Genomic DNA, 144,179 nt, shown 5'->3' with positions numbered 1-144,179 from the left:
AGTTAGCGGGGATACCCGCACGCGCCGCACAACTTCACTGCACGAAGCGAAAACGAAATTACGGAATTGTCGTAAATCTCTCCCATAACTTACTGTTTCCTCTCATTATTTCTTTCAGAGTTACCATTCCATTAATTTCTCGAATATTTGTCCTTGTCTGACAGCGCAATTAATGTTACAAGTTTTGTTTCTAACCGACCCAGAGTATCTAAGTTCTCTCATTCCAAGTCAAGTGTTAATCAGATTGAGACTCTGCTGATTTTTTCCGTTCCTGACGTCTTGTACCACAGAAACCTGAAGATCGTGGGTTCATAATGAGATCTGTTGATTACGTCTTTCCAAACATGTGAAAATGTTTTTAAGGTCTTTTAACGACCACAACTTCAGCTAAATAGTAATATGAAAAAAAATTCGAACTAGTGTTAACACCTACAGTAGAAAGAATATATTGTTATTATTTCAACATCCACTATCTTATTATATATTGCTGCTCTACACAAGTCCTTCTTTCTACATTATTATCTGTGATGCGCATTTTAAAGACCTGATTCCCATTGTGTCTCTTCTTTCATCTGCTTAGTTCCCGTAAGGGAAAAATATGTACTAAAGTCTGTCATAAACTATTAAATCGTCATCAGTATCCGATAGCTGCTCCAGTCAAATTAAACCTGGTTTTAGCTAACTTCTTACTATCTTATTTTTACGTATAATCTATGGCCATGCTTTCAGATGTTACAAAGAGCTGTACGACCTAAATAAGGGGTGCAAATACCCAAATACGACGTAAGAACGAAAAACTGCCATTCCACTGTTATTTCTCTATGCTATTATTTTACAATTATGCACGTATTGTGTATTTCGTCACTCTAAGCCATCATTTTAGTACGAAAGACAAATATGGGCAATCTGCCACATTGCGTAACTCAAATAAGCTAACAATGATTAACGCACTGATGAGCCAGAACATTATCAGTCCACCGCGAGATAGAATGCCTCCTGCTGTCCTTACGGGCACGCGACGCTGTAAGGAAAATTCGAGTGGCGATCAATAAGTAATGCCACACATTTGTTTCTGAAAGCAAGTTGTTTTTTTTCTGGATTCCAATACGCGATATTATTCCCCACTATTTTGGCTACAACAGCCGATTTTTCAACATAATGACCGTTCAGTGCGTTGACGTTACGCAGTCTTACTAAGACTGCATCAATTTCCTACCCAACACGCACTGTTTCCCACGGAGTGTATCCTTCATTGTCCCAACAGATTGAAGTCGCGAGATCTGTACTGCAGACTGGGTGAGAAAGTGCAGTCCAATAAAGTTTCGTGTGCTCCTCTGTGGTGCGCAGACTTGTGTAAGGGCCTTGCGTTGTCATGGAGATCACCTCAAATGAGTGTGTCCATACGTTCCAACATCGTAAGAGTCCCATCTGTGTGTGACCTGTCGGCACGCGAGAGATCAGACAGATCTGGACGTCCATTTTGCGACGATAACGAAAGCGTCTCCCAACGACTCATCGTGATTTTGTTCACTTCCAGTTCTCCGTAGACAGTCCGCAACCACCTATGAATATCTACGATGCTCCTCTTTTCCGCCAAAAGAAACTCAATGACAGCTCTCTGCTTGGAACGCACCTCCGTTACGGACGACATTTTCGAGGCTACGTATAACGCCACCACTTATCGGAACTTCATTAAACTACAGGGGATGAAGCAGGAATGTTCCACGATGCCTCACAACAAATTCCACATTTTTTTCATCCGAAACAGGGCGAGAAAAAAATATGTTGAATTACTTATTGAATGCCCCTCGCACATAAGCGGAGCAAAGACGAGTGGGGAAACATTATTACCAAGGATCATTTCGATAACTTAGCTGCATGAAATGGTTCAGGTCCCACGTCTAAGTGATAGTTTTAGAGCGGCTGCCCGAATCTTCTACGATGATGATGATGATGATGATGGTTGTCATGATGATGACGACGAACGTTACTAGTGTTTTCGGGCCCCAAACGCCGAGGTCATCAGGGCCGTTGGATGAGATAAATAGAGATGGGGACGCTGATAATTTATTAACGATAAGAATAAATTTTTGAACGAAGGTATGTCAACAAACATGATTTTAAAACACAAAACTGACGTTTTGAGACTCATAAAAAGTCAACCATAAAATGTAGATAAAACACAGTAAAATAGCAAGTTAAAGTCAAGGTTGAAATACCAGTACAGATACATTAAGAAGAAAATGGTTCAAATGGCTCTGAGCACTATGGGACTTAACATCTATGGTCATCAGTCCCCTAGAACTTCGAACTACTTAAACCTAACTAAACTAACCTAAGGACATAACACAACACCCAGTCATCACGAGGCAGAGAAAATCCCTGACCCCGACGGGAATCGAACCCTGGAACCCGGGCGTGGGAAGCGAGAAAGCATTAAGAAGAGTCCAGATTATTGTGACTTGAGGACGACTTAGAAATAGTGGGTGACCAAGCCACTCTACGCCATGTCAATGTTTGAGACGCAGTGTTTTGGGAAGGAGTCCTGACATCACACGAAGCCTCAAAACACTAACCACAATCTCCTCAATGTTAGTGAAAATATTAGTTAAAATACAGGGCTAGTCGTGTGGGAGACCCAAATCTGTCCTCAGGTCGTAATATAGGCTAAAAAGTCTCATTTAAATACGTTTTATCGACAGCTGTGTTCCACATCAGTGACACCCTGGCGGCTCCTCGCGGCAGACGAAAAAACCTTGTGCCAATGGGTTATCTCCCTTTCTAAGTCTTAAGGGGCTAGTTCTTCAGCTCGACATGGTTGGAAGCAGGTAAGCCAACGTCGCACTGAAAGTTTCACTGACCGCAGCTTATTACTTCTCACCTCCAGCCAAGGAGTCTGCGACCAACACGAGATCTTTCGAGACACTTATGTGATAATATTTCCGCAGAGAGACTCAACTGCAAGCAAGATGTGGATCGGAGAAAGCCTCCTCGGCAGCAGCATCAGTGAGTTCGTTTCCCCGAATCACTGTATGCCTTGAAACCCAACAGGAAATAATTTCGTTGCCCCGCCTTTGGAAAGTATGAAAGCGTCTTGGGCTTCTGGCAGAATGCTATCCGCTGGGTACGTCTGATCAACAGCGAAAGGACACTTTGGAAATCTAAGCTAATGAGAAATTTCCTGTCATGATGGTGTCTCATCTGCTCCAGTGCCCTAACGATAGGAAACGATTCCTTACAATATACGTCCTTATAATAAACGGTAAACAGTTCTGAGAGCCCTGAGACAGCCCTCATGCTTAAACCCATTAGTGGAAACACTCGTAAAAGCCAGGTAGTGATTTAAAATCGCATAAGGTTTAGTTTTAAGAATATAATCAGGGTAAAAGCTGGGTAAAAGCCTTCCTCTACTCATCTAATTAAAAATAAGTCTGGGCCTCTTTAATACCAAAGATGATCCCACACTCCACTCCCATCTTTAGATCTTAATGTCCTCTACCTGCAATAATTTAAGGCAATACTTTGCAATGACTCCCAAATAGCCTTGTTGCCCACTCATGGTTACAGATCAGTCGTGCCATTGAAGGCAATGAAGATGGATGCTGTCAATTTATGAACAGACAGAGCCCTGTATGCGTGGGGTAACCACGAGGAGAAAATGTCGATGAGACAGTGGAGGTTCACCAGCCTCTACATACAAACTAGCAAGACTCGAGCAGTAAGCTCCTGTTTACAGCTTAATCCCTCGTGGTCTACCGCATCGAGCATTTTAAAGTTTAAAGGCCTTACTAATCCATGAATTTGTCATCGGTATTCAAGCCGGAGTCGCACGAACGATTCATGAAGTTTGAGCAGACATGCTCCGTAGCCTCTCCAAGACTTATGGCTGACGCATTTGAGGTTGTTTAAGGGAATCATGCATCTGACTTTCAGTTTTTTAAGATGTGGCCGCAATGTGAGTGGTTCATTAATTGTGATCACCCCATAATTCACTTTTTTCTCAAAAGTGAGAATGGTATCCTCCAGTTTTATCACAGACACATTAAAAACAGAATCAGAGCGTTTGAAATAAACTCAAACACTTTTCTTGAAAGATAATTGGAAATATGTGGTGTTTTTCCATTGCTCTGATTGTCTGATGCTCAAATGCAATTGTCGAGTAGCCGTTGCGAGATTAGAGGGCCTATAACACTATACCCCAACAGGATAAATAGTCCTGCCACGAGAAACGTTACGTATAACACTGTTATACGGGGAAATGTGCATTTAATACACACGTCATAAACTGTCGCCTAATGTTACCCCTTTTACAAGATTTGCCTGTGATGTATGACTAGTGGATATAGAAATCAGATTCTTAGTTCTTTTACTAAGACTTTCCAGCTGTTAGATTGAGTGTTATTCCATTTTTACTGCGTTTCTTTCTATGATCTTACTGTAAAAAATTCATTAAGTATTTTCACTAATGGATTTATGGTCACCAGCCTACATGGCTTAAGTTTCAGAAAAATAACTTATCAGGATATGGTTCTGAGAAAGACACAGGAGACTCTTAGCTACTACAGCCCCCCCCCCCCCCCCCCAACCACACACACACAGTTTTGATCTAGAAAGGCCACGAATTTTTAATCATCACTATGTACTACAAAAGTTTTGGCAGAGTGGGCGTCTGTCTCCATCTCGTATAACCAGCAATTTATGTACTTAAATGTTCTAATAACTAATACACATACTTAAATTTATTAAGATACTTTATTTATGCCTTTCTCTAAACAAATGATCTGTCAAAAGTAAAGGTAGGGTGTAGGGTGTGGTCACGCTATGTTCTCATTCAGTATTTTTATGCAACCCTACTTCAGTGTTACTGAGACACATAAGCAATTTTCTTCTTATAAGTCATTGTACTTAACTGAATTTCATTTATAGCTGAAAGATTTTTATCTTTGCGTTAGTCAGAACTTAAACTTCCTAAAATCTGTGTTTATGCATCACAAGTTCGTCTTTTGAGCAAAACTTATTTACTCACTTTCACTTTAATTATTACCACGAAGAGAACAAGAACATTAAAATCATTAAATTTGTCTAAAAACATCAATTTCAGTACATAAGCAAAACTTCACGTCAGACATTTATTCAACGACGAAAATCAGTCTTTGCAGATATTGAATAAAGCACTTCAGGTTTACTCGGAATAATCCAACACCAGGAAAGAACCATATATAGGTGAATGATTAGGAATAAAACAACAGGACGTACCAAGTTTTGTGTTTATAACAATAATTACTGAAATGCAAATTCTGAATTAATGGTTCACACTTCTACAATTCTAACTATACATTAAGTAATATGTTGGCTGTAGTCGTTGGGTGAGCGGATATTACCAGTGGCTACAGTACCCACAGTATGGCTTACATGTATCTTGAAGTATGAACTAATTAATTCCTCTTGGCGTCTTTTTAACGTCCACATCATAGCCCAACAACTTGTACCAAAGCCTTAATAATGCAGCAGTCGTCAGCCGAAGCTATTTTGCAACTATTTTCAGGCAATGAATCGCCTACTCTGTCTGCGTGTTGTCTGTTTCATTGCTGCCAACAAGAATGTGTCCTGTCGTTCCCGCTCGCTCTAAAGCTAGCGTGCCGAACACCCAAGCCAACTTTTACGCTTCACACAGCAATTTCCTCACAGTAGAAAAGGATTCCATCTTTTACATAACACATACCCTGCAGATCTTCCCTAAAGTGCAACAATTTATACAAATGACAACTTCCCCAAATATATAAAATTACATAGATGAACAATTTAATTTCATTAATCTATGACAGAATATTATTTATTAAATTATACATTTCACATATTTCTTAAGAAATGTTACAAGCATACATTAGCAGGGAACTCTAACATCACGTATATCACACTTTCCTCGTAGTCTTTGCATATCACAGCTATATTACAACAAACTTTAAAGGAAAAAAATTATAAATAAGATGAGTAATTGAATATGCCAAGTAAGGGTATCCGAAATATACAAGAAAAGTTTTGGGTATGGGTTCACCTACTTTCATGCACTCTCATCATGAAAACGTTTTCACAACTCATACCAATTATGCAGACATTTCCATTGCAAAAATTATGATAAAATCATATTTATGTAGAAAACACTTTACATAGATTATACAATATTTTCGTATTACTGAAACAGCTTGCTGCTCCAGTGGAGGAACTACGGCAATACTTCTTTTTCCTCTGAATCGTACTGTATTAACTTCACTTTCTCCCTATCATTTAATAACATTATAAACAGGCTATTTCCGACTTTACTTAATTACACCCAGTACAACTTTGTCTGTTGGCTGCCTTTTCACCTTAACATATCTGGGCAGTCCTTTGGTATCGAAATTATATGTTTGCTGTTCCCCTTAGGCAGCATTATTTCACTAAACAATCCTCTAAGTGACACTTTTGTTTCATTTATTCCAGCATTAATAGATATAAACAATTACACTTTCTAACAACGTATGTCTTTAGATCAACTATGTTTCTGACGCCTAGTTGTTTTATGGATTTTGGATATACCAGGAAATATGCATTAGCTGGAACAAACCGAAGCTGCCTTTACCGATATTCCAGATCACTCTAATGTAAGAATAAAAACAAGTCAACAGTTAAAGAACATTTGTCATGATTTTTTAAATATGAAGTGTACAGCCATACAAACAGCTTTAGTCCATTACAATCTCTATCACTCTTATGCATATACCTTTAGCTAAAATAAACAGAATCTGCTCTTGATAATACCACAGATCATGTTAACATAGCAACATAAATAAGTCAACAGTTCATCTGAAGATTTGTTATTAATTTAAATATAAATGTCCTAGTCATACAGACAGCTGCATGTCACTGCAGATACAATAACTCTGTATTATTGATTCCTTGGTAATCATGTTAATGGCAAGCATGATAACAGATATACAGAAAGAAAAAAATTGCTTAACTGCCTGTAATATACAATTCGAAATAAGATATCAGATCACCTGAAGTTTGTTCTTGTAGTAATTTATTTATTTATTTTATCTTGTGCTCTCATGTTATCGCCATTCTGATTAAAATACTTGCCCTTATATCGACTTCAATACATGTAAAGAACAACAAATTACATCTCTGTACAAAGTAGGCCTATGCCATATCTTTATGTCAAGATCTTTGTTACAGGCAACAGTTGTGAAGCGCATGCTGGATGCTGGAAAAGTCTCGCTGTCAAAGTGTAAATTAAAATAGTTTGTGTGGAAGTGTGTGTCCTTATATAACTTCTGGACATCAAAATGGAGGCAGACAGATGGACAGTAACCGAAAAAAGCCGCCTATACTGTCCCAGTAATTAAAAACCAAATTTTCATCCATATCGACAGATAAGCTGTAGTCATGGAGATACATTAAAGTGTTACCCTCTTTCTGCTATAGAGCCAGCACCCAGCATTATGCTACTACCAATAATGATGTAACTTCCTGAAACCATCTGAAGATGAACCTGAAAAGGTTAGAAAACCGGTTCATGGAATAAAACATAATTATTCAAAAAAATGACTGGTTGCAGTTCCGTATAACTTATTTACATTCGATATACAGTCACGGTTCTAAAATATCCGTAATGGATTTGCATAATCCGATGTATTTAAGCCAAATGGCACTACCTTGTGGCGACAACGTTTTCCAGCGAAAAGTAAAGCTATATAATTTCTCATTTCAGCATCAAAAGCGATTTTCAGTGACTGGCCGTCATGTCCAGGCTTGATAAACATTTACTATCCTAAAATTTTTGCAACGTTTCGTCTAATGATTCAGGACGATATATTTCTCTCTTAACTATCTTATCCAAATTTCTGGCATCAATTACCACTGTTAATCCACCTACAATAATTAATGAATTATTATATTCACTGTTGGTACGCTCTATGACCCCCCATTCAAGCATCCTGTCAATTTTGGCTTGAACGGCTTGTTCATTGGCTGCAGTTGCAGGGTATGGGTAAAGGGAAAACGTTTATGTGGCAGTATTTTAAGATGATATTTGAAATTTGCCCTATGCCAGGAGTATCTGAAAACACGCTCTAATTTTGTTGTAGTATTAGTAGTAACTCATTTTTCTGCGTTGGATCTGCACATGATATATCACTGACAATTTTACGAAATTCTTCTACATTTTGTCTAAGCTTTCTATGTTCATAACCTTCCAATAATTGTAACAATACTTCTTTATCTGCACCTATTTCCATCATCATAGACTGAAATTGTGATTTAATGCTTTCGTCTGTTTCTTCAAGGTCTATGTTTACGGTTCCTTTCCTTCCGTAATGTTCACAATTTCATTTGCAAAGTTAAATACTACTTGTGGCCCCTGCAGCCGATATAAGCCCATAATTACTTTGGTGCTAAGTTCTGAGATTACCATATTGTGTAGAAACATGACCTTTATTGCAAATACAATTACAACTAGCGTCTTTATGGGTTTATTTTTTCCTGCATTTGCGTCTACAATTCTGATTCGTTGCACAGACATTACAACTATTACTGGATTGTTTTCTATGTCGTCCTAAAAAGATTGAGATAAAGCACTAATCTAAGAGCCAGTGTCCACTAACGCTCTAATTTTATAGCCATAAACCTCTATTGGGTTGGGTTGAGTTATTTGGGGAAGGAGACCACACAGCGAAGTATGGGTTATTTGGGGAAGGAGACCAGACAGCGAGGTCATCGGTCTCATCGGATTACGGAAGGATGGGGAAGGAAGTCGGCCGTGCCCTTTCAAAGGAACCATCCCGGCATTTCCCTGGAGCGATTTAGGGAAATCACGGAAAACCTAAATCAAGATAGCCGGACGCGGGATTGAACCGTCGTCCTCCCCAATGCGAGTCAAGTGTCTAACCACTGCGCCACCTCTCTCGGTAAACCTCTATTGGAATTATGTTCTATTTGCTCGGTAAACCTTTATTGAAATTATGATTTATTTAGTTACTTTCACCTCCGTATCCTGTTGTTCTGCCCACAGTAAGTATTGGTGTGCCATCGCAACTTCCCATGAAATGGCGTCCATTTGTTTTAATTCCATGTCTGGTGGTTCTTTCTTCTTTCTGATCGCCAATTCTTTCACGATATTCAGTTGTTGTTTGTTTCTAGTTGTTTAGTGTGGTGGTTCCTTTTTCTTTGGCTTTGTTATGTCTTCTGGATCCCGTATTGAAAATATTGCTTCTTCACACCCCTCGTCTTCTAGAGTTTTTCCTTCGTCTTGAACAACTTCTTCTTCATGTTTAATATCTCGTTTCGGCAACTTTACTTACAGAATATTCTCATTTTCTGGCTTTATTGTTTCTGCAAGACAGAAGTTTTCAATAAGTCTTTTTCCTTCTGATTCTGAATCACTTGATTGAATGAAATCTTTCTTTTCCCTGAGGTCGGCATCTTTAGTATCAGTGCCGGGTTCCAACATGAAAGCCCTTCTTAATTTGTTTGAGAGCTGTAAGTCATTGCTAGTCTCCTAGTTGATGCACTTCTGTATTCGTTCGATAGTAACGAGTCACTCCAGTTTTCCTTCATTAGCAGTCAGATTATTTTTCGTAAGTTTTAGTTCGTCAACTTCCGAACTGTCTTCCTCATCTTCCCTAATATCATCAGCTTGCACTTCACATACAATGTTATCTTTGTGGACTTCTATCAATCGCACCAATTCAGTTCCTTGTAAGTCTGATTTCTGAATGACAGAACCACATTTTTTCAGATACGTTGCTACAGAATGACTCTTCAGCAAAGTTCAAATTATTATCTTCCATTATGCGTCCACTTACGACCTCTTTATTTACCCATGCATCCCTTGGCGGTGCTTTTGGATTCATTTGGATTGACAGCTGGCGAACTCTGCACGGCTCCATTAAATAGATCTTTCTCTTCCACTTCGTTGCCATTCCTAGCCACATTTTTGGTTGTAGTAACACTATCTTCCTTTTTATTTACTGCAATTTATCTGTGCAATGCCTTAAAACTGGATACAGAGAGTGAATCACAGTCTTCTTGCTTACTTAACTGCATCAGCTGACTGCGGTCCCAGTTCAGCAACCGGTTCCATGACGTCACTCTCAGGCAGCACTGCTCCTCAGCACACAAAATACGTCTCTTTCTAGCTAACTGTAGTTCACGCTCTGTACCATGTTACATGCTGTTCTATCTACAACATAAGTACTATTACACTTGATCTTTCTTTCTGAGTCACTAACTTTCTCCTATGTCTTGGAAGTATTATTACAACCCTTCTCTAGACAATGTTCTACTTCCTTCTCAAGAACTATCTCAGCTTCTTGAACAGTTATTCTTATTTGAGACATCTGTTCTTCATTTACATTAACCATTACTTTCATTACCTGGGAATCCTTTTCCTCATTTTTCGATTACACCATAGGTTGGACCTGTTCTTGTATTTTGTCTATTTCAGTTTCAAACCAACCATTACTTTTTCTAACTTGTGGCTACTTTTTCCAGTTGCTCACTCAGTATTTAGTAACTATAGCCTGCACCTGACTAACTTTAGTTCCGTTTTCAAGTTTTTCGTGTTTTTATAGCGTGTTTGCATTTGCTCACTCAAAAATGTAACGTTTTTGTTTTCTACTGTTATGTACGTATTCATACTGTGCAGCAATGCATACAAATCTATCAATAGTTGACTATTTTGCTCAGTGCTGTTTTCTACACTTTTGTCTTCCTCCTCTGAATCTATTTTTTTCTTCTTTATTTGAAATGGGCTTAACAGAATAATTTTTTTCATCCCCACGGTCCACATTCTGTAAATGTTTTTAATGGCAAAACTGATTCCTTTGTGTCCCACACTTCATCACAGCTTACAGGGTTATTCTCACTTTTGTCCACCTGTTTTCCTTCCCTACAATACATGTACTTTTCTTTGGGCATTTTCTATAATTTTTTAAACAACGCATAATTATTCCTCTCCTAACTGAAATTTCGTGCCCCTGAAACCTTTCTGCTTCTTTCAAGGAATCCTACGTATCTGTGAAATGTACAACGCTACTAAGCTACTCTGGATTCTTTAGTATTGTAAATGATCCTGTCACTAAGTGGCACGTATCACAGCACACGCCAACAGTATAAATAGTCCTGTCACGGGAAAAGGCACTTATACATTCAGTATTTTTATGCAACCCTACTTCAGTGTTACTCAGACCCATAAGCAATTTTCTTCTTATTGAACTTTACTGAATTTCAATTATAACTTAAAGATTTTTATCTTTGCGTTAGTAAAAACTTAAACTTCCAAAAACCTCTGTGTTTATGTATCACAAGTTCGTCTTTTGAGCAAAACTTATTTATTCACTTTCACTTTACTTATTACCACGAAGAGAGCAAGAATATTAAAATGATTAAATTTGTCTAAAACATCTACTTCAGTACTTAAGCAAAATTTCACTTCAGCACTTCTACTCCATATTTCATACGGTACTTTTATCTGCTCTTTGAAAGTTAGTCGACAACAATAATTTTTAGACATTTATTCAAAGACGGAAATCAGTCCTTGTAGATAATGAATGAAGCACTTAAAATGTTTTTTTAACAGGTTTACTCGGAATAATCCAACACCAGGAAAGAACCATATATAGGTGAATGATTAGGAATAAAACAACAGGACGAACCAAATCTTGTGTCTAACACAATAACTACTGAAAAGCTAATTTTGAATTAATTGTTGACGCTTCTATAATTCTAACTATACAATTGGCTTTATTCGTTAGATTTGGGGGATAGTAACGGTGACTACATAATCTATAACATAGCCCAACAACCAGTACCAAAGCCGTAATAATCCAGCAGTAGTCATCCGACGCTACTGTGCAACTATTTGCATTGGAGGCGTCTCCTGCTCTGTCTGAGTGTTGCTTCTTTCACTGCTGCCTACAGACTGTGACCTCTCGTATCCACTAGGTCTACAGGTAACGCGCCCAAACCACAAGTCAACTTTAACGCTTCCCATAGTAACTATCCGTTCAGTACGTAACACATACCCTACATATCGTCCTTAAGAGCGTATCATTTTATACAAATGACAACAGGAACAAATATATAAAATTACATACACGAACCATTTCATTTCATTAATCCATGACAGAATATTATTCAGTATATTATACATTTCACATATTTCTTAACACAGGTTACAAACACGCATTAGCGGGGCACCGTAACGTCACGTATATCACACATTCCATGTAGTCTTTGTGTATCACAGTTATATTACGATAAACTTTAAAGGCAAGAAATTGATATAAGATAGATGACTAATTGAATAATAATGTTACAGGCGAAAAGAAGATGCAGTCGTCCACGAACAAGGAACGTTGAGCAGGACTCCTTACTGTGGACCTAATACTACTTATCGCAATGGCGAAGGTAGTGGTACTTAAAAAAACTTGAGCGATGCCATTCGCCTGCTGAAAACTGTCAGACGCGACATTCCGGGCAGTGGATCTAAAATTCCTTTCTGAGAGAAAGAACTGTAGTCGAGTGGGGGACGCCCACTGAATCTCCACTAATAGACCTGCAACAAAATATTATGACTTCAGATAATATTCTAACTGAAACTTTCTGGCAGATTAAAACTGTGTGCCGGACCGAGACTCGAACTCGGGACCTTTTCCTTTCGCGTGCAAGTGCTCTACCAACTGAGCTACCCAAGCACGACTCACGACCCGTCCTCACAGCCGTACTTCTGCTAGTACCTCGTCTCCTACCTTCAAAACTTAACAGAAGCTCTTCTGCGTACCTTACGGAACTAGCACTCCTGGAATATTCTAATTCTTTCCTAGATCGAAGGTGTTGCGTACATCGGGAGATCTATTGACTCCATGCAAGGGTCAGCTTATCGAGTGTCGAGTAATACCTTCTGAACCCTCAGTGAGAGCGATTTAGTAGTGAACTGATTACGGGAATGGGCACTAGGTGCCGTTTGACCATATGCCCTAATGTCTTGTCTACGCAGATAGTGACACTGACGCTACGATAACTACTGGAGTTAGCACGATCCTTCTCTGGTTGTAAAATATGTACTAAAATAGCTACCATCGACGAGTTGTAAAATACATCTGTCAACCAAATTTCATTAAGACGCTTAAATAGGACCTCCTTCGATTGTCGATTCAGATGCTTCAACATGCTGTGTATTATCAGGTCGCAGCAGAGCTAAGGACAATGCAAAATCCAACTCTCAGAGACGAAGTACCAGTTGTGTTCCTCCATATTGGTGAAATGGAAATTGAAACCAACCGTTTCCTGTGTCATCCGATAACGATGGAAAGTTGGTCCCTGAGTATAATCATCCGTAATGTCTATGTTAGGTTCAGTCAATGTTCGAGCAGTGTCTCCTAGTGACTTTACGAGGCACCCCAGTTCTCGTACAGCTGCTATTGGCGGTCGTTAGTGCCACCTTGAGATTCTTCTGAAGGTTTCACATACTTTGCTTGCAGGTGTGGACCTATTTATGGAGTTCAGGAAATCCTGAGAAGACCATTTCTTACTCTTTCGAACTATTCTTCTCTTCTTTGCTCTCATCACCCGAAAGGTTTACAGACTATTATCTACAGGGCATCAACTGAACCTACGCACAGCTACACTATTGTTCGTGATGGCAGGACGACATTCATCAGGCAACGAAGGGGAAGGCTGTCTCGTAAGCGTTCCTGATAACTTGGGGATCCATGCATCAGCAGCTTTCTGAATCTCGGATCTAATGTGAACACCATAAGCTGGACACACCCACACTGCTCAGAAAAAGAACCGGCTGTAAAGCACCCAGTTAACATTTCTGTACAACCATCTCGGAGGCCTCCTTTTGCGATCTGCTCCATCTGGCAGATGTATCCAGATCGAGTCGTCGTCACCCACTAATCAGTGAGCAGTGTTTGCTACAGCAGCTGAGCACGAGACGACTATGTCTGCAGACGAACCCGTACTGGTCCTGATATGAGTAATTTGACTCATGTTCATTAGTATGATGTTTTCAATTTGTGCAAGATGTGGAATTTCCTGTCAGATTAAAACTGTGTGCCGGACCGAGACTCGAACTCGGAACCTTTGCCTTTCGCGGGCAAGTGCTCTAGAGCTCTAGTGGTAGAGCACTTTCCCGCGAAAGACAAAGGTCCCGAATTCGAGTCTTGGTCTGGCACACAGTTTTAATCTGCCAGAACGTTTCATATCAGCGCACACTCCGCTGCAGAGTGAAAAACCCATTCTTAAGCAAGATGCTCAAGTAATCGTCTCATATGGGAAGTGGTGTTGAATCGCCATTGTGCACTGTTTCCATTTAAGTGTTCTGAGATGTCAATAGGATGTGGGAATTCAGCAATAAACTCGGCCGGCCGCGGTGGTCTAGCGGTTCTAGGCGCTCAGTCCGGAACCGCGGGACTGCTACGGTCGCATGTTCGAATCCTGCCGCGGGCATGGATGTGTGTGATGTCCTTAGGTTAGTTAGGTTTAATTAGTTCTAAGTTCTAGGCGACTGATGACCTCAGAAGTTACGTCGCATAGTTCTCAGAGCCAGAGCCAGCAATAAACTGTTTCAGGATCTCATAGTCAATGGCCTCATTTAGCGGCAGATACACACAGCACACTGTCAAATGACTGTAGGCCTATATACTGACAGACACTGCTCGTAGCGTTCCTGTTAAGGGCACAGGTGAGGAGTGGAACGTGACTTTGATAAATAACCCTACCCTATCTTTCGCCCTTTCACCAGTAGGATCTGTCTCTTCTTTGAGGCTGTTGGCGAAAGGGTAAGTTGAGAAGCGCTCTTTTTTGAGTGTGTCCTCTCTATACTCAGTGTTAGAGTTTTGCTCTTCTCTTGAAACATGGCTGCCTTGGTCGCTGTATCTTCACTCTGTTTTTGCTTTTTCAGGTGTACAGATACAGACTTTAGACCTGTGTTCTGATTCGCTGGGCCTTGTTTACGCTGAAAATCTATCTAAGTGACAAGTTTCTTCATTAAGGAAGAAAAGGAATTAGCAAAGACTGGGTGTGTTGTCGGCTTATATTGGCTCTGAGCACTATGGGACTCAACATCTTAGGTCATAAGTCCCCTAGAACTTAGAACTACTTAAACCTAACTAACCTAAGGACATCACACACACCCATGCCCGAGGCAGGATTCGAACCTGCGACCGTAGCAGTCCCGCGGTTCCGGACTGCAGCGCCAGAACCGCTAGACCACCGCGGCCGGCGCTTATACTCTTTCTTGGCTTCTGCATAAGGGAATTTCTTCGTAGTTTGTAGTGGACACAGGATCATCAGGATAGAACCGTTGATTGATTAAAATTTGTACCTGGTCGGATGATTCACGTCTATACTTAGACAATATCGATGGTCGCGTCCGGATACGCCATCATCTAGGCGAATTACTGGTCGGTACATTCATTGTGCTACGGACGCAGTTCGGTGGAACAATATAGCTGTCCGTGCCACTAGACCAAAATCGTGACCCAGCGGTTTCAGGAGAATGACGGTGAACTCATATTGATGTCTTGGCTACCAAATGCGCCTGGTCTGAACCCCATGGAAAACATCGGGAATGCTATCGAGCACTGGCTTCGCGCCCACAAACCATCGGCCCATAATTGATGGGAATTGCGTAATCTGGTGTCATGTAGATTTCGCAGTGTACCAAGGATTTCTCGAATCCATGTCACCCTTAGTCGCTGCTATTTACGCGATTACGCAACTGGTCATAAAGTTTTAGTACATCAATGTAAAGGTATATAAAATATAAATTAGTTTTGAATCGTAGCTTGTGATGGAATAATATTTTAATTTGGGCTGATATAAAGAGTTATTACCTATTATTTCGCTTATGTGAGTTTGGTTCCTTTTTTGTAATAAGGCACGGCTTCGTCACCAGGATGCAAGAACATTCGATGGACGACACATTCTTTGGGTTGCCACGCATAAAATCAACGAGAATGATAAACTTGATTGATGTGAAACTTACACTGCTATCGACATTTTGAGATAAAGTGACATTTTATGACGTAATATAATGATATATAATGTCTCTACGGATGAAAAAGAGTACGCACAATGTCTAGAGACACACCTTGTAGTTACTTCGTAGAATATATGTTTCCTGAAGGCTCACATCTACCGCTATGTAGACAGACGAGCGCCGCGTAGACACTGAGGCAAACGCCGTTACTCTCCTGCACATCAGGAAAGCTGAAATGTCCACCAGCAGCATAACTCTAAGCGAGAAATGGACTATAAAGAGGAAATATTTTATTTATCGAGTCATTAAGAAGAACAAAGGCGTTTCTCTCTCGTTTCAATAAAATATTACATACATTACCATCTTCCTCAATTAGTTCCCTGATGCTTCTCAACCGGGGCATTAAACATTTCTGAGGAGGAAATATTACGTTTTCGCTGTAAACTATCGTTCTTGCTTTTGCTGCATTCTCGTAAAATATCAGAGGTCAAATCCTGTCCTATAAGATTGTAAAGCTTCAAAAATAATTTCGCTTTCGAATATACACTAATTTTCAAAAGATTAAGAAAATGAAGTACGAAGAGAGAGTTCACATTACCACAAGTGTGCCATTTGAACAATAAAAATACTTTAGTTCAGTTGCCATAGATGTTTCATCTAATTCCTGTTTCTTTCATACTTTAGAATGAAATATTTAATTTCTAATTTTAGCGAGGATTTTTGCGTTTAAGTTATAACGTGACCTCACTACGGCTGGCGTTCCAGATTTGCAGCATTTTCAATCTGTTGCTTCACAGATTCGCTCAATTCGCAGTTTTGGATTTTAGTACCTAAAAAATGCGTAAATATAAAAAAAATACTTCCTAAATCAAAGAAAATGATTCATTTCGGGAAAACTCTTACCACCTTTCATTGACAAAAGCTGGAAAACTGAAGATCTTAAATGGATACAAAATCCCTCGCACTAAACTGTACAGAAACAAGTGTAACAAGAAAAGTAAATGTTAGTTGCCATACCTCTTCTGCAACTGAGAGCGCATGTCCATTCAGTAATTATATTTCCTTTTGATCGGGAGGAGGTAAAATGAATTCAGGCATGAGAATGCACGTGTGAACTGTCGGAGACAGTTACATAAAAGTATCAAAGTTTTTTCGCAAGTTTTACTGTTTAATAGCTGACTGGGCCACTTGCTTTGCGACCCTATTATTGAAAAAGTACTGTAGAGAGACTTCTCAGTTTGGTATTAGGCAAACATGTGATAAAGAAGGAATATTGGAGACGGGCTGACTCTTTAATTTCGGGTGTAAAGATACGGTGGAGGTTTAAGCATATCTCTGCATTGTTGTTAAGTCCTCAACCCAGTGACCTTTGCTGTTTACAGTTAGTTTCCAATAAGATCTTGTGAATTAGTGAACAAAAGTTGATTAACTAATACTTACATAATACATCTGAAATAAAATAAGGGTGAACCATGACACACACGAAATGTAGGTACCATAATTCTCAAAGATATAATGAGTAGGGCTTCAGCTAACTATAGGATGAAACCAGAGGTCACAATAGAGTCTCTTTTATTATTAAAATGCATCGACTGAGCTTTAGAATACAGAACGGGTAAAACAAGTAACTATTACGTCCGTGAAGTGAAAAACGAATTGTATGAACGTACACAATAATACCTTGGAAAAGTTGGATTAACTTAGAATGGAAGTGATGACAGGAAGGAAATTAACAATTTCCATGTAAACTGTCATCGTTTGCTAAACTAACTATAGGAATGAAGGATCAGACCCAGAAACAGGGTGCCATTCGGTTCCCTAGTCAAAACCCATATTGAGTTGAGCTAGCTTAGGGTGTGGATCAATTTAGAATACCAATACCTAACTTGAATCAATAGACTTCGCAGCTCCCGGAAACATCGTTCGCCTATTATGCACATGCTTGCCACACTTTGTACAATCAGAGGCAGAGAATAACTGTGGTGTTAGCTGAAAATCAGAGCGCCACCCATCATACATAGCACAACGTTGTGGACCTACAAGGAAGTTTTCTCTCCCAGAACCTAAGAAGAAGTCCTACTACTAGCACATCCTGGGTGAAACTTCCGTTTTCTCATCGTTTTCCCTATGTTGGTCTCAGGACGCTTTGTATTACCAAATGGCAGCCGATTCTTATTGAGCCAACACCCTGTCTCGCATACATAATTTATCTATAATTAACCCAATGACGGAAGAAGCTGAGAAGCAGCAATAAAATTACTCCCACTCCTTGCTCCTTCTCGTGTCCCTGCCAATGAGACTTTTTGTACGTAGGAACACAAGATTCTCGTTCGCCTACTCCTCTCTTATTTTAATAAACCAATCGCATCTGCTCTCACACAATTTTAAACAATAATTACATGCTTGTAGGGACTTTGACACAGAAAGTGAACTCTCCTGAGCATGGGGCGTCGTCTGCTCCCGTAGCAGATCTTAACTTTTTGGAGGACATCCCTTCGACGCTCTTTCTGAACGCAGCTATATAAGTTACAGAGTTCGTCCTCTGGCCTTCCAGTGTTAGTGACACCATGGCATGAAACGCTGGCTCAACAAAGTGAGCGCAGGCCACAGCATTTCTGCTACAGGCCCTGGCTTTCAGAGCTAACACTTCCATGGCACACTTAATGCTCTGCCCCTGTGAAACTTTCATGTTTCCATAGTCAGCAAGCGATCTCAATTCAACAGTAAATTACACATTTCTCCTTGTTACCTTAAATAAGAAGAACCACTTATTTTTGCAACCATTAAAATTTAAGCACCTTATAGAATAAAATTCGTTATTAATTGTGGTACACAGTGGTTTTGTGAAAAACTATCCCATAACATCACCTCTTTAGAATGAAATTTTCACTCTACGGCGGAGTGTGCGCTGATATGAAACTTCCTGGAAGATTAAAACTGTGTGCCGGATCGAGACTCGAACTCGGGCATTTGCCTTCCGCGGGCAAACGCGCTACCGACTGAGCTACCCAAGCACGCCTCACGGCCCGTCCTCACAGCTTTAATTCCGCCAGTACCTCGTCTCCTACCTTCCAAACATCACAGAAGCTCTCCTGCGAACCTTGCAGAACTAGCACTCCTATAAGAAAGGATATTGCGGAGACATGGCTTAGCCACAGCCTGGGGGATGTTTCTGGAATGAAATTTTCACTCTACAGCGGAGTGTGCGCTGATATGAAACTTCCTGGCAGATTAAAACTGTGTGCCGGACCGAGACTTGAACTCGGGACCTTTGCCTAGGCAAAGACTTCATTCTAGATTTCATTCTAGAAACATCCCCCAGGCTGTGGCTAAGTCATGTCTCCGCAATATCCTTTCTTCCAGGAGTGCTAGTTCTGCAAGGTTCGCAGGAGAGCTTCTGTGAAGTTTGAAAGGTAGGAGACGAGGTACTGGCGGAATTAAAGCAGTGAGGACGGGGCGTGTGTCGTGCCTGGGTAGCTCAGTCGGTAGAGCGCTTGCCCGCGATAGGCAAAGGTCCCGAGTTCAAGTCTCGGTCGGGCACACAGTTTTAATCTGCGGAGAGAAGAGATGTTTGTGGCACAACTTGACTAGAAGAAGGGATCGGTTGGTAGGAAATGTTCTGAGGCATCAAGGGATCACCAATTTGGTATTGGAGGGCAGCGTGGAGGGTAAAAATCGTAGAGGGAGACCAAGAGATGAATACACCAAACAGATACAGAAGGATGTAGGTTGCAGTAGGTACTGGGAGATGAAGAAGCTTGCACAGGATAGAGTAGCATGGAGAGCTGCATCAAACCAGTCTCAGGACTGAGGAACACTACAACAACAATGAACGAGTCGTTCCCACTTTCTGATATCAGTCACAATAATATAATTATGGGCAGAACACAGTTTAAACATGTCGTCATTTCATGATTCAAACACATATCAATACAAAAGTTTACAAAATAAACTCTCGAAGCCCCATCGAATGCGTAAGTTACGCATAAATTGGTAAATGTGTCCAACTCGTGGAAGATCTACGCTTAATGTAACACAAAGGATTAAGCTGTTCCACATGGAGTTCAATGGTTTTCAAATAATCCAACACAGAATAATAGAAAATCATTACAATATTACAAAGAAAGAATTTCAGCACCGTTGATGGTGTGTTTAAAAGTTTACGACCTCAAGTATGAAGGGCTATTCACATAGGGGTAATTTTTAGATGTTCATGGTAAAAAACCTACCGGTCAGTCTTAGAAACTACAGCTAGAGAAATACACATATAACACATAAAAACACACACAGACTGTCCCTGAAACTATAATAAAGAAAACATACTAACTCTGAGCAAACTACACGATATATCACACGATTAGTCCCACTTGAGAGTTTGGCATGAGAAATTACATAATTCGATAGCGTTAATATTTGTTGACACAGTATTGGCCATTTCGCAAAAGCGTGATACGCATTACAAGCTTGGATTCACTATTTTCATTGGTTGTTTGGCCTCAGATCTATGTTCCTTATCAAGGGCTTTTCATTGTTGTGATCCACGTTCATATCCTGAACAGTCAGATCATTCTTAATCCCACTGCATGTCTGTGTATATCACAGTGTGATTAAGTAAACAGACCCTGGAGAAATGGCCAGTGTCTCAAATGCAGTAGTGAAATGGAATGTGCTCGCGGCTAGGGTCTCCCGTCGCGTAGACTGGTCGCTTGGTGCAAGTCTTTTTAGTTCGCCGCACTACAGCGACTTGCGTGTCGATGGGCATGAAATGATGATGAAGGCAACACAACCCTCTGTCGCCGTGCGCAGAAAATCTCCGATCCGGCAGGGAATCGAGCCACGGCCCCTCACATGGCATTCCACCGCGCTGACCACTCAGCTGTGGAGGCGGACAAATGCGTTACTGAATCATAAGAAATTGTCATTTCTCGGTTTATCAGAATGTTGCAATGGTAAGCTACATACGCATGTCCATTCTCACACATTAGCTAACAATATGTTTTCTTTTAATTTTTTTGTAGTAGTTATCAAAGTTGATGGAATCACACCTGCGTTATGAGTAGATAGTTCCTTCATGTTACGATACACTAGTATCAGAGTTCAAAGTGGACGTTTCACATGACATTTGTAAATTGCCAGTTGATGTAGACTTGCGTGGGCAGTGCATTGACAAAAACTTCGTTATTTATGTACAGAATCCCCTCAAGATTAGACTTAGTTCCAGATCGTCTATAAGCTGTCTCGTTCCTCGATGATCATAACTTATGAAATGTCCGTCTAAAGTAGTCGTAAGCCGTCTGCTTAGCTGGTCATCCAGTGGAGTAGGTCGGTAGTGGGAAGTCAGTCAAATGACCGACTCGCTGAGGCAGATACACCACATCATCCATTATACTCAGCCGCGGCACAAGGAACTGCATCAGTGGTGCAGCCCCTGCTCTTTCAGGGGCGGTAGTTACCGATGGGATGATATTCAATTATTTTTAGGCGCCTGGTAGTTGAATAGGGCAGCGATACTCTTCCTGTGTTGCACAGTTAGTTGACAGAGTCCTCGCTAGATGGCATGGCATAGGCTATCACGCATTTGGCTTTCCTATTGTTGGTACCGTACTGACCTTTTGACCGTTTGTTGGCTTGCCACCACTTCGCTCGGATTGGTTAAATAAATGTAAATGTCGTGTGACTAGAGCTTCCAATCGGGTAGACCATTCGCCGGGTGCAAGTCTTTCGATTTGACGCCACTTCAGCGACTTGCGCGTCTATGGGGATGAAATGGTTACGATTAGGACAACACAACACCCAGTCCCTTAGCGGAGAAAATTTCCGACCCAGCCGGGAATTGAACTCGGGCCCTTAGGATTGACAGTCTGTCGCGCAGACCACTCAGCTACCGGGCGCGGGTATAGTTACTGTACATTTTGAAGATGAAATTAGGCACACGTACACTGCTTTTATTTATTAAAAAATTTTTAATATGTAAATTTTGGTTCTTGCTAATGAACGTCAGTGCAATAGTTACGTGAAAGAAGTTTATTTCATATTTCTGTCACTTTAATGTAGGTTAGCCCTGCTAACCACCACGCCGCCGGAGTACAGTTTTTATCAAGTATGGCTAGGAAGTATCTTTTGGAGGACCTTCCATCAGCGTCACACAGTGAACCAAGTTTCATTTAGGACTCTCAGAATATCGCTACATACGAACCCGACTGTGATGATATTACATCATTATTTTCGGAAGAATGTAGCAATAATTCTGATGATAATTTACCGAAACATAATTTCGTTTGTATGATCATGAAGAACCTTAGATGGCTGAAACGGTCAAATGATATTTCTTTAGCCTCTGAATCAATTTCTCTGTCCATGCCTGGATATTCGAAATCGCCGTCGGCTATGAGAATGCAGCATCTGTGGCAGGTACTTCTTCATATGTACAACCAAACACACCAAATCATTCTGGTATTTCTGTTGGACCTGCAGTTGTACCTATTGTTCAGACTAGTCCTCCACAGTGGAGCCATAATTTCAGAGTTAAAAGCACTGCTTAATTTTGTGGAAGAAAGTGGTCATACAGCCAATTTTACACCAATGTAAAATCCGTCACCACATAGAATATTTAATGAACTTTTTTAGTGATGAGTTAGTAAAACATGTAACAGTTCACAACGATCTGTATGCCACACATAAAGGGAAACCTTTCAATCCAACTAATGTGGATGAGATAAGAGATTTCTTAGGTATAAATTTATTTATGAGTGTCAAAACGTTACCAATTTATCGAGATTACTGGCCTTCATCTCCACATTTAAGTCTGTGAATAATTTTGATGGTCTAAAAGGGCACTTTGGTTGTGGTAGCAAAGGTAAACAATGCTCCCATAGACTTTTTTCACTTCATTGATTTGTGCGTAGCGAAAGGATTTATCGTACACAAAGAAACTGAGAGAAAGCAATTCACGAAGAACGACTTCCAAAGGAAAATTTGCAAAGAACTCCTTGCCAAAGCAATTAGCCACACATGTGGAGCGAGTCAAAAACGGAAAGGCTTAACTCTCAGTAAACATAAGCTGCATGTGGACAAATAAATAAGATTGGGAGGTAGTGAAAATCAGCGAAAACAGGCTACAACTAGAAGTGTGCAGTATGCAGTACACTGTTGTTCCTTTTACGTAGAAAAATGTGGATGTGTTCAACGTTTAAGGTGCCTAAATGAAAAAAAAGAAAGGAAAAACTTGCTTTCAGACAGTTCATTCTGAATAAAAACGTACTTCTGAGTTATTACGAAATCTGTTTTGTTTTCTCTCTCTGAATTTGTCAACAAATAAATAGTCAGGTGGTTACCAGAGGTAACCACAACTAAACAGACTGTGTTTGAAAAGGAAACAAAATATTGTAAAATTGTGTTAAATTAATTGTTTTATTAGTTAAGCAGTTTCATGATTTTTACAGATCACATATTTTCCTTTCCAAAATGTTCCTGTCCTGCAAAGAGTTACGTGTAGCACGCGTTGATGTGATGGCCGTAGCATGCAGTTCCGCCTTTGGCAGACAATAGCGGTGTCGCATAGCAGTACTTTTGCCTGTCGCTCAGGGAGTCACGAAGACGCCGCCCCTGCGTTGTCTATCTCTGTCAGCTGCTCCTTTTTTTACCTTAGTCTCTGCATCGCCGCGTGATGCAGTTGCCCTTAAACAAAATACAAAATTTCATGAATCTTCATTAGAAACACATATAGTTAAATCTCTCTAAACGTAGCCCTAATAAGTGATATGGTAAATTCCTCATACCATTTTTACTCACAAAATTTCACAACTGAATGGTTTTTTGACCTTTAAACAAAATGTCAGAAGCACATTACAACATACCGTTTTTTGTCTACTCGATCTTTTTAACCTTTGACAATCTAATTTTATTTTAAAAGATAACCACAAGCAAATGGTACAGCACCATTCATCCCTACACTGACGGGAAAAAATCGAAACACCAAGAAGAAGTTATGCGACGTAAGCGAAAATTGGTAGGCGTGTTTCTGCATCTGGAAGATAATGTCTATTAACATGTCGCGCCAGTCACATAACTGTGGTGCTAGTGGGGCCACTATGAGGTGACAAATGAGGTTTGCTTTAAATACACGCTGCAACAGTCGAAAGCATTATTTACCTTTGAGACTGGACAGTCTGAGCTACGTCAGTCCAGAATGTGTTTAAGGCGACAAAGACGCCATTAACAACACTTTACTAAGTTTAAAAGAGGTTGTGCAATAGTGCTACGTGAAGCTGTATGTTCCTTCTGCGATACTGCAGAAAGACCTGACAGAGATGTAGCCACTGGACGCAGTGACGGTCACGAGAATGTACGGTAGCAAGAATACCGGGTTCCGGACGGCCACGTGGCCCTATCGAGAGGGGTGACCGTATTCCTCGTGTGGCTCAGGAGCATCGTACTGCATCTGCAACAGCAATCTGAGCAGCAGTTGGCACCACGGTGACACAAAGACCTGTTGCACATCGGTTACTTCAAGGACAGCTCTGAGCCAGACAACGTGTAGCGTACATTCCATTGATCCCAAACCACCACCATTTACGACTTCAGAGGTTTCAAGCGAGTGCTAACTGGAAGGCAGGGTGTTGTTCAGTTGTGTTGTCTGATGAAAGCTGGTTCTGCCTCGGAGCCATTTATGGTCATGTGTTGGTTAGAAGGAGGCCAGTTGAAGACCTGCATCCAATATGTCTGCGCCGAGCGGTCTAAGGCGCTGCAGTCATGGACTGTGTGGCTGGTCCCGGCGGAGGTTCCAGTCCTCCATCGGCCATGGGTGTGTGTGTTTGTCCTTAGGATAATTTAGGTTAAGTAGTGTGTAAGCTTAGGGACTGATGACCTTAGCAGTTAAGTCCCATAAGATTTCACACAATTTTTTTTTCAATATGTCTGCGTGCTTGACACGCTGGACCTAGATATGGAGTTATGGCGTCGGCTACGATTCCGTTTGACAGTAGGAGCACTCTCGCGGTTATCACACAGGCCCTGACTCCACAGTCGTACGTCAGTATGGTGATTCGACTGTTGTGATGCCATTCATGAACAGCAGTCCAGGGGATGTTATGCAAGAGGATAACGCCAGCCAACGTCCCGCTGTTGTCACCCAACCTGCTCTACGGAATGTCGACATGTTTACATTGCTCTTCTCTATCACAAGGTCTTTCTCCAACAGAGACATATTGGACACCATCGGACGACAACTACAGCGTCATCCACAACCACCATTATCCGTCGCTGTATTGACCGACCGAGTGCAACAGTCAAGAACTCCATCCCCGAAACTGACATCCGGCACCTATACAACACAATGCATGCACGTGCGCATGCCTGCATTCAACATTTTGGTGTTTACTCCATTTATTAATGTACCACTATTTCACATTTTCAGTGGCTTATCTCGCTCTTACATTAAACTGTGGTCTTGAAATGCTCATCACTTAAATAAGTTATCTAGACAAATGTATTCCCGAACCTTCGTTACTCTACTTTAATTACTTTTTGGTGTTCTGACATTTTTCCGTTACTGTAGTTGCAGTAATTATTATGACTTATCGTCTTATTTCGATACTGAAAGTGGGTGGATATGTTAAACGATTTACTTGCCATGCTCTTAGAATTTGCATAGGCAAACCCACTAACCCCTGAAATACCCCCCATGCAGATATCTCGCAAACACCTGTTCCTGCACTTTTCTACTGTAAATCTACGCTATGAAGGTACTTGAGGCGCCAAGCCTTTCATAGTGCCCGTGTGGCTCCCCACTTTCTTGTCTTTATTTAAAATGGCCCATTTCATTTCAAATTAGTTCGCTCTGTTACTCTCCACGATGTTTTAGTTAACATCTGTTGTTGAAAAATACCACCTTATGTCCCCTGTAAAACGCAGTAGACATATATACATCGAGTATTTTTACCATTCACAAGCAAGATATCAGGTTACAATTATTAGTTGTATAATTATATAAAGTATAATTATATCAGATAATTATATAAGATATAATTACATAAGATAAGTCTAATCTTGTACCTTATTTGTATTCAATTCAAGTTTTACTCATTGGAGTTTCTGTCTCTTATTTATTTCATCCAAGTACTCGTACTCTTATTAGTGATATATTTGTTATTTTCTTGTCATTTTGGATATGGTATTAGGTATCCGTACGTAACGTGGTGCACAAAAAAAAACCTAATAGCACCACGCTGCGTTGCGACCGGCAAATCATGACTTAGTGTATCCCGCAACTATGCTCTTAAAACTATAACATGCGACCTATCCTCATTGGCGAAATGTATCCAACACTTCATCCAGCGTTTCCTTCTTTGCCATTTCCCACACAGTTACCATCATTCCAGCTGTAACGGGAAATCACACTTACTTAAATTTAACTTATAGTTTTATGCTTTTATTCTACTTAGCCATGGGTTCTATTACTTCTCATGCTCTTTCACTGTGCCTCCTTCCACTGATGTAGCTTCTGCTGTGTAGTTTCAGACATACAGGGCTATTACAAATGATTGAAGCGATTTCATAAATTCACTGTAGCTCCATTCATTGACATATGGTCACGACACACTACAGATACGTAGAAAAACTCATAAAGTTTTGTTCGGCTGAAGCCGCGCTTCAGGTTTCTGCCGCCAGAGCGCTCGAGAGTGCAGTGAGACAAAATGGCGACAGGAGCCGAGAAAGCGTATGTCGTGCTTGAAATGCACTCGCATCAGTCAGTCATAACAGTGCAACGACACTTCAGGACGAAGTTCAACAAAGATCCACCAACTGCTAACTCCATTCGGCGATGGTATGCGCAGTTTAAAGCTTCTGGATGCCTCTGTAAGGGGAAATCAACGGGTCGGCCTGCAGCGAGCGAAGAAAGGTTTGGAAAATCTTACGAAAAAGGCTAAAGCAGAAGCCTTACCGCTTACAATTGCTACAAGCCCTGACACCCGATGACAAAGTCAAACGCTTTGAATTTTCTGCGCAGTTGCAACAGCTCATGGAAGAGGATTCGTTCAGTGCGAAACTTGTTTTCAGTGATGAAGCATCATTTTTTCTTAATGGTGAAGTGAACAGACACACTGTGCGAATCTGGGCGGTAAAGAATCCTCACGCATTCGTGCAGCAAATTCGCAATTCACCAAAAGTTAACGTGTTTTGCGCAATCTCACGGTTTAAAGTTTACGGCCCCTTTTTCTTCTGCGAAAAAAACGTTACACGACACGTGTATCTGGACATGGTGGAAAATTGGCTCATGCCACAACTGGAAACCGACAGCACCGACTTCATCTTTCAACAGGATGGTGCTCCACCGCACTTCCATCATGTTGTTCGGCATTTCTTAAACAGGAGATTGGAAAACCGATGGATCGGTCGTGGTGGAGATCATGATCAGCAATTCATGTCATGGCCTCCACACTCTCCCGACTTAACCCCATGCGATTTTTTTCTGTGGGGTTATGTGAAAGATTCCGTGTTTAAACCTTCTCTACCAAGAAACGTGCCAGAACTGCAAGCTCGCATCAACGATGCTTTCGAACTCATTGATGGGGACATGCTGCGCCAAGTGTGGGAGGAACTTGATTATCGGCTTGATGTCTGCCGAATCACTAAAGGGGCACATATCGAACATTTGTGAATGCCTAAAAAAAACTTTTTGAGTTTTTGTATGTGTGTGCAAAGCATTGTGAAAATATCTCAAATAATAAAGTTATTGTAGAGCTGTGAAATCGCTTCAATCATTTGTGATAATCCTGTACTTTACGCCTTAATTCGTTTGAGATGGGAAAAGTGCTGCCGGCTCTTCCATTTGCGCCTCCTCAGCGTTTCTGTTTCCAGAAGACTGTAGAGGATAACTCTCCTCACGTGATATAGTCCACAGAATATTTGACAAAACTTGTATCTCAAGAACATGCTTTTCTGTGATCTTTTTCTGGGTTTCATCGAAGCCTTATCTCCTACTCTACCTTATTGCCCGTTTCTGATTTTCATGGCGTCTCTTAGCTTTCATCGCTGAATTAAAAAATAAACCTTTAATTCACGTGTACACCCACATGAATAATCACTGGTATTTGTGCTAAATAACCTATACACTAATTAATCATGACACATACTCCTCCATACTTTCGGTATTTCCTGTCTCCATTTGTCTTCCTCGTTGAATAAATTGCCCCACAAGTCATCCTCGTTGTAACGGTTAAGAACTTCTTCTTCTTTTTCCTTTTTTTCCATTTCAACTGTCAGAACATCTAAACATCTTGTGCCCATAATACTTTGTGCTTCCCAGGGTCTTACTATGCATTCGCAGTTTACCCATTCGTATTCCTTACCGCATGAATCATCCTCCTACCTATCCTCTTGAATAAAGAAAAATATCTGATGCCATACCCATCACTTCTATAGTATTACATCCTTGGTAATTTATCTCCTAGTCGTAGGGGTCGCTCGACAAAATATCTTCCCACTCGATGTCATCAGCTCTGCATTCTTCTATGGTATCTGATACCTCCCCTTCTTTGTTCTTTGACTCAGTGGAAGAAGTGACGTTCCAGTTACACTACACTCCTCTTCTTAATTTAACATTTCCTCAGCCACATCTCTTAACTGTTCTTGCCTGCTTCCTGATGGAACTTTTCCTTCACCAGTGAGCGCAATCCCTGATTTATCACGGCTTCCGTCAGACAAACCATCTAAATTATCTTTAAATTTTAATTTAATTTCCGTTCTATTCAGCTGCAGGAATGCAAATCTTTGTTTCAAGTGCGATAGTACTTGGTAGAACTTTAGAAAGTCGAGACACAAAATAACCTTCGCTGTCAGGTTCCATATAACTAAAAAATTTGCACTAGGCAAATGTTACTGACATTCGAAATCAGTATTTATTTGTTCTTTGACTTTAGCACACTGTCTGTACTGCCCAGCAGACTTTTATCCAGTGACTTTTGAATATCAGCCAATGTTTTTCGCTGCCGGACATCTCGTAAACTTAAAAAAAAATCAAACTAGAATTCACTTACGCAATCTTTCTAGATCATGCACCAGAAGCGTAAATGGACACTGAATAATCGTGGATTTGCCAAGATTTAAAAATAAATTAAATTCTATAGCAAGAAAAAACGTAGACTGTTGGTTAAATAAGTAACAGCAACCAGTCACTGTTATTAATACTATGTATATAAGTAAATAGCGCCGTAAGTAGTTTCGAACCAACAGTCTGATTTTCAGACGGCTGTTCACAAGATGCACATCCTTCGTTATTTTCTTGGAATCTTGTTGTATTGAATTCACGAAATACTTCAGAGTGTATACTGCACTTATATGATTTGAGTATTTTGACATAGTCCTACTTACCTAAGTAAATAGCATTGTGACTAGTGGCAGGTTGCTGTCTCTTTCTATGAAAGAATCAACCTACATTTTGCACACAGCCAAGGTCTCAAAAGATAAGAAGAAAAACTGCACTTATGTAAGGCTGAAAACTGCTGACACTGCGTGTTAGTCTACCCGATGATATATTTTTTGTCTTGTTTGTTTGTTTCTCTGTTGTTTGAGAAATGGCATTTGTGCATATTTATGTGGTTATATTGAGCTCCTTTTTCATAAATAAATCTGGATATATATATATATATAACCGAGCGAGGTGGCGCAGTGGTTAGACACTGGACTCGCATTCGGGAGGACGACGGTTCAATCCCGCGTCCGGCCATCCAGATTTAGGTTTTCTGTGATTTCCCTAAATCACTCCAGGCAAATGCCGGGATGGTTCCTCTGAAAGTGCACGGTCGACTTCCTTCCCTAATCCGATGAGACCGATGACCACGCTGTCTGGTTTCCTTCCCCAAAACCAACCAACCGACCAACCAAATATATATATATATATATATATATATATATATATATATAAAATTCTTTAACTTTTGGGTGGCATGACAAAGGATTCAGTACAGGGCTGTATCTGAATTGGACAATGATGAGGAGGAAACTGATAGTACACGCTTTGATAGAAACATGTCGACATCGGTGTAAAGGAAGGCTTGGAAAGCAGGAACTTTATTTAGCTGATACTCATTCGGATTAGGGATCAAGTTCTTACAAACGGTGTCAGCTCACCCACCAAGGAAACGTCTTTGTGAGAAAGGTTTCTGAAGGTAGATAAGAAGAACCTCTCCAGCATGAAAGTGGCGGAAAAGAGATAAAACCTGGCGTGATTTGGAGTCAGAAATAAATAAAGGACGTTTTCATTTCTCGTTGCTGGTAACAAGATTTATTCGAATACTATAGATTACCGGGAAATAACTTTTACTGAGAACTAGTCATTGCTGTCGAAACAGTACAGAGTGAACAGCCACACAAGATCCGTAAAAAGCAAAATCTTTCTAATAATCATGGTGGGATCCTATCGACTGGTTTTACTCAGCTGTGCGGAGTTACAGTTTTATAACAGCAACATCTTATTCATGCCACGTACAGGACACAATTTTCCGAATGAGTCCTTCTTATTTTAATTTACGGCCGAGAATCGCAAGACGAAAATTCGTCTCTGCGATTAATCCCCTTTGCTCTTTTACTGCGCGTTATTATAGCTATTTCCGGAAAATTCCTTCGGGTCCGTTAGCCGTGTAAGTGCACTTGAATAACGGGAGGCGGAGGGAAGGACATGCACAAAAGAAATGAGCTGGCGCAGCGGGCCGCACCCTGAGTCAACAGCCACCCCTGTCTTCCACCTCCTTTCACAAAGCTCTGGGGTAGGAGCGATGCCTCCCCGCTTCCCTGCCAACAGATCAAACAAGGAATTTAGCTTGTTCATCCGCGAACGGATAGAATGTTTATTGCAGGCGCCCGTTCCCCAGTCAAAGCATGCTTTCCTTCTATGGACATTTCTGCCTCTCGTTCAAGCATTAGCAGCGTTTCTACGCTGACATCAACAAGTCCTCCATGAATTCCATTTCACTGAGTGTTTCAGGTAGGGTAAGCATAAAATGTACCGTCCAGAAAATTCCTGCCACTATCGCTTCTCCGTCTTTCACTTCGTAGTTTATTTGGGAACCAGCCTTAATTAAAAAGTTTTTGTAAACTTAAACATAACAACATTTAGCGTAAGATTGTAAGAACTCGTTTGTAGCTTATTTGCAGCTAACCGGTAATGGGATCAAACCGTAGTACCGTACAAAAATCCGAGTGAACTGGCTGATTAGTGACGTCAGTGAACGCTTATACGAAAAAACAGCTTAAAATATGGCATTTCCCTCTAACGTTTCCCATAATCATCTGTAGCACGTCGGGTTAGGCTGAAGAGTTTCCTTCTACGAGGCCATGAGTGATCTCATCCCCAGTCATCTTTCAATATGAGAAGGTTTCCGTCTCCACTTATTTCGAAATTACTGGGACGAAAAATATAAACATTTTTTTTTACTTTTCCTTCCTATTAAAATGTTACAAGGAAGGTTATAGTTTAACTTCAGCTTTATATTTAGAGCCTGTATGACGTTGGTAAAATGCTTTTATTGTAGTGGACATCAAAGTTCCACATAAAACATCCCTGTTTTAAAGATGCCTTCTACACCAAATCCCAGAAAGGTAGTAACTATTCGATCTGAGTGATATTCGAGAATGATTCAATACAGACACACATACTTGTTATGACGGATTTTCTTGGATATCTGAAATTGTTTAGTGTTGTTCACTAATCAACTTCATCACTGACCCAAGAGTGCTATCAAACAAACAACATCTAGATTACGTCAACTAGGCAGGATATGTATTATCATTTTGAATTCTGTTGCAGTTTATAGCACATAGCTGCTGCGCTTTGGTATTACAGCATCCCCACAGAACACTATATTAAACCGACAAACGAACTGCCGGAGTGGAAATCTCGAGACAACATTAGTTCCGTGATATGAAAACACGTTATTAAAATAAAAGGCATCCTTGCTGTTTGTATAATTCGTATGACAGCAGACGAAATTCTCATCAAACTAATGAATGAGCCGAAAACAGATGATCATTTCTCTTAATATCTCTGCACACAAGGCACTGGTGCATAGCCTCATGGCTTCTCATTGCCTCTATCATATCTATGTCATTTAATTAAACTGATAAGGGAATAAAATGTAACTAAACAGTTTAGATAGATTCGTTATTATTTAGTCCCACAGAATACAGATGAAAGTTACATCAATCACGTGGTCTTCTCAGAACTATTATACAAAGACTTGCTCGACGAAGACGACTTGAGAAAATACAGAGTGCAAAAAGCCTTTTGGTGAATGAAATAACGACTGCATAAACTCTATCACGAATTAAAAACAGCACACAATTAGAACGGAGACTGTCCCATATTAACTGTAACCGCGAATACCACTGTGCTATTAATTCTACTTTAGTAACCAGGGTAAATTACCTTCCCATTATGGCTCACCAATTCGCCCAAAAAAAAAAAAAAAAAAAACTACGTGGCATTCCTAAGAAGACGTATGTAGAAAAATTGCGTACAGTTCTTATTATCACATTATGAATACTGTAAGCTGCTTTCAGATATTGCCCCAATCTTCCTCATTTTAGAGCAATGCATCTCAAAAGCACACCATACTTCGCACAAGAACAAGCATACCTCCACTCAACCACAGCCGAAACGAACTGGACGGGCAAGAATGCCTTGTTGTCCTTCAAATTGGCAAGCCATGTGAAGCACCTCGACGCTCTCGATTCTCACTGGCCAAGGATGGTCTTAAGCGAAAGATCTTAAGCAACCTAAACTAACATAGCAAGCGCAATGGTCAATATACGGGAAATCTGTCAGTGGGCGCAGTTGTTACAGAAAAGATTGCTCGTAAGTAGTACAGACGTAAAAATATAATATACGAAAGTTGGCAAACTGAAACAGATAACTTTTCAACAGGACCATTATGTCAGCTGGATACAATTAGAGTAGGAATAAGGCTGTAGATCTGGAGAATAGCTCTGTGAAGAATGTCTGGCTGAGGATTTCAACGCTCCTCCTTATTATGGTACCTTTTGCATAAAGGCAGAACCAGCTTCGTCAACTAGGATGTTGCGAACTATGTAAAGTGCATGATGATCTACCTGGGCTTTGCCCAATGAGCGAAATTGTTGTAACAATGGCAAAATACACTAACGACATTTGTCAAAAAAATTTGTGGAGTTCGTGAACAATAATATCAATTGATTAAAACGAACATATGTGGATATGACTAACATTTATTTATATCACTGGAGGAAATAATTAATTCTGGCTATTTATTCTGATAGACTTATATTATCGTTTTAAAACTTACAAAAGTATTATAAATCACATAACAGAACCCTGGAACACAGTCCAGTTTCCAAAGTTTGCCACTGCTAGTCCACGTTCTGTACATGGATAGTACTCTGCTTCGGTTTACATGTGTGTAAATACTGAATAATATAAGTAGCTTGTAACGTATGAAGTAAATAGCTTTGACTATACTACATATCTTCTTACGTTCATCATATTCCAAAATTCATCTCACAGGGAAATAACCCACGTGCAGTTAGATATTTATTTAAATTTTGATATTACTTCGATCTTGATATTACTTCGCTGTAATGAAAACACCAGTAAAAATTTTTAGATCCTTTTTTTATGTTTGAGGAATGGTGTCTGTCACCTTTACCTTTCGAGAGGTTATAAATTCTTACAAAACAAGTCACGTTATTATTAATTATTATTATGAGTGTCCAAATGAAGTGAATCGAATCTCAGACCAAAGGCTCGATTGAACATCATAGTGTGTCACCACCCATTGTCTTCTTGGAGGTGCTGTGGCCTTGCCTTCCTCAAACAGCTGAACTGACATCCTGAGGACGCCGAACTGTTTTGCTACTTGCCATTTTTCACAGTCTATTAATCATTCTTAAAGGTGAACGAAGCACAAACTGCTGTAAAATCCTAGGGAAGTATGAGGACTTAGGGTTGACATTGGCATTTGTAGTCTGACACTCACTGAGCCATAGGGGAAACGTTTATCAAAATAGGATAAAAAACCCACTAACTACAGTCGTATGATACACGATATTAGAAAATTCAAAGATGTAAATTCATTTAACAACGTGAATAGTCTTCTCTCTTATAGTGAATTGGCGAGTATCCTTTACAAAATATTGTTCTTTTTTAGGTTCAAGTGAATAGCTCAGTGGTAAAGAGATTTCATCATGTACTAATTAAATTATCATTATTAAATTTCTTCTGGGCGTAGTACCATGTCATTGTATAAAACATTTTAATTATAAACTGAAAATCAACGTTTCGATCGTATCAGAACGGTCTTCCCCAGAGCTAGTTTTTCCCTGAAATAGGTCGTTGTAATACGACCGGAACGTCGACTTTAAGTTTATAATTAAAGTATTTTATACAGTGATTCGATGCTACACCCAGAAGACTTATAATCATCATGACAGTGGCCACAGAAGCCTACGTAGTATCAGTCAAGCTGTTATCGACATTGGTAGTACGCCTGTATCAATGGCGACATCATCCTGATATCACATTCAACCATCTGCTGTACGTCATGAAGATCCTACAAGTGCCTTCAACGCATCACATCAAAAACCAATGCCCCCTTATCAACGCCGTTGCCCATCACGTGATATGCTACAACCCTACAGTTCACATATCCTCCCTCCCCTCCCCCCACCACCCCACTCCACCAACAACCTCAAGCGAATATCAGTGATCAGTGTAGTACTAATGAACCTGTCAGTCACATCGTAATATTTCAGTGGGCATAAAAATGAAACAGCCAGTCACAATGTAGCCCCAGAGCATCCATCTTGGCTGTGCTCACAAGTATCCGAATGATCTAAATTTTTGCACTGTGCTGGATAAAGTTATACAAAAAATTATGCAAATGATGTATCTTGCACAATTCCCATATCTACAATACCTCAGCTAAACACACATAGTCACACAATGTTTACGACGAGAAACTGCAGATTAATCCGCACTAGTGAACGTCTAAAAGTCGATTTCTCAACCATACATCGTGCAACAAACAACAGTTCCAAAACAAATACTTTCAGCATTTAAATTGTTCTATGACGCTTGTCAAGAACACACACACACACACACACACACACACACACACGCAAACACACATGCACACATAGACACATTGACACTGACACGCATCTATCAAATTGCTGCTTGACACATGAAGGAGGTCTCTCTAATTAAGTGCCTCAATGCTGTTTTGTTGCCTAAATAGTTACAAAACAGTCTAAACAGACAGTTTATTTCTTCACGTTAGGCCTAAATGAAGTGCTGCAGTAAAAATAACCTGACCAAACCTATAACTCCAAAAAACACTGCCATGCTAAACAGACAAGTACATGCACAAACGCACACTCTGAATTACATGTTTAGGCCTATACTCGGTGCAAGGCACAAGGTAACATCAAGTTAAATATTTCCATTTCTAAAATATTCGGTGATCCTTTCATGTATTGCAGTGATATCTTCACATATGAAACACATAAAGAGTATCTGCATTTCAATCAGAGGATATTTTACTGGCAATTCACACAATGAACTGACATCATCTAGCGTTTTACAAGTTTTTCAACATATAACCAATGACGTTAACTGGCAGTCATTGCTTTTATGAGAAATGATATAGGCATAGTCCAAGTCATGTAAAATAACAACTTTTTAGGAGCTTCTAATATTAACCAATCGGACGCAGGGTCCATAGTTCTCTAAAACGTCTATATACTATATTTTCCATAATTAGCTACTAAATGACACTGAAATCTAATCAGAAAACGTATGAGAAGACACACACACACACACACACACACACACACACACACACATGCGTGCGCGCGCGCGCGTGCTCATCATGTTTCCGAATTACGCAAGTATGATTGCAGATCTCTGATAGTGAATGACAATTCTAGTTTTTCACCAAAGTAATTCTTTTTTATTTCTCAAAATATGTACGATTTAGGGCACAAATAACATGTGGCACTACCATAGTAAATTAATTGATCTAAATATTTTAAAAAGCACACATTCCTTCCAATCTGTCACTATCAACGTGTCATATAGGTTAAGCAGCCGTTATTTTCGACCAAAATTTCATGTTAGTACCAACTTTGCAAGAACAATGGACCTTCAAATTACATATTTTCACATGTAAATTGTCTGTTTTTCTTATTAAAATACACATGGACCACTTATTACCATTACTGAAACAAATTACTGGTTAGTACTTGAGTGTAGTTTGATATTTGTTCCAAGCATTAATACCATATCAGTTCACCAACATACATAAAAACGTGTTCTGTAACACTGAAAAACACGCATGAGTACTACTGTTGATCTAACTGCTTCTGCAGTTGTCAATGACAATTACCGAAGTAAATAGTTTTATTTCCAGACCTAAACGCATTAAAAACACGTCTTAATACTGATATCGAAGTAAGTCAAACATAACAATGACACCATTCTAGGGTACTGACTTGCAATACAAAGCGTTTGCCGTCTTCCGCTGATAAAGCTACATCATGCTGTCAAAGAATGGAAACTATATGATACTTAGATGAAGTAGCACATTAAACAGTTGATGGTGATGGCCCTGTCCATGATCCCTTTCATGGAGACTACCATTACCTGTCTGCGTGGTTGATACTGTTGTGGGCACAGTAATGCTCAATTTACAGGCTGGGGCTATGATGATCAGTTTACCAGGTGACTACCACGACCCCTGCTACAGAAAAATTTTGGGTGACGGCAATTACTACTGGGTACTACTGTGTGGCTCACCAAAACGTGATATGCTTTCAGATTGTTTCAATGTGCATGCAGACGTCTGCAAATCTAACTGAGATATCGACTAGACAAGCTGCAACTTGTTCCAACGATCAAAAGCGATTAGACAGCAAGTGCAATGTAATATAAATTAGTTGCTTCATTAAAGTAAACATTACTGAGAGAGAGAGATAGATAGACTGAAGGTTATACAGATTAACAGAGAGGGGGAGAGAGAGAGAGGGGGGGGGGAAATTTACTCTCGTGTACATTCATAGAGATATAATTTCATAATTATGATGTTAATGAAGCAAATATGGAAACAATATACGTAATGTATTGATGTAGTGTGCACACATGTCAGATGAAATTTTGTGACGAATCTATACAGTATTTACAGAGATGGGAAGACGGAAAGAGGGAATATTTACTCCAACGTATAAATCGGAGATAATCGTGAGACGGATGTGGAAATACTGTACGAAATATTTTTAATATTCTGTCCACAAATGAGAGTTGAAGTTTTAATGCTGATACAGTACTACACATACAGAATTAGTATTTTATGCGTCGTGTGTGTGTGTGTGTGTGTGTGTGTGTGTGTGATGTGTGTGTGTGCGTGCCTGTATGGGTGTTGCTGAAGTATTTCAGATTTGGAGATACTATAAGATACACCATTTACGTATTTTTTTGCATAAAAGCTTTTGAAAATGGGGCAAAAATGCAGATCGTTAAGGTACTTTTGAGCAAAGCTAAGATGATTGCTGTGGAGCTACATTACGAATGGCTGATTGATATGAATGCCCGATGAAATAATACACTGTGAATAACTGTTTCGATTTAATACTACGCTGTTACTCGGTGGTGATTGAGGAGGGACGTGGGAAATGAGAGTGGGGGGGGGGGGGGAGGAAGGGGAGCAGTTGGCGTTTCACGTGATGATGACGTTATTGATACGGAAGACGTGGCTTTTGACATGATACGTGAGAGGCACATGTATGTCCTTCATGACTTTCAGCAGACTGTTGAATATCAAATCTGACTGGTGATAGTGATGTTTCGTTAGTTGGGCGTCAACTGCACGGTCATCAGAGCCCGTAGAAAGTTCCAATTTTTACACAGTCTAATTTTTTTTCACAATCCAATCTAACCACCGTCACGAATGATGAGGATGATAATGAAATGATGAGGACAACACAAACACCCAGTTCCAGGGCAGATAAAATCCCCAATCCGGCCGGGAATCGAACCCGGGACCCCATGATCCAGAGGTAGCAACGCTAGCCACTAGATCACGAGCTGCGGACAAACCGAGATGGTGTCGCCATAGATGCTCTATAGACACCGAGAGCTAATGAGGAAGGGGGAAGCTGATGGTGGTACAAAATGTATCCTTATCACACAGAATGAAGAGAATTTCCAAATTCAACATACGATTTATCCGTGTCCTGGTTTGATCGTATTATACTCTGTGTAAGGATATGTAATTTAACCTGTGCTCTCATGACTAATCTGACATCGTTAATTTTAAGCAGATACATCTGCACTGATATGTGGTAAAAATATAGTGACGCAAATTTCTTCTAACGTAAGAACTTGAAACATTTGCGGCCTGTTAGAGCGACGCACCAACCACGTGCGGACGTGGGGTAGTGGTCTTGGCAATGCAGTCTGTAACATAAAGTAACAGATCTCTCCTTCATTTTTGAGAAAGCAACTGGATGCATACTTTCTGTAATCCTGATACAGGCGGAAGTTTTGTCTGATAATGATGAAATGATGTGTTATTTATTCTAACTATTCGAGATTAAATCTAGTTGATTTGGAGCAGTACTTTTCGGAACTAGGACGTATTGTGGCACACACTAGTTTAGAGTTTACAGACGAAGTAGCATTATTACGTTCTTCCAGATATTCATGTAGAAGAAGTGGTGAGTCTCCCAGATTTCGAGTCTTGGTATACTCTTCAGGACATCGAATGTTCTTATTCTGTAAACGTTTGTGACACACCTGAAACAATGTATATTATTATATGATTTGAAATGTGGCCTTCGTACGGGACTGCTAGAACACATGAATTATGCTGAAACATGCTGTTCGTACGGGGAGGAATAGTTAAGGCTGTCCTGTCTATGTTAGGTTGGTTGTCCAGAAAGTAAGTTCCGATCAGTCGCGAAATGGAAGCCACTGGGAAAATCCGGTAAAGCTTTGCACAGATGTGTTGGGCAGTGTCTCTAGTATGCCCGTCGATCATGTCGCGTCGCTCTTTTTAGTTTTGAGTGAACAGTGAGCACGTAGCGTAGGAAATAGCGTCTCCCTCCAAGTATGAGGGCCTGGTTAGAGATTTAGCCTGTGTTATGCAGCTCACATAAAACAACTGTCGGGCAGTGCCTTATTCATACCAGTTCTCGGCCGCACACTGCAGAGGCGATGAAGACGCTCCTGCAGTGTTTCCGATGAGAAGTGTTTGATCACCCACAATACAGTCCGTAATTGGCTCCCCCTGAGTCTCATCTGTGCTCACAAGAACAGCTGGCTATGTAGACACAATTTTTCCACAGACAACGAGGTGCAGACCGGTGCAGATAACTGGCCGAAAGCACAGACGGCTGCTTTCTATGACGAGGATATTGGAAAGCTGATACAACACTACGACATGTTGGAGTGGCGAGTACTTAGAGAAGTAGGTGGACAGTGTACCTAACTGTTGCAAATAAAACGTTTCTGGTTTTCACTGTTGTTCCCATTTCGCGACCGATCGGAACTTTCTTTCTGGAGAACCCTCGTATTATCCGTTTGTTCTACAAGTCCGTTAAAACAATGGATCCACAAAAGAACTGCAGTGCAAAGCCTGAAGCGTATCCCAATTACTAACTAAGTTGGCCAGCTTGTTATTGACATACAATTACTTTCTTGTGCATCACAATAGCCAAACCCACGCGTGCCTATTTTAAGTTTAAGAAAAATGCAAATCTTTCAGAATATTTTTTTTCTGTATCCGCCATAGGTATTGCATCTCTTAATAAAATCTCCTCGTTTTCAGGCCACATGGGCTACTTCATTTAATTAAATGATTATCAGAATGAAATAAAGAACAAAGGAAGATTGAAGTTCAACTTCTCGTAGGTATCGAGTTCATTAAGGTCGGGAAGTAGCTCCAATGGTCGAGAAAGGGAAAATAAAGTGGCTGGAGCCTTGTCATAGACAACGGACAGGGTTGAAGAAATTATCCATCACTTTCTTCTTGTAACCGCCCCACATTTCGCCTGTATTGGTTTAGGTCGTCACGGAAATCTACCTAAGCGTTTCTGCTATATATAATATTCGTAGGGCTTACTCAACATTTGTACTATTTGTTTGAGCAAAATAAAGAGGCATTGTCTCGTGATTTAGTAATGAACTAGTCGACTGACAAAAATGTCGTCAGAAAGCATACAACATCACATAACACTATGAGCTCGTGTAACAATTTTTTAATTTTCTGGGCTGTCGACGCGTCGTTGTCACAGTTAATGCAAGGGTAACTGATAATATCTTGCTTCCGCATATATCGTATTGTAGCTCATTAATCAGTCTATAGTAAAATACACAAGGATTGAGACAGAGCGACACAAGAGTCATTATTTAAATTTTTCTCTTGCTTCAGCAAGAGGGAAACTAAACAAAATTACATGAACGGTAGTTTTCTCAATATTAAAATTTGTTTCTGTATAAGGAATGAAACATTGTAGCATTCGTGAACATGTGTACTGCATAACTTTTAATGTAGGGGAAATGGAGGAAATGGTTGTCACTTAAGAAGGACTGTCAAATCAAGACAGGTGCAGACAGAAACAGACGTACTCTCCCTATTATGGAACGTAAGGATTATGACATTTACAAAAATAAGAGCACGGTGAAATTTCAATAAGTGACTACTACTTACTTAGTTTGCAGTTACGGTTACTCAAAAATCACTCTTATTGTAGTCTGGTTCGTTCCACTTTGAACAATCTGAATGTGCCCATAGACCACAGATAGCACACTTGTGACATAGTTCTCCTTCGTATCCATAGTCTGCAGAGACTAGACACTTTTCCTCGCCAGTTTCAATGTCGTCGTCCGCATTATCTTCGCACTGGTTTCACTATCTCTCTGAAAAGTAGTATCATCAAACGCCGTAGTTATATTCCTCCTGGGCCTATGGTTTTCTTCTGAAGGATTGCTTTCCTCTTCTGCAAAGCCTTCAGTTTGTCTTTGCTCACCTTTCCCGCCTACTTTACCGGAATTTTCTTCAAGAACGTTCCTCATGGCGGACTCAATAAGGATTACTGTGTGCTGCCATTTCTGTCTTTACCTGTTTTTCGTGGCGTCGCTACGACCTGGAGTTGGTGATTTTTCTGCAAATGATTTTCTTTTGCTGGAAGATATTGTATCCCTATTTTAATTTAAATTATGGATATTTTTACATCTACATCTACGTGATTACTGTGCTATTCACAATAAAGTGCATGGCAGAGGGTTCAATGAACCACCTTCAAGCTGTCTCTCTAGCGTTCCACTCTCGAACGACGCCCAGGAAAAACGAGCACTTGAATTTTTCTTGGCGTGCCCTGATTTCTCTTACTTTATCGTAATGATCATTTCTCCCTATGTAGATGGGTGCCAACAGAATTTTTTTGCAATCGAAGGAGAAAACGTGATGGAAATTTCATGAGAAGATCCCGTCGCAACGAAAAACGCCTTTGTTTCAATGATCGCCACTTGAATTCACGTATCATGTCTGTGGCACTGTCTTTCATATTTCGCGATAAAACAAAACGAGATGTTCTTCTTTTAACTTTTTCGATGTCATACGTCAGTCCCACCTCATGCAGGCCCCACACCGCACAGCAATACTACAGAATAGGGCGGACAAGTGTGGTGTAAGCAGGCTCTTTAGTGGATCTGTTGCACCTTCTAAGTGTTCTGCCCATGAATCGCAATCTTTGGTTTGCTGTACCCACAATATTATCTATGTGATCGTTCCAATTTAGTTCATTTGTAATAGTAATCCCTAAGTATTTGGTTGAATTTACAGCCTTCTGATTTGCGTGACTTCGCGCATTATTGAAATTTAGCGGATTTCTTTTAGTTCTCATGTGAATAACTTCACTTTTCTTTATTCAACGCGAGCTGCCACTTTTCGCACCATAAAGATATCTTATCTAAGTCGTTTTGCAATTTTTTTTGTTCATCTGATGACTTTACAAGACGGTAAATGACAGCATCATCTGCAAATAATCTAAGCCGGCTACTCAGAGTGTCTTCTCTGTCGTTAATACAGATCAGGAACAAAAGAGGGTCTATAACACTTCCTTGGGTGACAGCAGATATTACTTCTGTTTTACTCGATGACTTTCCGTCTATTACTACAAACGTTGACCATTCTGACAGGAAATCACGAATCCAGTCTCACAACTCAGGTGATATTCCATAGGCATGCAGTTTGGTTAAAAGACGCTTGTGAGGAACGGTGTCGAAAGCCTTCTGGAAATCTAAAAATAGGGAATCAAATCCACATCCTCTGTCGACAACACTCATTACTTCATGAGTATAAAAAGCTAGCTGTGTTTCACCACAGCGATGTTTTCTGAATCCATACTGACTATGTGTCAATAAATCGTTTCTTCGAGGTATTTCATAATGTGCGAACACAGTATATGTTCCCAAACCCCACTGCAAATCGACGTTAGTGATATGAGCCTGTAATTCAGCGGATTACTCCTATTTCCCTTTTTGGATATTGGTGGGACTCGAGTAATTTTCCAGTCGTTAGGTACGGATCTTTCTGTGAGTGAACGGTTGTATATAATTACTAAATATGGTGCTATTTTATCAGCGTACTCTGAGAGGAACCTGTATACAATCTGGACCTGAGGCCTTTCTTTTATTGAGTGATTTAGGCTACTTTGCTACACCGAGGATATCTACTTCTATGTTTCTCATCTTGGCAGTTGTTCTTGATTGGAATTCAGGAATATTTACTTCGTCTTCTTTGGTGATGGAGTTACGGAAAACCGTGTTTAATAGCTCTGCCTTAATGGCAGTGTCATCAGTGACTTCACTGTTGTTATCGCGCAGTGCAGGTATCGACTGCGTCTTGCCACTTGTGTGCTTTATGTATGACCAGAATCTCTTTGGGTTTTCTGCCACATTCCGGGACAGAGTTTCGTTGTACAAATTATTAAAAGCATCCCGCATTGAAGTATGGGGTATATTTCGAACTTCTGCAAAACTTTGACATTATTGGGGATTTTGCGTTCTTTTACATTTGGCATACTTTTCTCGTTGCTTCTGCAACAGCGATGTGACCCGTTTTGTGTACCATCACTTATTAATTTATGTGGTATGTGTATCTCAATTGCCGTCGATACTATCTCTTTGAAATCATTCCACACCTTTTCTGCACGTACATGATCAGATCGGAAGGAGCGAAGACTGTCTCTTAAAAAGGCGTTAAGAGCATTATTATCAGCTTTTTTAAATAGATATACTTTGCGTTTCTTCTTGATGGTTGTAGGTGTTACGGTATTCAGCCTAGCAGCAACTGCCTTGTGGTCGCTAATCCCTGCATTCCTCAAAACACTCACTATTTGTCCAGGATTATTTGTTGCTAAAAGGTCAAGTATGCTTTCGCAACAATTTACGCTTGGAGTGGGCTCATGAACTAATTGTTCAAGACAATTTTCTAAGAAAGCAATCAGTACAGTTTGTGATGACGTCTTATGGATGCTGACGGATTTAAACGTATAATTTTTCCAGCATGTTGAGGGTAGATTGTAGTCACCACCGACTATAATTGTATGAGTGGTGTACCTATATGAAATGAGACTCAAGTTTTCTTTGAACTGTTAAGCAACTATTTCTTCTGAGTCGTGGGGAAGGGGGGGGGGCTCGGTAGAACGATCCAATTTGTGGTTTAATCCGATTGTCAAGTATAGCTTCTGCCCATACTATTTCCCAGGAACTATCTAGTTCAGTTTCACTAGAAGGTGAACTACTTCTGACAGCAGTAAATACTCCACCACCAACTGTATTTAATCTATTCTTTCTGAATACTGTTAGATAGTTTGAAAAAATTGGGGCTGAACTTATTTCCGGCTTTAGCCAGCGCTCTGTACCTATAAATATTTGAGCTTCAGTGATTTCAAGCCCTAGTAAGGGCTTGGGGCTCTGGTTCTTTCCCAACACAGCTACGACGATTTACAACTACAGTACTGATCGTTCCTACAACTACCTTACAGTGTTTTACCAGCCCTCTTTTAGACGGACGCCCTTTCTAAGGTTTCCTGAGGCCCTCTTACCTAAAAAAGCGACCCGTCCTTTCCACACAGCCAGAAAGTCATAGAATGTCGACACTTATGCCTTGTTGAAAGTTCAAATCCAGCTAAAGCTAGTTGATACTTGCTTCCTTAAATAAATAGTGGGATTCCTCTTCAGAAAACTTTAACAAATCTCTACGAGGCATATGCCCAACCGGGTTGAAGTTGATAACTGTTTTGTTCCTTTCTCTAAATGTATTCTAAGATCCAGGGGACAGATGCCATAAAACATGTTTGCTAACTTCTTGATATGTTCAGTACTTTTTTCTCCTTAAGAACAGTTGACATCGATTTGCGACCCACTGTTTGTTTTACTCTCTCCTGGACGATCCGGAAAGGAATTCCTTTTTCTTTTGCCACTGACGTTATATGATTCCCATCTTTGCAAGCTAAATTTCAGTTACACGATGAATCATATAAATATGAAAACTGTAAATTCAACTAATTACGGCCGGCCGGAGTGGCTGTGCGGTTCTACGCGCTACAGTCTGGAACCGAGCGACCGCTACGGTCGCAGGTTCGAATCCTGCCTCGGGCATGGATGTGTGTGATGTCCTTAGGTTAGTTAGGTTTAATTAGTTCTAAGTTCTAGGCGACTGATGACCTGAGAAGTTAAGTCGCATAGTGCTCAGAGCCATTTGAACCAACTAATTACGAATACCTTAAATTGGAACAATCACATGCTGTGCGTGAGGCAAACCAAAGACTGCGGCTTATTGGAAGAACATTTAGAAATTACAACAGGTCTACGATAGAGACTACTTACACCACTCTTCTCTGCTCTGTTACAGAGTATTGCTTTGCGGTGCGGGATCCGCATCATAGGGAACTGACGGAGGACATCTCACAAGTTCAAACAAGGGCAGCGCAAATAGGGTAGAGAATGCCACAGACATGAGAGAAAACAAAGGCGTTTTTCTTTGCGACAGGACCTTCTCTTGAAATTTCAGTCAGGAACTTCTCCTCGGATTGCGAAAGTATTCTAGGGGGTAGGGGTGGGGGCACTTACATGGGGAAAAGTGACTAAGGTTACACACTAAGGATATTTAAAAATGTAAATACAGAAAACCGCAGCCAGTCATTTTTTAAATAGGTTTTTATTCATTCCGTGAACCGGTTTTCCAACCTTTTCATGCTCATCTTCAGATGGTGCATAGGAAGTCAATAGCTATTTCAAGGACAATGATGATAGTTGGCTCTGTTACAAGAAGTTGGAACATGCTTTATTGCACCGCCATGAGTATTGTTTATCTGCCGTTTTCTATCCGTAATTTTTAATTTTGTTCTTACTGAGAGAGTGTGGGCGGCTTTTGTTATTAATATCCATCTTCCTGCTTCCACTGTGATGAACAGATGGTACCACATGACTCACTTCTACAGGATATGTATGCATATACAATGTGATAACGAAACTTTGTCAGCATCCAGCATGTGCTATGCAACTGTTGTTACAAAGAATTCACACAAACATATGACGTCAGCCTCCTCTGCTGAGTTATTTTTTTTTATTTGGATGTATTAAAATCGATATATGAGCAAGTACTTTAATCAAAAGTGGCAGTAACATAAAAGCGCAAAATAAAACAAATAAATAAATAACTACAACAACAAACTTCAAATGATCTGGCGTCTTATTTCTAGTCTTATCGTAACGTATAATACAGTCACTTTATGAGCAAATACTTAAACCAACACTGGCATTATTATTTACTTCAAGTTTATGCTACCAGTTACTTTTTATTTTATGCTAAATCTAACATAACGCAACGCATTTCGAGCATGTCCTGTTCATCTTCAGGCGTTTATACATACATACATACATAGAGAAATGTTATTTAAGAATAAACAGTCTTAAACTAGATTAATCTGGAACACTTTGTCTATTGTTTTTACTGTAGCTGCTAGTGTGACACTTGGGGGGCAGGAGCGGGGCAGTGTATGGCTAGAAATCCAAATCAGTGATGCCTTCTGCTGGTTTTCTTCTTTGTGGTTGACTATGTACGAGGGCAGTTCAATAAGTAATGCAACACATTTTTTTTCTCGGCCAATTTTGGTTGAAAAAACCGGAAATTTCTTGTGGAATATTTTCAAACATTCCCGCTTCGTCTCGTATAATTTCATTTACTTCCGACAGGTGTCAGCGCTGTACGGAGCTGTTAAAATGGCGTCTGTAACGGATGTGCGTTGCAAACAATGGGCAGTGATCGAGTTTCTTTTGGCGGAAAACCAGGGCATCTCAGATATTCGTAGGCGCTTGCAGAATGTCTACGGTGATCTGGCAGTGGACAAAAGCACGGTGAGTCGTTGGGCAAAGCGTGTGTCATCATCGCCGCAAGGTCAAGCAAGACTGTCTGATCTCCCGCGTGCGGGCCGGCCGTGCACAGCTGTGACTCCTGCAATGGCGGAGCGTGCGAACACACTCGTTCGAGATAATCGACGGATCACCATCAAACAACTCAGTGCTCAACATGACATCTCTGTTGGTAGTGCTGTCACAATTGTTCACCAGTTGGGATATTCAACGGTTTGTTCCCGCTGGGTCCCTCGTTGTCTAACCGAACACCGTAAAGAGCAAAGGAGAACCATCTGTGCGGAATTGCTTGCTCGTCATGTGGCTGAGGGTGACAATTTCTTGTCAAAGATTGTTACAGGCGATGAAACATGGGTTCATCACTTAGAACCCGAAACAAAACGGCAATCAATGGAGTGGCGCCACACCCACTCCCCTACCAAGAAAAAGTTTAAAGCCATACCCTCAGCCGGTAAAGTCATGGTTACAGTCTTCTGGGACGCTGAAGGGGTTATTCTGTTCGATGTCCTTCCCCATGGTCAAACGATCAACTCTGAAGTGTATTGTGCTACTCTTCAGAAATTGAAGAAACGACTTCAGCGTGTTCGTAGGCACAAACTTCTGAACGAACTTCTCCTTCTTCATGACAACGCAAGACCTCACACAAGTCTTCGCACCCGAGAGGAGCTCACAAAACTTCAGTGGACTGTTCTTCCTCATTCACCCTACAGCCCCGATCTCGCACCGTCGGATTTCCATATGTTTGGCCCAATGAAGGACGCAATCCGTGGGAGGCACTACGCGGATGATGAAGAAGTTATTGATGCAGTACGACGTTGGCTCCGACATCGACCAGTGGAATGGTACCGTGCAGGCATACAGGCCCTCATTTCAAGGTGGCGTAAGGCCGTAGCATTGAATGGAGATTACGTTGAAAAATATTGTTGTGTAGCTAAAATATTGGGGAATAACCTGGTGTATTTCAAAGCTGAATAAAACAACCCCTGTTTCAGAAAAAAAAATGTGTTGCATTACTTATTGAACTGCCCTCGTATATCACAGCCAGTATAGGATGCAGATAGATTTGCATCAGTTATGTGTCAGGAAAATAGTGTGAAAGGCTTTTATATGACACTTGATCACTTACAATTTCATCATCTTGCTGCTTCACTTGCATCACTGGTGTAATGGTGGAGCTGTTGATTGACATTACACTGTTGCTCATTATATTATGTCACTGATTGTCAACGTAATTCACTGCACAAATTGCTTCGATTTTATACACACAACACAAGATGGCGGACTGTGGCATGTGAGTCAGTATCGATTATCGAGGTTTTGTATCAATATTCATTGTACTGACTGATTTGTAGTCAATTATTTACGTAGGCATGTCTTGAATCTATTGAGTTAGAACTGGCTTGAGACTGATGAAGAATTTTCAGTTTTGGAATTCGGTTATTTAATTAAGAATGTTATCTCCATCCTTTGTGTTATGTATGAAAATTTCCATTTCTTCCATAATATGCATTCTTTTACTTTTTCCCATTTTGTGTAAAATTTCGCGGTTGTATTCGATTTTCAAAGGGTGGCCTGTGTCTTAAACGTGAGTTGCTACTGCTGATTTGTTACTTTTATCAAGCCCGTAGCAGTCTAAATGTTCTTTGAATCGGGTTCTGAAATTTCTGTCTGTTTGGCCGATATAATATTTATTACATTGGCTGCAGGTAATTATGTAAATGCCAGATGCATCAAAACTTGTATCTGGTGGTTTTATATTGTGAATGAGCTTCCTACTTAGTTTGTTGTTGGTGCTGAAGCCTATTTTTACTTCTGTGTTTTTTAATAGTCTTGCTAATTTGTCAGATATTATTCCAAGATATGGCATTTTTACATATTTGACTTCTGGGACACTGTCAGTTGCGAGTGCAGCTTGATGTTGTCTGTTCAGTTTGTTTTTTATCTCTTGTGACATGGTATTAATTAGAGAAGATTTATATCCATTGTTTATTGCAGTACATGTAATGGTTTCTGTTTCTGGTTGGCGTTCTGTATGTTGAAGTGGAGCATTTATCTATAAGCATCTTTTTTGTGTTAGGAGGGATGTGTTCAGGAGTTTGGTATAGTGGTGTTAGTGCCAGTAGGTTTTCTGTAAACATTGAAAGCTACCTTTTGGTTCTGTTTTGGTATGTTTATGTCAAGAAAAGATATGGCGTTTTCTTCTTCCTGTTCAAGGGTGAACTGAATATTTTTATGTAGGGTATTGAATTTGTTAAAAAGATTTGTCACTTGATCCTCTGTACCATCAAACAGGATGAGGGTGTCATCTACATATCTCTTATAGAATTTAACTTTGCTTGAGATGTCATCATTTAGTGTTAGAACTTTATTTTCTACATAGTCGATAAATATTTCAGCTAATAGCCCACTGAGAGGGCTTCCCATTGCTAGTCCCTGGTCCTGCTTGTAAACTTTATTGTTAAAAGAGAAGTAATTATGTGATAGCACTAGATTAAGTACATCTACCAGTTCTATGATTTCTGGTTTGCTCATTGTCTTGTTTCTCAATAGGTTCATTGTTATTATCTCAACTGTTTCATATACAAGTATACTGCTGTAAAGGTTAACAATATCAAGGGACAAAAGGTTGGCTTGACGTGGTACCGTCAAATCTTTCAAACTGTTGATAAGTTCATAGCCGTTCTTTATGCAATATGATTTTCCAAATGTGTATTTTTCTACAAGTATGTCATTTAGTTCCCTCATAAATTTGTAGGCTGGGCTATTAATTGAGTTCACAATAGGCCTGATAGGTGTGTTGGTTTTATGGACTTTTGGTTGGGCTGTGAGTTTCGGGGCTGTTGGGTTCATCACAGTAAGTTCTCGTACTTCATTCTTTATGAAAAGGAAGTTATTGTTGTTGAGGTATTATCTTATTTTAGCTTGAAACTTTGGTGTGGGGTCAACTTGGACTTCCAGTGTGTGGATGTTTGCAAAGAATTCGAGTGTTTTGTGTATATAATCATTCTTAAACATAGTAACTGTAGTGGAAACTTTATCAGATTTTACTGCCAGGGCTTTATGGTTTTGTAGTTACTTATTGATTGACTGGAGTACATTTATTTCAAAGTTGTTTGTTTTTGTTGCTTTTGTGGCTGGGTGTTTCTGTATAATTTTATTAGCCTTGTAGCCTAGTAATGTTTGTTCAGTGTCTTTAAGTTTTGCAAAGTCACTGGCTATCTTTAGTGAGCATATGGTGTCTTTTATGTTTTTGTGATTGATGTTTAGATTTATATTATGCTTCGAACCCTTATTTAGTAGTGTCTTTTCTGTCTCACAGAATTCAATATTAGTTGAATTTACAACTCTTGGGAAAAATATGTGTGGTGACATAATATAATGTGCAACAGTGTAATGTCAATCAACAGCTCCGCCATTACACCAGTGATGCAAGTGAAGCAGCAAGATGATGAAATTATAAGTGATCAACTGTCATATAAAAGCCTTTAACTCTATTTTCCTAACACATAACTTATGCAAATCTATCAGCATTCTATATGGGCTGTGATTTACATAGTCAACCACAAAGTAGAAAACCAGCAGAAGACATCACTGATTTCGATTTCTAGCCATACACTGCCCCGCTCCTTCCCCCCAAGTGTCACACCAGCAGCTACAGTAAAAATAATGGACAAATTGTTCTAGATTAATGTAGGTTTAGAGTGTTTATTCTTAAATGACTTTTTCTATGTATGTATGTATGTATAAACGCCTCTAGATGAACAGAACATGTTCGAAATGCGTTGCGTTATCTTTGATTAAGCATCAAATAAAAAGTAACTGGTAGCAGAAACTTGAAATAAATAATTATCCCACACAGTCACGGTTCACAAACATAGCCATTATGGCTGAAAGTAAGACTGGCATTAGTATGAATGGCCAGGATAGAATAACGCAGAGCCACAGTATTTGCAATGAACAGCAGCTGGTTGTATGAACATGAACTTTGTATTTAAATTTAAAAACAAGAACAAAACTTCAAATGAACTGTTAATTTATTTCTGTTCTTACATTGACATGATCTGCAAATTAGTAAAGATTGATTCTGTTTATTGCAGCTAGAGGTAATAGGTATAAGTGTAAGGTATTTTTAATGAAATGAAGCTGTTTGTAGATTATGAGCCTTATATTTAAAAACAAGATAAAAACTTCTAATGAACTGCTGACTTATATCTGTTCTTACATTAATACGATCTGGAATATTAGTAAAGGCGGATTCTGTTTATTTCAGCTAGAGGTCATATAAATTAAAGTTATAGTATCTGTAATGAACGGCAGCTATTTGCATGAGTGTGAAGTTTATATTTAGAACAAGAACAAAACTTCCAATGAACTGCTGATTATTTCTGTTCCTACATTAATATGATCTGGAATATTAGTGAAGGCAGGTTTTTTAAAATTTCAGCTAAAGGTAATATACACTCCTGGAAATTGAAATAAGAACACCGTGAATTCATTGTCCCAGGAAGGGGAAACTTTATTGACACATTCCTGGGGTCAGATACATCACATGATCACACTGACAGAACCACAGGCACATAGACACAGGCAACAGAGCATGCACAATGTCGGCACTAGTACAGTGTATATCCACCTTTCGCAGCAATGCAGGCTGCTATTCTCCCATGGAGACGATCGTAGAGATGCTGGATGTAGTCCTGTGGAACGGCTTGCCATGCCATTTCCACCTGGCGCCTCAGTTGGACCAGCGTTCGTGCTGGACGTGCAGACCGCGTGAGACGACGCTTCATCCAGTCCCAAACATGCTCAATGGGGGACAGATCCGGAGATCTTGCTGGCCAGGGTAGTTGACTTACACCTTCTAGAGCATGTTGGGTGGCACGAGATACATGCGGACGTGCATTGTCCTGTTGGAACAGCAAGTTCCCTTGCCGGTCTAGGAATGGTAGAACGATGGGTTCGATGACGGTTTGGATTTACCGTGCACTATTCAGTGTCCCCTCGACGATCACCAGTGGTGTACGGCCAGTGTAGGAGATCGCTCCCCACACCATGATGCCGGGTGTTGGCCCTGTGTGCCTCGGTCGTATGCAGTCCTGATTGTGGCGCTCACCTGCACGGCCCCAAACACGCATACGACCATCATTGGCACCAAGGCAGAAGCGACTCTCATCGCTGAAGACGACACGTCTCCATTCGTCCCTCCATTCACGCCTGTCGCGACACCACTGGAGGCGGGCTGCACGATGTTGGGGCGTGAGCGGAAGACGGCCTAACGGTGTGCGGGACCGTAGCCCAGCTTCATGGAGACGGTTGCGAATGGTCCTCGCCGATACCCCAGGAGCAACAGTGTCCCTAATTTGCTGGGAAGTGGCGGTGCGGTCCCCTACGGCACTGCGTAGGATCCTACGGTCTTGGCGTGCATCCGTGCGTCGCTGCGGTCCGGTCCCATGTCGACGGGCACGTGCACCTTCTGCCGACCACTGGCGACAACATCGATGTACTGTGGAGACCTCACGCCCCACGTGTTGAGCAATTCGGCGGTACGTCCACCCGGCCTCCCGCATGCCCACTATACGCCCTCGCTCAAAGTCCGTCAACTGCACATACGGTTCACGTCCACGCTGTCGCGGCATGCTACCAGTGTTAAAGACTGCGATGGAGCTCCGTATGCCACGGCAAACTGGCTGACACTGACGGCGGCGGTGCACAAATGCTGCGCAGCTAGCGCCATTCGACGGCCAACACCGCGGTTCCTGGTGTGTCCGCTGTGCCGTGCGTGTGATCATTGCTTGTACAGCCCTCTCGCAGTGTCCGGAGCAAGTATGGTGGGTCTGACACACCGGTGTCAGTATGTTCTTTTTCGTATTTCCAGGAGTGTATTTTTGGGACATTTTGGGACATCACGTCTACCGAACTAGGTACCATGGGGATAACTCCTTGGTACTGCATCGTTTTTCGTCTTAGAGTCTATTACAACATATATCTGGTCTTATAAACGAGTCTTCGCATTACAGGATATAAGTACAGATGAAAAATATATAAGAAAGCTGAAACTGAGCGCATCAGACACACTTCAGCTTACTGTATTATGTATATGACGGCCTTTACAGTACTTTAACATGCCTGAGCCAGACCTACGAATCTAACAAATGTTCACGTTAGTCCATGTAGCATAACAGTCACAATACTCTGTCGGCCGTATTAAACGCCACACAGTAAGTTAAAGTCTGTCTTCTGTGCAGTATGTCAACCATATTAACTATTTTTTGCTCTGCTCTAATGTTGTGTAATGCGGCGAGCAGGTTGTAAGACCAAATATATGTTGTAATATTTCGATGATGACGTGTCATTCAGGTATGTCGAACATTTTGTGACATTTTACTTTCACACTTGATAATGATTCTAGATCTGAAACCTCAACAACATGGAGCGAATGAATATTAAAATATACCATTATATGAATGTAATTTCTCTGAAAAAAAAGAGAGAGGTTTTTACCTCAGACAGTACAAGAGTTTGCGTTCTTTCGCGGAGCAAGAAGCCAAGAGTAATGGGCCGTCGTCCAATACAGAGATGAGCGAGTGAGGCTTCATTTCGTCTCTGTGAATTGCAGATACGCCCCGACTTGATAATTTCACGGTCCACAGCCTGTTAGCTATCAACGCCAGCAACGCTTCTTCCGTTTCGAGCATGATCTTCTAGCTAAAATATGAGGTTAAAGCTTATGGGACTATAGAACATAGTTAAACTGTGTCACCACCACATTCGAATTTTTAAAATATAGTCCTATGCATGAATTCCGAAAGATCTCGTTGCTCGTAGATAATTATGGGTAAGTTATTAGGTAGGCGGGCTATGAACGGTCAAAACGCAGGTGCGTGGGGTTCAGAAGATATTTTGTAGGACTGTCACCTCCAGTTGTGAAAGGGTGGCTCGCTAGCCTCAAAGCAGCGGCTGGACATGTAGACAGGTCACAAACGGCAGTGTGGTCACACAATTACCAGTATTTGACTGCGTTCTGTGTCTTTATGTAGGGCGAACGACTGGATTCGCTGCGTGCATTTATAATCGAACGGGGACTATACCAGGGTTCCAAGAAACTCGAGCACAGGAATTCGGTCGGACCCATGTTCTATGTGAAGATCATTCTAAAATATCATCTGCAGTTTGGGACCACGTTTTTAGATGCTCTCAGTGGGTCAGTCACTTACGTTTCTGCCTGAAAACCAATATTTAAAATTCCAAGCCCTAGAAGGTTAAAGAAATGCATATGACGCTTAAAACGAACTTGCTTGAATTTTTACATTCAAAACTTGAGATCGTTTTTAATGTCGAATAGTCGACCATCAGAAACGTCGTACGTATCTGGTGCTTTTTTCTGTATGGATGGAAACTGAAGACATTATTTGTAGATAATTAACGAACAAGAAGCACTCAAGCGGTTCTTATCGTGGACGTAAAAATGTGTATCATTGTTGCCATCAACGTCACACTTAAAATACTGCAATGTAGAACACAGTTTTGTAGAGTGTAGCAATCAGACATGAAATTGCAGAAAGTGTAGCTATAGCGTGAGGAGAGTAATGGAAAATAAAAAATAAAACAGTAGACGTCTCTCAAAACGCAATGTTTGGTCTATTTGATTATATTGCACTTCCAAATAATACGAAGAAATCCGCTAATAATGTGAAGGCAGAGCAACAAAGGCAGTCTTATAGCAGTCTTTAGCAGGGTCAGGCTATCAGAGATATTGTATCTCCTAAACCCATTCTGTCAGCAGTGCACTTAGGATGTAAAGAGAGTGATACAAGCGTGCTAGAGGAGGAGCGGGGGTGGAAGATCGACAGGGTTGGTTGGCTCACTACCTGTTTAGAACTTGTAAAATTTCGATATTCTGAAGGAAAAAATTATTTCTCAGTTCAGTTTTGTCATTGAATAGGTAGTCGGATGCTGTATTTGTGTTGATAAAAAATTTTGATTTATTCAAGGTCATGTATCGCGCCGTTGTTGACAAGATGGAGTATATGGATGTTTTGTTCTATGTTGTTTGCAGAATGATTGTGTTGGGAAAGATGTAAGGCAGAGGTGGATTTGTTCAGGTGGTTAAGACGGAGTGCATCCATGTGTTCCTTAAAACTTGTTGTGAAGCTTCCACCAGATTGTCCAAAGGAGAAACTTGGACATGAGTTGCAAATTAGTTTGTATACTATTTACTTTTGATACTGTTGCGTAATAGTTTGGGTAGTATATATGATTTGATTCTGTATTTTATTCATGGAATGAATAAATAACTATTTCAAAAAAGTGACTGGTTGCACTGTTATGAATTTACATTTTATGGAGAGAAATGATCATATTATAATACAAGAGAAATCAGAGCTCGCACAGAAGGTCTTAGGTGCTAGATTTTGCCGCGTCCGCTCGAGTGTGGACAGGTAGTGAAACAGGTTGAAGGTGGTTCGATGAAAACTCTGCCAGGCACTTAATTTTTAATTGCAGAGTTATCTGTATATGGAGATATTGATGTAGATGTAGCAGCACCTTGCCGCTGCTCTTGTGTCCTTGTGGCTACTTTGGAATTTCTTTTGAGATCTGTCGCCATCTCAATGAGAGTAAAATCAAAACCATTATTACGTGGGGCGGGGACGGGGGGGAGGATACCCGATGTGGGGGCAATGCCGGTCATGTTGACCGCCATAACGCCCACCTAAATGTCATCACTTACCTTGCAAATTAGTAGAAACATTCCAGTTCAGATTACACATTAAGTAGCCACACTGATTTCCTATGTGTATCCAAGTTATAAATCACAAGTCCTCTATAAAACTAACAAGAATTCTTACACTTACCTCCGTTAAATCACACTTATAGAATTACAAGAAAACTGACGAAACCTATAAAATCCGCCTTGCTTCTAAGCAGCATCAACAGACAATGGCTGACACTACTGTTTTAGTTCCTACTGTTGTTCTGTAGACGGCAGCATCAACCAGAGCACTTGAGAGCGAATTTGTTACTAAGATATCACTTGAAAGGCATTGTTTGCATGACTGGGATTTCCTCCATCTTCATCACTCTTCAGTCTGTGGGGATATTGCTGATTCCGAGTGGTACTATATTTATTCTTTTCTTTTCTACATCTACATCTACGTCTCCATTTATAATCCGCAAGCCACCCAAAGGTGTGTTGCGGAGGGCACTTTACGTGCCACTGTTATTACCTGCCGGCCGAAGTGGCCGTGCGGTGCTAGGCGCTGCAGCCTGGAACCGTGAGACCGCAGGTTCGAATCCTGCCTCGGGCATGGATGTGTGTGATGTCCTTAGGTAGGTTAGGTTTAACTTGTTCGAAGTTCTAGGGGACTAATGACCTCAGAAGTTGAGTAACATAGTGCTCAGAGCCATTTGAACCATTTTCTGTTATTACCTCCCTTTCCTGTTCCAGTCGCGTATGGTTCGCGGGAAGAACGACTGCCGGAAAGCCTCCGTGCGCGCTCCAATCCCTCTAATTTTACGTTCGTGATCTCCTCGGGAGGTATAAGTAATGGGAAGCAATATATTCGATACCTCATCCAGAAACGCACCCTCTCGAAACCTGGAAAGCAAGCTACTTCGCCATGTAGACCACCTCTCTTGCAGAGTCTGCCACTTGAGTTTGTTAAACATCTCCGTAACGCTATCACGGTTACCAAATAACCCTGTGACGAAACGCGCCGCTCTTCTTTGGATCTTCTCTGTCTCCTCCGTCAACCCGATCTGGTATGGATCCCACACTGATGAGCAATACTCAAGTATAGGTCGAACGCGTGTTTTGTGAGCCACCTCCTTTGTTGATGGACTACATTTTCTAATGACTCTCCCAATGAATCTCAACCTGGTACACACATTACCAACAATTAATTTTATATGATCATTCCAAAAATGATTCAAATGGCTCTGAGCACTATGGGACTTAACTTCTGTGGTCATTAGTCCCCTAGATCTTAGAACTACTTAAACCTAACTAACCTAAGGACATCACATCCATGCCCGACGCAGGATTCGAACCTGCGACCGTAGCGGTCGCGCGGTTCCAGACTGTAGCGCCTATAACCGCTCGTCCACTTTGGCCGGCCTGATCATTCCACTTCAAATAGTTGCATACGCATACTACCAGATATTTTACAGAAGTTACTGCTACCAGTGTTTGTTTCGCTATCATTTAACCATACAATAAAAGATCCTTCTTTCTATGTATTCGCAGTACCTTATATTTGTTTATGTTAAGGGTCAGTTGCCACTCCCTGCACCAAGTGCCTATCCGTTGCAGATCTTCCTGCATTTCGCTACAATTATTTAATGCTGCAACTTCTCTGGATACTACAGCATCATCAGCGAAAAGCCGCATGGAATTTCCGACACTATCTACCAGGTCATTTATATATATTGTGAAAAGCAATGGTCCCATAACACTCCCCTGTGGCACGCCAGAGGTTACTTTAACGTCTGTAGACGTCTCTCCATTGCGAACAACATGCTGTGTTCTGTTTGCTAAAAACTCTTCAATCCAGCCACATAGCTGTTCTGATATTCCGTAGGCTCTTACTTTGTTTATCAGGCGACAGTGCGGAAGTGTATCGAACGCCTTCCGGAAGACAAGGAAAATAGCATCTACCTGGGAATCTTTATCTAATATTTTCTGGGTCTCATGAACAAAAAAAGCGAGTTGGGTCTCACACGATCGCTGTTTCCGGAATCCATATTGATTCCTACAGAGTAGATTCTGGATTTCCAGAAACGACATGATACGCGAGCAAAAAACATGTTCAAAAATTCTACAACAGATCGACGTCAGAGTTATAGGTCTATAGTTTTACGCATCTGCTCGACGACCCTTCTTGAAGACTGGGGCTTTCGCGTACTCTGTGTAGAATCAAATTGATATCCCGTCAGGTCCAGTGGTCTTTCCTCTGTTGAGTGATTCCAGTTGCTTTTCTATTCGTTGGACACTTATTTCGATGTCAGACATTTTTTCGTTTGTGCGAGGATTTAGAGAAGGAACTGCAGTGCGGTCTTCCTCTGTGAAACAGCTTTGGAAAAAGTGTTTAGTATCTCAGCTTTACGCATGTCATCCTCTGTTTCAATGCCATCATAATCCCGGAGTATCTGGATATGCTGTTTCGAGGCACTCACTGATTTAACGTAAGACCAGAACTTCCTAAGATTTTCTGGCAAGTCAGTACATAGAATTTTACTTTCGAATTCACTGAACGCTTCACGCATAGCCCTCCTTACGCTAACTTTGCCATCATTTAGCTTCTGTTTGTCTGAGTGGTTTTGGCTGCCTTGAAATTTGCAGTGAAGCTCTCTTTGCTCTCGCATTAGTTTCCTAACTTTGTTGTTGAACCACGGTGGGTTTTTCCCGTCCCCCACAGTTATATCCGGCACATACCTGTCTAAAACGCATTTTACGATTGCCTTGAACTTTTTCCATAAACACTCAATATTGTCAGTGTCGGAACAGAAACTTTCGTTTTGATCTGTTAGGTAGTCTGAAATCTGCCTTCTATTACTCTTGCTAAACAGATAAACCTTCCTCCCTTTTTTATATTTTATATTTAATATTTACTTCCATATTCAGGGATGCTGCAACGGCCTTATGGTCGCTTTTCTGCGCTTGCAGAGTCCAAAAGTTCGGGTCTGTTTGTTATCAGTACGTCCAAGATGTTATCTCCACGAGTCGGTTCTCTGTTTAATTGCTCGAGGTAATTTTCGGATAGTGCACTCAGTATAATGTCATTCGATGCTCTGTCCCTACCACCCATCCTAAACATCTGAGTGTCCCAGTCTATATCTGGTAAATGGATATCTCCACCTGAGGCTATAAAATGGTGAGGAGATTTATGTGAAATGTATCCTAAATTTTCTCTCAGTGGTTCTCGCACTAATGCTGCTGAGTTGGGAGGTCGGAAAAAGGAGCCAATTATTAACCTAGCTTGATTGTTGAGTATAACCTCCACCCATAATAATTCACAGGAACCATCCACTTCTGTTTCACTACAGGATAAACTACTACTGACACCGGTTGCAAGAAATCTATCCTTTCTAAACACTGTCTGTGCCTTTGTAAAAATTTCGGCGGAGTTTATCTCTGGCTTCAGCCAGATTTCTGTACCTATAAAGATTTCAGCTTCGGTGCATTCTGTTGTGTCGGCAGATTAGCCAACACAACGCACCTAATTTAGAGAGGAGGCCGAAATGCACGCGTCAACTCACGCCGGCTCGTGTGAGGTCTGAAACAGGATACGTAATGAATGCTATAAAGAAAAGTACGTAGCTGCTGGAATACTTAACTTTAATCCATCATTTATATACAGCATTCTTGATGATACAAGTGAGACTCTCTCTAGAAATGGTTAATGGCGCCCTGCTAGGTCGTAGCCATGGACTTAGCTGAAGGCTATTCTAACTGTCTCTCGGCAAATGAGAGAAAGGCTTCGTCAGTGTAGTCGCTAGCAAACTGGGACGAGTCCTAGTACGTCTCTCTAGACCTGCCGTGTGGTGGCGCTCGGTCTGCAATTACTGACAGTGGCGACACGCGGGTCCGACATTTACTAATGGACCGCGGCCGATTTAAAGCTACCACCTAGCAATTGTGGTGTCTGGCGGTGACACCACACTTTCTATCAGCGTTTGAAGTTCCGGTACTTTATCAACGCAGCTTCGACAGTTTGCAATTACAATACCGATTGCTGCTTGTTCCCCGCATGTCCTGACTTTGCCCCGCACCTTTTGAGGCTGTTACCCTCTCTGTACTTGCCCGAGGCCATCTAACCTAAAAAACCGCCCAGTCCACGCCACACAACCCCTGCTACCCGTGTAGCCGCCTTCTGTGTGTAGTGGACTCCTGACCTACCCAGCGGAACCCGAAACTCCACCACCCTATGGCGCAAGTCGAAGAATCTGCAGCCCACACGGTCGCAGAAGCGTCTCAGCCTCTGATTCAGACCCTCCACTTGGCTCTGTACCAAAGGTCCGCAGTCAGTTCTGTCGAAAATGCTGCAGATGGTGAGCTCTGCTTTCATCCCACTAACGAGACTGGCAGCCTTCACCAAATTAGATAGCCGCCGGAAGGCAGAGAGGATTTCCTCCAATCCATAGCGACACACATCATTGGTGCCGACATGATCGACCACCTGCTGATGGGTGCACCCTGTACCTTTCATGGCGTCCGGAAGGACCCTTTCCACATCTGGAATGACTCCCCCAGGTATGGACATGGAGTGCACATTGGTTTTCTTCCCCTCCCATGCAGCCATATCCCTAAGGGGCCACATTACGCGCCTGAAGTTGGAGCTCTCAACTACCAGAAGCCCACCACCAGGATCTAGCACTCTGAGGGGTAACCTCTGGAACAGGACAAGCAGCCATGTCCGGCAGAAGATCAGTATCAGCCGGAGACAGAACCTGAAACTGGTTCGTCAGACAAACTGGAGAGGCCTTCCGTTCAGCCCTCCGGAATGTCTTTCGCCCCTTGCCACACCTCGAGACGACCTCCTGCTCTACCACGGGTGAGGGGTCAGCCTCAATGTGGGCAGTATCCCTGGCAGCCACAGCCGTAGTCCGATCGGGGGATGCGTGGGACGAGCTGGCCGTCCCCGACAAACCCCCATCCGGACCTCCACAGTGATGCCCGTTGGCCACAGCCTCAAGCTGTGTGACCGAAGCCAACACTGCCTGAAGCTGGGAGCGAAGGGATGCCAACTCAGCCAGTATCCGAACACAGCAGTCGCAGTCCCTATCCATGCTAAATACTGTTGTGCAAAGAACGTCTGAACTAATCTACAGAGAGCACAAACAATTCGACACAAAATTTAAAAGGTTATTAAAGTACAAGACTCCTAGTAAATGCAGTAATGCTGCTACTTGCTCACTGTACTGTCAGTAACGTACAAAGACTATTTGAAAGAAATAAACAAATGACAGACGACTAGGCGACTTTACACGTCACAGATATTAAAATGCAAATCTGCCCCTGCTAAATACGAAACTACACAATGATTTGGCGGATTTAACTAAACAAGTGCCCTAAGAACACTCAAACAGTGTTGTAACACTTACATGAACGCTAAATAAGCCACTTGCTGCTACTAGCGCACTGCTGACACACTGCTCGGCGGCAGAAGGCTAACCGTCTTATCTTTTGACATCACTGCAATACATCAACTTAAGATGTATAACTACGCATCGTTTTATTGTGTTATGCTCTATTCTTATAATCAACATTTTGTTTAGTGGTTCTGCAACACTTCAATATTTGGTAAATGTTTGCGATAATTACACTACATGCAATACGTATTGTGAACGACTATACGAGAATAAGATAGCGAGTGATAAATCGTAGACGGAGAGTCGAACAGAATTTGTACGGCCCAATACTTTCGTTTCAAATAGAGTATAGACTTAATATTGGCATGTACACCGTGTGAAGGAAGTATCAGATAGATTCATATAAAGTGAGCCTAGAAAAAATTCTACAGGCTACATTCACAATTCATACGGGAGTAAGCCGTAATTGTTGCTTGTCTGTACAGATTTTGCTGATGTGATGTGAGTGGCAAAGACTGTTGAGTTAGATTTTGCTGATGTGAGGTGAGTGGCAAAGACTGTTGAGTTTTATACAGGATGGTCCATTGATCGTGACCGGGATAAATATCTCACGAAATAAGCGTCAAACGAAAAAACTACAAAGAACGAAACTTGTCAAGCTTGAAGGGGGGAACCAGATGGCGCTATGGTTGGCCCGCTAGATGGCGCTGCCATAGGTCAAACGGATATGAACTGCGTTTTTTTCTAATAGGAACCCCCATTTCTTATTTCATATTCGCGTAGTATGTAAAACAAATATGAATGTTTTAGTTGGACCAGTTTTTTCGCTTTGTGATAGATGGCGCTGTAATAGTCACAAACATAGGGCTCACAATTTTAGACGAACAGTTGGTAACAGGTAGGTTTTTTAAATTAATATACAGAACGTAGGTACGTTTGAACATTTTATTTCGGTTGTTACAATGTGATACATGTACCTTTGTGAACTTACCATTTCTAAAAACGCATGCTGTTACAGCGTGATTACATGTAAATACCACATTATGCAGTAAATGCTCAAAATGATGTCCGACAACCTCAATGCGTTTGGCAATAAGTGTAACGAAATTCCTCGCAACAGCAAGTAGTTGGCCTTCCGTAATGTTCGCACATTCATTGGCAATGCCCTGACGCATGTTGTCTGGCGTTGTTGGTGGATCACTATAGCAAATATCCTTCAACTTTCCCCACAGAAAGAAATCCGAGGACGTCAGATCCGGTGAACGTGCGAGCCATGGTATGGTTCTTCGACGACCAATCCACCTGTCATGAAATATGCTATTCGATACCGCTTCAAATGGCTCTGAGCACTATGCGACTCAACTTCTGAGGTCATCAGTCACCTAGAACTTAGAACTAATTACACCTAACTAACCTAAGGACATCACACACATCCATGCCCGAGGCAGGATTCGAACCTGCGACCGTAGCGGTCACGCGGTTCCAGACTGAAGCGCCTTTAACCGCACGGCCATACCGGCCGGCGATACCGCTTCAACTGCACGCAAACTATGTGCCAGACATCCATCATGATGGAAGTATATCGCCATTCCCTCATGCAGTGAAACATCTAGTAGTATCACGGGTAGAACGTTACGTAGGAAATCAGCATACATTGCAGCATTTAGACTGCCATCGATAAAATGGGGCCAATTATCCTTCCTCCCATAATGCCGCACCATACATTAACCCGCCAAGGTCGCTGATGTCCCACTTGTAGCAGCCATCGTGGATTCTCCGTTGCCCAAAAGTGCATATTATGCCGCTTTACGTTACCGCTGTTGGTGAATGACGCTTCGTCGCTAAATACACTCCTGGAAATTGAAATAAGAACACCGTGAATTCATTGTCCCAGGAAGGGGAAACTTTATTGACACATTCCTGGGGTCAGATACATCACATGATCACACTGACAGAACCACAGGCACATAGACACAGGCAACAGAGCATGCACAATGTCGGCACTAGTACAGTGTATATCCACCTTTCGCAGCAATGCAGGCTGCTATTCTCCCATGGAGACGATCGTAGAGATGCTGGATGTAGTCCTGTGGAACGGCTTGCCATGCCATTTCCACCTGGCGCCTCAGTTGGACCAGCGTTCGTGCTGGACGTGCAGACCGCGTGAGACGACGCTTCATCCAGTCCCAAACATGCTCAATGGGGGACAGATCCGGAGATCTTGCTGGCCAGGGTAGTTGACTTACACCTTCTACAGCACGTTGGGTGGCACGGGATACATGCGGACGTGTATTGTCCTGTTGGAACAGCAAGTTCCCTTGCCGGTCTAGGAATGGTAGAACGATGGGTTCGATGACGGTTTGGATGTACCGTGCACTATTCAGTGTCCCCTCGACGATCACCAGTGGTGTACGGCCAGTGTAGGAGATCGCTCCCCACACCATGATGCCGGGTGTTGGCCCTGTGTGCCTCGGTCGTATGCAGTCCTGATTGTGGCGCTCACCTGCACGGCGCCAAACACGCATACGACCATCATTGGCACCAAGGCAGAAGCGACTCTCATCGCTCAAGACGACACGTCCCCATTCGTCCCTCCATTCACGCCTGTCGCGACACCACTGGAGGCGGGCTGCACGATGTTGGGGCGTGAGCGGAAGACGGCCTAACGGTGTGCGGGACCGTAGCCCAGCTTCATGGAGACGGTTGCGAATGGTCCTCGCCGATACCCCAGGAGCAACAGTGTCCCTAATTTGCTGGGAAGAGGCGGTGCGGTCCCCTACGGCACTGCGTAGGATCCTACGGTCTTGGCGTGCATCCGTGCGTCGCTGCGGTCCGGTCCCAGGTCGACGGGCACGTGCACCTTCCGCCGACCACTGGCGACAACATCGATGTACTGTGGGGACCTCACGCCCCACGTGTTGAGAAATTCGGCGGTACGTCCGCCCGGCCTCCCGCATGCCCACTATACGCCCTCGCTCAAAGTCCGTCAACTGCACATACGGTTCACGTCCACGCTGTCGCGGCATGCTACCAGTGTTAAAAGACTGCGATGGAGCTCCGTATGCCACGGCAAACTGGCTGACACTGACGGCGGCGGTGCACAAATGCTGCGCAGCTAGCGCCATTCGACGGCCAACACCGCGGTTCCTGGTGTGTCCGCTGTGCCGTGCGTGTGATCATTGCTTGTACAGCCCTCTCGCAGTGTCCGGAGCAAGTATGGTGGGTCTGACACACCGGTGTCAATGTGTTCTTTTTTCCATTTCCAGGAGTGTAGAACGCGGGCAAAATATCTGTCATCGTCCCGTAATTTCTCTTGTGCACAGTGGCAGAACTGTACACGACGTTCAAAGTCGTCGCCATGCAATCCCTGGTGCATAGAAATATGGTACGGGTGCTACCGATGTTGATGTAGCATTCTCAACACCGATGTTTTTGAGATTCCTGATACTATGCAATTTGTCTGCTTCTGATGTGCGGATTAGCCGCGACAGCAGCTAAAACACCTACTGGGGCATCATCATTTGTTGCAGATCGTGGTTGACGTTTCACATGTTGTTGAACACTTCCTGTTTCCTTAAATAACGCAACTATCCGGCAAATGGTCTGGACACTTGGATGATGTCGTCCAGGATACCGAGCAGCATACATAGCACACGCCCGTTGGGCATTCCGATGACAATAGCCATACAATAACACGATATCGACCTTTTACGCAATTGGTAAACGGTCCATTTTAACACAGGTAATGTATCACGAAGCAAATACCTTCCGCATTGGCGGTATGTTACCTGATACCACGTACTTATACGTTTGTGACTATTACAGCACCATCTATCACAAAGCGAAAAAAGTGGTCCAACTAAAACATTCATATTTCTTTACGTACTACACGAATATGTAATCAAAAATGGGTGTTCCTATTTAAAAAACGCAGTTGATAACAGTTTGGCCTATGGCAGCGCCATCTAGTGGGCCAACCATTGCGCCATCTGGTTTCCCGCTTCAAGCTACACGAGTTTCGTTCTTTGTAGTTTTTTCGTTCGATACTTATTTCGTGAGATATTTGGCCCGGTCACTATCAATGGACTACCCTGTATATCTCATTAGCAACACAAAACAGCTAAATGAGCGTTAAGACACTTAATGTGTTTGTAACAGCAATCTTTCATATTAGCAGAAACGCGAATGTTGATCTCCGAATTATGAGTTCGTGGGTGTGACATTTGAAGCAAAACCGGAAGAACAGCATTTTCATATTCTGCGAGTTGGTGTGACCCGGTTTCCTTATAAACTGAAAATCTGTCTGTCGTAAGTGTACAATGAAGCAGAAATGTTGTTGTGGTCCGGATAGGGTAGTTGTTGAATGACAATACTAATCGCCTTCGACTAGACGGTATAAAGCGGCAATTGACATAGGAATGCTACTGTCACCTAAAGAATTATGCACATGTCAGGATAGTGAAACGGCTGTACTTCAACATTAACGTGCTTGTTACAAATTCGCCACCCCCACGGTGCTACTAACAACACTAAACGGTATCATCCATCGCTCACAGATAAGAAACATTGTAGTTGCTGTTACTATACAACTCTCCCTCCATAAGGAATCTGACAATAGTTCGCTCACAGATAAGAAACATTGTAGTTGCTGTTACTATACAACTCTCCCTCCATAAGGACTCTGAAAATAGTTCAAATAATTTGTAACGTAATTTTAATTTCACTGGCTTCATCAAATGTGAAATTCGCCATATATTTAATTTCCTACTAACTAACCTCGAGTATACATTTTCTCATTGTTAGCTGTATCATTTCCCTAATACTACAGCTTGTCAGTCTAGTTCGAGTCAATCGTAAGCAATTTTATCTCAAACAAAATCATTTTCATAAAAGTTTCGTTGGATTTAGAGAGTGATACGCAAAGAATCTTCTGCTTTAAAGAGTTGCAAAAATACTGCATATTTTACTGTATATTATTAACTGCTATATGTGATTTCTGACTTTTTCCCTTTGTTTTTCCATTATCTGTGTCGCTTGGGGAGAGTGCTTCGGCATATGTGTGTTCAGTGGTGTTGTTACGGAATTTTATGTGTTTATATATTGTATTTTGTGAAATGCACTCGTAGTCCAGCATTAAGATTCTGTAATCATCTTGTGTTGTAGTTCTTCTTTTTGTGCTTGCTACGAAAATGGGATGAAAAGTTCCGCCTTATGCAAGACACCTTTTTTTGTCTCAAAATTAATATTTTAAAACAAAGAAAGGTGTCTGGCATAAGGAGGAACTTCTCATCCCATTAAAGATTCTGGTTTCACCCAGTCTGATAAAAGAGGTTGTTTCTGTTTTGTGTAAGATCTAAATAACGTGGGAGTTTTAAATCTGCCTTGTGTACCTTGTAAGGAACGTATATTTACGTTCTGGAACACGTAATAGTACAACACTCCCGAATTCGAGGGTGAGCTTGCTGACTTCTTCAAATACCTTTGGGCTATATAACAATTCGCTTACCTTCTTCTCCAAATGTATTCATGGGATCTTCATAATTTATACTTTTTCGGTCTTTTTCCCTAATTGTGAACGTGACCCTTACAGTAACTCTGTTGTACAAACACATTTTTCCAGCACTCAGTTAATTTAAATGTTACTTCCTTATGGTTTTGAGTTGAATTTTCTGGCACATTCACAATAAAAGTTTAATGCTTTACTTAACATACACTTTTCTAGTGGAAGAATCCTTTTAAGAGTAGGCAACTTTTTCTCATAGAATCTAAAATAACCCAATTTCGTTACATAAGCTGCCGGGTAAGAAGGCTTAAAGTTTAACATCAAGAGAGGCGCATTTTTTCCAAGTTTTATACAAAAGATTTTTTCTGGCACAGTGTACTATCAGATCATGAGATGATCAATGTAGCGTCTTAAATGACATATTAAACAAACATGTAATAGGAATTTCGTGTAATAACAGAGTATGCAGGTCCTTTGTGCAAATCATCAAGAAACTCGAGATTCCTCGGTCGCCATATTCCTTCCGAATTTCATCAGGGCGAGAATAAATTTGCCTTAATTCCTGTACGTGAGAAGCCTTCTGAATGCGTAAACGCGAGTTCACCGTCTGCACAGCCGCTCGTTCTCCATTCTTCCGCATATCTCTCTCTACCAAATTAAGGACGTACCCACAATTATGTAATGAAGCCCTCAAAACTTTTAAAATATCTTTAAATTGAAGCATACAAGTAGGTAATCATGGCTCGAAAATCACGCAGGAGAATTAGTTATATGAAAACCACACCCGAAGTATTACAGCGTGTTACTGAGGTTTAAAACGGCGTAAATTATTATTTGAAAAACATTTAGTATTGTGGCGTAATAATTATCTCAATATTAAACAATTTTCGGATTAGCCTCTTTACTTTCTACTTCACTTTATGTATAGTATGTGTACAGTGCTTAAATGAATTACTGGATGATTTTGGAATGGATAAACCCAAAATATAAGCCCAAACTAAGCAACAATTACGTCAATGTGCATAAGTAATCAATGTAACTCATTTTGGCAAGTGGATCACAAAGTAAAGTGTATGAAACAAATTCTTTCTTTTCATCCGTCAGTACTTATTCGGCAGACAATATTTCATCATCCTGATTTCTAGTACTGCTGCTAACAGATTATTATAGATGTTACAAAGGTATTGCCAGTTACTTATTTGTAATCATTAGTACTGTCAGAATATTTAAATAAACAACGAGGTAAACTATTGTTCAGATGGAACGAACGAGTATGATAAGTAAAGGTTAACAATTTAATTCATGTACATGATGAAATAGGGAAGTGGTAGGTTTAGTTTGAGCTGTGATTGATAATTAATCATAACCATTTTATTCGTCACAAATATCATGCATTAAAAAGGAACAGTAAAGATCTCATGGTTGAATGCTCAAGATTCATATCAAATCCTTTTAAGTTAAATCAAAGTAGCCTCCACAACACTAAGTAAAATGATTTCATCTTAATGGTCATCAATTAAACAACAATAAACAAAATAGACCAACAGTATATTAATGTGACTAGTCACTAAGAACGTAGCTTAGACTCAATAACATCTTAAAATTAAGTAAAATGGTCCCACAGTTTAGTAACTAAAGCAGTGAGTTACTCAAGTAATGTCCCAAAAACCACAGTTCAAGCACATCAGTTAGAATATAACTAAAGGTACAGCCTGAGACGTTAAATATAAGATTGCTAAAAATTATAACCGAAACTGGCAATGAAATGCAAAATTACTTCGATGAGCCAAGGGTTATTCTGCCGTTTACGATAAATACCGGACGCACATGGCATCCAGACAATACGGTTGTCCACCGGCCCAAGAGAATAATCTCGTATAGCGCGTTAGCACCACGTTGTGACCTGTCAACCATCGTCACCACACAGGCGCAACTGATGATCCACCACCTATCTCGGCGTGCGACCGAAAGCTGAGATTCTCAGAGCACACTCTCAACGGTGAGCTGCATGAGCGCCACCGTACGGCTACACTAAGTGTCGCATTAGCGTGGCATTTAAGTAGCCCGGAGATGTGACGTCTCGTGACAGCACAATTTAGTACTCGAACAGCAGATCAGAATGATATACAGTACATTGCTGACAGAAACGCTAAGTACCTTGAAGACATCATCGGACGTCAATATAACGTACTATACGTACATACCATTGCAAGGTACACTGAAGAGCCAAGGAAAGTGGTACACCTGCATAACATCGTGTAGGGCCCGCGCGAGAACGCGGAAGTGCCGCAACGTGATATTGACTCAACTAATGTCTGACATTGTGCTGGAGGTAACTGACACCATGAATACTGTAGGGCTGTCCATAAATCCGTAAGAGTACGAGGGGGTGGAGATCTCTTCTGAATGACACCTTGCATCCTACATATGCTCAATAATGTTCATGTCTGGAAAGTCTAATGGCCAGCAGGAGTGTTTTAACTCAGATGAGTATTCCTGGAGCCACTTTGTACCAATTCTAGACGTGTAGCGTGTCACATTGTCCTGCTGGAATTGTCCAAGCCCGTCAGTATGCACAATGGACATGAACGGATGAAGGTAATCAGACATGATGCTTACGTACGTGTCATCTGTTAGAGTCGTACCTAGACGCATCAAGGCTCCTACATCACTCCTGCAGAACATGTTCCACACTGTTACAGAGGCTCCACCACCTTGAACGTCTCTTGCTGACATGCAGGCTCCATGGATTCATGAAGTTTTGTCCACACCTATACACGTCCATCCGCTCGATGCAATGTGAAACGAGACTCGTCCGACCAGGCAACATGTTTCCAGTCATCAGAAGTCCATTGTCGGTGTTGACGGTCCCAGGCGAGGCGTAATAATAGTTCAAATGGCTCTGAGCACTGTGGGACTTAACATCTGTGGTCATCAGTCTCCTAGAACTTAGAACTACTTAAACCTAACTAACCTAAGGACATCTCACACACACACATGCCCGAGGCAGGAGTCGAACCTGTGACCGTAGTAGTCGCGCGGTTCCGGACTGAGCGCCTGAACCGCTAGACCACCGCGGCCGGCCGAGGCGTAATACTTTGTGTCGTGCAGTCATCAAGGATACACGAGTGGACATTCGGCTCCGAAAGCCAATATCGATTGTGTTTCGTTGAACGGTTCGCACGCTGACACTTGTTGGTGGCCCAGCATTGAAATCTGCTGCAATTTGTGGAAGGGTAGAACTTCTGTCACGTTGAACGATTCTATTCAATCGTCGTTGGTCCCGTTCTTGCATGATCTTTTTCCGGCCGCAACGCTGTGAGAAATTTGATGTTTTACTCGTTTCCTGATATTCACGGTACACTCGTGAAATGGTCGTTTGGGAAAATCCGCACTTCATCGCTACCTCGGAGATTCTCCCTCCCATCGCTCGTGTGCCGACTATAACACCACGTTCAGACTCACTTAAATCTTGATAGCCTGCCATTATAGCAGCAGTAACCGATCTAACAACTGCGCCAAAGACTCGATGTCTTAAATAGGCGTTTCCGGCCGCAGCGCCGTATTTTGCCACTTTACATATCCCTGTATTTGGATACGCATGCCTATACCAGTTTCTTCGGCGCTTCAGTGTATGTAAATGATGACAGTTGTAATTCTATGTGACAGTTAGAACGGCTACCACAGTGCGTTAATGTTGTTCGTGTATATTGTTCTTACCAGGCCTGGTGACGGCGTGAACAACGTGACTGATAGCAGCGAAGGACACTGAGAGACCATGTAATCGAGTGAGACAGCGTCATCAGCACTAGACACAGTTTTAAAGTGGCCTAGTTGTGGGTCTCCAGTTGGCCGGCTCGTTGAATCATGTACAGATTTGTGGAGCGTTCGAATGTGAGTGTATTCCGATGTTGGACTGCATGACATCATGAGGGCTGGTATACTCGACGTTATGGTTTCAGACAACCACGCCTGACCAGCACAAGGGAAGATCGCCATGCTGTGAGCCAATGATACCATAACTCCTTCACACCTGAATCAGCCATCGGAGAATAACTAATGTGCTACCAACAACATTCTGTGCCATTCCACAGCATTGGATATTGACTATAGCAGCCAGACTAGCGAAAGTTAACACCAAAACCCAAATGGTTGCCGCCGCCCGGTGTGGCCGAGCGGTTCTAGGCGCTTCAGTTTGGAACCGCGCGACTGCTACGGTCACAGGTTCGAATCCTGCCTCGGGCATGGATGTGTGTGATGTCATTAGATTAGTTAGGTTTAAGTAGTTCTAAGTTCTAGGGGACTGATGACCTCAGATGTTAAGTCCCATAGTGCTCAGAGCCATTTTTGATCCAAATGGTTGCCATTGGAATGGTTTAATGACAGAGAAACATGAACTGCTGATGAATGGGATTTCACTATGTTTATCGATAAATTGCGGTTCTGCACTAACTAAGGTGAGCATCGTGGCAAGTAAGGTGATGATCTGGTGAGAGGCCCATCCTTCCAATACTTCGGAAAGGCGCTGTGGTGTTACTACTGGCGTCATGGGGAGACATTGTGTATTACCTTAGGTAACGGCTAGAGGTAGTTGAGGGAAATCTGACGGCACAACAGAAGGTCAAGGACATCCTGCGTCCTCACGTGATACCTCTCATGCTCTAGTACCATCGTTCCATTTCTCAACACATGGTTCAAACGGCTCTGAGCACTATGGGACTTAACTTCTAAGGTCATCAGTCCCATTTAACTTAGAACTACTTAAACCTAGCTAGCCTAAGGACATCACACACATCCATGCCCGAGGCAGGATTCGAACCTGCGACCGTAGCGGTCGCGCGGTTCCAGACTGTAGCGCATAGAACCGTTCGGCCACTCCGTCCGGCATTTCTCAACAGGACAATATTCGTTAACACATGACACGCATCTCTATAAAGTGACTGCGCGATGTTGAGGTACTCCCAGGGCCAGAAATATCCCAGGTTTTCCTCGATAGAACACGTGTGGGACCAGTTCGGACGTTAACTTTGTCCCTGTGCTAGAATCCAAGATATCAAGGACCGGTTACAAGAGTTGTGAGCGACCTAGCCTCAGTAGAGGATACCACGGCTTTATGATAACTTTCCCATCCGAATAAGAGCATGCATCCAGACCAGATGTGATGCATCGTCAGACTGATGAGTGCGTTCATACTGCGAAGTTCTTTGTAAATTTGACTCGACTTAGTAATCACCAAAATAACATCAAATACTTCTCAACTACTGAAATTTCGTTTCGTTTACTTCTTCCCTTGTGGGTTTAAATGGTTCAAATGGCTCTGAGCACTATTGGACTTAAAATTTATGGTCATCATTCCCCTAGAACTTAGAACTACTTAAACCTAACTAACCTAAGGACAGCACACAACACCCAGCCATCACGAGGCAGAGAAAATCCCTCTCATGTCAACATGTATCACTAACGAAACGGAGGGAAAAGTTCTGAGCTGATGATTCCCTCGATGATACTGTACAATTGCGTCTTTGAGTAAATACATGACGTAATGACGAGTTCTGACATATATTCTCCATACACATGTGGACTATAGCTGAAGTAAATTATCCGCCCATCTAATTCCAGTGTCAGTGCTTCATGAGCCGACTTCATGTGGTAATAACAACGATAAACGACTTTTCATTCTCTGATCATCTAATACAGCCTTTATCCCTGACAATGGCCTCTATTTTGGCGAATAGGCAGTACACAAGTTTCGTCAGGTGTCCTCTCATTGATGAGTGCTGCAAAATTGAAAAGATGTTTTTCTACATTTCACTCGCTGCTCCAAGCAGTCGTAGACACCTTCAATCATATTATGAGGGGGTGATTTAGCTAACCAATCGTGGTGAAATAGGTCGCCTGAGTCTTAGTCAGACCAGGAAGTTTGCCGTGCACACTTCTGAACACCTGCCTCTACTGACCCCGCTGTAGACGGGACGTTAAATTGTGACTTTCCTTCCTTCCTTCCGTGTAAACACAGTTGGTGTCGTCTTGGGAAACATTATAGAGATTTAGAAGAAAGGGCAAATCATGGTTCCGACAATGCTGAAATAAACATCCTCGTTCATGTAGACAGTAATATGAATCAGTAGGCCCAAATCATGTTACGAAAAACATACTCAAACAGAACCACCCCCGGCAAGGTGTAAACCGTCCACAGACTGCAGGTTAAACGCCTTAATGCGCCGTCGGTGAGCTAGACCACCCCCACTGGATCTTGCATTATTAGAAAAGAAACATAATCGCGTCTCACTGGACCACACTACATACCTCCATCAATTACGATCTCGGTTCTGCGTTGTTTAGCCCATCGAAGATGTGTTATGAGCAATGGTATTTTCCGAGGTACCCGAATTCTGTTGTCCACTGCATGCACGTCAATTCTACCTGACTCAACGAAGACCAAGGGAACTATACAGGGGGAAAAAACTCGTGCAGTCACAAATTTTTGCACATTCTTAGCGGGGAGTATCGTGAACAACATACCAAAATCCCTGAACCGTAGGGATGCGCGTAGGGCTGGGGTGTGTTTGAAGTTTATTTCTTTGTGTTTTTTTCGAATATCTCGAAAACTGTGACATCCAGCGAATAAATTTGCCAGTACAAAATTAAAATACAGTACATTTTCTACAAAAGTGAGATAGTTATACTTTCTCTAGAACTAATAGTTACCGCGTAACAGGAAATGTCAATATAGCAGGTAATTATAAATACGCGTATAAGGTTTTAGTAGTATAACATTAATGTTTGCTGTTACATAAAGCGCGTCAAGAAAATATTAATTATGTGATCCACATCTAAGAGCAGTACACCTGTTTATGAATAATTTAAGTTCTGGGGTGTGACGCTCGGTTTGGGGCTGTATGAGTGTTTGGGGAGAGGGCTAGAGGGCAAACACATGACGGAAGACAGCTGCCAGATTGTGATCATTTAATTCCCTCTTTTGTATGTCCGCGAACCGAAGAGCGAAAGGCGAGTGACCACTTCCTCTACTATACTACGTCGAAAAAAGGTACAAAGTTATAACAACCCTTCCACAGTTCGCCTTATGAATCACTGGCGAAGCAGTGCGCAGACACTCCCGGTGGGTGTTCGTTTCCCACAAAGTGTGTTAGCACAACGTTGCACACAGTTACGAGTTGCTAATAACAATAAGTCAAGAAATGCATATGATCAGATTCTATGTAAAACTTTTAACACTGTTCTATACTGCTGAAGGGCAAATGGTTTGTTACTCATACTGTACTGCAGTTTCAGCTTTCTTATGGGAAAGGTGAGTTACTCCACCATCAGTGCTGCTCGCTTTCCAGTTTACAAATGGATCAAATGGCTCTGAGCACTATGGGACTTAACATCGCCGGGCGGAGTGACGAAGCGGTTCTAGACGCTACAGTCTGGAACCGCGCGACCGCTACCGTCGCAGGTTCGAAACCTGCCTCGGGCATGGATGTGTGTGATGTCCTTAGGTTAGTTAGGTTTAAGTAGTTCTAAGTTCTAGGGGACTGATGACCTCAGATGTTAAGTCAAATGGCTCTGAGCACTATACTTACACAAGTAACACCCAGCAACGAATTTCCAAAATGTAAACGCTTCGTCCGACTTCGTCGATCGCAATGTTTTTAGGAAGATATTACTGTAAATCTAAATTGGTATGAATTACAGGCATGTAACTTGAAAAGTACATGAGTTATTCGCGGTCAAAGTGGCTGGTCACTATCGATCGCGTCAGGCCATAGGCTATAAGTACACCTCAGTTACACGAAAAAACGGTAGCAACATGCTTATAAATATATTTATTCATCTATGTCCTTGTTTATATCCGATATATACTATTCATGAAGAAATTTGTGAAATATTTACTGTGTTTTAGGAAGCACAGAGACATGAGGCTACTGGCCTATCTTTTGTTGCTATTCCTCTGATATATGTTTATTTAATTTGTTTATGTATTTAATAATGTGTGTTACAGCGTGTTAATGGTTCAGCCATAGGAATATTTATTTAATTTCAAGTAATTTAAACGTAGATCCAGTACTTCGAATGTGTTTCATTATGTTTGGGTGGGTGTGTTGGAGTGAAGACATGGCACGAGCGCTCTAGCCAATCACAGCGCTCGTGAATGGGGAGACTGGATGGAAGCGAGTTCAATAGAAGAGTTCTGAAGAGTACAGCACGGGACACGGGAGCACTGGACGTATCGGCGCGACGGATGCTCGGTCGCGGCAGAGACATGAAGAGTGTGAAGCGGTTTGCGCGTGATCGCGGCAGATAGAAATACTTTGGAGTGCCGACTTCTGCACTTGTGAAATTTCTGTGGCTTCTACAGTGAAGACGTAGTGTGCGTTTAGAAGTGAATATCTCGCGAGCTGTGTTGTTGTTCGTAACTAATTACGTGCTGTAGGAATCTATTGTTTCCCTGTTATTCAACTTACATTTTATTTAATTGCTGGACCATCGACACCAATAAGTGTTTTGTAGAAGTATATCACATTCTCTACAGTACTTCTACTATCGTACTTATCATTTGAAGTCGTTAAGATAGTACCTGGACATTTTACTTAATTGCAATGTTTCATTTATAAATTTATATGTTATGACCTGTTGCCTCAGGTCGCCTTAACCTACATTCTTCTTATGCAAAACTAGAGTGACCAATTCTCGGGTGGCTGGCCCAGATGGCTGTGGCCCGCTTTTTCCCAAGATAAATTTTGTCATTACGTTCTCTGATGGACTAACTATCCTAAGCTCAGTTACGATATAGGTAAGTCGTCCGTACCATTTTCTTGCCAATACAATAGAGGCTGCGAAATGCTCAGATTGCTTTTTGCCGAAATTGTGGCACTATTTCACATAGTGTCCGGTTTATTAATAAACCACTTCCAACTAGGTCCTACCTTTCCACTATTATGAGCTGCCCCCGTCCAAAACTATTGGCTGTCTCTACCATTTTATCCAACTCCGAGTACAACCAATACTCCTCAGCCGGTTGGAACTGCAACTATGGCCTAGTAATTTCTTTTCTTGAAGTATTTTTCTGGTTTAAGACCCAGCAGTAATTTTACTGTGAATATTGTAGCTGCTAAGGGATACGGCGCCTTCATCGCCAGTTGTAGCAGTTTTCTCCGACTTTGCCTCTGAGAACCGGAGAAGCAGAAACCTCCGACCGCCAATTCATCCTGTACCTAACCCGTTCTCTCCTTACAGCAGCCACGAAGAAAACATATTCACCTATAGTCAAATCTTTTCACAGTTTGTTTGTATTAGGCAGGTGAAAATTCTATAATATATGTATCAAGGCAAAAAAATTCAAAAGAGAGTTTCTTTTTTAATCCAGTATCAGTCTAAGTACCGGTGTCAAAGACAAAGGTCTAAGAGCAAATTAGTTAATTAATTAATAATTGTTGTTTTTGCGTATCAGTTTCACTTTGTAAGGCATAACATCCACGCTTGCCAGCGGCTGGCAAGCTTCTGCGATCTACTTCCTATTCTGCGCGTGTTTGACCAGATATGATTGGTAAGCTACATCTCTATTGATCCCTTATGAATTTAAAAAGAAAATAAAACTGTTTGGTTGCTCATGGTAATATCTCGATGTATTTTTTGTCCTACATCTGTCTTCCCTGAAGACACTGAACTGATGTCCTTTTTGTGGTTTATCTCATACAACCTAGAAGCCCCTACTTGTTTACCTTGGTTAAATTTCAGAATTTCCTGAAAACGGTGTGACTAGAATAGAGATATTAGTGACCAGGACAGGTGTTCCCTTCTTTTCTCCCTTAGCTGCGGTTATTCCACTTGTAGCTGGGCAACTTCATGTATTAACTGCTGAATATCGTCCTGATACGAAACTTGCTTCTCCATATAGCCTACAAACAACCAAACGAAGAACCAGTACACAAAAAGCTGAACGGAGGAAGAAAGGGTAGTGAAACATCCATACAGGCTCAAACAAACTTTGAATTCGGCACTTACTTGTATTGTTGCTTAGGACGTCCATGCTCCAGAAAATTCATGGCTCTGTTTGCTCTGTTCTGACTGTCCAGTTAAATCTTTGTGTTTATCCTCAACAATCCTTCTGACTGATGATGGTTACAATGAATTCCATATAGAGACTTGTTTACAATCATTAGTGTGCAGTGCAGTGAATATGACGGCGATTCCCCGCTGGGTGCCCACTGGCCACTGCACACTTCTGTTGTTGTGATCGCTGCTGCTTCGCCATGCTCCCAGTTACAGTGTGGCCAACAGCTGCTGCTGAGAGGACAAAAAAAAAAAATGGTTCAAATGGCTCTGAGCACTATGGGACTCAACTGCTGTGGTCATAAGTCCCCTGGAACTTAGAACTACTTAAACCTAACTAACCTAAGGACATAACACACATCCATGCCCGAGGCAGGATTCGAACCTGCGACCGTAGCGGTCGCGTGGTTCCAGGGCTTGCGATCATAGCTGTCCTTTGCTGACACTCCGGTGAGGGCACAGATGGATGATTCTTCTCGTCACACTCTCGGGACGTCACCCAAGTGCAGAGCTGCCCTGACGCCCACGCAGGGCGGCAAGCAGCAGGCCAGCAGACTGATGTTCTTGTCCCTGCTGAGCCAGAAGCGTCTGCATCATAGGCGCTGTGCAGTGTGACACAGGCTTGATATCAAATTGCTGCCAGCTGTCCGACGACGACTTACCAGTTTGGGCGTCCTTAAACACTGGTTCTCTGTGCTGATGTTACGGTAACGTCGACGTTAGTTGGTCCTGCATAAATATCTGGGCTGGGGCAGACGATCTAGTAGTCGTAATCGGGCTGTAATTGCTCCATGAAGGCTCAAGGTATGAGCAGTCTGTTCTTACAGAAGTAGTAGCGAAGATGCTATTATGCAGTCGCCGCGCGGGATTAGCCGAGCGGTCTCAGGGGCTCCAGTCATGGACTGTGCGGCTTGTCCCGGCGGAGGTTCGAGTCCTCCCTCGGGCATGGGTGTGTGTGTTTGTCCTTAGGATAATTTAGATTAAGTAGTGTGTAAGCTTAGGGACTAATGACCTTAGCAGTTAAGTCCCATAAGATTTCACACACATTTGAACATTTTATTATGCAGTCCGGTGGCCCATGTATGGCTTAGTTGAGGCCTGATTCTGCCGTGGCACTGCACTGCTGATTCTAAATTTCATTTATAAATTTACTCGTTTATAACGAGGCCCCTGTGGTCGTGATGCCGCCTGTAGATGCTATGGTTGTTTCAGGACCACCAAGTTTATAAAGCAACCCGTCAGCAGAAGCCGTTCCATGGCAGCCACACTCGTGCTGTGCACCTGACAACAACACGGCCGTTTGTATGTATGCCTGTCCACGACTCAGTGTCTCTGCACTATGGCTGTTGCGTGACCACTTCATAGGTGCCATTTCCTGGCCATACCAAACCCGCTGCAGGGCTGCCGGACCTGCACAAAGTCTCACATGAGTTCACTGCAACCACCCTGCCACCCACGCCGATGTCTGTCCATGCTGCAGCGTGTTCCCCACCAGCTGTTGCACAGTCACTGCACCAGGGTCACTGTACCCAGATGGTGCCATCTCATTACAATGCAGCCATCATTCCTGTCCACATCAGTGACTGTCCACACTGCAGTTTCTCCGCACTAAAGCAGTCATGCAACTGCTGAGATCATCCCACTGCCTTTTCTTGCTGCAATCATTGCAGGGCCACCGCACCTATGCAGAGACATCTAACTACTATGCTGTCGTGTACGGCCCAATGCCTGTCCACAGCATAGCATTTCCCTGCCACAGCCACTGCACAGCCACTGCATCGATGCCAATGAGTGTCTGTGCAAAAGTTGTTTCAGGCCACCGTGCCTACATGGCACAATCTAACCACACTTCAGTTATCACTCCTTTCCACAATGACATCTTTGCACGCTGCAGCATGTCCACACTGCAGACGTCGCACGGCAGCTGCGTCTACGATACTGAATATCGTTGCGTCGCAGCGCCGCCACGCCTATGTACTGGTCCTGACCGCGCTGCACCAGTTGTTGACACCTGTCCATGACACTGCCAGGGCGCAGCCTTTACACGTCATCGCCTCCGTGTGTTCCAAACCATTACCGTGTCACTGCCTTTGTGCTGTATTGTTTCCGTGCTAAGTTGTCTCTTTGCCATAGTCCTATTAAGCCGTGCTACGTCCATGCTGCCTTGTACCTATGCCATAGAATGTTCTCAATATACACTCCCGGAAATGGAAAAAGGAACACATTGACACCGGTGTGTCAGACCCACCATACTTGCTCCGGACACTGCGAGGGGGCTGTACAAGCAATGATCACACGCACGGCACAGCGGACACACCAGGAACCGCGGTGTTGGCCGTCGAATGGCGCTAGCTGCGCAGCATTTGTGCACCGCCGCCGTCAGTGTCAGCCAGTTTGCCGTGGCATACGGAGCTCCATCGCAGTCTTTAACACTGGTAGCATGCCGCGACAGCGTGGACGTGAACCGTATGTGCAGTTGACGGACTTTGAGCGAGGGCGTATAGTGGGCATGCGGGAGGCCGGGTGGACGTACCGCCGAATTGCTCAACACGTGGGGCGTGAGGTCTCCACAGTACATCGATGTTGTCGCCAGTGGTCGGCGGAAGGTGCACGTGCCCGTCGACCTGGGACCGGACCGCAGCGACGCACGGATGCACGCCAAGACCGTAGGATCCTACGCAGTGCCGTAGGGGACCGCACCGCCACTTCCCAGCAAATTAGGGACACTGTTGCTCCTGGGGTATCGGCGAGGACCATTCGCAACCGTCTCCATGAAGCTAGGCTACGGTCCCGCACACCGTTAGGCCGTCTTCCGCTCACGCCCCAACATCGTGCAGCCCGCCTCCAGTGGTGTCGCGACAGGCGTGAATGGAGGGACGAATGGAGACGTGTCGTCTTCAGCGATGAGAGTCGCTTCTGCCTTGGTGCCAATGATGGTCGTATGCGTGTTTGGCGCCGTGCAGGTGAGCGCCACAGTCAGGACTGCATACGACCGAGGCACACAGGGCCAACACCCGGCATCATGGTGTGGGGAGCGATCTCCTACACTGGCCGTACACCACTGGTGATCGTCGAGGGGACACTGAATAGTGCACGGTACATCCAAACCGTCATCGAACCCATCGTTCTACCATTCCTAGACCGGCAAGGGAACTTGCTGTTCCAACAGGACAATGCACGTCCGCATGTATCCCGTGCCACCCAACGTGCTCTAGAAGGTGTAAGTCAACTACCCTGGCCAGCAAGATCTCCGGATCTGTCCCCCATTGAGCATGTTTGGGACTGGATGAAGCGTCGTCTCACGCGGTCTGCACGTCCAGCACGAACGCTGGTCCAACTGAGGCGCCAGGTGGAAATGGCATGGCAAGCCGTTCCACAGGACTACATCCAGCATCTCTACGATCGTCTCCATGGGAGAATAGCAGCCTGCATTGCTGCGAAAGGTGGATATACACTGCACTAGTGCCGACATTGTGCATGCTCTGTTGCCTGTGTCTATGTGCCTGTGGTTCTGTCAGTGTGATCATGTGATGTATCTGACCCCAGGAATATGTCAATAAAGTTTCCCCTTCCTGGGACAATGAATTCACGGTGTTCTTATTTCAATTTCCAGGAGTGTATATGTCATCTCTTTCATATCTTTCACAGTACAAAGTACCACAGCAGCAAGCGAGGGAATTTTGAGTTAACTACAGAAAAAGTTGCGTTTTTTTGTTGGTCAGTCATGGCTAACTAAATAGAGAAATCGTTAAGTAATTGAAGATCACAGATTGCTGAGAGTGATGCAAGTTGCCTTAAAATGCAGAGGGAAGGGATAGTTACAGGTAATATTGGTTAATCTGAAAATCACCTAGCAGCTGTAATGAATATTCAGAGAGAACATGGCAGTAAATTTGGGAAAATGGAATTAAATCTCAGAACGAAATTAGAAAACATGTTAACTTTGCCAATATGAAATCTGATACAGCTGGAGAAGTGGAATCATAGCATAGGAATAATATTGAATATGAAAATCAGAGCTTGGGGCAAAATAAGCAAAGTAAGTGACATATTTGACCACTTCGAAGCTAAATTTACAGAAAACGAAAACAAAATTGAAATATGTGCCAAATTAAACTAGGAGGGGGCAAAACCATAGGGTTCATGAGGCCGACGAAGGGTTACTCGCTGCATATCGCTAATGAAGGTCCAGGTGTACGGATTAGGTTCCCAGGCATGTGAGTGGTGTGAATGTTTCTTCAGTAGAGAAGCCTGCACGTTGTCCGTGATGGCGAGTTTCATCAGAGACAAGGGTATCGTCAGAAATGCCCCAGGCAAGTGTGACTGCACCGCTCTTATTCTCTGTATAGATAGATGATTTGATGGACAGCAAACTGCTGCTGTTAGCTGATGACGCTGAGCTGTATCGAAAGACATCATTGAGTGACTGTAGGAGGATATAGGATGACTTACACTGAATTTCTAGTTGGTGTGAGGAATGGTGGATTTTTCTGGATATAAGTTAATGGAGCTGAGTAGGGGAACGAATCCCGTACTGTTCGAATACAGCATTATTTGTGTTCTGTTTGTCACAGGCATGAAGTTGCGAAGTGATATGAAATGGAACGAGCACATAAGGATGGTGGTGGGGAATGCGAATTGTCACGTACGGATGGTGATGAGGAAGACGAATGGTGGACTTGGGGTCAGGGGCAGTATTTTACAAAAGTATAGATCAACTATAAAGGAAACTGCCTACAGAACACTACCCATTCGCGAGTGCTGCTCGAGTGTTTGGCATCCATGAATATCGGATTAAAGGCAGACATCGAAGCAATTCAGAGGCGTGCTGCTAGATTTGTTAGCAGTAGGTTCAATCAACACGCGAATATTACGTAGATGTTACGTGAGTTTAAATGGGGCTCCGTGGAGTGACGACAGCGTTCTGTTCTTGAAACACATTTGAGAAAGTTTACAGAACCTGCATTGAAGTAGACTGCAGATCTGTTCTCCTGCTGCCTACTAACATATCGCGTAAGGTCAACGAAGATAAGATAAGAGAAATTAGTCTTCATTCGGAGGCATATAAACCGACATTGCCGGCCGCGGTGGTCTAGCGGTTCTAGGCGCTTAGTCCGGAACCGCGCGACTGCTACGGTCGCAGGTTCGAATCCTGCCTCGGGCATGGATGTGTGTGATGTCCTTAGGTTAGTTCGGATTACGTAGTTTTAAGTTCTATGGGACTGACGACCACAGATGTTAAGTCCCATAGTGCTCAGAGTCATTTGAACCATTTTGAACAAAACAGACATTTGTGCCTCGCTCTACTCTCGAGTGGAACAGGAAGGGAAATGAGTGACACAAAGTAATCTCGTCCATGCACCATACGGTGGCTTTTGGAGTATGTATGTACAATGATGAGCCAAAGAAACTGGTACACCTGCCTAATATCCTACAGCCCCCCCCCCCCCTCCCGCGAGCACGCAGAAGTGCCTCAACACGACGTGGCATGGATTCGACTATTATCTGAAGTAGTGTCCGCCGCCGTAGCTGAGTGGGCACCGGCATGGTAACTCAGCGTGTTCGGTCAGAGGGTTAGTTGCCCTCTGTAACAAAAAAACTGCGTTAATGGATCAACGACGAACTGCAACGGGTGTCTTGCGACGTCCGCCACGAGCAGATGCAACGAACGAATGCGATCAAAATGAGATTCCTGGCTCGGTTGGAGATTTTTTCCGCTCAGGGACTGGGTGTTTGTGTAGTCATCATCATCATCATTTCATTCTCATCGACGATCAAGTAGCCGAAGTGACGTCACCTCAAAAGAGTTGCACCAGGCGATCGGCTCTACCTGCCGGGAGGCCCTCGCCACACGACATTTCATTTCATCTGAGGTAGTGCTGGAGGGAATTGACACCATAAATTCTGCAGGGCTATCCATAAATCCGTAAGAGTACGAGGGAGTGTAGATCTCTTCGGAACAACACGTTGAAAGGCATGCCAGAGTTGCTCAATAATGTTCATGCCTGGGGAGTTTGGTGGCCAGCGGATTTGTTTAAACTCAGAAGAGTGTTCCTAGCATCACTCTGTATCAATTCTGGACGTGTGGGGTGTCGCTTTGTCCTTCTGGAATTGTCCAAGTCCGTCGGAATGTACAATGGACATGAATGGATGCAGGTGATCAGACAGAATGCCTGTCGGAGTCGTATCTAGATGTATCAGGGGTCCCATATCCCTCCTACCGTACACTCCCAACACCATTACAGAGCCTCCAACAGCTTGAACAGTCTCCTGCTGACATACAGGGTCCATGACTTCATGAAGTTGTCTCCATACCTGTACACGGCCATCCGTTCAATACAGTTTGGAACGAGACTCGTCCGACCAGACAACATGTTTCCAGCCATCAACAGTCCAACGTCGGCGTTGACAGAGTCAGGTAAGGCGTAAAGCTGTGTGTCGTGCAGTATCAAGGAAAACGGGTGGGTCTTCGGCTCCGAAAGCTGATATCGATTATGTTTCGTTGAATGGTTCGCACGCTGACACTTGTTGATGGCCCAGCACTGAAATCAGCAGAAATTTTCGGAATGGCTGCACTTCTGTCATGTTAAACGAGTGTATTCAGTCGTCGTTGGTCCCGTTTTTACTGTATCTTTTTTCTGGCCGCAACGATTTTGTTGATTTAATGTTTTACCTGATTCCTGATATTCACGGTAAAGTTGTGAAATGGTCGTAAGGGAAAATGCCGCTTCATCGCTACCTCGGAGATGCTGTGTTCCATCGCTTGTGCGCCGACTATAACACCACGTTCTAATTCACATAAATCTTCATAACCGGGTATTTTAGCAGCAGTATCCGATCTAAAAAATGCGCCACACTCTTTTTGTGTTATATAGGTGTTGCCGATCGCAGCGTCATATTCTACCTGTTTACATAACTCGGTATTTGAGTATGGAAGCCTATACCAGTTTCTTTGGCGCTTCAGTGTAGATTCAGATGTAAATGTAGATGTAGATGTTAAGTGTGACCTGTGTAAAGTGATGTGTGCCACATTCAGGTACATCAACAAAATTGTTAAAGATATGGAATCCAGGCAAACACATAATTAAAGTCCATGAGTGAAGAAATATTTAAATTTAATCAAGGAATAAATAATATTAAGAATGAATTAGAAGAAGAAATAACCATTCTATAGAAAACCAGATGTAACATAGCGGGTTCGCAGTGAAATTTGATAGTGCGTTATCCCATGTGGCAATGTTTCCATGCCGGCCGGGGTGGCCGAGCGGTTGTAGGCGCTGCAGTCTGGAACAGCGCGACCGCTACGGTCGCAGGTTCGAATCCTGCCTCGCACTTACGAATTAGAAGGTATGATGAACAGAGAGAGAATGGTAAGAATCAGGACAAGGGAAATTATAATATCAATTTCAATGGAATCAGTGGAAATATATGGAGGGGTGAGAGGCGTGGGCATCATAAAGAGGACAGGACTTGGAGAAACAGAAAGCAGGGAGAAAATAGAAAATATGGGAAAGGAGAGGTAATTTTGATAACAGAGGACGGGGTCAAAGGGATAGGGGTAGACAAGGGTAATATAGAGATGTGGGGATATTAAAATGTTGGTTACAGGATTCTAGTGCGAGTTGCTCAAGAGATATCGTATTTTGAAAAGCTTCCACATCGACACTTGATTTTGCTTTTCAACCTGCTTAGTTGCTGGGCAAGATGTTGTTGTGTTTGCTTACAGTGTGCTTGTGAGTTCCTTTAACGATGGGATTTACCGATGCAGAAAATGCTGACATGCTCGTGGTGTATGGAGAGCGTAGGAAGAATACAGTTCGTTCTTGTACGGTGTCTGCAGCAAGAGACGTCAACCATCTCGACAATTATTTGTTAACCTCTTCAACCAGTTACGTGAAAATGGCAGTATAACACATACACAACGTAAAAAAGGAAACAAGTGACGACAGAAGAGGGGAAATTAATGTTCTAGCTGCTGTTGCAGTTGATCCGCACGTTACCTCCCGCGAAATCGCAAGAGGAAGTGGCATGGGTCAGGCAAGTGTCTAACCCATTCTCCTTCGACGTAGGTTTCATCCCTATCACATCTCTCTCCATCAAGAGCTGCAGGGAAATGATTATGAAAATCGTCCTAACCTCTGCATGTGGACATTACGACTGTATACTCCAGATGTATCATGTAACTTGTTTAGTGATGAAGCCGCATTTACCAATCATGGCCAGCTGAAGTACCGAAACGTGCATTGTTGGTCTGTTGACAATCCCCGTCAGCTCCTTCAGGTGGAACGTAAGCGTCCATGGAGCGTAAACGTGCGTTGGTTGATTGTGAAGCATCAGCTAATATGCCCATTTTTCATCGACAGATCATTGGATGCCCTCAAGTATCGCAGCCTCCTACCAGACCATCTTCCACGGATGCTAGAAGACGTTCTTCTGCTGACTAGGAGGAACCAGTGGTACCAACATGATGGCTCTCCAGCCAGTAGTGCGCGAAGTACTACAGCGTGTCTTTACTCAACTGTTTACAGATACTTGGATTGAACACAGTAGACCTGTACCCTGGCCGGTCGGTTCCACGGATTTGACGACTGTAGACTTTTTGCTGTGGGAAAGGTTAAAAGGCACTGCCTAAAAGAACATAGCAGCTACATTCGAAGGTGTACAACAACGTATTATTGCAGCCTGCTCGGACATTTCCACCGAAGGGCTAGAACGAGTGCAGGCTTCGTTCCATACCAGACTGGAAGCGTGTACTGTCACTTTCGGTCATTTTGAACACAATTTGTGAGAGTCAGTTGTCTCGGTGCTGGTCAGAATCCACATAACGAGTTTATGCACTTATATTGTTCTTTAGCGTGTGCTACCACAGATGGTGTACAAGTGTCGGTGTGAGAATTTTTCAAAATACGATATCCAGTTAACAACTCGCACTAGAATCTGCAACAAACAGCACTGACATTCTCATTTTAATGGCAATAGGTGTTGTTCTATTTAAAACAGTCCACATGTGCACAAAAGGTACACTTTCTAAATATTATTACAGTGTGTTGACAGACTAACAATATGGGCCCCTGACTACCAATTCATTCTGTGAATACAGCACATCAAATGCACTTTCCATTTCCAGGATATTTGCGGTGCAAGCTTTAGGCGATTCACCCAGTATTTTATGCATTCATAAAACAGATTCGTAATCAGAAACTGTCGTCTCTAAAAATGGCACTGTTGAAAAGCTTCCGATTCCCTGCCACCAGTTCTCCACCCTCGTACGATACACCAATTCTTTCCTTAAAAAGAAAGATAAGCAATAGCCTTGGAATCGTGTCTGCCTGTGTGCGTTAAGCGTGAGAGATAAACTCGTGGCAGATGGGCCTGTCCTCATCAGGTAGTCAACAAGCTGTCGAAGCGACTCCTTGCGCGAATAAGTGAGTGCACGCTGCCTTACTGTAAGGATAATGGAGGGAGGACTAATAAATTGCCAGCTACGACAGGGGGAGCGCTTCGGAACCAATTGCTTAATCACGGTCGTTTGTCTCCAGCTTTGTGTGATGTACAATGAGATTAAAATAAGCCCCGCAGGAAGGGCGCGCCGCCGTCGATGTTGTCCAGTACTGTAAATAATGGAGGTGGTGTTTGCCGCGGGCGCTCTGGAATCGAAAATTTCAAGCGTGAGCACTTCTTAAGAGATTCTGCCACCGTATGTATAACGTAACGTTTGCTTGTCAAAAAAATCAACTGAAGCTCATGAAGAAACTGTTGGGAAGAGTACGAACCATATAGCATTGTTGGCTGCTGACCTTTTTAGATGTTGTTCAGTCACCTGATCGGAAATGATTTTCTTCCTCCGCGCACAGCATCGTGTGTGATAGTTGTCCCGTAAATGTATTTTTTGACAGTAGGTGACAGTAAGGGATGTGCGTGCGTTATATACCTTAATTAACAGTGAAAACTGACAGTGTGCGATAAAAGAAGCAAACAATTTTTAGTAAATTATCCTTTGCGAAGTAACTGCGGATGTGTGGTTACGAGCAGCCACAGAGTTCTTTATACAATTCTGTCGTGCTTACAACAAATGTGTTTGAAATGTAAATGTTTCAATTAAATCTCCACCTAACTAGGCTAAAATTTAACCTGCCTTCCCAACCTTCATAAAGACTGGAAGAGGTCCACTGAAAACGTTCGTTCGTTCAACCTACCACCTTAGTATACTTCTCTCCAAAAAGGAAACGCTGCAGGACAGGAAAAAGCTAGGTGCAACAAAGCCGAACGTAAAACACCAGCGATGAAAGAAGCAAGCGTCTCTGAGAATAGTGGAAGTAATCACCCTAAAAGGAGTATAAGTCATTCCCCTCTACCTCCACTGACCTTGTAGACCCCAAGAAGGCTCAAAGACGGAAAGGGGAATATTTTCACCAAGTAATACTGTGCATACTAATGTGGAACTTGAATATCTTTAGAGTTGATCTGGAGGACAAGACAGTAATAGTATGGGCTACACCTAATTGTTTATGTCACCTCTTAAGCTCTCTAGTATCACTGTCCTGAGAGTTTGACAACTCCATACTTACGACAAAGTAGGTGGCGAAAGAGTCAAGGACGCCTTGGCTGTGTTCTATGATACAAACATCTCTCTTCAGCTGTCACCATAACTACTCCGCTACTAATAGTTGTTATAATGACGTATGTGTCGTTCAGATATCACTATGATCCGTTTACTTCCTGCCAAAGGAAACAGTAGGTACTGAAGCACTCATACAGCTGGTCAATCGATGTTACTCCCCTCTAACACTCCAATGAATTACTCTTGCAGAATACTTATCTCCTTAATGCATGTACTGTCACATAGGAGAAATGTTAGTTTTAACAAAATTAATATCGTTATTGTCTGAGATGGACCTCGCAATTAGCTCACAAGACAACATAGATCATATTCACTAGCAAGTGACTGACGAGCTTCGCTCCAATGACCAATAACAATATTTGTCCACCATATACATCATGTAAAATGAGAAGAACCAGAAACCACAGAATGGAAGCTTAGCGGTGCAAACTGGACTCAGTGTAAATAAAATTCGTTGTTGCAAAACACGGAACCCTTTTTCAAATTAGAAAGGACGTTTCCTCTTGGTGGAATTAACGTCAATTTGCTATAATCGACAGTCGGCGTCGCTGGGAACCTTCTAGGACAATCCAGCGGTGCAAAATGTTGCAGCAGCTGCGTGGAGTGGCCACGCGGTTAGAGGCGCCATGTCACGGTTGCGCGGCCCCTCCCACAGGAGGTTCGAGTCCTCCCTCGGACATGGGTGTGTGTGTTGTTCTTAGCATGAGTTAGTTTAAGTTAGCTTAAGTATTGTGTAAGCATAGGGTCCGATGACCTCAGCAATTTGGTTCCTTAGGAACTCACACGCACACAATGTGCGTAATGAATAATTAAAGGTAACGAGAAGGTATGATAAAGATACACTGTGAAACCCCTCAATCATTCAGCCGTTTTCCAGAACACTAGAAGATACAGTAAGGAGAGTTTTGCGTAAAAAATCACACGCTCGTTAGTTGTCCTACGCGTCAGTGACATCGTTAAAGACACATCAAAACAGATAGTTTCCTATGGCAACATAATTCTAGTGTGAAAAAGTGTGTTTGTAGACTGCATAATGTACTGACAAGCATTTTTAGTGCTAAACGCAGATTGAATGCTTCACTAGGACGTAAAATGTGGATATACGTGGGGCAATACCAACAAATTGTGTCAGATAAAATGTTTTAATAAACTGAGGTTAAATGAGAAGGGTGAAATAGTGTCATTTATTTGGTCGCACACAGCCAAACACCGGATTTACCACTGTAATATTACTAGCAACTCAGAACTGACACATCACAAGCATTAAATATATTAGTTACATTTCTCTGAATTTATCTGACGTACGCAGGATATCTCTCCCTCAAAGCATCTCATATAATATAGTGCTGGCCGTAATGGGCAACCCATTTCTTACTCAATTAAACAAAGAGAAAAAAATTAAGTTGAAACTCTCACGTAAGTTTGCGTCACTTTTTGAAAACCTTAGAAATAAATATGCCTTTCTATGGACCTACGAAGACAGTGTGCTCAATGAACCGCTTAAAATAAAATACACTAATTCGGTATTTTTCGCCCAGTCATTGACAAGTTTGGATGCATTTGGTGCCTTTCGTTGTTTCTGCTGTTATTGCCCCAGGTGATTACACGTGTACCTGCATTTGAACCCCTTACTTCACGTTTGAAGCAAGTCTCAGATCAGGTCTCACTTCTTCCCTACATGATTCTCTGCTCACGTCTCATCCTGAATATGCCAGACATTGATTTCTTCTAGAATGATGCGGCGTTTCTAGTAATCGTTTGGATTTATAACAAATCCTCTGCTTACTATTAATGTTGATTTGCATTATTCAGCAAATGTTCTCTTGCCAGTCTTCAGAATTGTTTTACCATGTTAATAATTCAAAAATACTTATGCTGGCTTGAAACACACCCATATTCTATACCTGGTCTTGGGAGGTCGGTCGGTGCGGCTCCCTCCGTCGGAGGTTCGAGTCCTCCCTTGGGCATGGGTGTGTGTGTTGTCCATAGCGTAAGTTAGTTTAAGTTAGATTAAGTAGTGTGTAGGCTTAGGGACCGATAACCTCAGCAGTTTGGTCCCATAAAACCTTACCACAAATTTCCAGATTTTTTCCTTGGGAGGTATGTCCCACACCACCTTAGCTGCCCCATTCAGCAGTTACCCCCACGTAGCCCCACCACACCTCCTGTACGAAGTCTGCTTCGACATTAGTTATCTACCTCTACAAACGTACGTTACTTTTATATCCCTACAAAGCCTGTTGTATTGAGTCAGGTTGATTATATATTTTCTTCGTATATGACCACATGTTCTTTTAACTGAAGTATACCTCGATTTTATGCACTAATATTGACGATGGTTGTACTTACAATACTAATTTCATTTGATCTTGTCATACTTTTGTAACTTACTATATCTTTTGAGGTATTGTAGACACGTTGTATACGGTACCCAGCTGCCTTGTTCTCATGAATAATAGGTACTGTACTTTATTCACATTGGAGTTTAGCACCAGTTTTTAAGGAATAGGGCCCACCGGATAATGGTCACCCTAAAGTTAAAACTGGTGATACATATGTCAAAAAATTAACTGTAACTTCTGCTATCATATGACTTCATCAGTATTATATTACAATTGCTGCTGAGTAGTGGGAAGGATGTATCGAACCAGCAGTTGTGAATGTCATAGGAGCTATCAAGATTTCATACAGGTTTAAACATTAAGCTATATCCCCACTCCATGCAACAACAGTAAATGTGAAGGCAAGCGAATGGTCCTCGTTATATAATTGATGTAATCTACATCTACATCCATACTCCACAAGCCACCTGACGGTGTGTGGCGGAGGGTACCTTGAGTTCCTCTATTGGTTCTCCCTTCTATTCCAGTCTCGTATCGTTAGTGGAAAGAACGATTGTCGGTATGCCTCTATCTGGGCTCTAACCTCTCTGATTTTATCCTCATGGTCTCTTCGCGAGATATACGTAGGAGGGAGCAATATACAGGGTGATTCAAAAAGAATACCACAACTTTAGGAATTTAAAACTCTGCAACGACAAAAGGCAGAGCAAAGCACTATCTGTCGGCGAATTAAGGGAGCTATAAAGTTTCATTTAGTTGTACATTTGTTCGCTTGAGGCGCTGTTGACTAGGCGTCAGCATCAGTTGATGCTAAGATGGCGACCGCTCAACAGAAAGCTTTTTGTGTTATTGAGTACGGCAGAAGTGAATCGACGACAGTTGTTCAGCCTGCATTTCGAACGAAGTATGGTGTTAAACCTCCTGATAGGTGGTGTATTAAACGTTGGTATAAACAGTTTACAGAGAATGGGTGTTTGTGCAAAGGGAAAAGTTCTGGACGGCCGAGAACGAGTGATGAAAATGTAGCACGCATCCAGCAAGCATTTCTTCGCAGCCCAGGAAAATCGACTCGCAGAGCTAGCAGAGAGCTGCAAATTCCACAATCAACTGTATGGAGAGTCCTACGAAAAAGGTTAGTTATGAAACCTGAACGTCAACTACCCGAGGCGATGGATCGGCCGCCAGGCAGCCCGTGACAGAGCACTTCATCACTGGCCTCCAAGAAGCCCTGGTCTTACCCCCTGCGATTTTTTCTTATGGGAGTATGTTAAGGATATGGTGTTTCGGCCACCTCTCCCAGCCACCATTGATGATTTGAAACGAGATATAACAGCAGCTATCCAAACTGTTACGCCTGATATGCTACAGAGAGTGTGGAACAAGTTGGACTATCGGGTTGATATTGCTCGAGTGTCTGGAGGGGGCCATATTGAACATCTCTGAACTGGTTTTTGAGTGAAAAAAAAACCTTTTTAAATACTCTTTGTAATGATGTATAACAGAAGGTTATATTATGTTTCTTTCATTAAATACATATTTTTAAAGTTGTGGTATTCTTTTTGAATCACCCTGTACTGTTTGATTCCTCGGTGAAGGTATGTTCTCGGAACTTCTACAAAAGCCCGTGCCAAGCTATTGAGTGTCTCTCCTGCAGAGTCTTCCACTGGAGTTTATCTGTCATCTCCGTAACGCTTTCGCGATTACTAAATGATCCTGTAACGAAGCACGCTGCTCTCCATTGGATCTTCTCTATCTCTTCTATCAACCCTATCTGGTACGGATCCCTCACTGGTGAGCAATATTCAAGCAGTGGGTGAACAAGTGTACTGTAAATTACATCCTTTGTTTTCTGATTGCATTTCCTTAGGATTCTTCCAATGAACCTCAATCTGGCATCTACTTTACCGACGATCAACTTTATATGATCATTCCATTTTAAATCACTCCTAATGCGTACTCCCAGATAATTTATGGAATTAACTGCTTCCAGTTGCTGACCTTCTATATTGTAGCTAAATGATATGGGATCTTTCTTTCTATGTATTCGCAGCACATTACACTTGTCTACATTGAGATTTAATTGCCATTCCCTGCACCATGCGTCAATTCGCTGCAGATCCTCCTGCATTTCAGTACAATTTCCCATTCTTAAAACCTCTAGATATACCACGGCATCATCCGCAAAAAGCCTCAGTGAACTTCCGATGTCATCCACAAGGTCATTTATGTATGTTGTGAATAGCAACGGTCCTACGACACGCCCCTGCGGCATACCTGAAATCACTCTTACTTCGGGAGACTTCTCTCCATTGAGAATGACATGCTGCGTTCTACTATCTAGGAACTCTTCAACCCAATCACACAATTGGTCTGATAGTCCATATGCTCTTACTTTGTTCATTAAACGACTGTGGAGAACTGTATCGAACGCCTTGCGGAAGTCAAGAAACACGGCATCTACCTGGGCACACGTGTCTATGGCCGTCTGAGTCTCGTGGACGAATAGCGCGAGCTGGGTTTCACATGACCGTCTTTTTCGAAACCCATGCCGATTCCTACAGAGTAGATTTCTAGTTTCCAGAAAAGTCATTATACTCGAACATAATACGTGTTCCAAAATTCTACAACTGATCGACGTTAGAGATATATTCCAATCATTTGGAACGCTACGCTCTTCTAGAGACCTACGGTACACCGCTGCAAGAAGAGGGGCAAGTTCCTTCGCGTACTCTGTATAAAATCGAACTGGTATCCCATCAGGTCCAGCGACCTTTCCTCTTTTGAGCGATTTTAATTGTTTCTCTATCTCTATGTCGTCTATTTCGATATCTACCATTTTGTCATCTGTGCGACAATCTAGAGAAGGAACTGCCGCGCAGTCTTCCTCTGTGAAACAGCTTTGGAAAAAGACATTTAGTATTTCGGCCTCTAGTCTGTCATCCTCTGTTTCATTACCATTTTGGTCACAGAGTGTCTGGACATTTTGTTTTGATTCACCTACCGCTTTGACGTAAGACCAAAATTTCTTAGGATTTTTTGTCAAGTCAGTACATAGAACTTTACTTTCGAATTCACTGAACGCCTCTCGCATGGCCCTCCTCACAATACATTTCGCTTCGCGTAATTGTTGTTTGTCTGCAAGGCGTTGGCTATGTTTATGTTTGCCGTGAAGTTCCCTTTGCTTCCGCAGCAGTTTTGAAACGCGTTGTAGTACCACGGTAGCTCTTTTCCATCTGTTACGATCTTCCTTGGCACATACTCATCTAACGCATATTGTACGATGGTTTTGAAATGTGTCCACTGATCCTCAACACTATCTGCACTTGAGACAAAGCTTTTGTGTTGAGCAATCACGTACACTGAAATCTGCTTTTTGTCACTTTTGCTTAACAGAAAAATCTTCCTGCCTTTTTTAATATTACTATTTACGGCTGAAATCATCGATGCTGTAACCGCTTTATGATCGCTGATTCCCTATTCTGCGTTAACTGTTATCAGCATGTAATACTGCAGTCAAGCATATATTTGCTGTGAACGCAACGTTGCTCTCAAGCAGAAATAGGTAACGTGGTAGAGTTAATAACGCCACTACAAAAAGTGGACCAAACGCAAAAATTTCAGTCATTGTTCAACCGGAAGCGGCTTTCAAACTGCTGCTACCATTATCAGTATAGTATTCATCATCATTACCGAGACTCTGTATGTGTAAAAATCACTCTTCATATGTCAATTACAAATAAACGTTGTGGTTTCTGCCCAGAAAACGGCTGACATCTTCATCAGCACTTTCTTATCGGCATTAGAACGTTCTCATCATCAAGACCATACCTGGAATTCTGCCATTACCGCATCTGGACACATTGCCTAAGGCCATTCCCAGGAAACTGTCATCACGTCATTGCCTGTGGAGGCCACCCCACTCTCACCCCCTTGCATTCCCACTCCCACACAGCCACCTGCCACCCCTCTGGGCATCCGACCCCACCGCCGCCTCCCCCACCCCCGCAATTGCCACAGCAGCCTTGCGTTCGCAAGACCCAAAACCACCATGCGCTGTGCCCACGCCCCCACTCATCATTCTGTCACTCAGCCAGTTGCATGCGAGTTCAGCTCTCCAACCACTCAGGCATTTTTTATAATAATTTGATAGTGTGTGTGTCATCATTTGCAATCCAGCAAGAGATGTCACGAGCAGCATCAGCAATCAGCTGGGAAGAGGGAGACTCTCATTAAATATTCTGACAATCTCTCCCTAATTAGTATTATTATGTGTGTGTGTGTCATTATACTTAAGGCCGGCCGAAGTGGCCGTGCGGTTAAAGGCGCTGCAGTCTGGAACCGCAAGACCGCTACGGTCGCAGGTTCGAATCCTGCCTCTGGCAAGGATGTTTGTGATGTCCTTAGGTTAGTTAGGTTTAACTAGTTCTAAGTTCTAGGGGACTAATGTCCTCAGCAGTTGAGTCCCATAGTGCTCAGAGCCATTTTTTATACTTAAGGATTAGGTATTATTGTTACAGAGAGCACTTGCACACTTTGCGAACTTTACAGCAGTACTTACTGTGCACAGAAGATCTTCCTAGCCTTGTGTCGGTAGCACGGCTGCAGCAGAAGCAATGAACTCCTGATCCAATTCTGGACCAGGACACTCTGGTGTTCCTATCTGAACCACAGCAGCAGTCACTTAGCACAGGATGTCTTCCCAACATTTTGAACCTGGAGTCGTTCGTCTATGCCATTGCATGATCGAAACAGCTGCCGGAAATTGATCTGCAGGGAATTCCTACAAGAGTACTTTAATTCGCCAGGACATACAGTGTGACTGCCAGTGGTTCTAAACGTAAGAATGTAGACTTGGCACCTACCATTGACTTTAAGACTCTTACACAGGCTGAAAGCTCAAAATGTGTAAGTCCTTAAGTGCAGTATCTGTGGCATCTGATGGACTATCTACGCAGTATGGAGGATTATATAAAAAGGAGGATGAGAACAGAATATGAGCCATCATACACTCCTGCTGATGTTCAAATGTTAGAATGTAAGTTCTGCATAGCCGATATGTATTGGGAGACAAAGCGTGATTTAACGTCATGGGATACAAAGGTATACCTAAAATATTTCGGGTTTGTCAATTTAGATGATCTACATTGTGGCTTATCAATTGCTACAGACAGACTGCGCCGCAGGGGTGCATATATTATAGCTCCATACTGCGACTTTGTAAAGCATTTGCATGTGAATAGCGCAGTGTAAGGCAATTAGAACAGTGTGAAAATGCCTGTAATACTTGTATTCAATCAATATCGAAGAATGTATGTGTTGAGCATGTAGCTGTAGTATCAATGGAGGCTGAATATACTGAAGGAATGTCCATGTATGTTATTGCGCCTATAGTCCTGAATACGATGCAGGCTGTATTCAAGGCATATAGAAAACAATGATGTGGATAGTATTGTAAAACTGATGGATTTTGTACCTCGTATACAGGGTGTAACAAAAATGTTCGGCACAAAGTGAAAGACAAATTCTTCACTCTTAGACGAGGAAATTGTGTTTTTTGAAAAGGGTTTGGAAAGGCTTTATTTCGATGTTACAACTCATTTTATCCAACTAATTAAAATGATGGGAAACACACATGAACAGGACGCACCAGCATACGACATGCAATTCTTTCTCATAGGTGATGTTCAGTATGCCATCCGTGAACATTGATACATGCATCAACCCGCCGTTATAGTGAACCTTTGATGGGCTGACGTATCCCTAGAATATTGTGCATGCTTTTACAGCCTTCTCTAATACAGACACAGAGGCTCTGCCCATCATGTACTGGGGTTCCACACACAAGAGCTTTCAAATGCCCACACAAATAAATGTTCAGTGGGTTCAGGTCTCGAGAGCGTTGAGGCCAGGCAGTTGCTGCATCTCTGCTAATCCCTCTTTCACGGGATCACTTGTTTAAAGTCTGAGGACATTAACATTAAAATGAAGAGGTGCTCCATCGCTTTATTGCACAGCTAAAGGCACATTTGCTAGCAGATCAGGTACAACATTCTCTACGAAATTATGATAATTTTGTCCGTTGAGCCGGGGTGGAAAAAAGTAAAGCCCTACGAAACAGTCACCAAAGATGCCGGTCCAAACATTGACAAAAAATCTTTGTTGATGACTTACTTCAACAAATGGACGTCTGCCCGTACATGCCGATTGTGAAAATTTGCAGTCGAATCTCGTAGAAAGGACACCTCATCTGTAAACAGAAATGTTGAACTAAAATTAGGGTGGGTACTTCGATGAATAAATAATTTTCGGAAGAGCACCCATGCAGGAAACTCAGCTACTGACAGTGCCTACACACGTTGTAAATGGTATGGATACAACCGGTTCTCGTGCAATACTCGTCAGACTCTCACGCGGTCAACTTTCAGTGCGGCAGCTCTGCATCTCGTACTGTCACTAGAGTCGTCGTCAATTGCATGAAGAACTGCCGCTTCCAGTTTATGGTGTCCTAGTCCTTCTAGGCCACCCCTAGTCGCGAGTATCAAACTTAAATGCCCCATGTTCCCGAAGTCAACGATCAATGGCTTCAAAAGTTTCCATTGGAAATCTCTCCCAGTACAAACGTTGAGGTGCGAGTGCCACTGCTGTCAGCTAATCCATATATCAATTGGACATCTGCATTTGTGTAGACTGCCAGTGTATGATCCATATCTGTGATTAACTCTGCATTGTACCCCGTGTACTTGCAAAAGTCGTACTGATCGTTGGAACAGTTGAATGTTACCTGTAAACAACCAATGAAGTATGTCGCACGGTAACAGGGACATGTAAAACAAAACACTGGCGTTGCACAACGTAACCAGACGTCACAGAGAGTTTACGTTTCCCATTATTCTAACGTTCTGTTCGTACGTGTTTCTCATGATTAATGAGTTGGAAAAATTGAGTTGTAACATGGAAATAGAGCTTTTCCAGACCCACGTTCATACGACATAAAATCTTGGTCAACGTTTGAGGAATGTGTTCTGCAATTTGTGACGTACATTTTTGTTACACCCTGTAACACTGACGGGAAAACATCCCAACACCAAGATGATGTTGTGCGACGTAAACAAAAATTTCTTGATTCATAAATTTACCTACAGCCGTGTGTATTGTAGAAATTTATTTTATAAATTTCTCATGTGCTACCAGTTTCGGTATTACATTGATGCCATCTTCAGACCCCATACCTCATAGTCGTAAAATCACAATACACGGAAGGAGCCATATAACTGGATCCGTGAATCAACTCGTTATGCAACAGCTCTTGGTGGCCAGGCGACACAGACTCACGACTATGACGTGTGGGGCCTAAAGATCGCATCAATGTAATGTCGAAACTGGTAGCACATATGAAGTTTATAAAACAAATTTCTACAATACATACGACTGTTGGTAAATTACTGCATCAAGAAATACATGCCAGCCGTTGTCCCACGCTCCATAATGGATCAACGAAGAGTAAACAAAAGTGGTCGGCCTGTTTCTACATCTGAAAGATGATGTCTATTCAAATTTCGTGGCATATGCATGAGAGTAAAGCTAGTAGCGCAACAGTGAATATGAAAATCAGGTTCACTTCAAATACACTCTGCAACAACAATGAGCGTTAGATATCTTTGAGATTGGACGTGGTGACTTTATTATAGTCAAGAACGTTTTTAAGACGACAAAGACTCCATTATCAACACCTCACTGAGTTTAAACCAGGTCCTGTAATTAGGCTACTAGAAGCTGGATGTTCCTTTGGCAACGTGGCAGAAAGACTGTGCAGGAATGTAGCCACTGTACCTGATTGCTGGTAACAATGGTCACGAGAATGCAGGTTTGCCAGAAGACCGGGTTTATGACGGTCAAGTGACACTACCGAGAGGGAAGACCATCGTGTTAGGCATATGGCTCTGGTGCATCGTACTGCACTTGCTGCAGCCATTTGAGCAGCAGTTCACACCATAGTGGCACCACGGTCTGTTACAAATCGGTTACTTGAAGGAGAGTTCCGAACCAGATGCCCTATAGCTTGCATCCCACTGATCCCAAACCACCTCCATTTGCAACTTCATTGGTGTCAAGCGAGAGCACATTGGAGAGCATATTGTGTTTGGTGATGAAAGCTGGTGCTGTCTTGGTGCCAGTCATGGTCATGTGTTAGAAGGAGACCAGTTAGGGGCCTGAAACCAGCCTGCCTGCATGCTAGACACACGGGACCAACACCTGGAATTATGGTCTGGGGTGCTATTCCGTAGGACTTCAGAATCACTCTCGTGTTTTGTATGTCAGTCTGGTGCTTCGACCTGCTGTGCTGCCATTCATCAACAGCAAGTGAGGGGGTGTTTTCCAACTGGAAAACGATTGCCCACATACTGAGGTTGTAACCCAACATGCTCTACAGAGTGTCGAAAAACTGCCTTGGTCTGCTCGATCACCAGATCCGTCTCCAATCTAGCACACATTGGACGTCATCACACGATAACAGCAGCATCATGCTCAAACCGTATTAACTGTCCCTGTATTGCCTAACCACGTGCAACAGGAATGGTCTTCAATTCCATAAACTGATATCGGACACTCATGCAGCACAGTGCATGCACGTTTGCAGGCTTGCAATGCACATTCAGTTCAGTTTTCAGGAAAGAGTGAAGTGCTAAATGGTCTGTGTGTGATATATTGCAACCAAATTAAAGTCAACAGGAGAGACCGATTTTTGACTTCTGTTTTGATTTTTCTTTGAAGTTTTGGCTATCAGTGAAAAGCAACTGGAGTTACAAAATCGTGGGACAGTTAGCATTATGCATTGTATTCGAATTAATTGAGAAATAGTGTGTAATGTTACTGGTGCGGATTTAGTATAAGTGCAATCAGGATTTATTTGTTAAAATGTTTGCAAATATACATCGAGGGTGTGGAGTGCTGCGGTTCATACTTATAACAAGGCAGCCTATGACAGGATTTAAGACACTAGTTGGCGCCGTCTGAGAGAAAACTGGTCTTACATGGAATTTAATTTGAACCAAAGCTTACTGACCATACACGTAGTTGAAGGTGCAATCGTGTTATTAGAAAGACTGAGTGATTATTTTATTAAAATTCAGTACATAAAAAGTTGAAATTTTATTTGACTGAATTATTTATAGACACTTCTAACAACTTGTCAGTCAATTAATGTAAAATAAATAACGTCTGCACTAGGTATTGTTACAATAACAACCGAATTCTGAGGCAACTTGACTACGCAGTGGCTGATAATTTCGCGATATTTCACTTACATACTTGAGTTGCGATAATGTATTGCATGTAATGTGTAATTGGTGAATTAGTCACCTCTGTGGCTGCTAAAATGTAGTAAGGAAAATTGTTATGAAGTAGAAGCAGTTATACTGGAAGGGTGGGCTGAATTCACATCTGAGTACCCACCATATAGAGCTATGCTAATTAGATTTGGATTAAGGCTGTCCAGGCACTTACTGAAGGCTCTTCTTCGATTTGTAAGGGATAGTACCTAAGATTCAGCAAATATTTCTCCTGGCTTCCATACTGCATTTACATTTAGCCCGTGAATATTTAATAGGTATTATTTTTATAAAGAGGAATGTCAAAAATAAAATATTGTTAATGTTACATCTCTCCCTGTGGTATTATTAGTGTAATATAATATTATGTCTTCTATCTGTGGAACTTCACTTTTGTTACGCAAAATTTTAATAATTTTGTAGTTATAATTATTGTTTGTGTCAGTTGTTTTTATATTATTTTAGCTTTCCCCTTCTTTTTTTGATTATGATATTACATTATAGTCCACTTCAGTATATTGTGCCACCACCAGGTAGCATTTTCGCTGACCTGTGTACATAGTGCCAGGCATTGACTGCAGCCTTGGACCCATATACTTTGACTGGCTCTGTTATGTGCCATTATAGTTTTAACTTACATCATATTGAAATTACTGCAATAATGTTTATACAGCAAGATTCACAAATTTAGAATGTAAATACGACTGCAAGGTACATTTTCACAGTAATTTCGTTGCACATAGCTTCAGTACACTGGTTTTGGATAATATCTATGTAATGTTGTACCCTTTTCATAATACCTTCCAGATCTGAAGATGACAGTTTAAGTGCCTGGAACTAGTAATTACTATTTTCTACATTGCACTTTTGGCCAAATAAAGGTTTCACTGAAATCTTCAACGTTCAAATAACTATGAATTTTATATTTACCTACAAGACTCTGTTGTCTATATTGGGGCACTGTTTAGTGCTACACCAACTTAAAGGAGGGTTCTTTCAATCTGATTGCATAACAGTTTCCAGTTGCTGCAACTGTCAAATACATGTACAGTCATGCTCAAAAGTATCCGCACGACTTGAACTGCATTTCACATTATTCGCATGCAACCCACATTACGCAGCTATCTAGCAGGTCCTCTAATCGCTCCTAGGTACAGTGTTTGACTATTGAGAATGGTTCCAACAATCACCACTAGAAAAAAACTGCTCTGTATCGCAATAGCTCAAGATGTAAAGTAATATTACGATACTACAAATATCAGAGAACACCTTATCAAAGGTAAAACTGTCCTTAAGGCTTGTAAGCTCACATTTATTACAATAAATGACACACCTGACATGTTACCACTCCCATCATTACGTCAGATAGGTAACGCACGTAGTAAGTTCGTCGTATTCATGATTTCTTCTTCAAAGTAACATATCGTACTTATTATTTAACACAAAATGACATTAAAAATTTAAGTTATTCGCGAGCATCTAGTTGAGAATATGTATGAACTTCAAATAATACAACGAACCGTCTCGTTCTGCATATGGACTCAAACCCAGGTCATGTAGACAGAGCAAAGATTTCGTGACTGGCGGAAACTAACAGTCATTCCTACCCAGCACCTATTGCCCTGTTAACGAACTACGAGAGATGATAAATATTTCTTCTTGACAAGTGACTTCTTTGAAATACCGCAAGGTAAGGCTTTGTGTAGGACAGGGATTCGAACCCAGAACCTAATAAGATAGATATCGAAGCACCATCAACAGTGACATATCGGACTTTCTCGGCAGTAGCTAGATGTTTTAACTGAAATACCGAGACGAAACATTAATTTTTTCCTTCCCAGGACTCCAACCCGGCACCTATCGCTGTTATATTTTAGACAAAACGAACGTTAAACATGGGTTTGATGCACCAGTAGCGACATGTGAGGATGTTTGAACTAGAAATAATATGACGCAGGGTTCAGTGCTGATTGGGAATAGAGCTCCACACATATCGTTGTTGACTACACACAAAGAGACGTCAGCTACCGAATTTTTCTCCACCAGCTGCTCGGAATAACATCTTGAACTTACAGTAATCTCTCAAATAGTTCTGTGTCTCACTATGAGTAAAAAACGTCAAATATCGTTAGTGTTGACAACGAATGAAAATACATTAAAAATCGAAATTATTATCCACCAGCAGATAGGTGTTTCGTGCTAGAGCTTGATAATATATAATGAAATCATTAGTGCGGGGCCAGGATTCGAACCCATTCACGTGCAAATATGTGGAGATGTTGAGGAATCTGCAGTTTTGAACAAACAACAAATTGTAGCCGAGCTGTATTGTCACGAAGGGATCAAATTCCGCGTTAAGGGCGGTCTGAGTTGCATTCCCAGTTCAGAACCAATTTTATCGACATACAGAAGCTCAGATAAAATATGGAATAAGTGTCCTGTGAGCCTACATAGCGTATGTTTCGTCAGTAAAAATAAATAACTAGTATAAGGAAGTTTCTACATGTCGCCACTCCAGACTTTATTGTGGCTCAACCTAACGTCTGCTTGGTAGAGAAGGAATATCATTATTAATGTTAATTTCAGACCACAAAGCCAGACCATAGATTTACGAACCTACCATCAGCCCAACAGACCACCAATTCTTCTTCTCAGTGGCTCATTTCTCTATCATAACGCTGTTGTACCACAGTGGCTGAGAATTCTGACACACAGGCTCTCTGTATCAATTTGCAGCATATTCACTAAATTCATTTACTTGGTTGACCGAATCACCATGAACTAGCTGCCTCGGCTACCCAGTGCATGCATTCAACTTTATTTTGTAATCACCAAAATAAAATCACGTAACTGCCACCAACACAGAACTGCCAACAGTGTACGATGCAGAAATCTAAATAGGAAGTGTTTCTTTCCACTTGAGCTACTCTATTGCGCTATCTGTTTGTTGAAAACGTCGTGCAGTGCGAAAGAAAAGGTATAACTGTTTGTCTCACATAAGTATTGACCTGGTGATATGCTTTATCCCACAGCGCTGTGGAATGCAGAAGTTCTGGAGGAATTATTATGACTTCTGGAGCTGTTACACCTAGGCGTCAGCTAGTGGCGTAATGGTAAGTGTGGTACGCAGTGTAGAAAATGTCGCGAGTTCGAGTACGTTCCCTGCTATGTTTTTTAAAACGCAGTTCTGCTGTCTACTAAAATTATCAATCTACTGGAACTTGTAACATAATTTCCTTCACTTCTCAACCCAAAATAGTCGTATGTGGATAAAGGGCTAACTTCTGCGACATTTTGTTCATTTCAGGTTTAATAGACAGCCAGACAGTAGATGCATCTCGAAACTTTTGTATTATGTATGGGTAGAGCGCATCGTGCCAAAATACGTCGGAAAAGTATTTTCTATATTAGCTGTCGTCTGGTAGTGGCATTTTATTCGTCTTCAAACCTTGTTTGACAGCTTTAACTCAGAACAAATCTTCTACATGCATGTAATCAATAAACTGCATCTGCATTTTCAGACTGTTATAGATAACATCAGGGAATTCGCATATATCGTTGATGATTAATTTCTCTCTCATGTTCACTATTATTTTAACACCATTAAAGGAATTCTTACGAAAATTGTGAACTGTATTATAAAAAATGAAATAAAACTACCCACGATAACCTTATGACGAAAGTCTGTTTTAATAAAACTGAATATCTGTACACAGACTTGCGTCTATCATCACGAATTGGTAAAACAATACTCACTTAGATTTTGATTGGGTCTGTGTGTAATTGGTATGCTGTGTCATACTCAAGAAGTATGCAAAGGTGGCATTTCATAAATAAAGTTATGTATTCCTAGAAACGCAAAATTTGCTTGTCAGCAGCGGAAAGAGGCGTTACCTGTTGTGCAGCATTGTAAGTTTTCTCCATTGCACTATGAGCCGAAAGTATATTCTTGCAATTTTCTTATCGATGTTTGATCTGACTGCTTCTATCTCTTTCACAGAAGGGAAAAAAAAACGCTACACTCAACGAGACTGGAACTGCAAACCATATCAGTACCTTTTTCACAGGTCAGCACGTTACCACAGAGCTGACAAAGAAGTATGTGCCTTAGATTCCTCTTACGAGACCAATAGTGGCTAGAACTCGTAAACCGCTATTTGAAGGACGAGATTAGTTGCGATTTCCACGTGCAACGACTTTCCTGGGCTGAAAACCGTAAATTTACAATCTTTTGTTACACCTCAAGCGATAATCACTCAGGTTATTCAATGGAAATGACAGGTAAAATCAAGTGAAGTTTGAGGCTTATTGCCGTGCACACCAGGAAGTAGCTCGGCGATCACAGAGTTGCCAGTCATACACTGCCTTGTTGCCAAATCTCAATTACAATACCAGCAGGAAGAAGACGAACTGATGTGATATTACAGCGGGCAAGGAAGTGACCATAGCTGGTGTCTTCAAGTCGCGGTTGCTATGGCGTGGAATACGAAATACGTCTGATTCGCATTTCTGTAACTATGTTTAGGGACTGCAGCGTAGTTACTAATAATACTCAGAACTGACTGCAAACTAAGCATCATAACTCAGTAACTCTCATTGTTGTTTGTATATTTCTTTCGTTAAGTCTACTCAAAACTAAGAAACTCATTCACAGAAGTTTTCGTGCCTCGCCAGTAGTCGAGCACAACAAACAAATAAAAAAAATTGAATGTGTGTGAGCGTGTGTGTGTGTTTATGTGTGTGTGTGTGTGTGTGTGTGTGTGAGAGTGTGCGTGTGTGTGTTTTGCCAAAAGGCAAGAGATCTTACTGCCTTCCGATGTACGTCGCTGTCAGTTCTTCCATATGATTTGGTCGACTTGACCTGTTTCAAGTTGTGTATGACAGACAATGTTTTCGAAAATCAATTGTTTTCCTCTGCAATAAACAGAAAGATTTTCAGTCTGAGATATCCAAGTACAAAATTTTTCGCAATATTAGTTCAAATTTAATATTCGCGTCTATAATATAGGAAAGTATTTCACAGTTGCAGAACTTGCATTTGACTCATTGACCTTACACTTAGCCGCAGACCATAAATTCTAGCTCAGAGTGACACCAGTTTAAGTAACCTAATGTAGCGAAGACTGTTTTCCAGTGCTCTTTCTCACCGGAAAATACGCAGTTCACTCATTGGGCACCATAAGTACGCTGTAACAGTAATTGCTGTGTGTATGCAATGTATACGAATTTGAATTTAGTTGTGCTCTGTGTCCCACTTCTGTATACAATGTGCCTGACCTAAACGGGCCCTTTATCATTACAGGCCCTGGACAGTGCAACATCAACAATAGTAATGTGCTTATATTGACAAGCTGATTGTTCGTTTTACCTGATTTTGTAATCATTTAAGTAAAACAACATGACCTTCCAGTGGGAGACGTTTTGTCCCTCTTTTCCTTCTGTGAAATTTGTCAGTAAGCTTTTTGCCTTCCAGCCAGCGAAATGCTGCAGAATACGGCTGGTAACCGGTTCACAAACCATGATTTAGTTCTGTTAAGACGATTTCTTTAAACAATGTCGTAGCTGAAGGAATTTAGTTTCCTCTGAAATCGTCTCAAGCAGCATCGGTCACAGACATCTCAAATAGGAAAAAGCTCATTATCCAGGTACGAAGGTTGTAAAACAAACTTTCCAAAGTTGGTGTCAGGTTGATCTTTTCGTCTGATAGCACTGCTTAAGTATTTTGTCTGTGAGGTATCACAAGTAGTGTTCCTGTAGCTTTGGGAATCATTGGTTGAAAACGAGTTTAACACCAATTGGTACAGTACTGCTAAGTATTCAAAATGATTATCAACCTAACTCTGAGTTCATCCGCAAACTGAGGCTAATTTATAATATTGAAGCTACACTCTGTATCCTTGTGTTCCTTGAGTGGGCATTGGAAGGCATTTAAACACACGTATTCAATACTATGGATACTTCGAACGCTTTAGTTAACGTTGCTCTCTTAAACTACTTTTGTTTTTTTAATTCTTCTGGATCTTCAGCGTGCAATATGTGTTGTAGATACAGTATATTAGAGCAAAAAATTTACCGCCGAGTCGTTCACGTAAGGTGGGCAATACAGTCGTGCTCCTCTCATAATCCTATGTCTGGCAATATGCTCGATCTGCCAACATTGTAGACTGCGTTACTTCCCAGAGGAAGTCTTGACTTTAGTCTTAGTACTTTATTCTTGACTACGACCGTAGTCTTGAGGTAAAACACGAGACTAGATAATACGACGTCTGGTATCTAAAGGCACACGTCGACAAAGTTTTTATCGCCCCTTTCCTCTCGGTGCTGAAGCTATGAGTGTAATTCAAGCGAATCTACAATAGATTTCGCTTTCTGTCACACTGGTAATAATACTTTGGTCCAACAATGTTTTAGCGAAATATTTCTTTACCAACCATCTGCCTCTGAACACCTTATGCGTCTGAGTTCTCTGGGATCCGTTTACTGCCTACCTGCGGGGGCTGAGGCACTGCATTGTTTCGCCTTCTGCTGACAACGTCTGCTCCACTCCGCACTCACGACCATGTAAAATGCTTTAATGTCATTGAGTGGTGACCCATAAAATCTGTCTACGATTTGTGTTTCACTCTAGGTAGCAAAGGAGGCACAAAACGGCTTTTATTTGATGATTATTTTATTACACTACAATGCAATACATCAATGTGGCACAGATTTAATGTCATTGTTTCTGATCCAGTGCACTACAATTAAAGCGTCACATTCTGTTCTTTTTCCTTTCACGGGAGGTTCCTCAAATAATTTATTATTGTTATGGATTCATATGTGTTAGTCAAAGCACAGAGAGTAAATGCAATGTAATGTGTTTGTTTTCTTTCTTTGATTCTCTATGGTAAATGGATGCAAACGATTGTGTCAATACCTACCAGAACCTGCTCTATAGATACTCAGGCAAATTCCTTGTTTTGAGGTCTATGGAGACGTGAACGCTGTTCACAAGTCATATTTAAAATATTCAATTGGATTTAAGGCGACAAAATTGCCCATATTTGAAGCTACGCAGAGAAAAAGTAAGTTGCTAGAGCCACTGTTAGCAAATGTCTGCAGGGAGATCCTAATTGCTACTGTGGAAATCTAGCATAGAGGCCCTAAAGTAATCAAGAGGTTCACTTCCTTCATACTTATCACTATGGCATGTGAGTCTTAAGTGAAGAACGATATTTAAATTCGTATCGCTGATGGTCGATTCGAATTTCTTCAGAGACGCTGGTATTGCGAAGCAGCTTGGCAGTCAGAAAACGAAGATCTATGACCGCTTAACACAACTTACTGAGTCGAGCTACCCAGAGGATTTGATGTGTAAAGGTTTTCTTCCGATCTCGATACAGAATTTTTTCTGGAAATTCGCACCTCCTAAAAAAATATATCAGAAAAAAAGCTTGCACACGCTGGTCCCTACCACGGTTATGACTGACGACTGATTGAGCCGTTCTGACCCGAGACACAGGCGGTACTATCGGGCTACAGACACACTGCTGTCTGTACGCCACTCTCATGATGGTATTTGTCGCTCAGCCTCATAACGCATCGTGAAAGATAATAAAAGTTGTTACGTATGTGAAGAATAGCATTTCTTTAGGCAAAAAACTGAATTTTCTGTCTCAGTGTCTTAGTTTACATGAGGATTATATCGCACGAGTCATTCAAATGGAAAGGGAATATCAGTACCATACGCGGAAGTGATTGCCCGGTCACAGTGTTGCCTAATGTTTGTGACGATGTTGCCAATTCTCAGCTGTGCTAGGAACAGCTCTGTAGAGGTATGCGAGAAGAATCCTGTGCTCGTGCCATAGGAGGATATGGAGAGGAGGCCTGGAGTTTGGTTAATATGTAGCATTTTCTCCTACCAGTTGTGTCAAACATTCAAGTGTATAATCTTCTATCACGATTACAGTTTCCTACAAAATATATCCGAATAAAACACCTTGTTACTTTGTGACAAAAGATTATTTCAGTACAATAAAAAGTCTTTGGAAATCACTTTTTCCCACCTGTCATAAAAGTAAGGTAACAAACACTTTACACCTCGAAATCGATTGCACCTATGTGCAGTCTTGTGATGTTTAAATAAATCGTCTTAACGGCACTAAATCGTGGTTTGTGAATTATTTACCGGCCGTACTCTACCGCATTTCACTGGTTGGAAGGCAAGAAGCTTACTGACAAATTTCACAGAAGGAAAAGCGGGACGAAATTTCTCCCACTGGAAGGTCATGTTGTTTTATTTAAATGATTACAAAATCAGGTAAAACGAACAGTCAGGTTGTCAGTATAAGCACATTACTGTTGTCAGTACGATTTTGCACTGCCCAGGGCCTGTAATGATAAAGGGCCCGTTTAGGTCAGGCATATTGTATACAAAAATGGTTCAAATGGCTCTGAGCACTATGGGACTCAACATCTGCGGTCATCAGTCCCCTGGGACTTAGAACTAATTAAACCTAACTAACCTAAGGACATCACGCACATCCATGCCCAGGCCGAATTCGAACCTGCGACCGTAGCAGTCACGCGGTTCCGGACTGACGTGCCTAGAACCGCACGGCAACCGCGGCCGGCTATTGTATACAGAAGTGGAAGAGAGAGCACCACTAAATTCTAATCAGTATGCATTGCATTCACACAGAAATTACTGTTACAGTGTTCTTATGGAACCCAATGAGTGAATTGCGTATTTTCCGGTGAGAAAGAGCACTGGCAAACAGTCTTCGCTACATTAGGTTACTTAATCTGGTGTCACTCTGAGCTAGAATTTATGGTCAGCGACTAAGTGTAAGGTCAATGAGTCGGATGCGACTTTTGCAACTGTGAAATACTTTCCTACATTATAGAAGCGAATATTAAATTTGAACTAACATTGCGAAAATTTTGTACTTGGCTAGCTTAGAATGAAAATCTTTCTGTTTATTCCAAAGGAAAACAAATGATTTTCTAAACATTGTCTGTCATACACAACTTGAAACAGGTCATGTCGACCAGATCATATGGAAGAACTGACAGCGACGTGTATCGGAAGGCAGTAAGATCTCTTGCTTTTTGGTTTGGCAGTACTCGATAGCCATTTCTAGGCCAAAGTAAATGAAGAAAGGCAGCGCGTTTTTGTTATCAAGTAATGTCTTCATCAATTACTTTAGTTTAACGTAATCCACGAGTTATTACTGATGTTTGATATTAACATGAAAAGGATTCCGTACAAAGGGAAAGAACCTGTTCTTGGGAAACTACTTCTATAGTGACCAAAAGGCATCAAATGATCTTCAAGTACAGTGTTCCAGCAGCGGTATGATGAAAATGATAGTAATAATGAAGGTAATAATCGAATTATCCGGTATCTTCACACTTCCCAGTGGATTTTCTCGAACTAAGAAATTTGCTGAATTTGTGAAAATTTCAAAATGGCTTCAGATCGAGCCTATGATACCTAGAAGAGTCTTTACATCCAGCTGACATGAGAATAGCTTAATCTCCGCTTCAGAAGCTTGCTTCTACTTGATGATTTAATAGTCTTGCGTTTATTCCACCGTGACTAATTTTGTAAGCTAAGCACATCACCTGTTACAGCACACTCCTGGGGCTGGGAAATGTGGCCACAATGGTCTAGCGGAACGAACTATCATAGGTTCAATGCGTGGGATCAGGCATCTACTTTTAAGAGGCACAAACAGATTTACTTTACCACTGGTAACATCAAGAGAAAGACGTTATAATCCAGAATCCGCATTAAACATCACATTCCTTCATTACCAACTGGGCAGAGCCGGTTTACGTTGGGAAATGACATAGCAGAAGTCATGGTAAACAGAAATACAGTCACCAGTAAACTTACTTACACTAGAAAATTTTATTTTATTTGATGAACCGATAGCCATTTAAAGGAACAGGGCTCTAACTTTACTTGTACATGATTGAACTAGAGTCGTTGAAAAATTTGGTGCTGGACTGTGATTCGAATTCATATCTCCTCTTTCGAGGATCTGAATCTCTCGGAACAGTCTAGTTGAAAGATTTCGTACCTTATCTCAAGACTGCAGTCTTCTCTAGGTTTCCTCCAAAGGTAAGTACAATGGGTCCGAATCCTGATCCAGTACAAAAATATTCATAATTTCATTTCAAGCCCTATCACGTGCACACCGGCCTGTTAGTGAAAATTAACGTGCATTTTTAATGTTTGTTCATGTGTTGCCAACAATCGCAATAGGCACCGTTACTTCTAGTCAAACACGCACACATCTTACTATTGGTGAGTAAGCAACTGATACTTAAGCTATATTGCCGGCCGCGGTGGTCTAGCGGTTCTGGCGCTGCAGTCCGGAACCGCGGGACTGCTACGGTCGCAGATTCGAATCCTGCCTCGGGCATGGGTGTGTGTGATGTCCTTAGCTTAGTTAGGTTTAAGTAGTTCTAAGTTCTAGGGGACTTACGACCTGAGATGTTGAGTCCCATAGTGCTCAGAGCCATTTGAACCATTTAAACTTAAGCTATATTCGTGGATGCACGGTAGTTGTGCAGTTCGATTGACGCTTAGGCACAGAAGTTTTTATCCTTATTTTAGAGTCAAACGCCTAGCAGCTGGTAAGAAAAACTGATACGTAACATTTGATTGTACTTAGTTAACAATCCGATTACGTGTTGGGTTTGTATCTCCGTCACAGAACTTTACATCACGCACTTCATCTTTAATTGCATGCACACTTCGTTACTTCAGAATAGAGGTATATCAGACATCTTTCGTGGTTAGTTAACAGGGACGAAAGGGTCTTGATAGAAGTTCAGGTTTATTACAAAACTGTCGTCTTTTATTTTCAAGGTTAAATTTGGTTACTGGTATTGGCAAAAACTTCGGTAATTCATGACTCTTCGTGGCTAGTCGTCAATATGATATGATTAGATTAGATTAATTCTTGTTTCATAGATCATGAATACGATATTTCGTAATGATGTGGATCGTGTCATTTTAATGAAAGATTTCTTTACATACCATAATTCAATTTTTTTACAATTTTTGACTCTCTCTCTCTCATTCTTTTTTATTTCTCTCTCTCTCTCTCTGTCACACACACATACACACACACACACACACACACACACACACACACACACAAATTCATTTTTTATGTTTATTTGTTTGTTGTGCTCGACTATCGGCGAGGCATGAAAACTTTTGTGAATGAGTTCCTTAGTTTTGAGTAGACTTACGAAAGAAATATAAAAACAACAATGAGAGTTACTGATTTATGATGCTTAGTTTGCAGTCAGTTCTGAGTATTATTAGTAACTACGCTGCAGTCCCTAAACCTAGTTAAAGAAATGCGAATCAGATGCATTACGTATTCCACGCCATAGCAGCTATGGTCACTACCTAGCCCGCTGTAAGATCACATCGGTTCGTCTTCTTCCTATTGGTACTGTAACTGAGATTTGGCAACAAGGCAGGGTATGTTAGGCAACTCTGTGATCGGCGAGTTACTTCCTGGTGTGCACGGAAATAAGCCTCCAAGTTCACTTGATTTTACCTGTAATTTCCATTGAACAATCTCTGTGATTATCGCTTGAGGTGTAACAAAAGATTGTAAATTTACGGTTTTCAGCCCAGGAAAGTCGTTGCGCGTGGAAATTGCAACTAATCTCGTCCTTCAAATAGCGGTTTACGAGTTCTAGCCACTATTGGTCTCGTAAGAGGAAGCTAAGGCACATACTTCTTCGTCAGCTCTGTGGTAACGCGCTGACCTGTGGAAAAGGTACTGATATGGTTTGCAGTTCCAGTCTCACTGAGTGTAGGCATTTTTTTCCCTTCTGTGAAAGAGCAACAAGCAGTCAGATGAAAATGAAATGTCGTGTGGCTATGGCCTCCCGTCGGGTAGACCGTTCGCCTGGTGCTGGTCTTTCGGGTTGACGCCACTTCGGCGACCTGCGCGTCGATGGGGATGAAATGATGATGATTAGGACAACACAAAACCGAGTCCCTGAGCGGAGAAAGTCTCCGACCCAGCCAGGAATCGAACCCGGGCCCTTAGGATTGACATTCTGTTGCGCTGACCACTCAGCTACCTTTTTTTTTTTTTTAGAGTGCTAACCGCTACATCATGTTTTTTTATTTATTTATTTATTTTTCGTTGAATTTGTTCAGGGCGGACGTCCAATGACACCCACACAGTTTGTTCGTTCATCTCTTTGGTCAGTTTTTTTATTATAAAGGGAAGCTAACGCTCTGACCGAACACGCTTTTTTTTTCCGGGCCTCCAATTTATACACGACTGTGCTTAAACTGACACACAATATTTTTAGCGCAACGCAATCTGTCTATTAAAGATCACTGCAAAAGAATGGCCCTGAGTAACATTAAACTACACCTTTCAGAAATCACTTACCTCACAAAAATCTTCATTACTCGAACTACTGCAATACAGCGAGCACCACTACTGCCAGCTAAATAAAAGATTCAAACTACAGAAGGCACTAACTACTGATAGGGATGGTTAGCAAATGAAAGATTTTAATAGAGAACAAACACTGTATTTACCTTAATAGTCATAATATATATAGCAGTTCATGACAAATTACAAAACTCCGCCATCTCTCTCCCCAAATCCACCACTGCTGGCGGCTCACCTCCAACTGCGCAACGCTACGCGCTGTTCACATCCAGCTGCCGCTGCCCAACACTACAATGGCAGACAACAATGCAAACTAGCCACAGACTGCACACAGCACAGCCAGTGATTTTCGTACAGAGTGCTACGTAACGTTGCCAATAAGAAAACATAAACAGCCTACTTACATAGCCCCCATGCTCCCCACAAAAAATTTTACAAAATATTTTTGGGCAGTGGCCAATAATGATTTGAAAAAATTTTTCATAATTACAATAACAAAGATATCCAATTCACACACTTATTGATACAATGTTGGTCAAAAGCTAAAATTTTCTCACAGTCCATAAAGACAGTCCTGATCATTCATCATAATAGTAATTACAGTTTTTTTCACAAAGTCTCATTAGTAAAAAAAATTGTACACAGAAGTAGTGGATTTCCATGCAGTCTTGAAGAAGTAGTGGTGTCCTTCCAACGGAAAGACAGTGCTGACTCTTGACATGCTGACAGGTAATGGGCCACAACAGAGCAAACCCACAGCAGAGTCAGTCGAAGTTGATGAATACTGGTAGCTAGATCATCACAGAGCAGACCCACTGTAGTCCTGGTAGAGAGTATGGTATAGGTGAGTCAGCAAAGGTGTAGACCCACTGTAGTCCTTGTAGAAATAATGGTATTGTTGGGTCATCAAAGATGCAGACCCACTGTAGTCCTTGTAGAGATGGCCAGCAGCCATCTGTTGTGACTGTGCGGGTGCACAATCACCATTGAAGAGTCTTGCAGTTAATACAGCAAGTCCATAACCACCACTTGTGCACTCACAAAGTTTTTGGAATTGTCCTTAGAACCAGCAATGCTGTTATCCAGTCCCTTGCTGAATTATTAACACACGTGCAAACACTGTCAGTCCCTACTTCTCACATATTGTCGAAATACTATGACCAACAGAAACGTGTGCAGTGAAATGGAACTTACAAGTTACTTAATTTGATGAACTGGTGTCAATTACAATTTTATAACATAAAAATACAATAACAAAGGTACAAAATATATCATTAAAGAACATAACAATACAGATAACATTTGTAGTAATACAGGCTTTACAAAAGAATAGAAATAACATATACATCAGTGTTACAGGAATTATGACATGAGTACATACATAAAAGATCAGAATAACTTTTGAAACATCAACTTTACACATAAGCATGAAAACAAAACAGAATAAATAATATCTAAGCATATTTACAAGGTAAATAACGTATTATTAATGCCAATTATATTTGAGGATAACAGTATTCCTCATCATAGTGAATGTAGCTTAGTATTAGAAGAAGAAAAAATTCTATGAAACTACACAGAGACAGGAAGAAAACAAATACACAAGGGTACACAAACACATAGTGGGATAACACAAAAGGAAAGGACAGGGTTTGTTTCATTGTGTCTAACTGTTGCCGTGTTTGTTTCTGATGTTGTTCCATTGTGTCTAACTTTTGAAGCTTTTGTCCCATTTGTTGCGTTAATTGTAATAACAATGCACTGGTGTCTGAAACATGTTCCTCAGTGCTTTTCGGCCGTGAATTTGCACCGGCAACATTCACATTTTGACAAGCAGAAAATGTGTCTTGACTTATTTGAGAAAAGGGTGAGGACGCAAAACCTGAATCTACAGTATTTGCAATATTGTGTTCTGTCATTTCGGATTCCTGAGGCGAGCTGTTGCCGACCGATCGATCGATATTGCTTCCCTGTTCACTAATTGTTTCACCGTCTACACCATTTTTTGCCGCCCGCTCCATTTCCCTATGCACAATTACCAAATTACTACTTGGAATGTCTGTTAATTCACTACACAGTGGTGCTGATAAGCTACGTTCGTCGTCACTATTATTTCTCAGTTTACTTTGGAGCCTAGTGTTACGTTTTTCACACGCCATTATTGTGACAATATTTCACACGATAACACAGAAAAACACAATTTGAAGAGCAAAAATAAGAGAACACATTAACATAGAACTGAAATAATATCTAGTTAATTGCAGCTGCGAAATACTTGGTGCAAATCTACATGCATGCCACAACTGTTTTGCTGTGCAACAATGAAAAACCACAACTACCAAGGAAATTCTCTCTATTATTACGCGCTAGCAATAAACAAAAGCTACACTAAATACACAAACTACAAGAAAAGATCAAAAGATTCCAGTGAGGTATCCTAGGCTAAGGGTCGACATATGAAACGTCCCCATAGAACAATTTATACACGACTGTGCTGATAAACCTCTTACACTATTTGCTTTTCAAACAGCTGAGCAAAACTGAACGTACTCAAACATTCACTAAAGTGACACACAATATTTTTAGCGCAACGCAATCTGAAATTCAAAGATCCCTGCAAAAGAATGGCCCTGAGTAACATTAAACTACACCTTTCAGAAATCACTTACCTCACAAAAATCTTCATTACTCGAACTACTGCAATACAGCGAGCACCACTACTGCCAGCTAAATAAAAGATTCAAACTACAGAAGGCACTAACTACTGATAGGGATGGTTAGCAAATGAAAGATTTTAATAGAGAACAAACACTGTATTTACCTTAATAGTCATAATATATATAGCAGTTCATGACAAATTACAAAACTCCGCCATCTCTCTCCCCACATCCACCACTGCTGGCGGCTCACCTCCAACTGCGCAACGCTACGCGCTGTTAACAACCAACTGCCCAACACTACAATAGCCAACAACAATGCAAACCAGCGACAGACTGCACACAGAACTGCCAGTGATTTTCATACAGGGCGCTACGTGGCGTTACCAATAAAAAAACCTAAACAGCCTTTTTACATCCTATTTCCTAAACTATTTATATCAACTTCTATTTAATACGTAACAGCAAGGAATAGCTCTGGTAGGACTGTAGATGTATAATCAATCTCACTAGACACGCAGTAAACTATAAAGTGAATATGATGTATGTAAAATAATTATTGATTGTTTTTCTATAAATGCCTTCCGCCTTCATAGTAAAGAAATCAGGAAGTAGCATAATACGTTCTATATATCAAAGAGTACAATTATGTTTATAATGTAGTTAAAAAACGACATTTCTTCGTATCTACATAATAAATATATAGTTAACGTAGCATCTGAGGATGAATGGTGGCAAGTATTAACATTCTTAAGAAGTGCAGTAAGAATAATGACGTACTGGATAGCAAAGATTAAATATGTTTAGTATGTATGTTGATAAGAATCAGAAGTGCAATATAGATTCATCAAGCAGTATCTTAAACCACTTAGTTAATTCAGTGCGTATTATTACTACACAAATCACAGTGTTGAAATACTTCGTTAGTTTTCTTTTCCTAAAGTCGTATAGAAAAAGTTATGCGCACACTCACACTCAAAAGAGAAAGCCGATTCCGATGAAAATATTTGGTTGGTGCATAATTTCGTAGGGTTTTTGTTTTGTTTGTAGGTATTCCGGTTGAAATTGATTCATTTATCGATTGTCATTTATTATTTGCAGCACACTGTTGCTGTTTGGGTTTATATGTTGTCATTTTCTCATTTGGAGATAGTGGAGATTTTGACGTTAGAAAATAGAGTCCAAAAGGACAGATGGAAACATTTCCAGTATATTCTTCTGTTTGAGTTCAGTAGAGGGGTGACACCAGCGGAGGCAGCCAAAGCCATATGCTCCTATTATGGGGATAATGTCATTTGGCAAAGTACGGAAAGAAAATAGTTTTCCCTTTTCATGGAGGATCATTTTGATACTGGTGACTCTCCACGTTTAGGAAGGTTCAAATGGTTCAAATGGCTCTAAGCAGTATGGGACTTAGTATCTGATGTCATCAGTCCCCTAGACTTAGAACTACTTACACCTAACCAGCCTAAGTATATCATACACATCCATTCCCGAGGCAGGATTCGAACCTGCGACCGTAGAAGCAGTGTGGTTCCGATTCATGAAGGACATCGGGGTTTAATGAAGATCGTTTAAACGCATTAATCCATGACGATCCATGTCACTGCACTCGACAACTGGCGCATGTCATGGGGAAGGTTAAAAAATCTGGTTTTTGGGTACTGTATGATCTAATCCAAAAGCAAAAAAACGTGGATGGCCGCATGTGCACCTCTGTATCGGTACTAGTAACGAGAAATGGCGTCATTATACCAAAATAAGGAAAATAAAGGAATGGTTGAGCCCAAACAAAGCAGTCACTCCCCATATAAGGACCTACGCGCATCCACAAAAGATAATATTATGCATCTGGCGGAAGAGCGAAGGCATAGTGTACTACGAATTGCTTCCCAGAGGTGTAACCACCACTGTTGACATTTAATGTCAACAACAGAGACGTCTTGTAGACACAGTCCAAGAACAACGACCAGGAATACTGCATGAAGTGATACTACTCCACGATAACGCCTTCCCGCTTTCTGCTAGACGGACAGAAAATACTGTACAAGAGATAGGTTGGGAAGTTATTCCGTACCCACCTTATTCTCCTCATCTTCCGCCTGCAGATTTTCACTTTTTCTGCTCTTTATCGAACATCTTCCCAGGAACATCCTTCCCGGATGAAACTCTCTGAACATTACTAGACGAGCTCTTCTCCTTATAATCACATAATTTCTACAATGGCGGAATCTGAAAGTTACCCCACTGTTGGCAGACTATTGTAAATAGTGAAGGGAATACGTTATTAATGACTAAAGTGTCTGTTACGTGTACTTGTTGTGTTTATTATTAAACATGTGGAAAAAGAACTTATACGCCAACACAATATGAAGTAAAAACAATGGTAACCTGTAATGAGTCTGGTAATTTCATTTCAGTGTAAGAGTGCTCATATTCTCTTACGAAATTTCTTTAAATTATAAATTGTAATTCAGACGAAATGATTACATCCGTTCTTACATTACCTTAAAAATTACCTACATACGATTAAGACTTATTTTAGCTTATAAACATGTGAAAAATGCCTGTGCCAATCTATATTTTGAAGCATGCTGAAAAAGGTTCTGCTGGAGTACTCCTTTAGTAGATAAAGGAAATTTTATGATGAAGCTTGTAGTTTGTGTAGCACTAAGAGGATAGGGTAAGTCCGGAAGAGTTAGACCACTGGGAGAGTCAGGCCAGTGGCATATATCACATATGGGCTACTAGACAGCAGCCCCCGCTGCTTGTGAGGAAGCTCTTTTGTGGATGAACGTATGGCTGAAGTGTTGGAGTTATTTTCTTGTTGTTTCTGGAGAAAAATCACATTCTCTGTTTTGGTAAGCCTAGAAGTTTTATCGTGTAGTTGCGTAAGTTTAGTATTTAGGCTTCGTCTGCATAATATCAGTGTAGTTTTCTATAGCGCGCATGACCAATGTGAAGGCACGAAACTAACCTAAAATGGGAACACAGTTCGTTGCCAGCCGATAGAAGTGGCGTTGGTCCATCTCCGCCGGAGAGTCGGAAGAGATGAACCATTGCTGTCTAAATGAGAGGGATCACGAGTTTTAATGTGGTAGAAATGGACCACAATTAAATATAACTTCGATAACCAAGGAAATTTAATTAAAATTTTGAAAAGGGATTGAATGACACGTACTTTTCCTAGTTCTTATTTTTATGTTTGAGAAAAGTACCAACTAATTACGAAAGGATTAGGTCTAGTAGTAGACACAAATGGACGGAAGATGGGTTGCTGAAGGCCATGAATGCTGTGGAGGCCAATATCTTGAGCTTTCTGTATACATAAAACCACGCTAATAGAAAACTGTTGTAAAAAATGAAAAAAAAAAACAGTTCTGAGGATAATAGGGGACCTCATCCTTTACTGCGGAATGACAATGAACGAAAGTTCAATGTTCATACTAAGAAACCGCAAGAGCGGGGTTTTGCATAGTGTAGACAGTTCAGTTAGATGTATTACATTTGAGTTAGCAGACATGTAAATATACCACATACTTGCAATAAACAACAAAAAATCCGGTTGAGACTGACTTAATGCCATTCTCAGGTGTAACCAAAAAATTCCAATAAGGAAGGCAGAGGCTGTGTCAGTCACGTGAGCCAAAGGGATCTACAAAATCACTGTAAAAGAGTATTTGAAACTTCTTTTCACTGTGATGTACGAAAACGGTTTGTTTGGCAAACCACAGCACATCTACAACCTGAATGAACCCTGACTCCAGCTGAACAACAAAACTGGCACTGTTTTAGCAATCAGATGTGAATGAAATGTTACTTGAATCACATCTGGCGTGAAAGGGGGGGGGGGGGGAACATCTCCGTTCTGAGTTGTGTCAATGTCATAGGCAGGTTTCTTCCGCCCTTTCCCAATAATGAAAGGGAAAAAGCCTGAAGCAGAAATCACGAATGAAATGTCGCCTGGAGTAAGTGTATGAATGTACTTGATGGACACACATGTTTGGAAACATTAGAGTTTACAGAAGAACAAGAGCTTATTTTAGTGAGTCTACCAAAATTTCACTGGCTGCAACCCCCTGAATCACCCATTTTTGAAATCAATGGTAAGATCTTTTTACAATGCCTGCTATATTTACATGTTCAATAATGTAGCCACGAATATTATCCATCTTCATTTTCGAAAATTACTCAACTCAGGGGGGGGGGCTACATCAGCCAACTTTGAAAATGGTACTAGTGGCTTCGATACGTGTGTCACACGATGGCCAACCAAACACTTTAAAACTGATGAAAGCATCTAGTGATCCCATGCAAATAAGAAGAGCAGAATTACCTATAAAAGTCATATTCCTTCACTGACACAACTTCAGACAGCACTCCTACAGAACCTTAAGTTTTCTATATTAACAAAACTGACTATTCTTAAGCCAACACCTGCACAACTTTAGGAAGAAATATCTTCTGTTCCATCTGGTAGTAAAACCACGAGTATTAAGAAGAAGATAAAAAACTGTATCAATAGAGCCAAACTCTTCTGCAGGTACTGAAACTGTCAAGGATAAACGAGATGAGAAATTAAAGTAAAGAGAGAAAGGAGACAAAGAAGATCACCAAAGCAAAATATTGGTGATGGTAAAAGCAGACCGAAGAAACTAAAAAAGAAAAATACTGCAAATAATTTACCTCATTCTTCAGATGGAGAAATCTACTACATTCCTGACATTGCAGATGTTTACGAAGACAGCTTTGCTAAATGTCATGAACGTTAATGGCTGCTTGTGTTGAAACACATTACTAAATTAATAAAAAAGACGATTGGATTCAGTGCGTTTCCTGTTCACGATGGTCTCGTAACTGTTGTATAAAATTTAATAATGAGTGTAATTGCTGTGGTGAGAGACAGATAGGCTAAAGTATGAAAAAACTAAGAACTCATTAGAAAAGGAAGTGTATAGTCAAACTTTAAATGAACTGGTAAAGGTGTTTTGGACTAAATTGTTTAACAGTATTATTCCTTAGTCATAGAACATATTCCCAATAAAAATATGTCATTTTAATTAACTCTTATCTTCATGTATAATCATTTTATGTAGCCAGTCTCTCCGAGTACACTGGTCCATCTCACGTACACGTTTATGGGTGAGATGAACCATTTATATACATTTACATTTAATCATCTCTCTTGTACTTTAAGGGCAGTATTTCAGTAATATAATAAACTTAATTTTGTATGACACTCTCTACGAACATGCTGCCGGAAGATAAACGAAAGTTAAGAAATACACAAATTTTATGCTGAAGGTGAAAAGTGACCCAACTCTCCAGGACTTACCCTGAGCACTTGTAATTCATCCAGTCACTGTATCTGAATAAACGTTGATGGAATACAGGCGTAAGTTACAAAACAAAGAGTACCTGAGTCAATAGTGGCCTGTGCGTTTTGTAACCGCTAGATCCCACTGTATTACACCTCCCTTGAATGCGTAACTCAAGAGCTTCTTGGTCATAAATGTTTCACACGAACAAGGCTAAGCTGATTTGGATTGCATTCTGAATGTTAATGGATGGGTCAGTCTTTGAGACAAATGATTCAACACGCGACAGGTTGGTGACGTATTCAGTGTGACCCTCAGTCTCAGAGACTTTGAAGCAGATAACACTCCGAAGGCAAGTGTGAAGCATGTGGTGGTGGGAAATTCAGTTTTTACAAGTCGACAATATTAGATATAGTGCTAGTGAGCAATGGCGGAGGAAATGTTGAAAAATGTAATTGTTGAGTTAGTAAAACGTGGCAATCATCAGAAACTAGACCAATTTGACAACATAATTACTGGCACATCGTTCTGGTCTATGCATTTCCAACTTCATGAGTTACCGGTTCTTCAAGACAAATAATAAATAGAAATGTTGCGAAATGAATATCAACCAAATGAAAGTAGCTGGACTGACAAATAATGTGGCAAGATATACAGTTCAGGGGTAACTATTGAATGGCATCCCAACATTGCAAAATCATTCAGGCAGATATTAGACGGTAATAGCTAGTAAACATGAATAATTAACATATATTATCTAAAATAAATACACACGAAACACGAAAATAATAGCATGTTTCTGGTGTTGTGTACCTGGTGCATGCAGTATAGCACTGTAAATATGTCCTTGTACTTTTTCATTATATTAATTAGTCAGGCATCTTGTATGTAGTGGTATGTAGAGCAAGATAACATTCTAATATCATTATTACAACGCTAAGTGAAGAATTCTTAAGAATAAAATAAATCTGATGCACCAAATGGTTTTCATGTCTTTCTTGTATATATATTACTTCTAAATGTGTGATATTAACTATAGAAAGTCACAAAAACGATGAACAGTCTTCTATAAGAATGTGGTAAGAAAGTCTGTGAAGTTCAAGACACCACTTTATGCTTTGTCAGAACTTGCATCCAATGCAGTATTTCGATTTATTCTGGCATTTACAACGTACACATTCGAATGTACTGTATAACTTAGATTAACAATTATGAACTCTTGAAATCATGCATTTAACCTGATCTCCACATTTTAATTATAGTACTGTACTCCCAAAAAATATAAAGTAAATAGTTTTTTCTTATTTTTAATGCTAAGTAACCTACAATTCTCTCACCTACAGAAACATAAAACTGTAAAGCGAGAAATATACCGGTTTATCTCCCCTCTTGCTCAATGTCATTACCACCTTCTTATACGCTTAATGTAGCAATGTTCTGTTATTTATTTGTCTCTAAAGTATATTTATGTTCACTTATTTATCCTGTTGTTTTCCCTTCTTGTGTGCTGTACACATTCCTTTTTATTGTTTAGTTAGATTGTTTCCTCGCAGAATCAAATTCTACGAATTAAATGTACCCAGCAACATTGGTTGTAAAGAGAATGTGAATGCTCGTAAATTGTAGGAAAGAAGTATCACGGTGGTTACGATTTTGCACTTTGTATCATTACGTGTACATTGGTGAGCTAATGGGCCGCTTTGAATTGGCACAAAAAGGGCTGAATTTGTTGTATGGCAGAGCGCTAGCGGGATGATGTCTCAGGGCGCGCCGCGGCTAGGTGACCGCTACGAGCGAGTCCAGGTACAAAAACTAGGAGCGTCACCGGAAATTGGGAAAATCCTGAATAAGTTAAGGTTCTTTGAGATTCGACAGTAACTCACAGTCAAATATTAGTGCAAAACTAAATACATCTGCGATGGCAGAAAAATGAAGCACATCCAGTGACACAACAATATGTCAATATCTTTAAAATGGCAGAAGCCAGTATATCACAGTAAATTAACATTTTCACAATGAACATCTGAATTAACAACTTCAATCGCGATTCTTACAAACGCTATCTCAGAAAACAACATTTCAAGATAGCTTCAAATGTTCAAATGTGTGTGAAACTTTATGTGACTTAACTGCTAAGGTCTTCAGTCCCTAAGCTTACACACTACTTAACCTAAATTATTCTATGGACAAACAGACACACCCATGCCCGAGGGAGGACTCAAACCTCCGCCGGGACGAGCCGCACAGTACATGACTGCAGCGCCCTAGACCGCTCGGCTACTCCCGTGCGGCTCAAGATAGCTATTATCCCTGAAAGCCACTCATCTGGATCTACACTCACGCTCATAAATAAAAGATAATTGCAGAATGTGGTGCCACACAACGTGGCACTATACAAAATTGGCGCTAATAGCAAAGGCACATAGGGAACACACACGACACAGACCTGTAAGTCCATGGTATTGGTGATAAGCTGAGAAAACCGTCCCGAACACATGTGCTACAAAACGCCACTGTTTCCTGCGCATGTACCCCGACGTCAATATGGGATGTGATCACCATGCACACGTACACAGGCCGCACAACGGGTTGGCATACACTGGATCAGGGGGTCAGGCAGCTGCTGGTGTATAGCCTCCCATTCTTGCACCAGTGCCTGTAGGGGCTCCTGAAGTGTCGTAGGGGTTTGAAGACGTGCAGCGATACGTCGACCGAGAGCATCCCAGACGTGCTCGATGGAGTTTAGGTCTGGAGAACAGGAAGGCCATTACATCTTCTGTTTCAGGGTACTCCTCCAAGATGGCAGCTCGGTGGGGCCGTGCGTTATCATACATCAGGAGGAAGGTGAGACCGACTGCACTCATGAAAAGGCGGACATACTGGTGCAAAATGGCGTCCCGATACACCTGACCTGTTACAGTTCCTCTCTCGAAGACATGTAGGGGTTTGCGTGCACCAATCAAAATCCCACCCCACACCATCAAACCACGACACTCAAGGACATTAAGGAGTTGGTATCTGGTTCCTGGCTCACACCAGATGAAAAGCGAGCGAGAATCACTGTTCAGACTATACCTGGACACGTCTGTGAACATAACCTGGGACCACTGTTCTTATTACCATGTACTGTGTTCTTGATACCAGGCTTTACGGGCTCTCCTGTGACCAGGGGTCAGAGGAATGCCCCTTGCAGGTCTCCGGGCGAATAAACCATGTCTGTTCAGTCGTCTGTAGACTGTGTGTCTAAAGACAACTGTTCCAGTGGTTGCGGTAAGGTCCCGAGCAAGGCTACCTTCAGTACTCTGTGGCCGTTTTTGGGCACTGATGGTGAGATATCGGTATTCTTGTGGTGTTGTACACTGTCGACGTCCCGTGCTGTAGCGTCTGGACACGTTTCCTGTGTGCTGGAATCGTTGCCATAATCCTGAGATCACACTTTGTGGCACACGGAGGGCCCGTGCTACGTCCTGCTGTGTTTGACCAACCTCCAGTCGCCCTAGTATTCTATCCCTCATAACGTCATCAATATGTGTTCTTTGAGCCATTTTCAACACACAATCACCATTACTACTTCTGAAAAAGTCTGCACACTTACTCGCTGCAACGTACTCTGATATACACCAACACACCTCTGCGTATGAGGACTGCTGCCGACGCCACGGTGCGACGACCGCAGGTCCAATGCACCGCATGGTCATACCCCGAGGTGATTTAAACCCGCAAACCGCCCACCAGATCGTTGAATTACCATGTATCAGGATTATCCTTAATTTAAAAACATGAGTGTATTTTGTATATTAAGTTATGACGCCGTTTATAACTTTTTGCTACACAGATGTTTGTCAGTTCATCGTATCTGTCCCAATTACACAGTAAGTTGTCATAGCATCAATACCTCATATTGACATACTTGTGCAGATATTTAATGAACAGTTTACTGTTTTGCCAGTAACTTTATTTATATGTTGATTGCAAGTGCTATTAAAAATTTGAGCTAATTTATAAGTGGGTAGTCGTATGTGTTAATGGACACCACGATTGGAAAGAGAAACAAAAGACGCTTCTGTCTAGAAGGCGTAAATATTTATTCAAATAATACACTCCTGAAATTGAAATAAGAACACCGTGAATTCATTGTCCCAGGAAGGGGAAACTTTATTGACACATTCCTGGGGTCAGATACATCACATGATCACACTGACAGAACCACAGGCACATAGACACAGGCAACAGAGCATGCACAATGTCGGCACTAGTACAGTGTATATCCACCTTTCGCAGCAATGCAGGCTGCTATTCTCCCATGGAGACGATCGTAGAGGTGCTGGATGTAGTCCTGTGGAACGGCTTGCCATGCCATTTCCACCTGGCGCCTCAGTTGGACCAGCGTTCGTGCTGGACGTGCAGACCGCGTGAGACGACGCTTCATCCAGTCCCAAACATGCTCAATGGGGGACAGATCCGGAGATCTTGCTGGCCAGGGTAGTTGACTTACACCTTCTAGAGCACGTTGGGTGGCACGGGATACATGCGGACGTGCATTGTCCTGTTGGAACAGCAAGTTCCCTTGCCGGTCTAGGAATGGTAGAATGATGGGTTCGATGACGGTTTGGATGTACCGTGCACTATTCAGTGTCCCCTCGACGATCACCAGTGGTGTACGGCCAGTGTAGGAGATCGCTCCCCACACCATGATGCCGGGTGTTGCCCTGTGTGCCTCGGTCGTATGCAGTCCTGATTGTGGCGCTCACCTGCACGGCGCCAAACACGCATACGACCATCATTGGCACCAAGGCAGAAGCGACTCTCATCGCTGAAGACGACACGTCTCCATTCGTCCCTCCATTCACGCCTGTCGCGACACCACTGGAGGCGGGCTGCACGATGTTGGGGTGTGAGCGGAAGACGGCCTAACGGTGTGCGGGACCGTAGCCCAACTTCATGGAGACGGTTGCGAATGGTCCTCGCCGATACCCCAGGAGCAACAGTGTCCCTAATTTGCTGGGAAGTGGCGGTGCGGTCCCCTACGGCACTGCGTAGGATCCAACGGTCTTGGCGTGCATCCGTGCGTCGCTGCGGTCCGGTCGCAGGTCGACGGGACGTGCACCTTCCGCCGACCACTGGCGACAACATCGATGTACTGTGGAGACCTCACGCCCCACGTGTTGAGCAATTCGGCGGTACGTCCACCCGGCCTCCCGCATGCCCACTATACGCCCTCGCTCAAAGTCCGTCAACTGCACATACGGTTCACGTCCACGCTGTCACGGCATGCTACCAGTGTTAAAGACTGCGATGGAGCTCCGTATGCCACGGCAAACTGGCTGACACTGACGGCGGCGGTGCACAAATGCTGCGCAGCTAGCGCCATTCGACGGCCAACACCGCGGTTCCTGGTGTGTCCGCTATGCCGTGCGTGTGATCATTGCTTGTACAGCCCTCTCGCAGTGTCCGGAGCAAGTATGGTGGGTCTGACACACCGGTGTCAATGTGTTCTTTTTTCCATTTCCAGGAGTGTATTTCACGACACTTTGCTGTGATTTAATGTGAGTGCACTTGCGGAAGAATGCTGGCATATTTACTTTTTGACCAATTTTTAGTTACAGTCATTGGAAACAATATGAGTGTGACAGAATGTTTGTAACGTCTCTTTATTTAAATATTGTTGTAATATATTAGTGTAGTCCAGGAAGCGGTTGAGATGAGTCAAATCACGTTTTTAGTGCCCAAGAACGTCTTTTTTTGCGTGGGGATGGCCTTCAGCCGATGCAAAAGCGGACAGTGGACGAACACCATGGGCGCCTAACGGAGACGGCAACTCTTGGAATAAAAAACTTGAGGGAGCAATTCTGTATACTTTTATGTGAGTTCTGGAAGGATCCAGACCTGACCTTCCTGTGGTAACCAGTGGTATTCGATTTTGGAAGTGATTAATTAAGGGCAGTGAATGGCCGCTAGCATATTTTAAGTTCCCAAGGATCTTATTCGTCGCGAGGCAAGAACACAATTGGTTTACTCGTGTGAACAGCTGCCTAGAAGAGTAGCTACTCAGCAGCAATAATCTACCTATAGCGTCGCAACTTGGAAGGCACGGTTCAGTAACAAATACTGACAGGCGCGATTTCATTTTCACAAAAAGTAGCTACCACCAATATTAAAGAGTTTTCAACATTTTATCTCGCTTCAACGAATTTAGTTAATTAAGTACAATTTTAGGTAAAGATGACCAAGCTTATGTCAATGATCACAATTATAAATGTGTTTACGGACATTGGTATCTTTATGGATCAATGTTTTCCTCAACTACATCGTGTGAGGAAGTCTGCGCTTTTAGTTTGGATCATGTGTGTAGGGGTTATTAGGAAGTCCGACAGTAAACTTTCAGTTTAAATTGTTATTCAGTTTTTTAGTGCCAAATACATACTGTATCCTAAGCATATCCGAAACTGCAGGAAACCTCTTAATTAGCTGGAAGATTCTCGTGAGTTTTCGAGGTAACGCTTAGTGAATACTGCAGTGGCGGCATTAACAGTCCGATGGTTGATTCTTTCTAAGCTTTATCCATGTCTAATGATTTCGTTGTAGATTGAAAAACACATATACACACTATTAATGCTCCCACACTAACTGTAAGAACGACTAACACAAGTCCGCAGCTCGTGGTCGTGCGGTAGCGTTCTCGCTTCCCACGCCTGGGTTCCCGGGTTCGATTCCCGGCGGGGTCAGGGATTTTCTCTGCCTCGTGATGACTGGGTGTTGTGTGATGTTCTTAGGTTAGTTAGGTTTAAGTAGTTCTAAGTTCTAGGGGACTGATGACTATAGATGTTAAGTCCCATAGTGCTCAGAGCCATTTGAACCATTTTGACTAACACAAACTTTAAAATTCTAATGTTGTTCTCGGATGCTGATTCAGTATCTTGTTGTTGGAAACGGATATTATATGAGTTTCCTAGGTAGAAAATACTACATCATAGTGGTGTAGGACGCTTTATTACGCGCCTCTAGCTTTATGCAAGAGATTAATATTGTGGCATACCAAATGACAACCACATCTGAGATTAGGAAACAGTCTTAACGTTACATGCCTATGGCTTGCTCCATGTATAAATTCGAAATTGTTGTCTTATTAAAGTGGCAATCAATAGCGTGAACCACTACTCTAACGAAAGTCGGCACTGACGCATCACTAACCGTTCTACTATACCAAAATGATTTCGCCAGAAATCGTTTTGTGCATACGTTACTATGAATCCAGTACTTCCCCAAAAGGAAAATTTCCCGTCCCTTAATTATTATTTGGTTTCAGATTTCGTAAGTTGCCGGAGGTGACAGCTCTAGTTACGAGTACGAGGAAACTCAGTTTTTAGAACATGATCCCACTGGTGATACTCGTTGAAGTCTATAGCATTACTCCTGCTGTTTTACATATACAGTGTTGGATGTGTGAGGTATTATGGTCTCGAAATATATTACACATATAATAATCACGAATATAGATATTTGAATGTACAATAACAGTTTTAACATACTGATTAGAGAAAAGTTTGTGGCTTGAAGAGACGTGCAGATTTCAATAAGCACTCTAAGTGTTTTTTTGAAGTTGGAGCAATATGTATGATTGTGGCAGGAGGTTCTATAATGACTGTAAAATACCAACCAGTAATACACTTCAAGTATATTACACAGACATATATAGGTAATAAAAATGATACAGTGGAATATTTTAATTTTCAGTGTCAGTGGAGTACCTGCCATAATTTAGAAATTCCCTTATCTGATTGAAGAATTTTCCGTTATTTGAGCGTATAAGCACCAGTACTACATGAGTCAGCAAAACTTGTAACCTCCTTTCTTCAAGCACGTTTTACATCAAGAACAGCCACAGGCAACATTTGAGGTGGCGATGCTGCGACATTATTCTTGCATAGGGAAATATTACGTCAGAGGCAATCTAGTTAGAACAATTCACATTTGTATACAAAAAAAAATTGTTGGAGAAATTTGTTTAATTTAAAAAATGTCACAGTGTTGTGGTCTAATGTGCTTTTCACATAACTTTTTACATTTGGGCTCCATGAAGGATGTTCGAAAATAAGCTACCTGTAATGTTTATCATGCCAATGGTTTCGTTCCTTGCTCCATACACGGATCGAAAGTCATCAAGTGGGAGTGCTGCTCGAAGGACATCAAATTCGAGACGTGTGGTTTATTTTTTAAGTAACTGCTGCTTTAAATTATGGCTAGGGCCGCCCTACGGCCATCAGTCTGCAGATGCAAGCTGTGCACTTGCTTATATTGCCTAGCTGCAGACACCACAACGGAAGTATTACAGGGTGTCAAATTACATACCTTTCAGCCGTATACTTTACAACTCCATTTTATTTGGCAACCAGTTTCACCGTTTCACTACTCCATATTCAGACCCTGACCGACGTGTAGGAAGATTCTATCTCGATTGTTATCAAAATAGGGGCCAGCAAAACTGGAACTAATAAATTTCTGCAACAACGATCACTTCAACCGTCATCTGCCTACGGTAGATGCTTATCTAACGGCCGGAAGATGACAGCTGAAGAGATCGCTATTGCACAGATCTACTAATAACAATATTGCTGGTACCAGTTTGATTACGACCGAGGTAGAACCTTCCTACAAGTCGGTCAAGGGCCTGAAGATGGCGTAGAAAAACGCTGAAACTGGTTGCCAAAAAAAAGAAATGAAACTAGAAACTAGACTGCTGAAAGGTATATAATTTGACATCATGTATCGAACTGCCGAGTTCCGCAACCATCTCTAAAAAGATGAACATACGGAGACGGAAGTATTAATACATATTTACGTTTCTTTGTACATTTTAAATGCATTAATAAACTAAATGAACCTAGTTTGAATTATGTGCTGTGATTCCTTTTGTGCCGGCCACAGTGGGCGAGCGGTTCTAGGCGCTTCAGTCGCGACGCGCGCGACCGCTACGGTCCCAGGTTCGAATCTTGCCTTAGGCACGGATGTGTGTGATGTCCTTAGTTAGGTTAAAGTAGTTCTAAGTTCTGGGGGACTAATGACCTCAGATGTTAAGTCCCATAGTGCTCAGAGCCATTTGACTCATTTTGATTCCGTTTGTATGTGAAAAAGACATAAAAGTGGATGAAATTCATCTACATGTTACTCAAGTTTACGTAAAAAGAACATGGGTGATGTAATGGTAAGAAAATGGATTAGGGCGCGTAAAGATAAGGCTACTAAAGTGCCTTGAGTCGTGGAAGCGTGCGACAGTCTGTCATCACTCAACCTTGGTACCGAAACTGGATGCAGAAGATCCAGAAAACGTACACTTAACAATTGCTCTCAAATCAAATTGGTTTCCTAAGGCTACAGAAAGTATTTTTATTATATTTTTACCCAGTGCTTAAACTAAGAGAAGTAATACTTCTGCTGGGTAGCAGAAACACTGAGTGAGGTAGACAGAACCTCTCAAGTATGCAGTTAAGGTAGTTAAATTTTGAGATTATATATGAGTGGTTCATTTTGCACCAGCAGCCTAACAACAAAATGACCCTGAGCACTATGGGACTTAACATCTGAGGTCATCAGTCCCCTAGAACTTAGACCTACCTAAACCTAACTAACCTAAGCACATCACATACATTCATGCCCGAGGCAGGATTAGAACCTGCGACCATAGCGGTCACGCGCTTCCAGACTGAAGCGCCTAGAAGTGCTCGGCCACACCGGCCGGCAGCCAAACAACAATCTAAGAAATGGAGGCATTTAAAATAGCCAAAGAACGTGTAACTGAAACAAACAGTTTCAGCCCAAAGTGTCGTACGCACTTATTTTTCTCGAATGGATAAGGGATGTGGCTTTGTATGTTTTGCCTCACGGTAACACAATTCTGGGACATACTGCGAGCACATCGAGCAGTTCCAAATACACATCATGGCATGCTCAGTCAAGTTTGTCTCATTACTTTCTGTAATATGTCTCGGACCAACTTGATTAACCTCTGTATAGCCCATATCTAACTCCCAGTCGTTGTCATTTCTTCTTGCAATTGGGAAAAAAAGAAAAAAATGTAAGGTGGCAGATTTTTATGAGAATGCAGTTGTGAAGTGGATTTTAGTTACGATAAATCCAGTACTACAATCTAAGGCAAACAAAAAGAAACAATGCATCACGAAGGAATTATCCGAATGGAACGGAAATAAGTAGATGTGATATAGATGTACAGACAAACAATAAATCGGTAGATGTGATGCACAGGTACAGACAAACAAATTACTACAATTTCAAGAAAAGTGAATGTTTCATTCAAGAGAAAGAGCCTTACAAATTCAGCAAGTCAATAATACACTACTGGCCATTAAAACTGCTACACCACGAAGATGACGTGCTACAGACGTGAAATTTAACTGACAGGAAGAAGACGCTGTGATATGCAATTATTAGCTTTGCAGAGCATTCACGCAAGGTTCGCGCCGGTGGCGACACCTACAACGTGCTGACATGAGGAAAGCTTCCAGCCGATTTCTCATACACAAACAGCAATTGACCTTCGTTGCCTGGCGAAACGTTGTTGTGATGCCTCGTGTAAGGAGGACAAATGCGTATCATCACGTTCCCGACTTTGATAAAGGTCGGATTGTAGCCTATCGCGATTGCGGTTTATCGTATAGCAACATTGCTTCTCGCGTTGGTCGAGATCCAATGACAGTTAGCAAAATATGAAATCGGTGGTTTCAGGAGGGTAATACAGGAACGCCGTTCTGGATCCCAACGGCCTCGTGTCACTAGCAGTCAAGATGACAGGCATCTTATCAGCATGACTGTATCGGATCGTGCAGCCACGTCTCGATCCCTGAGTCAACAGATGGGGACGTTTGCAAGACAACAACCATCTGCACGAACAGTTCGACGACGTTCGCAGCAGCATGGACTATCAACCTGCCGTTACCTTTGACGCTGCATCACAGACAGGAGCGCATGCGATGGAGTACTCAACGACAAACCTGGGTGCTCGAATGGCAAAACGTCATTTTTTCGGATGAATTCAGGTTCTGTTTACAGCATCATGATGGTCGCATCCGTGTTTGGCGACATCGCGGTGAACGCACATTGGAAGCGTGTTTTCGTCATCGCCATACTGGCGTGTCACCCGGCGTGATGGTATAGGGTGCCATTGGTTACACGTCCCGGTGACTTCCTGTTCGCATTGACGGCACTTTGAGCAGTAGACGTTACATTTCAGATGTGTTACGACCCGTAGCTCTACCCTTCATTCGATCCCTGCGAAACCCTACATTTCAGCAGGATAATGCACGACCGCATGTTGCAGGTCCTGTACGGGCCTTTCCGGATACAGGAAATGTTCTACTGCTGCCCTGTCCAGCACTTTCTCCAGATCTCTCACCAATTGAAAACGTCTGGTCAATGGTGGTCGAGCAACTGGCTCGTTACAATATGCCAGTCACTACTCTTGATGAACCGTGGTATCGTGTTGAAGCTGCATGGGCAGCTGTACCTGTACACGCCATCCAAGCTCCGTTTGACTCAATGCCCAGGAGTATCAAGGCCGTTATTACGGCCAGAGGTCGTTGTTCTGCGTACTGATTATTCAGGATCTATGCACCCAAATTGTGTGAAAATGTAATTACATGTCAGTTCTAGTATATTTGTCCAATGAATACCTATTTATTAACTGCATTTCTTCATGGTGTAGCAATTTTAATGGACAGTAGTGTAGTTGGTCCATCTCTGGCCCTTATTCGGTGTGTCAGCCGGAGTGGCGGTGCGGTTCTAGGCGCTACAGTCTGGAGCCGAGCGCCCGCTCAGGTCGCAGGTTCGAATCCTGCTCGGGCATGGATGTGTGTGATGTCCTTAGGTTAGTTAGGTTTAATTAGTTCTAAGTTCTAGGCGACTGATGACCTCAGAAGTTAAGTCGCATAGTGCTCAGAGCCATTTGAACCAATTTAGCCATATTCGGTTTGCCATTGCTTAACAGAGTTGTTGGATTGCCTCCTGAAGGATATCGAACAAATTCTGTCCAGTAGGCGAATTAAATTGTAAAAGTGCTGAAATTGTTGGCTCCAAACATTGTCAGTTCAAGAGAGAGCCAGCATTCTTGCATGCTATAGTAGGGTTTCGCAAGCACGAACCCAAGCAGCGAAAACTTTCGCCGTTTGCGGACGGCATTGTCTTGCTAAAATCTAAACCCAGGATCCCTTGCTTTCAAAGGCAACAAAATGGGGCGTAAAATATCGATAACTTGCCACTGTGCTGTAAGGGTGCTGCAGATGAGAACGAGAGGAATCCTGCTATGAAATGAAATTGCATTCCAGACCATCTTTCGTGGTTGTCGTGCCGTATGGCGGACAACCGTCACGTTGGTATGCCACTGCTGTTTGGGGTGTCTCCAGACATGTCTTCGCTATTCATCGGGACTTAATTCGAAGAGGGGCCCTCACGCTATATTAAATTCGTTTTTAAAAATGCACTTGTTTTTGATCATTGAAAAAATAAATGTCTCGTAATAATTGGAAATTTGCGTAGTGATATGTAGAAGGATATTCATTTGAACATGAAATTCCGAAACATTGTCAAAGGCTTCATTACTACTGAAATCAAGGGACGAATCTCGGAGAAAATTATTGAATCATCCTTCTTTCATACAGAATTTTCTACCTTTGAGTTTGTAGTAACTATTTATTGCGATACGGAATGTGTCAAAGTGGTTCGCGAGAGCTGCGCGGTCGCGAAGGCAGACAGTGCGTATAGCGGCGGGCAGTTTGCGCGTGGCGCACGCAACATCGATCCTCAACGGCCGCCGCTGTGTTCTGGCGCTCGCCGACTTCCGGCGACATAGACAGAACCCGCGCCCGAGCGCCGCCTCCACGCATGAGCGATGGTGGCGACAGACTTGGGGATGCCGCTGTTGCTGTCGCCAAGGCACTGAGGCGACACAAACCGGCGGGAAACAAATTCTGCTTTCGATATTTATGTACGTGGGCTTTTGTAATATCTATTTCACAATGTAGAAAAGTAAAACGCAGTACTTGCTGTGAGTACGTCACAGAGTAAAATGCGAATACTTGCGCTGCAGCTCCACACACAATAAAAATGAAGAATGAGAATCGCAAGTTAAATTGCTGTTGAATAAAAACAGCAAGGAACCAGGATAAAGACAGTGAATAATGCAATTAGGATAACATTAAATATTTTGTAAATAGATATCTACTATTATCAGTCTGATGAGGCTGTCCTCGATTGTGAGTGTTCATCGGAGGAGAGGGCATTATCTGGAGTGCCCTAGGGAAGTGTGGTAGGTCCGCTGTTGTTTTCTATCTACATAAATGATCTTTTGGATAGGGTGGATACAATGTGCGACAGTTTGCTTATGATGCTGTGGTGTACGGCAAGGTGCGGTCGTTGAGTGACTGTAGGAGGATACAAGATGACTTGGACAGGATTTGTGATTGGTGTAAAGAATGGCAGCTAACTCTAAATATAGATAAATGTAAATTAATGCAGATAAATAGGAAAAAGAATCCCGTAATCTATGAATACTCCATTAGTAGTGTAGCGCTTGACACAGTCACGTCGATTAAAAATTTGGGCGTAACATTGCAGAGCGATAAGAAGTGGGACAGGCATGTAATGGCAGTTGTGGGGAAGGCGGATAGTCGTTTCCGATTAATTGGTAGAATTTTGGGAAGATGTGGTACATCTGTAAAGGAGACCGCTTATAAAACACTAATACGACCTATCCTTGAATACTGCTCGAGCGTTTGGGATTCCTATGAGGTCGGATTGAGGGAGGACATAGAAGCAATTCAGAGGCGGGCTGCTAGATTTGTTACTGGTAGGTTTGATCATCACGCGAGTGTTACGGTAATGCTTCAGGAACTCGGGTGGGAGTATCTAGAGGAAAGGAGGCGTTTTTTTCGTGAATCGCTACTGAGGAAATTTAGAGAACTAGAATTTTGAGGCGGCCTGCTGTACAATTTTACTGCCGCCAACTTACATTTCGCGGAAAGACCACAAAGATAAGATAAGAGAGATTAGGGCTCGTACAGAGGCATATACGTAGCCAATTTTCCCTCGTTCTGTTTGGAAGTGGAACAGGGAAAGAAGATGCTAGTTGTGGTACGAGGTACACTCCGTCACGCACCGTATGGTGGATTGCGGAGTTATTTATGTAGACGTGCATGTAGGATGATAATAATAACGACGACGTATGATTATGGGCGCACCACACTTACGTCGGATTGTTGCGGTGTAACGGAAATTATCGGCAGTTACATCAAGATTATAATCGCCCCAATGTGAGCAGGTTATAACATGAGGTAATGCTCCAACAGCCATTAAGTTATTGATTACGAATTTCTTTCTTATTTGAATATATTGTTTAAGCATAAATGTTTGCTTGTGTTTGTTTCTTATCGTGTGGAAGAGTGCCGCAATGCGCCGACGGCAACACCTTCGTCGCTGCCGCCGGAGACACACCACTAGGATATTAATCTGCACATGTACAGATGGCGATAGTATCGCGTAAGGTAGGTACAACATGGCGGTGTACTGGTGGAGCTGTTCCACCCTCGATCTTATCCTCGCTTCCCCCAACCTCCTTGGTCGCATCGCCGTTGATGTCCTCGATCCCATCGGTAGTGACCGTCTCCCTGTCCTTCTCACCATCTTCTCTACCCGTCCCGCCACTGCAGCCACACGCCCAGCTGCCCCTCCAAAGTCTGTTCATGACTACCAACGTGCCAATTGGGATGCCTACCGGGAATCCATTGTCTTACAGGTCGAAAGCCACCCTGTCATCTTTCACCAACCTGATGACATCACCCATGCCTCTTCCTTCCTTTCGAAGACCATCACTGATGCTGTGGAGGCTCATGTCCCTACCAAACTCATCCACCCTCACCACCCTACGCTTCCTTCACAGGCCGTCCTTCTTCTGCGTGAATCCCGTAGGCTATACCGCTCCTTCCTCCGCACTCGTGACCAGGATACTCTCACCCGCCACCGGCAATTACAGCGACATATCCGGAACCTCCTTACAGCAAAGAAACGCCGGGACTGGCGCCAGACATGCACACACCTCAATTCCACCCTCCCTGTCAACTCCTCCAAGTAATGGTCAGCCCTCCACCGCCTTACTGGTAGCCATCCCACCCCGCATTACCCCATCCTCCATGACGATCGACCCTTCCCAGACAACCTCAGTAAGGCTAACCATTTTTCTTCCCACCTATCTGAGGTCTTCTCAATTCCTGACGATCCCCATTTTGATTACTCCCTCTTCCCCCATTGTCCTTGACCGCACTGACACCTCTGTCCCCCCGCTCGCACCTAGCTTCCAGTACTTGGATCAGTTACCCCCCTCAGACATCAACACTCCCATCACCGCACAAGACAACACACTCGTCCTCTACTCGAAGCGCAACTCCGCCCCTGGTCATGATGGCGTCACCTACCGTCACCTCAAGGAATCCCCTCCATCCTTCCTGTCAGTCCTTGCTGCCATGTACGATGCCCTCTCCACTGGATTTTACCCCAACCTGTGGAAGACTTCCCATGTCTTGCTGTTCCCTAAACCTAACAAACCTCCCTCTGATACCTCTTCCTATCGTCCAATCTGCCTCACCTCTGTGTTCAGTAAGGTCTTCCAGGCCATCCTCTCTTGCCGTATTCACCACCACCATAACCAGCACCACCTCCTTCCTATTACCCCATATGGCTTCCAGCCTTCCTTCTCCGCCGACGACCAGCTCCTTAACCTTACCAATCTTCTTTCCCTCCAACTTAACTCCCGTCGCTCCACTATCTTTGTTTCCCTTGATCTCCAGAACGCCTATGACCGTGTCTGGCATCCTGGGCTCCACTTCAAACTCCTGACCTATTCTCTCCCCATCAACTTCGTCCATGTTGTCGCTTCCTTCCTCTCCCATCGTCCCTCCAATGTGACTATCCACAATTCCAACTAATGTACTTTCTAGCCCTCAGCTGGCGTGCCCCAAGGTTCAGTCCTTTCCCCTCTCCTCTATGTCCTGTACACTGCTGACATGCCCAAACCTCCCCCTCCTGTTCATCTTCTCCAGTTCGCTGATGACACTGCCTTCCTAGCCCTTTATCCTACCCTTCAATGGTCCCAACGTACCCTCCAAACCCACCTTGACCACCGCTTGGTGCAACCAGTGGTTCCTCCGTGTTAATCCCTCCAAGACCCAGGCGATCATCACAGGCCGCACCACCTGCTCCTTCCACCTCCATGATTTCTACCTCACCATTTATGGCCGTCCTATCCACCTCACTCCTACCCTCAAATACCTCCGCCTCACACTCAACCGCCACCTCACCTTGACTCCCCATCTCCTTACCATCCAAAACAAAGCTCACAACTGCCTCCACCTCCTGAAACTCCTGTCCGGCCGGACGTGGGGTCTGCATCCTTCCACCATCCTTCACACCTACAAATCCTTGATCCTCCCCATCCTCTGTTATGCCAGTGTAGCTTGGATTTCCACCCGCCCCCCAGTTCTATAAAGCCCTCCAAATCCTCAAACGCCATGCGCTCCGCCTCGCCTTCCGCATCCACCTTCCATCCCCAATGCGCATTCTCTACAACCTCATCCCCTTCCCCCACCTTCTCCTTTCCCTTGAACACATCCGCACACTATATATTGTCCGCCGCCTTGATCCCCTCACCCTCTGGTGTCTCCCTTTCTCTCCACCCTCAACCAGTTGCCGCTCCTTTACCGTTGTGTCCCACCCTCTCTCCATCTCCAAACTCTTCATCTCCTTTCCCAACGCAACTTCAACCGCCTACCCCTCCCAGTTGATGAGCTTCGCCCTGACATCTACCCTTCCTACCAACACTAACCCCATCTTCCTGCCTCCTCCTCAGGGCTCCCTCTTCACCCCCTCCCTCCTCCTGAGTGGCATCCCCCTCCTACTCCCCATCCATCTCTAGTGCCTCTTTTCAGTGTCTCTGCACTCCCTCCTGCCCTGTCTTCCCTCTTCATCTCCCACCTGACATGTCTCCCACCTCTTCGTGTACTCTCTGATGCCCCTTCTCTCTTCATCCCATCGCTTCCCCTGCTGCCCCTTTTCCATCCTCTCTGCCCTTTCCCTCGGCAGGTCCCACCTGGCAGTTTTATTCTTCATTGTATGTGCTTTGAGTGGGTTTTAAGTGTGTTGTTCTGGAGTGTATCTACTACTGTGCACTCTTAACGTGTGCATGTCCATTCAGTGCCTTCTCTGAGTTTTGAAGAATCGCCAACTGTGTTTTTTAAGTTTCTGGTGACCTTTTTTTTAACTGTCTTCCATGAACGTCTCTGTGTTAGTCTATATTTTTTACCTCCATTTTCTCCCGTTATTCTGTTTTAAGTTCCCCTGTATCGCCTTATGCATGTAATATTTTTTCTTGTTTAAGTTGTCATGCCACTCGGCTGAAGAGCGGCGGATTGTGCCGCTGACAGCCCTCCCCTGTCCATATGGGGCAGGGGAATGAAATCACAATAAAGAAATGAAAAAGGGGAGCAGTCATTTCTTCTCAGGTGATTCTTGTGAAAAGGTTTGCGATGTGATTATAGCAGCACGACGGGAATTAACGGACTTCGAATGCGGAGTGGTAGCCAGACGCATGGGACATTCCCTTTCGGAAAGCGCTAGGTAATTGAGTATACCCACAGCGTCAAGAGTGTGCTGAGCGTATTGTGTCTCACTGTTTAGAAGCACAAAACGCGTGCGTGATTTCATCTCGTTGCTAAATGCAAATAAGTAGGAGGCCGAGTTGGTAGGAATGCAATAATGCAATAATATGTGGTACGGCACACTGTTAGAGAGAAGGATTATTATTCAAGAAACACATAGTAAAATGAAAATTACTTATCTTCAGTAGATTTTGGGGAGTGCAGCTACGGCTATAACTAACACAACATATTCTCAGGGACTAAGCCTGATGGGCTCTCTTCAGAGAATCAATGCAAACAGAACTGGCTAAGGGCCGATTATGAAAGTGCGTCTGCCTAGGTTGAAATCTAGCTAAGAAGTGAATGAGACACACTCCAGTTCCGTCGAGCTGCACAGCCTGCTAGAGTGCACTGTGCTCGGCAGACGACGGGCTGCCAATCTTGTGTTGGTGCGTGTTGTAGTAGTATCTGTGGCAATGATACTACAGAGAATACCAAATTTCTGGTATTACCTCTCACCACGTAAAATGCACTGGCCGACGGCCTTCACTTAAAGACCGAGAGCAACAGCGTTTGTGCAGAGTTATCAGTGGTAGCAGACACGCAACAGTGCGTGAAATAAGAGCAGAAAGCAATGTCGGAAGACGAAGAACGTACCGCTTAAGACAGTGCGGCGAAATCTGGCGTTAGCGGCCTATGGCAACAAACGACTGACGAGAGAGTCTTTCCTATCAGCACCACATTGCCTACAGCGCCTCTCCTGGGCTCATGACTATATCGGTTGGACCCTAAACGAGTGGAAAATTGTGGCCTGTTCAAATGATTCCCTATTTCAATTGCAAAGATCTGACAGTAGGGTTAGAATGTGGCGTAGACCCCTCGAAGCCACGGACCCATGTCAAATGAGGCACCGTGCCAGTTGGTGGTAGCTCCATGGTGGTAGGCTGTGTTTACATGGAACTGAACCGATCATTGGCTGAAAATGGTTATGGTCGGCTACTTTGAGATTATGTGCAGCCATTAATGGACTTCATGTTCCCAAACGACGATAGAAGTTTTATGGATGACATTACGTCATATCACCGGGCTACAATTGCTCGCGATAGGTTTGAGGAAGGTTATAGAGAATTCCAGCAAATGATTTTGCCTCCAAGATCGCACGGCATGACTCCCATAGGACATCTATGAAACGTAATCGAGAGGCCAGTCCCTGCACAAAATACTGCACCGGCAACAGTTTTGCAGTTATGGACGGCTATAGAGGCAACATGGCACGATATTTGAGCAGGGGACTTACAGCGACTTGTTGAGTCTATGCCACGTCGGCTTGCACTACCCCGAGCTAAAGGAGGTTAGACTAGATATTAAGAGGTATCCCACTGTAACACCTATTTTAGGCCGTAGCGTTGAATGTAAAACATGTGGTGAAGCCCGCAGATATGTAAATAGGCTGGCAGAGTGGAAATGGTGTTATTGGTGCGCAAGTGGCAACTCGTACTTTGTGACGGGTAAGGAGTCTGGGCTGAGCAGTGCTGTGGTAAGCATCTCGTGGTCGTGCGGTAGCGTTCTCGCTTCCAACGCCCGGGTTCCCGGGTTCGATTCCCGGCGGGGACAGGGGTTTTCTCTGCCTCGTGATGGCTGGGTGTTGTGTGCTGTTCTTAGGTTAGTTAGGTTTAAGTAGTTCTAAGTTGTAGGGAACTGATGACCGTAGCAGTTATGTCCCATAATGCTCAGAGCCATTTGAACCACTTGAACCATTTGCTGTGGTAAACATCTCGTTACCAGTAGCGGATAATTTTTGCTCATATTCCTGGAGTTTTGAGGCCAGAAGAGCTTAAGGGCAGTATTTATGGGCCTCAGATGCTGAATTTGGTGATACCATTATCATGGCATGGTTTTTGGCCCTACAAAAATATTTCTGACGCCAAGAACGTAACAGGGCGAGGCCAACAGTATTGCTGTGACTGCATCGTCGCCAGATAATAGCCATTGAAAATTACGTCACCAGTGCCACCAGCCTTCCATTAAACTGTTTATACTTGGCATTCTTTAAATGGAGCAAGTATTTGTCAGATTTGGTTGATTTTATAATAATAATTGTGGTGTTCATAGAAACTCTATCTCACATCCGTGATTATCCCAAATCACAAACCTAGACAGGAATTTTATCCTAGTGTGTATAATTCCGAGTGTCCTAATTTATTATTAGAAAGTAGTTGCACTTGAATTTAATGTTGTGTTGCCATTTGCACAGCCAGTTATCTCTTTTGAACAAGTCGAAAGACTGCTTATGAAAGCACATTTGTTATTTAAACAGTTATAGTTTGTTGTGGTTTACTTAATTAATAATTAATGATAAGAGTACTTATCATTTCTCAAACATACTAGTGTAGTTTTGTTAATGAGCATGGTCCTCCAGATCACGAAAGTTTAAGAGCCCACATGTACTAGGCTTGTTAGTTAATGAAGCAATGAAAAGGTTCCTTCAGAGCCAGTATAGCTAGGTTTTCATACTGTTTTAGCCGGCCGCGGTGGTCTAGCGGTTCTGGCGCTGCAGTCCGGAACCGCGGGACTGCTGCGGTCGCTGGTTCGAATCCTGCCTCAGGCATGGGTGTGTGTGCTGTCCTTAGGTTAGTTAGGTTTAAGTAGTTCTAAGTTCTAGGGGACTTTTGACCTAAGATGTTGAGTCCCATAGTGCTCAGAGCCATTTGAACCATTTCATACTGTTTAGTAGTGTCAAACAAAGTTTAAGAAAGAATAATTTACTGTGTTATCTATTCTAATGCAAGCTGGTTAATGCACAGACATAGATACGCTGTACTAATCAATGAAGTTATAGATTATGATCATTAGCAGACACCCTGATTTAAATTCAGAATCATTTCAATCTTTTTCCTGATCAGTATTGACACTAGTTTCACGTGTATCGGTAATTGGTTTTATAAATTGCTACACCTAGTTCAATTAAGGTGCGTGTTGTTGACAGGCATTTGTTGCTGTTTACTATCTCATTGGCCATGTCTGTTAGTAGCACTTTTATCGGCAAGGCTAGGTTACTGTGTTGTAGTATGATCAGATATAAGGAATGAGTTTAGTGTGTGTGTGTCAAGGAAAGTTAGGTTAGCCTTATCACTACCTTCTGCTTTATCATTTTGCTTGACACAAGAATGCCTAATTAGGCTGGCGACCGGTTTTAATATGTAACGTTAAAACTTGGTTTTGTACTGGGAGAACGTCTGTTCCAGACCCACCGTTTACTATTTGTTATACTCCGCTGGGGTGTTTCGGAAACTAATCGAAGTTAGATTGTTCTGTTTCCATTAGTTTCAAATAGTTCAAATGCCTCTAAGCACTATGGGACTTAGCAGCTGAGGTCATCAGTCCCCTAGAACTTAGAACTACTTAAACCTAACTAACCTAAGGACATCACACACATCCATGCCCGAGGCAGGATTCGAACCTGCGACCGTATCTGTTACGCGGTTCCTGACTGAAGCGCCTAGAACCGCTCGACCACAGCGGCCGGCTTTCTATTAGGTTATCTCACCGTCACAACTACTTAAAAATTCCTCACAGAGATCTAATGTTAACATCGATTGCCGTTTAAGGCGGTCAGTGGTACCGTTACACCATGACTTTTGTTACTCAGTATAAGCCGACCACTAAGACACGGTAGCCGATGGCGATTGTGCAGAAGATTCTGCCAAAAACTGTTACCACTCTCTGCCCTCAGCTGAATTACTTACGAAAAATACTGTAATTCAATAGTAAATGAATATCGTTGTGTTAACTGACTAACATGTAATGAGATTATGTATCAGTAGGCTGGGTGCAATCTTACCGTCAATATCTGTAAGGAGCTTCTGTGTAACTGCAGCGCTTAAATAAAGACCACAAGAAGCGAAAACTATTTATCCCAATTCTCATTCAAGCAACATACTGAGATTATTCATTTTGCTACAGGTGACCGGAAACTTCCTGTTTTAACTGATGCTAAGTACAGAAAGAAAAAGTAGTTCGAGATGTGGTATTTACGAAAATCTGGCAACAGATCATTTACGATTCTGGGGCTACCAATTCCAGAGATACATTATGTGATCAAATGTATCCAGACACCACGCTGAAAATGACTTACAAATTCGTGGCGCCCTCCATCGATAATGCTGGAATTCAATATGATGACGGTCCACGCTTAGCACTGATGACAGCTTCTACTCTTGCAGGCATACGTTCAATCAGGTGCTGGAAGGTTTCTTGGTGAATCACAGCCCATTCTTCACGGAGTGCTGCACTGAGAAGAGGTATCGATGTCTGACGGTGAAGCATGGCGCGAAATCGACGTTCCAAAACATCCCAACGGTGTTCTATAGGATTCAGATCCGGACTCTGTGGAGGCCTGCCCATTACAGGGATGTTAATGTCGTGTAACCACTCCGCCACAGGCCGTGCATTATGAACATTAGCTCGACCGTGCTGAAAGATGCAATCGTCAGCCCCGAACTTCTCTTCAACAGTGGGAAGAGAGAAGGTGCTTAAAACATCAATGTAGGCCTGTGCTGTGATAGTGCCACGCAAAACAACAAGGGGTGCAAGCCCCCTCCATGAAAAACACGACCACAACATGACACCATCGCCTCTGAATTTTCCTGATGGCACTACACATGCTGGCAGATTACGTTCACCGGGAATTCGCCATACCCACATCCTGCCTACTTTTCTTTAAAGACTGCTGATGTGCAGGCTCCGTTTCGCAATAAATTTTGAAGAATCCTCTTCAAACATTTTCTTATAATACTGACTCTAATTCACAAGAAAATTCGAGGGAATCCCCTCCAGACCTTTTTTACTGAGTCAACATTGCCCTTGTCGAGATAATACAGTCAAATGTTGATGTTTAAAAAAACCGGTTTTTGAATGGGTAATTTTTAGAAAGAAATTTAACACAGAACACCTACTACGCTTCTAAAGAGAGATACACTGGAAGTTTCTACAGTCGGGAAATAACTTCAAATGGTTCAAATGGCTCTGAGCACTATGGGAATTAACTTCTGAAGTCATCATTCCCCTAAAAGTTAGAACTACTTAAACCTAACTAACCTAAGGACATCACACACATCCATGCCCGAGGCAGGATTCTAACCTGCAACCGTGGCGGTCGCGCGGTTCCAGACTGTAGCGCCTAGAACCGCTCGGCCAATTCGGCAGGTGGGAAATAAGTCTTAGCAAAAACTTGTGGGAAGAAGACCCAACTTTTTTGTTTCTAGTGTAATCTTGCTGAGGTCTATCTTTTTCATTACGCGTAGTGTGACGCCATTCCACTGACTGAAGTTTAGTCTCTGGGGTCATGTGAAAAGCCCAAGGCTCATCCCCTGTGACAATTTCTCTAAAATCCTTCGATTTTCCATTTCTCAGTAAGAAATCTGAGAACCCAACGTGCGTATAATTTGCAAAACTGCAGCTTTACAGTGGCCACTTTGTGCAATGTTCTATGCACATTCGGAAATTCCATTGTTAAAGTTCATCTTGTGAATTGACAGTCTTCAAGAATCTTTTTGCCCACGGCTTCGATCAAGTCTTCTGAAATCACTGATGGTCGGCCTGATCGCGGTCAATCATGGTCGTTTCCCGTCCGTCCTTGAAACCTTTCACCCAATAATGCAATTCCCTGTCACTCATCGCATTGGGGGAATACAGTTCATTTATCTGTCTATGAAATTCCGCTGCTGCATCATTCCTTGCTGTCTGAAGCCGAATCAATATTCACAATCACCTGGCTGATCATTTGTTTAAACTGCCTTTAAATGACTGTAAGCCACACACTGCAACTGTAGCACTGCAAAAGGCGTCGTTTGACGAGCACGACACGCTGGAAGTCGTTGCGACTGCGAGTTTCATTGTTCGCGCGACGTTGCAGTAACTATAACCGATTCAGATCTTACATTTCCAATAACTCTCCTGTATTACGGAGGTAAATATTTATACCCCTCAAATGCCCATCTGGTGTTAGAATACTGCTTAAGGCCCAGCAACACCTGATGCCTAACGCTGTGAGCAGTGCTATAAAATGAGACGTTTGCTTGTTATGATTGAGGACAGCAGTTGTCAACATGTCTCTCTCAATTAGACTGGACGGAAGAGTAGTCTTAAGAGTTAGGTGTTGAAATATTCGAAGGAAATCTAGCCTCGCTGCAAAAGTGGTGAACAGAAGCCCATGGCTCTTGCTTTGAAATTGGAGTACAAACACTCTCGACCGCAAAAACCTTTTTTCGAGATCTTCATGTTGTATAGCTGTAATCTGCACAGACGTTTTCGCCACATTGACGCGACGGTCTGTTACAAATCGGTTACTTCAAGGACAGCTTCGAGCTAGACGCTGTGTAATTTGCATTCGACTGATCCAAACGGTCGCCATTTGCCAATTCAGTTGTGTCAAATGAGAACTCATTGGAGGGCAGGGTGGAAGTCTGTCGTGTTTTCCGATGAAACCTGGTTCCGCCTCGGTGCCAGTGAAGACCTTCTGTTGGTTATAAGTAGGCCAGTTGAGGGCCTGCAACCAACTTGCACGTTAGACACAATGGACCTACATCTGGAGCTATGGTCTAGGTTACGATTTCTAACAGCAGTCCAGGGGCAGTTTTCCAGGAGGGTAACGTTCTCACACATACTGCTTTTGTAGCCTAACATGCTCTACAGAGTGTCAATATGTTGTGTTGGCCTTTTTGATCAGTAGATCTTTCTCCAATCCATCATATATGGGACGTCATAGGATAACAATTCCAAAGGCATCCACAAACAGCATTAACAGTCGCTGTATTGATTGACCAAGTGCAACAGGCATTAGACGCCATCTCACAAACTGATATCCAGCACCCGTACAACAGAACGCATGCAACTTTGCATGCTTGCACTCAGCGTTCTGAAGGTTACACCGGTTATTGTAGTGCCAGAATTTCACATTTGTAATGACTTATCTCGCGTTTAGAGAATCCTATGATCTTGCAATGTTAACGACAAAAGTATGTTAGCGAGACAAATATATTCCCGGTATTTCATTACTCTACATTAATTTTTGTTGGTGTTGCGATTTTTATTTCAGTCAGTGTATTACCCATTGTTCGAAATTAGACCCCATAAAACGAGTTACACAGCACTAGATCTTAAAAAATCTCGAGGCTACCAGTGGTGATAAGCAAACTTATCTCGCCTAAAGAAAATTCCAACATAGGTAATAAGTATAAGCACGTTGTTGAGGCTGCATTAGATAGAACTGTTGGATCATTATTGAGATATGATGATGACGTGCATATCGGTATGGGAAAGAAGGCAATTCCAACTGTTTCTAAAAAATCTTACCATGTTTTATCAGAGGACTGGAAGGCAATGCAGCTCAATAAGCAAGCAGTTTAACGCACTTCTCAGAGATCAGGGCAGCCATGCCAAAAGGAGACAGATGATGACGCTATGAAAGCAGAAGGTGGAGATGAAGAAGAAGATGAAGAAGAAGAAGATGATGAGAAGGAGGAATTAGGAAGATGAAGATTACACTGGAAAAGAAGAATAATAAGTAAAGGCATTCACGATAGCAAGGAATTCTCCAAAAAAATTGCCATATCATTTCGATACGTATAAATTGATGGAGCTATTAGTTTTC

This window comes from Schistocerca cancellata, chromosome 4, assembly GCF_023864275.1.
Source record: "Schistocerca cancellata isolate TAMUIC-IGC-003103 chromosome 4, iqSchCanc2.1, whole genome shotgun sequence".
In the NCBI taxonomy this organism is placed as follows: domain Eukaryota; kingdom Metazoa; phylum Arthropoda; class Insecta; order Orthoptera; family Acrididae; genus Schistocerca; species Schistocerca cancellata.
The sequence above is the reverse complement of the archived record's forward strand: the minus strand, read 5'-3'. Positions refer to the sequence as shown.